The 122,724-nt window shown below is 35.9% G+C and overlaps 2 protein-coding genes across 3 annotated transcripts; both read right to left on the bottom strand.

Moving 5' to 3' along the window:
- Positions 1–35,534: 35,534 nt before the first annotated feature.
- Positions 35,535–85,370, bottom strand: LOC134651456 (pyrokinin-1 receptor-like). 2 transcript variants are annotated; one of them, XM_063506568.1, is made up of 5 exons: positions 85,302–85,370; positions 47,011–47,903; positions 42,907–43,127; positions 37,957–38,065; positions 35,535–35,902 (listed from the first exon to the last, which is right to left on the bottom strand). In XM_063506568.1, exons 2-5 carry the CDS (start codon positions 47,792–47,794, stop codon positions 35,559–35,561), a joined length of 1,458 nt encoding a protein of 485 aa, XP_063362638.1. In that variant the 5' UTR covers positions 47,795–47,903; positions 85,302–85,370; the 3' UTR covers positions 35,535–35,558. The 2 variants fall into 2 exon arrangements, with proteins under 2 accessions (XP_063362638.1, XP_063362646.1); XM_063506576.1 differs by having other exon boundaries at positions 35,704–35,902; positions 37,957–38,079.
- A 5,715-nt stretch (positions 85,371–91,085) lies between these two features.
- LOC134651598 (acyl-CoA Delta-9 desaturase) lies at positions 91,086–122,181 on the bottom strand. Its single transcript, XM_063506702.1, has 7 exons — positions 122,013–122,181; positions 99,058–99,377; positions 98,023–98,153; positions 94,848–95,059; positions 93,129–93,314; positions 92,448–92,617; positions 91,086–91,345 (listed from the first exon to the last, which is right to left on the bottom strand). Exons 2-7 carry the CDS (start codon positions 99,374–99,376, stop codon positions 91,233–91,235), a joined length of 1,131 nt encoding a protein of 376 aa, XP_063362772.1. The 5' UTR covers position 99,377; positions 122,013–122,181; the 3' UTR covers positions 91,086–91,232.
- Positions 122,182–122,724: the final 543 nt, after the last annotated feature.

The raw sequence follows: 122,724 nt of genomic DNA, 5'->3' as shown, positions 1-122,724 counted from the left end.
AATCCAAATTAATGTTATTAAATATTTATCATTCAAAATCATCATTTAAAAGTCAATTCCACCAGCAAACATAAGAAAGCAACTCAAAATTTGCATTTGATTACTTTGCCTCACATGTGAATAAAATGCAATTTTGCTGTCGGTTTTTGAAAAATCAAGAGAGCCTTTACTAACTGGTGTGGTGAAAAAATACTTGCGATGCGTCTGAGTGAGCCTTTTTCCAAACGACTTATTCAAAATTGCAAATTGATTAGCGTAAGTAGTTCTCGAGTTTCTCGGCGTATTTAGCACAATGTGATAGACCGACGGACGGACAGAGCCGCACCATAAGGGTTCCTTTAAACCTTTTTGGAACGGAACCCTAAAAATGTATTTTAAGATATAACGCAATTCTTTAAAAAATCCATTACCAGCGGCGCCACAAAAAGGCGGCGTTACTAAGTATGTTATAAGGACGATATATTATAATAGTAGTATGAAACGTTTAATCTAAACGATCTATCAAGTTCGTACAAAAAAAACAGTATGATTGTAACATTTAGTAGGTACCTATTTTATTTTATCAATATTGTTCTATCTGCCTATTAATCCTATTATAAATACTTAGGTAGGTACACGGTGCACAGTGTTTTAATATAAGTGGTATAGGGATTACTTAGGGACTTAGGTATTATTAATTTATTATTTAATCATACCTTTAAAAGTACCGGTATAGGTACCTTTTCTAGATGAAAAATAATATGATGAAAGTTTATTAGCGTTTAAACATTACGTATAGTGAAAAGATGTATAGTAGGTAATGATGTATCAAATAGGGTATTATTATTTATTATACCCATAAATGTTTATTTTCGCTTGAACCTTTCATTAAAAGAGTCTTCTGTAAAATGTGTGATGCACCAGAAATGCAACCCATTTATAAACAAACATCTACGGGTTTTATTGCAACATATAAGTCGTATAAAGTTGTCCGTTGACCAACGTTATTCATAAATGTGAATAAGTATGAAAGCTATCTTAAGAAGAAGCTATGATACGAGTAGCAGCGCGGAAAATTGTCACTTTCTCACATATGGTGCTTGTATTCTGCCATTTTGCCGCGGCCGTTGCTCCCGCGCGATGTTGCAGAACCCTAAGGCGCCATGTGCACTGGTGGCATGTGTTTATGTTAGCGATTGATAGCTTGATATCTCAATCACCAAGTCAATTCTGTACGAGAGAGACACTCGTAAATCTCGTGCTATTTTACTAACAAAAATACATAGGTACTTATTTATGAAAAAATGGCCCCTAATGAAATATGAGCTTGCTATACTTGCAATATTTATTATAATATTAATTCTACTTATTACCGTAGACATAGGTAGGTATATGTTACTGTAAAAACCCGTTTTTATCGAAAACGCGTTTTCCCTAGTAAAACTAGTTTTCCGTAAGGCCTCGGTGATAACTAGTTTTACAGAACATATGCTGCTATTTTACCGCACTAATGCGATAATTAGCACATTACGTAACTATGTCGAAAATTTAAAGGGCTATATGTACTGTAAAACGTGCGTTGTGATACATCTGTGAATATAGGTAATTCGCAAACTCCTGTCGATTTAAAACACTCTCTTCTGTTGTATTTTAATTTATCGCCACTCGTTGCGAATTCCCATGCACTGCACATTTGCAGCTGGGTGTACCAACCTGATTCAAAAATTGATTAGAACCTATAAATTATCTTATTTTGTGTATTACTGTGACTAAGCAGTTTTCTTGAATAGGAATTTCTGGGTAGGTATATTTGTAATCAACGGCGATATGCCGATGCCGCAAAACCGTTGGTAGTGTAACTCGACCTTTATGAAAACAAAAACTTACAACTTAGAAACAATGTGACATACGACGTTAGCGAAACAATGAGTTCACAGTACCTATTCCAATGACGTGAATAAATGTTTTATTTAAAAATGCGGGTCATAGGTGTAACTTATTAAATATACATTTAAATTTTAAATAAGGATGTAAGCATATAATAGGTACCTCAAATGAATCGTGCAAAGACACAAGTAATGTAAGTAGGGTCGAGTTAGACGGGCAAATATTACGTTATGTTAACGAGTACCTAAGGTATATTTACTTGGGCCACTTCGTCTCTTTCAGCAACAGGCAAGACAAGATGTCAAACGCCGGGCTAATGAAGGGAAAATCTAACAGGGAAACCGTCCAATGTCACTTCATACAAAGAAATCGCCTTTTCATAGAAAGTCCCCATTTTCCTCCCTGGATATTAACATTATTGAAAATATTTTGGCACAATTTCTTGTATATCCAGCACAGCATTGTTTTTTTTTTCGAATTTTTTGTTATTATAAAAATTAGGAGGATTTTAAAAAAATCGTATGAAATCTGTTTTTCGCTCCTAACTTTTGTTATTATAAAAAAATCCAGTAAAGTAAAACGAAGGGGCTATGGTTAGTATACATCAAATTAGGTTACGTATTTACATTAGACAAAATTATCAATGATAAACCTGCTAAATGTACTTAGGTAATGAGTTATACCATGATTTATAATCATTCTCATAACGAGCTGTTCTACCAACATATAATATAACTCAATCGCACCTGGAGATTTGAACTTTAATGAGGACAAACGCGCAAGTCTAAACGTAGATATTACTGCAATCCTTTAAAAACATGTCTTTAGATATAGGTAGCTGGTCAAACCAAATTGTAACGTCAGTAAATAAGAACAAAAAAGCTATACTCATCCTTTTCTTTTGGGTGCTGGTTCTAATGTAAGACAAAGACAGTATGATTGTCTCTGTAGCTATGTTTGAAATGAGACAGTCCTTTGACAAACTTTATATACCAAATCCAAAGAAACATTATAAACCACAGACTACAGATTTTGGCTTCCTAACAGTTGGGTCTGTAGATACCATCACCCGTAAAAGTGCATGGCGACTTTATCAATGAATTCATTCATAATTGTAATTCTCCATGCAATTTCGCAGCTCACTGTACGTGTTTAAGTTATTTAACCTCATTTAATTCACATAATAAATAAGGTACCTTTGATCGATTATTGTTATAAAAACAAAAACTCACCTTATTGTATAAAGTATAACTGTCTCACGATCTTCGTTATTGAATAAGCACTATGGTTGAAATATATGTTTAATGAATTAAGTTTCTGCAATCGTGTTTCTTTTTAAAGAACGCAGCGCAGCGGCGCGCGCTCGGCACGTAACTAACAACAATCAGCCAGTGACATTAGCCGGGTGCAGCACAAATTATACGCCGTTTTACCGCGTCATGTTGTAGGTAGATCGCAAGGCGCGATATCTATAGTTGGTCAAACCAATTTGTCAGTCAGTAAGAACCAGGACAACTATACTCATCCTTTTCTTTTGGGTACTAGTACTAGTGTAAGACAAAGATAGTATGATTGTCGGAGCTGTTATTGACGAACAGCTCAGCTGAGGGGTTTGACTCTTCAAGGAAACTCCTGCTTCACGTTAACTTATTATAATTCGCTTTTTACAATAGTTTAGGTATCGAGTAGGTATGTACATATGAGACGGTAGTCGAGAGCCGTGTCTGGTATGCGCGGTGAGTGCTCGCCGCGGTCGTGACGTCATCATGCTCCGCAGCCCTCACCCCTCCGGGACTGGTTTGACCGCTGGTGCGTTAACAACCTGCCCCCCTTGAAAGCTGCTGCTTTCAAGATCGTTCATGCAGGGGAGGGGGCACACTCGGTTGAGTGCTCTTCTGACCACGCCCTTCTGCGTGGTGAAATCTGCAACCCTGCAGACTCCGTCAGCTCCTGGATAAAGTTCTAGGACTCTCCCGAGTCTCCATTTGAGTGGTGGGGTGTTCTCCTCCTTGAACACCACCAGGTCTCCAACCTTGAGCTCCTTCTGCCTCTGACGCCATTTGGTGCGTTGCTGCAACTCGGCTAAGTATTCGTTCCGCCATCTTTGCCAGAAATGCTGGCGCAGCTGCTCGATCCTCTGGTACCTATCAGGGTTTTTAAGACAAACGGGGGGTGACGGCAGTGAAGTCATGGGTCTCCCCACCAGAAAGTGCCCTGGAGTCAGAGGGTAAAGATCAGTAGGGTCTGACGAGAAAGGAGTGAGGGGTCTGCTGTTCAGGATCGACTCAATTTGAGAAAATAACGTGCTCAGCTCCTCAAACGTCAGACTAGCATTACCCATAATTCGCTTTAGGTGGAATTTGGCCGATTTAACAGCTGCTTCCCAAATTCCACCGAAAGTAGGAGAGTAGGGTGGAGAAAAAATGAATTTAATGTGTTCCTCATTGCCAAACTCATAAACTGAATTTTGAGCGGATCTTAGCATTCTACCTAATTCGTTATTTGCCCCAACAAAGTTAGTGCCATTGTCGCAATAAATTGTATGCGGTCTACATCTACGAGCCACAAAACGACGTAAGCTTAGGATGAAGGCATTAGTGCTAAGATCGCTGACTGCTTCCAGGTGGACGGCCTTAGTTGCAAAGCAGACAAAAATGTTTAAATAGCATTTTGTTATGCGGTTACCCTTTCCCTTTTTGCTGGAAATCATGAAGGGTCCCGCAAAATCAAGGCCGCACACCTGGAAGGGGTAAAACGAGGTAACCCTATCTGCAGGTAGATTGCCCATCAGTGGCTTCATAGCCTCACCTCGAAGTCGTACGCATGTCACGCATTTATGAACGACGCTACGCGCTAAAGACCGACCGCCTACTGGCCAGAATTCTTCGCGTATGGAGCTAAGGAGCAACTGAGGGCCAGCATGTAGTAGACGTAGGTGTTCGCCTTCCATCAAGAGCCGTGTGAAGTGATGCTTACCGTCCAATAGGACCGGGTGCTTTTTTTCGTAATCGCAATCGGCATTTTGTAAGCGACCACCTACTCTAATTACGCTGTCACCGTCAACAAAGACAGCTAACTGCGACAGATATGATTTAGTTTTAAGCTTCTTTCCCTGTAAAAGTGTAGCTAATTCTGTAGCATAAGTTTGTTTTTGTGATAGTTTTACTAAGTAGGTCAATGCGTTGTTTAATTCTTCTAATTTTAAGGTTCCGTTTGTTTTAGTTTTAGGGTTTTTACAGTTGTGAATAAACCGAAATATATATGCTACAATTCGTTTTAATTTATTTGCCTTGGAATAATTTTCAAATTTTATCAAGGGCGACTGCTCAATATTAATCATGGCAAATATTGAGCAATCGCTCTGATCTTTCCTTTCAGGTAAATTGGTATATATCGAACCTATATTAAGTGGCCAGTTACTCTCATCATGCAATAAAAAGGATGGGCCGTGCCACCAAAAACTCAGTTCCGGTAACTGACCAGGTTCGACTCCTCGGGAGGCCAAGTCTGCAGGGTTTAAGGCAGTAGGCACATGCCGCCAGGAATCTCTCTTAGTTAATTCATGGATATCATTAACACGGTTCGATACAAACGCCTTAAACAGTTTTGGTTTGTTGCGTATCCAGCCCAACGCCACGGAACTGTCAGTCCAGAACACCTTGCGCTCCACAGAACAGCGCAATGCACTGGTGACCTTATCAGCTAGCCGGGCGCCTAATAAAGCTCCTGACAATTCGAGTTTCGGAATCGTTAATAATGTTCTAATTGGTGCCACGCGCGTTTTGGCACATAAAAGATTAATAGCCACATTGCCAGCGCCATCTGTCGACCGCAAGTAGATACACGCCGCATAAGCGGCTTGAGAAGCATCCACAAAACAATGCATCTGAATTGAAGTTGGGCTGGAACACAAAACGTGTCTAGGTACCTGTAGGCCTGCCAGAACATGCACATTTGACAAAAATTTAAGCCAGATTTTTTTTACGTCCATTGGTACTTCATCTTCCCAAGATAATTTAAGAATCCATAAATTTTGAAGTAATATTTTTAGCTTTATTGTGCATGCGCTGAGCAAGCCCAGTGGGTCAAATATTTTGCATGTATTGGACAAAATTACCCGCTTTGTTATGCCACAGGTATTTTTGTCCAATTTCACTGAAAATTGTAGGTTATCATGATCAGGAAACCAAATTAAGCCCAATACGCTGGCCTGTTTATTTAAATCTAATGACTGAGTTGAAGTACAGTCATCTTCGAAAATTTGTGGACAATTTGTTCGAAATTTGTGAATAGGAAAGCAAGCTGAGGCAAGCGTTTCTTTAACTAACTCGTAAATGTGCCTTAGCTCGTTTTCACTTTCAGCGCCACTCAGGAAATCATCATAATAAAAATCATGTTTAATTATTTCGGACACTACTTTGTCGGGACACTCATTTGCCAACTGTACAATACACCTAGCGCTTAAGAAAGGCGCCGAGCTGGTTCCATAAGTCACCGTATTTAGCCTAAGTACATCAAGCGGTTTGGTTTTATCGTCCCTCCAAAGGATTAATTGCAGATGGCGCTGCGATTCGTCCAAGACAATCTGCCGGTACATTTTTTGTATGTCCCCGGACAAAACAAATTCATGCTGTCGAAACCTAATGAGAATATCGAATAATTCATCCTGTATAACGGGTCCTATATGCTGTATATCATTAAGGGATTTTTGTGTGCTAGATTTAGCACTACAGTCAAAAACTACCCGCAATTTTGTAGTTTCGCTGTCACGAATAATAGCGTGGTGGGGAGCATAATAACCGAAGTCGGGTTTATCAATTTTACTCAAGTGCCCTAATTCTTCGTACTCCTTGATAAAGTCGCAATATTGTTTTTTAAGAACTTGATTTTTATCCAATCTAGCTTCTAAGTTCAAGAATCGTTTTTTTGCCATATTATAACTATCGCCAAGTGCGGTTTCCGGATTTTCACGTAACGGCATTTTAACTAAGAATCGACCGTTATCTAAACGTCGCGTGTTATCTAAAAAGTGTTTTTCGCAAATATTATCCTCCTCGCTATTAGTGACGTTCGGTAATGAAATTTCTTCAAGTTCCCAAAACCGTGTGAGATCTTGTGAGATTTGTTTCGTAAAGCAACAACGCACGATCTCGTCCTCATCCGAATCAACGTCACCCGTGGGCCCCGCGACCAGCCAGCCTAGTTTTGAAGATTGAAGAATAGGCTTGTTTGATCCGAGTTCAATTTTCTCCGACGTCGTGATACTGAAGAAAAATTCAGCACTCAGTAGCAGATCGACTTCAGAAGGACGGTAAAACCCAGGATCCGCCAGCTGTAAATCCGCAGGTATGTTTAATTCTGATGTATCTACATAATTGTTAGGTAGGCTATCTATAAGATGCTCCACGACGAAACAGCGTATATTAACCTCATAAGGACTCGTTAACGAACTTACATTGAGCTCACATCGATCTGAGACGGTAAATGATAATTTATTTAAGCCGTACACGCAAGCTGGCCTTTTGTTATTGTCAGAAAATCCTAACTTATTTTTCATGCGTTCAGTTAAGAAACACCTCTGCGAACCGGGATCTAACATAGCTCGAACAATGTGAGATTTGTTATTTTTGACGTTCGTTATTTTAACTAAAGCTGTACATAACAATATCTCCGGATCAGCTATCGCGTTCGCGGCGCACGCGCTGGCCGCGCTAATGACGGGCGCCGGGCCAGCTGTTTTATTATCTGCCTGTAGGGATAATGATTTATTATAATTATGTAATAATGTATTATGTTTTTCCTTACAGACCTGACACGAACCGAGACGGCATTGTTCGACGTTATGTCCACGCCTCAAGCAGTTCAAGCAAAGATGTAACTTCAAGGCTTCGCTTGACCTACTTTCGACGTTCATGTCCTTGAACTTGACACACTCCGAGATCCTATGCGCGCCGTGGCATACCGGACACGTCGGCGGCGCTTTACTAGAGTGTGTTTGTTGTTTACGAGGCGCAGTTGCAGCAGCGACAAACGCCTTAGTAGCCTTAGGCTGTAGGTATTTATTTTCGGCTGGTTTATCGCTCCTGCAAGCTACCATTGTTTCGAGTACATCGGCCCGACTGCGCAAGAATTTCAAGAACTCGGATAATGCAGGTAAGACTGTTAAATCAGCCTTATGTTCTTCCCACTTTCTTGACGTAGTGGGATCGAGTTTACTCGCGACTAAGTAGATGATTACGTCATCCCATGAATCAGTCGGGCGGCCTAAAGATTTAAGGGCGCTTAAGTTTTTTGTCACGTGATCAATAAGAAATCGAATTGACCTATGAGACTCTCGAGTCTGCTGATCTATGTTAAATAATGCCTTCATGTGATTATTTATAAGTAGATTTTTATTATCAAATCGTTCGCATAGTAATTCCCATGCCGTTTTGTAGTTTTTAGCTGTAAACTCAAGTGATTTTATTACGACACTGGCGCTGCCCTCAAGAGAGGAGCGTAAATAATGATATTTATTTATGTCAGGAATGGACTCGTTCACATGGATCATGGCTTCGAAGGTGTCGCGAAACTCCAACCATTTTAAGTAGTTTCCATCAAATGACGGCAGTGAAATGGTCGGTAAACGAATTTTACTAACAGGGCCCGTTTCGAAAGTCGATTGGGCTGTTCGTGCACCTTCGGAACCACGGTCATCATTGTTCTGATGAGAATCAATTATTTCTTGCGTGGCTGAGATGAGAGAAATGAACTGCGTTTCTATGGCGTCCCTTTCTTCCATCTGTTCATCTAACTTAACACTATTCATTTCAATCTGTGTTTGAATCGAGTCAAATTCCGAAAATAACGTTTGCAATCTAGCCAAACGAAGAGATATTTCTTTAATTTGTAATGAAGTTATGTTTGAACGATCCATTTTTTGTATATTAGAAAGATACTCCTTATATCTCGTTACACGGCCCTTATAAGTGCCTCTTTGTTTTACTAATTCTTTTACAGCTTCCTCTGACATTTTCAGTTAATTATTTATAAACTAAACACACTAATTCAATCAAGGGCAAATAAATAATTAGGTAGAATAATTTGTGCACTCAAACCCAATTAAGAGTCTTGACAACTGGTCCACTGGCACGTTGACTTGCAGCGAAGTAGGTGACGTGACGTGACTGACGTGCACGACAACACGCACTGCTTGGCACAGGAATGTGGGCAGAACTCCCGTAATCACTGGAATGCACGGTTAGGACCGTATGAGTTTAAAGAACACACTATTTTGCAGCTGATTTAGGGACTAATCTTAAAGTTTGAATCGAAATTCCTAACGGAGCTCTTGTTATTCTGGTTTTAAGTAACTGAAATTGTATTAAAGGAATAATTTGTTATAATTTTATTAACTAAATAAAAATAGCTTAAAGCAAGATATGTAGTGAAGAAGAAAGATTAGATTTCATAAGAATTAAGCAGAATAAATGCTGTTGCTATGCAAAGCTGATGCAACACAAAATGGACGCCGCTTATCGCACTGAGTAGATACACCTATTTAATGCTAGCATTTTACGTAGTTCATGAATGCAAGTAGGCTATCCTTAACTTTATGCACAGGAACGAATAAGCAGCGATTTTAATACCTATAGCACTGATTAATTAATATTTTATCACGAATTATGAGCACTTCAAGGTCTAGACAAAGCGGAGGGCTGAGCACTATATTCACACAAATTAAGGGGAATGGATGGATCACAGGTGTTAAGGAAAATATAGGATGGGCTACTTTCCTGAATAATTGCGATGACGAACACTGGATGCAGGTGCAATTGTTGCAATCCGTATAGAATATTCCGCTCGCCCGTCTATGTCCCGTTAGATTGGAATGTGGACTTTGGTACCAAGTCCTGTCACGGTCGCCAATTGTCGGAGCTGTTATTGACGAACAGCTCAGCTGAGGGGTTTGACTCTTCAAGGAAACTCCTGCTTCACGTTAACTTATTATAATTCGCTTTTTACAATAGTTTAGGTATCGAGTAGGTATGTACATATGAGACGGTAGTCGAGAGCCGTGTCTGGTATGCGCGGTGAGTGCTCGCCGCGGTCGTGACGTCATCATGCTCCGCAGCCCTCACCCCTCCGGGACTGGTTTGACCGCTGGTGCGTTAACAATGATTCTCTCTGTCAATGTTAGAAATGAGACAGTCCTTTGACAAACTATACCCTATAACATCATTAAAATCTAATGGAGTTTCTTAGTTCAGTTAATGTTTTACCTCATAACATCGTCAATTTAGTTATGGAACAGCAATTTGTTTTAAATACAAGGGGTAAAGTTTTTAAGGGGTACCTAACGGCCGTTTCTCCATAAAAACGTAGTCCCCATTGTCCTCCCTGGATACTGACATTATGGAAAATATTTTTATATAATTTGATGTAGGTATATTAACCAAAGCTATGCCCTACGTTTGACTTTTTTTGATTATTGTTGAATTTAAGAGCAAAAAACATATTTCATACAAATTTTAAAATGCTCGCAACTATTGTAATAGGTAATTAAAAATTCGAAAAAATCAAACGTAGGTGCTGTGGTTGATATACAACAAATTGTGTCGAAATGTCTACATTTGTATGAAAAGGCGATTTCGCGCGGGTCCTCCACTTTCGTTTTAACCCACTCTTAACTACTTGTGCTAATATTGATAACCGACCTAGCGAAACATTTAATTTTGATAAGAGGAAACTTTAGCGTTGCGAGGGGTTTTAGACAAAATGGTTAACCAAAATGTGCTGCTTATGAATCACATTTTTTTACCATTATTATTATTATTGGGGTGGTATCGGGCCTTTGAGTGTCACGTCGACCAAGTATTGATCTATTGTGACGGCCCTTTAAAGTTCATTACTAATGCCCGTTGCATCCAGAAAATTACAGATGCTTTGGGCCGTAACGTTCTGTACCTCATAGGGTTGCAATACATGCCGCCCTAAGTAGGTACTTCTTTTTGACATTAGTGGTCCACAGGAACAGAGAATGTGCATTGCAGTCTCCTCTGACTCCTGGCAGAACCTGCATGTCGCATCTTGTTTCTTGCCAATTTGAAACATGTGCTTGTTCAACTTACAGTGTCCAGTCAGTATTCTAGTCACCGCGCAAGTTTTGTGCCTTTTGAGCCCCAGAAGCTCCTTAGCGATTTTGCTGTTGAACCCTTTGATTAGAGCTTTCGAGTGTACTTGTCCTTTAGCGAACTTCCACCAATCGATTGCTCTCTTTTTTTCTAAGTCGCTGAGCAGAGAATATGCATCCCGTTTTGTGATTCCACAGAACGGTTCTGGGCCGACCAGGGGTGTGTCTGCGCCCTTTCTTGCAAGTTCGTCTGCTTCTTCGTTTCCGTTAATGTCGGAGTGCCCTGGTACCCATCTAAGTGTGACTTTGTTGGAGTTAGCCAGTGCATTTAGGTTTGTTTTACAGTTCTGGACTAGTTTTGAGTTTGACTCAAGGGATTCTAGTGCCAGCAGAGCAGCCTGGCTGTCTGAGTTGATGTAGATATGTTGGTGTCTTAGGTTTCTGTCCAGGTTAATCTCCGCACATTTGTTGATGGCGAAGACTTCTGCCTGGAAGATTTAGGCCTTTTTTTACCATACCAACGCAAGGAAGATACTAAGTGTATTTTATATTACATTATAGCCTTTTATTTCCTTAACAATTTATGAATAACATAAAAAAGTACACAAAAATAGCATGTGAAAAATAAAAGTTTTCATTTTCATACAAATTGTATGGGAAAAGTTTTCCTCGATTTGTGGCTTTTCTAGCCGGAAATTTTTTTTACTTCCATACAAGCCTTTGAGCCTCAATAGGAATGGGATCGATTGGCATAAAAAAAAAAGTTTTTTAAATCATGAGCTTCCTTGGAAAACTGGAGTTCCTATTACCTAATTTACCTATAGGGTTAGTTGTTGATCAATGAAACACTAAAAGTTTAAGCCTTCCTATCTCTGGTGTTTTTAAAGTTATGAGTGTGATATTTCGTATGAAGATAAACAATTTATTTGGCTATCATATGGCGTTCTTGGTTTCTACTTATTTTTAACAGTTTCTGTATTATAAAGCTTTTTTTGAAAAATGAGTTTTGTTTCATTGTGTACTTGTGCATGTTTTCAATGAAACACTCTAATTTTTACAGTGAAACAGATGTAATATATATAGTCTACCATGAAAAATCCTTAATAAATATTGAAACGTTGTAATAAATAAGTTACATTAATACATACATCCTTTCAATCAATTAATGAGAAAGGAAAGGAGAAAATAGTGGTAGGCTGAAATTTGTTATTTAAAAGGTTTCCAAAATATGGAATCGTTATAAGATTGCTGAAATATCTAAAAGCGAAAGACTTGTTTCATTGTACGCACACCTAAGTTTCATTGTGAATCGAAAATCTGGTCGGCACTTACGGCATGCTGCGAGAAAGGCGCCTTTTATGTCCACGGAGCATGATTGCCAACTAGGTGGACGCGGGAGGGTTTTAAGCATCTCCATGCTTGATATCATACACTTTCTTGCGACATAGTGATTATAAACGACTGTTTCAATGTTAGACATGTGACCTTAACCTTGCCATCAATGAAACATTCAACATATAAACTATCCTATCTCAGCCATTTCTAAAGTTAAGTATCTTATATTTTGTCATATGATAGACAAATTATTATCAATTTTCATGGTATTTTAGTTTCACAAATTTCGCACATAGTCTTTAATTAATTAAAAAAATAATGAGTTTGTTTCATTGTGTACTAATACTGGTGTTCAGTGAACATCATGTTTCATTGTTTACTACATAAATATGTTTCATTGTGAAACTAGGGGGTGTTTTTTGAAACAATAAAAAAAAACTGCACCAAAGAGTGAAAGAAAATTAAAAATATTTAGCTCCAAAGTAACTTTAATACACATAGAACACAACAAAAAATTAAATAACGCCAAACTAGACTCTATATCTTGGTAAAAAATTGCGAAACATAAATGAAAAATATTACTTTTGTCACACGAATTCACAATAACGCTCGTAGCAACGTGCTCCTTCTCCGAGGCGCGCTCGCGTATTGGGGAGGTGCTGGGGGTCCTTGAGCCTGCCCTTGCTTGACAGACGGCACTAGCTGATAACACCTAGTTTCCGAGATATCGCAAAGTTTCACTGTGTACGATTGTTTCAATGTTCGACAACTGACCCTATAAATATTATACAGGGTGGCCCAAAAATACGTTGACAACGTTTTTTCAAATTATTTTATTAAGTACTTACGTAAGTAGTACAAAATAAGTTAAAAATTAAAACATGTAATGAGACGAGGCAGACTCACTGTGATTGAAGTTCATCTCAAATAATGGAAGGCTTTTGATTATCCGACGCCGACGAGGAAATGTCCTCGAACGCAATATTGTTTCGTGTCCTTGTCCTTATACTTGCAGCAGCTGTATCGGCATACTAATTAATAGCCGGGCGATTTCCTATTACGCGTTCGTATTCAAAAATACTTTGTTTTTTATTTACTTATTGATAATAAAATAGAAATATAAAATATGTGTACCACAATACAAAGATTCGCCAAACTGAGGAGCAGTTTGTTGGCGACAGATGTTTTGTAACAATCATTCATAAGAAAAATTGGTTCTCGGTAATCGGTATTACGATTAGCAAAATGTTTGAAGATGTGTAAGTAAGCTAGTATTCTTCATTGCACCAATACGTTATAAAAACAGGCAGCGGCGTTAACCAAGAAGTTAAGTTACATAGTTTTTATACACTTAAAGTCTATTTTTTTATTCGGTAGACTAAAATGACATTTCATTGTATGAACATCATGTGTCATTCCATACTATGAAATGTCATTTTAGTTTACCGAATAAAAAAATAGACTTTAGGTACTACTTTTTTGTACTTAAGTACATAATTTTGTCAAATTAAATTGTAAATGAAATTTCAAATCCTTACACAGTAGTTGCATATAAAATTGCTCATAGCTCGATTAGTATTTCTTATTTAGGTATGTACTTTTTTTTTTTCAATCATAACCGTTACCAAGTACCTATCCTGAACTGTTAATTTATATCTGAAGTCATTTAATAATCCACAGCAGGTGTAATGTCATACAATCATATTAAGTAAATAGATAATCATGTTTACGTGTTGCAGGTTAAGGTTTTTGAAAGAATCGTGGCCTCCGTAGTAACTAGTGCGTGATTACACCTAATCGGAGGTAATCAATGTATCTAATTGTCTGGTAAAAACGAGTTTACTTCATGCTTTTAATGCTCAAATTGAACATTCCATTTGAAGTTTATGGAGGAAAATGTGAAAAAAATACCCCCCCCCCCTCCTTTTTTTACATAACATTAACATAAAATATTACAGGAAAAATATAATCACACCTTTATCTTGATAACTTTTTTTAAAGTTACCTATAAAATAACATTTTCCAATTTAATTTGCCATTTTACCCTTTTTGGGTGTTTATTATACTTAAAATGTCTATGAGATAATAAAAATCACCTTATTTCAAATAAAATAAAAACCGGCCAAGTGCGAGTCGGACTCGCGCACGGAGGGTTCCGCACCATCAACAAAAAATATAGTAAAACAAGCAAAAAACACGGTCACCCATCCAAGTACTGACCCCGCCCGACGTTGCTTAACTTCGGTCAAAAATCACGTTTGTTGTATGGGAGCCCCACTTAAATCTTTATTTTATTCTGTTTTTAGTATTTGTTGTTATTAGCGGCAACAGAAATACATCATCTGTGAAAATTTCAACTGTCTAGCTATCACGGTTCGTGAGATACAGCCTGGTGACAGACGGACGGACGGACGGACGGACGGACGGACGGACGGACGGACGGACAGCGGAGTCTTAGTAATAGGGTCCCGTTTTTACCCTTTGGGTACGGAACCCTAAAAATTGTTGAAATCGGTTCACGAGGTAAAGAATTATCCTTGAAAAACCAACATACATACAGATCGCGCCAATTAGTTAGCCAATTTGTCGATAGATGTACACATTTATGCATAAGTATAGTACCTATACTTCTGGTCTTGTCTTTTCTGTTACATGGGATAATTGAAAGTTTGTACGGAACCCTAGATGCGCGAGTTTAACGAACTAACCGGTTTTTTAAATATATTATTAATACCTACTGTATTTTCTGTATTTTTGATATATGCAGCATAACAGTTTTGAATGATTCACGGTTAGTTACACTAGACTTATATCACGGTTCATATCCGGGTCGATATAAGTCTATATGCAGCATTTCCAGAACTGAAATAAAAAAATTGAAAAAAACAGATTCTGAAAATATATACTTTAAAAATAAATATATTATTGTAAGTAGTAATTTAGAAATAAATAATAAAAACACTTTCATTTAAGTGTAGACAAAGATTATAAAGTGTTGACAACTATAATACGTAACTACTACCTATACGTACTACCTACGGTGTAAGTTTTTCTTTTGCTGTTTAGGCCGACTTTAGGATGTTTATTATATAAAAAACCTCGTGCTGTTAGATTTAATACCCTTGTTTCCAGTGCTAAAAAAACGCAGTCTCGCACATATCAATGAGAGTTATCCCTTTTCTACAAATATGCCACGCCCGCTTTGAATATTACCTCATAGGTACACAATTTCCCGTTGTTACAATAAAAGTTGTGATTGGTTAATAGAGTCTGTTCGGAAAGAGAAGAGTCGTGTAATGTATTGGGCCCCATACATTCCACGACTCTTCTCTTTCCGCACAGACTATATAAGTTTTGATTGGCTATAAAACAAATTTCTGTTTGATATTTATATTGACGTTGTCAACATACAGTTGAGTCGCTCGCAGCCAGGCTTATATAGTTAGGTACCTACCTATTCAGTTCGTTATTTTCTTTGAAATAAATGTTAAACATGATTGTATACTTTGAAAGAAGTTTGTTATTTCTAAACCGCTCTGATCATAGAGGTTACAGAAAAATACAATTGACAATTTAATTATAACGATACAATTGACGATGATTAAGGTTATTAAACTACCTCTACTGCTAGGAGACTTGATCTCAGGTTTTCCACCACAATTTCATTCTACAATTAAAAACCACAATTTCATTCTACAGTTCTCGATTTTCTTTTTCTCAGTGCATGTGGTCTGTTACATTCATTGTGGCAAGGTTACATTCGGGTATCAACTGCAGCTGCATTACTGTTGACGACATTATTTACTGTGGCGACGTTGATATCGCCCGTTAACAAACCACGGGGTGAACTGAAAACTGCAATACTGAGCCCGTACCATGAGTCACTGACAGTGTCAAAACGGACATATACGCTATCGAGAACGTATTTTACTTTCTATACATCTCGTTTGCACTAATATGCTAGTACGAGCGAGATGTATAGAAAGTAAATTACGTTCTCGATGGCGTTTATGTCAGTGCCAAACTGATGGTAGCCGTACCTACTGGAACACTGCACTACTTACTTTTAGCTGGGATAATACCTGTCCGTTATGGACAATATTGGGTATACATATTAACAGTAATTTGGCTACTGACACGATAATCAGACTCAGTTTAATTAATATGTGGCATTGTTCGAATATTTAAGTGCGGCTAGGGCAAAAGATCGATAATATCCATTGTATGTTAATTTGACCACTGCAGGTTAGTGAGCCGATGTTACTCTCTTTGAAGCGGTTTAGTGGCTTTAACAATGATAAAGCAAATTTGAAGCCTACATAACATACAATTGGACGGAATTTAACGTTATGGAATAACGACCTAAGCGACAAAATCGAAAAAAAAAGTTATTAATGCAGGCCGAATCTGGGTATGAAAATCTATGTGCTCAACTAGGTATTTCTGTGAGCAAAAGTCATGTTTATAGCCTTATTATAAGGGCTAGAATCAAGGGACACATCAAACTATGTTAGGGCCTATCTTCGATCAACACGGGCTTCTGACACGTCGGAAGGGATAGGCCCAAGCGATATCTTGACATTCAAATCATTCTGCCATTTTTCGCGAGGGGGAACGTGCACACAGTCGCACTTATCACACACTTACATACAAAATCTAATCTGTAATGACGACACAAATACATAGAAAATGACACACGTCAAAGACAAATCTTGCAAACCTCGATCTCTTTTTGTGTACGGACGAGTCACAAGTGTGACAACACGCACACTAACACATTTACATCGAAGAATTTTATTGTATTCTGAGAGATGAGAAGTCGGATTTGTCGCTCGACCGATCCACAATTTGTACTGGACGAGCAAAATCGATAAATCCAGCAATTACATGAGACTAAAATATAATAATTGTGTTTAAATGTAATTAAACGTATGACATGTAAAAAAAATATTACATGTGAAATGTAACACCTTCTTTTTGTAAATTTGATGTCCTCGACCTCTTTTTACAACATAAAACCGAGCAATTAGGCATTTTTTCTGCTGCTGTGTTCACTCGCGCGTCTGGACTCGATCTAGTTAAAAATCCGAGCGCAACTAGTTTTATTACCCGCGCTAGATCAGTTGATCTTGTACCTAGGCAGAGGGGAAATAGTGCGAATGCCGCATCCCTTCCGTGTTGATCGAAGGGGCCTATGCACTAACTCGTTACGTAAAAACGAATTAAAAACCTAAAATCTGTCGTTAATTCTTTTAATTTCAAAGTGTCAATGATTTATTAACGCAATATCGACTTAACCGCCTCCACATGTGTTGTTTAATTCGATTTAAAATATTATAGCCGGAGAGCTAGCCACGGAAATAGGTATGCAATTTATAGAGCAACGAAATCCCTCTAGTTAGTGTGCCATACTATCATTATTTATTAATTCGGTCGCCTGGCAGCAGTTCAGCGGTGGGTGTGAGAGTGGTTGGGCAACAAAGGAGTTGTCAAATCAAATTGTTTGGCAGGTGCAATTTGCTCGTGATCTTCCTGCAGGCGCTCAAGTGGTTTGTGTACTTTCATCACCTGGCACTACTTTTCCCCCAAATAAAACGCCTGGCATTGTTATATTTGAATTAAATACACAATTAGCTATTATATCACACCAAACACAGAGCTCTATAAATTGCACACCTTCGATTGATTTTACAACCCCTTTGTTGCCCAACCACTCTCACACCCACCGCTGAACTGCTGCCAGGCGACCGGATTAATTAATAATGATAGTATGGCACACTAACTAGAGAGATTTCGTTGCTCTATAAATTGCATACCTTTTTCCGTGGCTAGCTCTTAGACCATTACATCGTCGCACTTTTTTTAATCTCCCGTAATTGAATTTGATATTGTGATCAAATGTGTACCTATCGCATGGAACCAAGCGGCTGACTGGTAAGCAGGTGCTGCATTTCAAATTACGTATTGATATGTAATTACCTAGCATTATAATTATGTAATTAAGTATAGTATGAACACACGAGAGACACGGCATAGTACGGAAATTGTTTGAGTAACTACATATATCTATTTATGCCTGAATGTCTGGCACGACAATCACGACATGTCTGTATACGCACCAATGTGTATGTAAGTTCCAAAGAGATCGGAAGATGGCCATCGGCCACGGCCTAGATGAGAGAAGACATAACAGCAAAAAAATTGCTGGATGTTATTGTCTCACGAGGCCAAAGCGCAACTTCGCACACAGGCAGGTAAAGTTAGGTAAAGTTGTGCTATCAAAATCGTTGCAGAGTTATCTTGGTCTGACTCTACTAGGTATCTATTAATATGCTAGGTTTTAAAGGATAGGTAAGCTTGTCTCTAAGACAGCGCCAAAATGGCGTCCGATTCGTTTAATTCAAGATTAAACCGAAGAATAACGGATTATTTCAGCTTACTTACTTACGTGTAATAATGTGACGCCGTCAACTTTTTAATGGTCCTGTGGATAGTTTGAGTAGTATTATATTCCCTTTGTTAGCCGGTGGACACTTCTCGCTTGCGTCAAGCGCAACTAAGGAGTAAAGTGTACAATAGTCACAAGTTGGGTGCTTCAATTTCGAAGTGCGTAGAACCTATCTATTGTTGTAATATCAATGGTTGCTAACTAGTTGCTAACCAAACAGAGATTCTGTCAACATAGACTGACAATTTGACCCTCGAGGTTAAGCAGTTCCATTCGGGGCGGGATGGGGCCTGTACTTTCTGAATGATAATATTGCATATTATTCTGTGATATGAGCGTGCGTGACACACGGGCGAATAATGTGATTATGATAACATATTGGAATTAATTTGTGAGTTCGGATCGAACTTCATGTTGAGCCTAATGCTCAAGCCCTACTTATATCTACAAACAACCTCATGTTTTGGCGTCGTCGTCAATTTACGAAGAAGCGAGAGTATAAAAGTGCAGTGACAGAATTATTTTTTTTTGTTTTCAAATTGAGAATCGTTTTTTTAAGCCTTCGGTTCTTTCTTACTCATTAGAAAGAAAGTTGAAAGTTTGTATGGGGTTCAAATTTTATTTTAAGCTAGGAACTTGAAACTTCGTAAAAAGGTATTATTTTAAAACGGCAAAAAACCAATTTCAGCGTTTTTGAAAATTCATATCTCAAGGTGGTGAAAAAGGGGTTGTAAGTTTGTATGGAGATCAAACATTTTTGTGAGTGCGGGGCTTGAATTTTTGCACAGAGGCATATTATTAGAATACAAGAAAAGTAATATTACCGTTTTTAAAAATTCATCCCTTAAAAGGGTTAAAACGGGGTTAAAAGTTTGTATGGGGTTCAAATTTTAAGCTAGGAACTCGAGACTTCGTTAAAAGGTATTTTATTAAAAGAGAAGAAAACTTATTTCAACGTTTTTCAAAATTCATCTCTCAAGGTGGTGAAAAAGGGTAAAAAGTTTGTATGGAGATCAAACATTTTTGTGAGTGCGGGGCTTGAATTTTTGTAAAATGGCATATTATTAAAATATAGGAAAGGAAATTCAGCGTTTTTAAAATTCATCTCTTAAAGGGTCGAAAGGGGGTTGAAAGTTTGTAAAGGGTTCAAATTTTATTTAAAGCTACATATTTGAAACTTCGTAAAAAGGTATTTCATCAAAAGAGAAGAAAACTACTTTCAGAGTTTTTGATAATTCATCCCCATGGTGGTGAAAAATGGGTTGAAGATTTGTATGGAGGTCAAACATTTATTTGAGTGCGGGACTTGAATCGTTGTTTATAGGCATATTAGTATTAGAATACAAGAAAACTAATTTCAGCGTTTTGAAAAATTCATCCCCTAAAATGGGTAAAAAGGGGTTGAAAGTTTGTATAGGGTTCAAATTTTGTTTAAAGCTAGGAACTTCAAACTTCGTAAATAGGTAATTAAGTAGTAGGTTTTATTAAATAGAGGACATGAAAATCTTCTAAGGGGGTTGAGAGGGATTGTATCGAGAAAAAATTTTCAGTTAGGGGCTTGAAAATTCGTAGGTTGTGAAAGACAAGTCTCATGCGTTGTATAATATTAATAATTAACAAATGATTAACCGTCCTACTGCGATATTTTGCTGCATAATGTTCTAAGCTAATGTAGAATAGGTATATAACCACCAATATACAAATCCACGCGTACGAAGTCGCGGGCAACAGCTAGTAAGTAAATAAATACAAATAATATAGGTATAGTCCGTCAACCAAATCTTGTCAGTAGCAATGTAAAGCAAACTAAAGTAGGGCAACACTCAAAGAGCAGTATTGCGCTAAGAAAAGCAGCAACGTACATCGAACCAAAAGATTTTTTTTCCGCTGAGCGCGCCCTGCGTACGTCAATTCAAATTGTCACTCGCGGTTTATTGAAAAAATTTGAAACAGACGGACAATTTAAAAGCGATGTTAAAACAATGTTAATCAAAATGATGAACAAATTTGAAGATATCAAAAACAACTCCCTATCGTAGTGCTTATATTCTCTTTGTTCCCTATCTATGTCTTCTAAGTTTACTAAAATAAAATCATATCAAAATGCAGATAATTAGATAGTGCATATATTTGTTATTTATAATATAATATGCCACTTGTTAATGTAAATTAGTGTACTCTTCTGGATGAATATGACATACCTGTGTAATTTTTTTGATTGGTATATATTGTACAATATACATATTAAAAATAAAACAACTGATATTTGGGTGTTTATTTAATTTAAAGGTAAATAAGATAAGGGTCACTTTAGCTTACACTATAATTCAGGTCATTAATTGAAAAAATATAATGAAGTTACCAATGTTACCGGGTCACTTCAACCAAGCATAATATTCTGTAGTATTCTATTGCATCTTTGTAAATAGTCACAACTGATTGCTGAAAATATTAGACATGTGGGCCTATGGACGGTTTCCAGGACACAATTTATGGTCTTGTTGGATAGATTTAGGCATACGTTTTAATTTTATTTATGCCTTTTAACCCTAAAACAAAAAAAACTGAACATAATCTTAAAAGTTCGAAAGAGTTCTTCCAGTATGTACTTGTCATAACTCATAACCTCAATTTTTAGTAATGTTTACCATCAACGAGCATGATTGTACATTGTAGGCCCCTTAGCTTTGCTTATTCTTATTTAATGTATTGGTATTTAATGGTGACAGCAGAAATATCTCTTGAAACAGAAATGATTCAGAATGAAAACCAAATGAAAACAAATAAGGTGACGGCTATCGTTCACGATCCACATTCCACAGATAAAACACAGATGACACGCATTTTGGAATTATTCGAACACAGTGTTGCTAACCCGCGATTTTTCAAATTTGCCGCCTTTTACTACTGACAAGATTTGGTTGACGGACTTTAGTTACAAATACATATACTTACATGGGCGGCTTAGCCAAGGTGACAATCGCTATCGCTTCGATAACGAAACGCTTTGTGTCTCTTTATCGCTCTTCCATATTAGTGCGACAGTGACAGTTGCGTTTCGATCGCTACGGAGCGTAAGCGATTGGCACGTTGGCTACGGGGCCTGTTCTGACACTGTCTAATTTTGACAGGGAGACTATGTTCTGTGGTTTCCTCGATAAATTGAATTGCCACGTTGTTTTCGCTCAATTCAAAGGAGATTTACAAGTGATATCCCCATTTCCCACAGCTTGGTTGCAACTTCGAGTGTATCGTATATTAAGCTACCCAAAATGTTTGTTTCCTAATAATTTTGGTTCCATTCGCGTTTTTCCCCATTCTGTTTTTTAACCATTCATTTATTTTAGCCCGGTTGTTTTGAGGATGATATTTTCAGTTTTCAGGTGTATTCTCATTGGCCCCTGTCGGGCACCATTGAGAATAGACGCTTCATACACACACTTCATGTAAAAATCATTCCCATTTGTCTCCACCTCATGTATTGCGGTGGTCACGTGGGAATTTTATCTAGTTACTTACCCCATGTCACAGGGCGGCGGTCGACATGTTTGAAACAGATTCCAATTAAAAACTTCAGTTTGTATTACTTAAAACAATTTAATTCTAATGCAATATGTATCGATACAATGAAACATGACAATTCCAAAATCAGTAGTGAAAAAACTTCAGCCTAACTTTTTAAACATTCCAAATTGGCGCCAAAGCAAACCGACTTTTTTTTTAAAAGTTAAACAGTTCTCGCTGGCAATAAAATAGCATAAGAAATAACAAACTTATAATAAAATTAAATCCACTGAAATAATAATATTAACAGTATTTTATACATTCTAACATTTAAGTATATGTATATTATTTAGTCAATCAATTAAATATTTTCAATTGTAACTTTTTTTTTAAAGTCATACCATCATTGGCATAGACCAGAATATTGAGATTCTGCCGAAAAAAACATTGATTTCTATTTCCATGACATTAAGGTTGTTTTCACTTTGATAACAATAATGCTGTAATAAGTTGGTCGTTACTCGAATATAATATTAATTATATATATTTAATTGACAAAACATGCTATTTCATACATCAATAACATAAATTCCACCAATTTTTAACATATTATTTTTATGAATCTTACAGTTCGCCCATCCTGATGAAAATATCACGCCCTCGTGATATAACTTAATTGTCTAGTAGAAATAACTAATATTTCTAAACAAGTACTTCAGAGAAAATCAACATAGACCAATTAGTATTATTAACAGTAACTTTACTGTGCTGTTAGCTTATTGTACACTGCACTTTACAGTAAAATAATGAACTAAACTATACACGTACGTGTCTCTGACCGCCGTGCCTGAAAATAGATATGCTTATACACGTACACGTCTCTGACGGCCGTGCCTGATAATAGATATACACGTAGACGTCTCTGACGGCCGTGCCTGATAATATATATACACGTACGCGTCTCTGACCGCCGTGCCTGAAAATAGATATGCTTATACATACATACATATACACGTACACGTCTCTGACGGCCGTGCCTGATAATAGATATACACGTACACGTCTCTGACGGCCGTGCCTCATAAAATTTATACATATACACGTACACGTCTCTGACGGCCGTGCCTGATAATAGATATACACGTACGCGTCTCTGACCGCCGTGCCTGAAAATAGATATGCTTATACATACATACATATACACGTACACGTCTCTGACGGCCGTGCCTGATAATAGATATACACGTACACGTCTCTGACGGCCGTGCCTCATAAAATTTATACATATACACGTACACGTCTCTGACGGCCGTGCCTGATAATAGATATACACGGACACGTCTCTGACGGCCGTGCCTGATAATAGATAAACACGTACACGTCTCTGACGGCCGTGCCTGGTAATATATATACTTATACACGTACACGTCTCTGACGGCCGTGTCTACTATTACATACTTAGGTATACATTTTGTTTACTATTGCATTATTTTCTATGCTTAAGGAAATATGAAATATAATTAACTTAGTCTGTAAACTGCTCATTATCACTCTCATTTGAGTCCGAACCTTCTGAAATATTTTTATAACATAACCAGGGAAAAATTTTATCTACGGCAAAAACCCCTTTGTATGTGGTTGATCCTTTTTTTGTTAAAGGTGTGTCCGTCACTTCATATCGATCATTGTCAAATACATTAGTAACCCTGTATGGACCTGATAACTTAGGAAGAAGTTTTTTACTCTTTCCCGTTACGTGCGAAGCTCTCTCAACACGAACTAAATCTCCTATTTTATATTTGGGGGCATCTTTTCTTTTTTTTATCAAACTGATCTTTTTGCTTATGTTGCATTCTAACAACGTGCGCGTCTACTTCACTTCTAATATTTTCCAGATTGTTAGAAACATCTAGTTGCGCATCGTTCTCTGCAATATCTGGATATATTTCTGATATTAATGGACCCTCATTAATGCCTGTTAGAGTAAGACCGAAAAGAATCTCCGAAGGAGATTTACCTGTTCCTTTGTTTACGGTGTTATTTAATCCCCATTGCACCTGAGAAAGTTTTTCGTCCCAGAGTCTTTCATCATTCCCGTGATTCTGCGCTGCAAGAGAAGCTAATATTGTCCGATTATATCTCTCCACTTGTCCATTGGCACGTGGAGAGGCTACGGCGTTTAAAATATGTTTCACTCCTTTTCTTTTCATAAAGTCTTTAAAACTAGCACTAGTAAATGAGCTCCCTCTGTCACTTATTAATCTAAACGGTGGACAGAAAAAATTGAAATATTCCTCTAACGCTGCTATTGAATATTTCGATTTTGTACTTTTTACAGGTTTCAGTACTATGTATTTGGTATAGGCATCAACAATTACTAATATGTGTGTGTTTTTCTTTTTACTGGTAACAAATGGACCAACGTGGTCTATGTGGATCGTGTGGAAGGGTTTGGATACTTTTGGTATTGGATGCATATAGCCCTGTTTTTTTCCTGATGGTAGTTTATTATGTGCACACTCGAGACAGGCGGTAACATATTTCTTAATAAACTGACGCATGCGAGCAAACCAGTAGTGCTGTTTTATTCTTTCAAATGTTTTTTCAAAGCCAAGGTGTCCAATATCATCATGATTCTTTTGCATAATTTGCCATCGGCAACCTTTTGGCACAACCCATCTTAATCCTTCATCCGTATTTCTATACACACGATCTCGCTTCACTGTGAAATTTTTACGAATATCTACTACATCATCATAGTCCTTATTTGTTAGTATATCCTTAATTCTACGTATTTCAGTATCATCATATTGAACCGTTGCCAACCAGTCATTATCAATGTTCATGACGTCATACGCTTCTATGGTTTTAACCACTCCACGGTCATTTGAAATTGGGTTGCGGCTTAGAGCGTCGGCATGCAACATTCCTTGCCCAGATCGGTATGTTATATCGCAGTCATATTCCTGAATTAGGCTCCACCACCTAGCCACTCGAGGTATCATGTCACGCTTCAAAAATGTTGCCCTCAAAGAGTTACAATCAGTTACTATTGTAAAGTTTAATCCTAGGACATAGGGGCGAAATTTGACCAATGACGCAATCACTGCTAGTGTCTCCAACTCATACGATGAGAAGTGTGATTCCTCTGGAGATGTCTGGCGGCTGTAATATGCTATTGGTCGAAATAGCCCATCGTCTTGTTTCTGAAGTAATACGCTACCAATGCCTGACTTACTAGCGTCAGTATGAATCTGAGTCTCGGCTTTAGGGTTATACAAAGCTAATACTGGTCTTGATGTAAGGGCACTTTTTAACTTATTAAATGCATTTTCCTGATCATTACCCCACATCCATTTAGATTCTTTTTTTAACAACATTGTCAATGGTTTGGCAATATCTGCAAATCCTTTTATAAATCTTCGGAAAAAACTTGCCAGACCTATAAATTGCCTTACGTTGTGAACATCTTTAGGAGTAGGGAAATTTGAAACGGCTTCTGACTTTCTAGAGCCAGGCCTAATACCCTCTCCTGAAACTTCAAAGCCCAAATAATCAACCTGTTTTTGAAAAAAGAAACACTTTTGAGGTTTAAGTGTTAAGTTAGCTGATCTTAGTTTTTCGAATACCAACTTCAATCTTTTTATGCCTTCATCGAAATTAGATGATGGTACTAGTATATCGTCCATGTATGCCAACGCAGTATCAAATCGTAAATTTCCTAATATTAAATTTATTGCTCGTTGGAATACCGCCGGTGCGTTAGCCATACCGAAGGGCATTCTGTTGAACTCAAATTGTCCGTCGGGTGTGACAAATGAACTTTTAGGCTTTGCGTCCTCTGAAAGAGGAATCTGGTAATATCCGGACGCTAAATCTAAAGCACAGAAAAATTGATTTCCAGCTAATCGATCAATCTGGTCTTCAATTCTAGGCAGTGGATAATGTTGTTTAACAGTTTTTTTATTTAAAGCTCTATAATCGACACATAATCTCTTATCACCAGTTTTCTTTTTCACGACAATTATAGGACTAGCGTATGGTGATGTTGACGGTCTTATTATATCATACTGTAATAATTCATCAACCATATTTTTCACTTCTAATCGTTCCATTTGACTTAGTCTATATGGGCGATAAACTACTGGTTCTGTATCCTTAAGTACTATACCCATTTCTGTAACATGAGTTTGTCCTAGTTCCGATAAATCCTTTGCAAAGCAGTCTCGGTATTCATTAACTAACTTTAGTAAAACACTTTTCTGCTTTTCATCAAGTTCTAATCCTATATTTAATTCATCCAAAGTAATCGCGCTCTTTTCAATTTTTCTTACATCAATAATTTGTGCTTGAGTCACTTTTAGATTTACGTCTATACAAGTTCGCAGTAAAAGTTCATCCTTTATAAATTTTGTAGTTTCATTCCGTGTATTTATGATAGTAACGTAACCTAAACCATTCACTATCTTAATCGACCCTATTTGGAGCTTATAATTTAAACGATGGCCTGTTTCAATAAATATACTACCCGTAAAATTATTTCCAACATAAACTTTGATAGACGCATCTCCAAATATGGTTACTTCTGACGCGCATTTAACTATTAGCTTATCAATTTCACAGGAATTGGTAGATTGTATTAGTAGCTCCTTATATGTTTTATAAACTTCAACGTGTGGCTGTTCAGTGGTAGTTTGCCCTATTAATATTTCATAGTCTAAATAACAATCCGGCACTATAAATAATTCAACCTCTAAATCAGCTTTATCAACTTTTAAATTAACTGTATACTTTCCTATTGCTCTTATAAGTTTACTGCCAAATCCCCGTAAGAAAGGTAGACTATCAAATGCCCATTCTATTGGATTTTTAACTTTACAAGCCGCCGATTCCTGTATTAAAGTGCCTTGGCAACCGAAATCAATATAACCGTTTAATTGTAAACCATTTATTAGGATTGGTTTTCTGAATTTCTGATCAGCTTGTTCAACGGTAGTTTGATTGAGTCATAATGTTTTTACGTCTAAAACCTTAGATTTCTTTAAAATGTCTAATGTACAACTTGGATCATCGTGACCATAACGCAAACATTTCTGGCATTTTATTTTTGGTTTCTTACACTGGGGTATAGTATGACCCGTTTCGTTGCAGTTGTAACGTTTCAAAAGGAATCTTTGATTTTTCCGTGTTAAATCTATACTTGTTTTAAATGAATTTCGTTTATTAAATTTATTATTTCGTTCGTGCTTGACAGTTTTAAGATAGCCTAACAATTTGTCAGTAGTATCGAAGCTAGCAGCCTCACAACCATACCTAACTGACCTGTCCTCTATACCATAAACAATACAATCTACGGCATTTCTATTTGCAATTAGACAACGATTAAGCGCATTTAATTTCTCATAAAAATATTCCTCTAAATTATCACCAAACTTAGCCGTTATGTTCATCATCTCATTTATTAAGTGTCCATAATTTTCATTACACGGAAAAGCTAATTTCAATTTCTCTTCCCAAATTTCCCATGAATGTAAAACCGTTGGTTGCCCTTCGTACCATCGTTTTGCAGTACCAGTAAGTTTTGGGAGAGCGTAATGTGCAGTTTGTTGACTATTCCAACCGTATATCTCTGCACATTCTTTAACTTTATTGAGCCAGTTAATAATGGTTTGGTGCTTTACATTTGGGTCAAACTCTGGTACAACGTTCAGATTAGTAAATTTTCCTTTAGAATGTGACATAGATGCGACAGTTGTCATAGTTTGCAGTGTTTTATTAAGGGTTTCTAATAACTGGTTGTTTGTCAAAGAAGAACATTGCTCCATCTCATTAGCCGACACGGCTGCCATTGATCCCGTTCCAGTAGCTGCAACCTCTTTACTTTCATTTAAACTTGTATCAATTTTACCTAAATGTGCGTTGTTCTCTGGAACAGGACTTGGCACCCGTGAAGTATATTCAATTTGAGGCATAGGAGATGAACGATTATTTTGCATGTTACATTCAGAACGCTTGTGATGCCCTTGATTACTATTACGTGCACATCTAGAGTAACTTCTACCACGCGAATATAAAACAGATCTTGAATAATTAAATCGACGTGACGCAGTACGTCTCGTGCTGCGTGACTTCAATATTGAGCGTTCAGTCGATCGAGAACATCGTACTCGCGATCTAGATCGTGTTACACTACGGTCAATACTCTTATATTTGTTTGTCATACGTGAAGCACGACTTCTCGACCGACTTGAATACCTTTTTCGGTTTGCATGCGAACGCCGCCGCGTTGTTGATCTGGAAGCTCTGTCGCGCTTATTCTCGCTCCCGCGCCGCTCAGACAGCGACCGCTTGCGCTGACTCCGATGTGAGTGCGACCGCTCGCGTCGACTTCGACGTGACTGCGACAGCTCGCATCGCCTTTGTTCCGTCAGCGTTCTTTCTTCACGGCGTTGCTCCAACCGCAACTGCTCGCGCCGGCTTCGCTCCGACGGTGTCCGCTTGCCACGGCGTCGCTCCGACCGCGAAGGCGTCCTCAGGCATCGATTCGGCTGTGAACGTTCGGACTGCGAACGCCCCGACCGCCCGCGATGTTGCCTCTCGGATCTCGAACGTGTCCGTCTTACGCGCCTTTGCCTGGTCCTTGACCGGGAGCGCGAAGACAGTCGATCACGCTGCTTACGCATCTTGTCAAAATATTATTCTGAAATCAACGTCCATTTCATTAATATATATGTCATTTTAAAAAAAAACGTGTATTATCATGGGTCTGTTAATTATATATCTACTTAATTTCATAATAAAGCAAAATATTACGTTTGTCAACACACGCTCTCATATATAATATTGAGAAAATGTACCTAATTATTTTATATAGCCTATCGAAAACGCTAATTATGCATTAACAAAGAGCCCAAATAACTCGTCATTCGACATTATCGTAATACAAAATATAGGTAAGAACTTGGTTCAATGCACATTTTGATGTATAAACCAAGCAATTAGGTAATAATACATATATTTATTTGATATAATGCACTGACAAAAAAAAAACGGCTACAGTTGTAAATAAAAAATAACTCACCTTTTGAACAATTCACCAACAATCTTTTACCTTTACCTTACTTAGGTCATGGAACTCACGGACCTTCTGTAATAAATTTGGTGTTTATTCCTTAAAAAGATGGCTCCGGCCTTTGAAAACCGCACGTAGTGATCCCACTTCTGAGTTTGAAACAGATTCCAATTAAAAACTTCAGTTTGTATTACTTAAAACAATTTAATTCTAATGCAATATGTATCGATACAATGAAACATGACAATTCCAAAATCAGTAGTGAAAAAACTTCAGCCTAACTTTTTAAACATTCCAAATTGGCGCCAAAGCAAACCGACTTTTTTTTTAAAAGTTAAACAGTTCTCGCTGGCAATAAAATAGCATAAGAAATAACAAACTTATAATAAAATTAAATCCACTGAAATAATAATATTAACAGTATTTTATACATTCTAACATTTAAGTATATGTATATTATTTAGTCAATCAATTAAATATTTTCAATTGTAACTTTTTTTTTAAAGTCATACCATCATTGGCATAGACCAGAATATTGAGATTCTGCCGAAAAAAACATTGATTTCTATTTCCATGACATTAAGGTTGTTTTCACTTTGATAACAATAATGCTGTAATAAGTTGGTCGTTACTCGAATATAATATTAATTATATATATTTAATTGACAAAACATGCTATTTCATACATCAATAACATAAATTCCACCAATTTTTAACATATTATTTTTATGAATCTTACATATCTATCTATATAATACCTAATACCTTTAAACGAGCAATTCTTGCATATTTATATGTTTATATGTATATATATTTCGGGGATCTCGTGAACGGCGAAAAATCGATCTAGGTTTTATCTCTGGGAAAACGCGCATTTTTGAGTTTTTATAATGTTTTCCGAGCAAAGCTCGGTCTCCCAGATATTCTGTATATAAATATGTACGCATTAATGCGTACTGTAAGTTAGCGCTTAACTTAGGGCAATTTGTTTAACATTTGTATTTTTGTGTAACCATGGCAACGTGGTATAAGAGAAGTTAGATAGTTGTTTACTGAAATTGACAAACAACCGAATGATAATCACCCTGAGGAATTATCCGGACAGCGGCGGCAGATTCTATACAGATTGACAAGACATAGGTATGTATGTTACATAGGCCCAGTTCAAATAGCAATACAATGAGGTACTTAATCAATAGGGATGATGAATGAATGATGAATTTTATAACAAAATCTAGTAAAATAGATAGCAAACGAGCAATTTATCACAATAATGTGGATATTAAAATAAAAGATTGAAAAATTACAAAAATACAGGACCTGAAAGTTTCAAAATTTAAGGTTTTTTTTTTAACTTCCAAAAACAATAAAAGTAAGGGTACCATTCGATTCCCTACATTTCATCCAAAAAATATTGTATAGCAACTATATACATAAACGCAATATTTCACCGACAAAAACGCAATTTTCTTGTTTTGTCCATACGACAATATGGGCTATTGTCGTATGGACAGACACAGAGACCTTGACGTCACGTTCATTTATCGTTCTGTTAAGTGCGTTTCGCGAGTGAAGTGCGACTGTCGGTCGGCCTTTGACTACAATTTCTGACTTTTGTGTTACTTTAATGCAATGGGTCCCATATAGACATTTGATCCTAAAAACAAACCCGATCGATTGATACCATAAATGAAAATTAGTCATGTAGCCTATTTCATTCGGGCCGGGGTAGTGCGTGCCCATTGTATATAAAATACTATTACCAATGTTGCGGTTCATTGAAACTAAGGGTTGACTATTCAACTTGGTAGTATTTGGAGTAAGGCTTATTAGTATCATTTCCAATATTTTCATAATATGATAAGGCGAAGTTGGGGGCGGGTGGCGAATATAGTTTTTTTTTACTATTTTATACAGCTCTTTTTATTGAGTGAGATCAATTGATATATATTTCATTGTAAAATTATTGACTGACTGAAAAGAATCTAATGATGCCTTATAAACATTGTAATTGGCCGTGCCAAAGAATAAGATATACATACATAGGTACCTACCTACACACATTCCGTAATTTTAATTTATTAATTTTAATTTATTTAATACAATTATGTTTACGCGGCATTACAGTAAAAACACCTATAATCGTAACCCCCCTTGGGCTGTCGGGTAAAAAGTTTGGATAAATTATGGTAAATTATGACTTTCAGTTTTACAGCCGACATAGCCAAGTGCCTGCAAAAGTTATGATAGCAATGCGTAAAAAAGGGGTTTTATTTTACGATCGTGTATGTTTCGCGTGTAACATTTTAATACAATATCTGGGTGACCGAGCTTCGCTCGGAAAACATATAATAACTCGGAAATGCGCGTTTTCCCAGAGATAAGACCTAGGTAGATCGATTTTTCGCCCCCGAAAACCCCTATATACCAAATTTCATCGAAATCGTTAGAGCCGTTTCCGAGATCCCCGAAATATATATATATATATATATATATATATATATATATATATATATACATATATATATATATATATATATATATATATATATAAATAAATAAACAAGAATTGCTCGTTTAAAGGTATTAGATTAGTTTTTATACAAGACGAACTGTAAGTATTGTAGAAAAAATCTGTAGGTAAATAAAATGTACTTAATTAACTGTTTTAAAAATAATATATTTATTTAACACATTTTAATATGTTTTTAACTCGCACATATATTATGTATTGCTATTTACTTAGGTACTATTCTCAAGTTTATAAAAATAGTAGCACGCCTTGTTTAGCGGTGACAACATTCATATAATTGTCACTTCATACTCGCATAGTCGCCCTATAGAAAGAAAAGGACAGAGGTCTCCCTTGAATTATCTCGATCAGCACGTTTTCTGGAGGAAAGAGCGCATGGGTGAGCATAATATATTCTTTGATTAATATGCAAAGTGTGTGTTTAATAGAATAATCGCATTTGGGACATAATGCGAAAATAAAACTAGCAGCAAGTATCGCTTATCGTATGCGTTTAGGAAAGTAGTCTAACAGAACCATACAGACAAAAGGTTAAACTAGGTACTTACGTATTTATTTATGGCAAAGTGATGGTCCTTTATGTAGGTCAACTATTATGAAAGGATTAAATTAAAAGTAACACCAGAACCAAAAACCATTTTTATTTTAACATTTATTAGGTTTTTATAATAATTATCACATTAATTAACAATTTGGGTACCTACCCTCTACTGACAGCACACTAACGTGAAACGTCACAGTCATACCCATCTTTGAAAGAGCTTCGAAGTACATATTTACCTACTTACATTGAGTGGTCTGGGCTTGACTTGTTTTCATTAACAAGACAAAAACAATATTGGTTAATTACGTCATGCTTTCTGGCAACCCCACATTGCGTTTTTGGACATTTTTTCATCAGGATGTAGTACAACGAACTATAGGGGTACTTACCTAAATTTCTTCGTGAATTATAAAAACCAAATTGCAATTTGAGGTTGCCAGAGAGCACGACGTGGTTGATTAACTTTCAAATGGTATACGTACATTGAGATAATTCGGCACATTATTAGGTATGTACATTTATTACTAGAGTCCGCAATCTCGTCGTGCTGGCAACTTGAAAGGTTATATTTTTGGGAGTTAATAGACACTCCCACCCTTTACAGTGTCAACTTAGTTTTTAATTTATTTTTGTATGACACTATGCGTACTGACTGCTGATACCTGAAATAAAAGCTTTTTTTCTATTCAAATATTATTTATATTACATTTTCATACGAATTTAAACCTTTAAACCCTCGTGTTTTGTACACATATTTAATTACACAAACGGGTCTACCGCGATATAATTTCATTGTTTTTACCTATAATCCGTTCCGTGACCACAGCTGGTGCAAGTGGTGCAACTCAGCTGAAACGTCAGAATTAAAGTTAAAAACAATAAAATTTTATCACGGTAGACCCGTTTGTGTAATTAAATATTAATTTAAATATTATTTGAACTGAATTACAAACGGAATCTTTACTTCGAAACTTTGAGAACTACAAATACATATTTTTGAACTATAACAATAGTCAATACAAATAGGTATATTTAGGGATATAAAAATTTCCAAAATTAAATAACCCCCTAGTAGCAATTAACCTTTAAAAATACGTTTTATATCATAATAATATATTAACTTACATAATATAATAAAATCAGTCTTACAATACGTGTAGATACCTATTTATGCTTTGGAATTTTATTGTAAATTACACTACGATGAGTAAAATGAAATGAAAGCCCCTTGACTAAGGTTTGCAATCCAGATCCGAGAAATTAAAGATTAGTCGGATCTAGAGCACTCCATAGTTATTTGTTGGGCCAGGATTATTACAAATTCTTGGACTCTTTAAACGTTTGCAATTTAAACCATGTAGTTATATTTATTGGGTGATATGAATATTAAATAAAGTAGATATTTATTTGACTTGGACTTTACGATACAATTAAAAAGAACACTATAAAAGTGTTTACCATCAAATGGGGCTGCAGGATTACAAGTCAAACTTTCTAAATCCAATCAAGTACACTTACTATTACGAATAATCCATGAAATACAAATAGTTACGTATTTATTCCTATTACGAGGGGGCAAAGTTGTTTTTAACTCCTCGTGCTAATGAGCGTAGCGGGTGGTTCGAAAAGTGGAATCTTGAGCGTGCTCGAGTTGACTGTTTCAAGGCACGAGATTAAACAAAATTTGCTACCGAGTGTAACACAAAAATGTTCACCACACCAATGCTAGGAAAATGCTAACTGTAAAACATAGCAAATTAATTCCTAATGAATGCTTTAAATTTTTTATCAAATTATCATTAAAAAATCATCACTTAAAAGCCAATTCCACCAGTCAACTCAAAATGTGCATCTAATTAACTACTTTGCCACTTTGGTGGATAAAATGCAACTTTCTCATTCGTTTGACGAATAAAGAGGAGATTATACAAGCTGGTGATGGTGAAAATGTTTTTTCACTTTCCGCCTTTATAAATACAAAAGGTTACTAATAAACACCCCGCTTTCTTGCCTGTGCCAGTAAAAAAAATATCTTTACATCATTTTAATTATACCTACGTTCATTTCATTAAAACCTGCATATTGTTAAGCTCGGCAATTTACGTCACTATTAACAGAAACTGTTTAGAGGAGACCGAGGAGTTATGAAACAGAGGTGAATTGGAACAATGTCATTTTTTTATTCTCATAATCTTGCCAAACTACCAAGGAAAGGAAAACAGACTAATCAGCTTCATCTAATAACTAAAAATGAATGATCTGCTATTGAAGCAGCTGAATCAATATAATATATAATCAAGGTTCCATACTTTAACGGAAACAAAACACGCTAAAAATAGAGGAAAATCGACCAAGAAAAAAAGGGAAAATAAAAGGTCGACGCATAATCTGTGCCGATATAAATAAGAGGTACTTGTTTAATAAAGATTACCTATGTCAGTCAATTCTAATCTTACGTAACAAATGTGCATACAGGCTCTGTATTCATTGTAATATTATGAGCAATAAATATATTTGTATTTGAATAGTGTTTATTTTTTACGTTAAAAATATTTTGTTTTAAATATTCAAATTTAGTAAGTACATACATATTGTACTTAAAAAATATGACAGGTAATTCTTGTTTTTTAGTAAAAAAAACCATTAAATGAAAAAAATATATATTACAGCCTCAGTTATCCAAACACAATTACTGTTTCAAATCTCCTTGACTCCGGTTTCAACTCGTTTAGGGAGGTAGCTACATATACTTTGAGATGTTACCTACGCTTTTAATGTTAATGCCGTATAAAAGCGGAATAAAATGGACTATCGATTGATACTAATCTTGTACAAATCTAGCGAAAATATTTATGAGTGACCGTAATGTCAACATTGTTTCAACTCGCCTCGGTCTCCCCTTCTCGTCCCTCTGTACCTCTACCTTTCACCTACTTATTAAAAACCGGCTAGTAGTCCAACCACAATGCAGGCTTTTCTATCGCACAACACGTGCCTTTTCGGCTTGTTAGGACTTTCTGGCCCGCTCCGTATGACAACAACGCAACCGCGAATGACAAGCGCGCACAGTATATCAACTGTAGTGTAGTATAATAATCAGCTAGGAGTGTCCTATACCATCCCCTGTTTGTAAAATGCTCTGGTTTATCCATACCCCTTCTGACGCCGATTGATCCTGTCTCGAATTTCTCTGATGTAGGCTTCAGGCTCGTCTGATGGAGTAATCTTGGAGTCTTGAGACTCTTCACTGGGCTCCGTTGACGTTACAACGTATATTTCTTTAGGGATGTTCTTTTGTTCTATCCCTTTACGTTCATAAAGCCCATTTTCTAAATCTCGCTGGATTGAGACGTCGGTCTGGGCATATTTGTGTTGATAATAAATTATATTACGTTCTAAGTCGAATTTGATATTTTTTTCTGATGACGACCTTAGAGATCCTCTTGTAATTCCTTTATCACCAAAGGCGCCATCTTTAGGATTATTACCTGTTAAAAATATAAAATTAAAACTTAGAAAACACCGGTAACCGCTGTTGAACTTGTTAGGGTACGTTTCCTGCAATTGTATTACGTAGGGACGTCGAATATAATGTGTGATATTAAATGGCATTTATGGCTTACTATTTGAGTCGTCTATTATTATCTTTATTTTAATGTACATATTTGACGATATTGTAACAACAAGGTAAAGCATACCGGGCCGTATTTGATTTGTAGTCGTTTTTTTTTCGTAAGATTGCAATAAAATGTTGTGAACAGATACAGTTACCTATTCTGTATATTAATTTCCTCGCATGTCCTAAAAATCTTCCACTGAGTTACGAAAACGTATGGTGTAAAATCAGCCACAATAGTTGCTAAGCGGGCGAGGTGTTCAAAATGATGTTTAGTGAATAAGAGCGCGTTAAGGTATTTTTGAACACCTGGCCCGCTTAGCAACTTCTGCTGCTGATTGTACAATTTTCATAATTCAATATATACTTAAATAGGTACATGTATTTTAACCTCGTAAGTCCCCGCGTACTTGTACAAGTACAAATTAAGGATAGCACTTCAGACCTGACATTTTAACTACATAGATGGCGTAACTGCCTAATGTACTTACTCAAGTACAAATTTTTCATTCCCCATTTACCGGGTAGTTTTTTTACAACGGCAACACTGACACGGTCATTCTCATTCTATTTTCTATGGTCAATTTCGCCATGTTAGATAGGTAAAGTCAACTGTCAGTGTCAGTGTCACTTTTTCGCAAGATGGCCACACAGTCAGGTCGCTGGCCAGCACGAGGTAAGATAATCGGTTTATATTCAAGTAATCACTTGTATTTCTGTTGTCATACGAATGTATTAGTATATTTAAATTATAAATATTGTAAAATAAACAATATTTCAAAGAAACCTGTATATTTAAGGAGGGTCGTGATTGGTCAAAATAATTTGTACTTACGGTAGTACGTTCGGTCTAACTTACAAGTATTTTTTTTTATTCTAGCGTTTGATGAAAAGCAAATATCACAACTTCTCAATAACTATGACTTCAAGGACTCGGATAATGAAGATATGTTTATATCTAAACCCGACCAAGAATCAAATAGGGACTTTTCTAATATGAAGATAGAGAAATAGAAGTTGTAGTACGCGGACGTGTATCTAGTCATCGATTTCAAAGTGCTCGTGGTCAATGAGGTGGGCGTAGCCGTGGTAGTAGCACAAGTGCACAAGGGCGCGACGTGGTCAAAGTGCAAGGGGTAGGTCTGGAGATCTAGTCCAGATTTTGAACACCCAAATCCAACCTTCGTAGATGTAGTATGGTATTAAAATAATGAAAAGAGCTTTTGTAATTCACCTTTTTATAAGAAGAAGATTAGTTATGTTGTAATAAAGTAAAGATTTTACTTTAGTGATGTTTAGACAAAATATATGATTTAATTTTAATATTAAATAAATCCTTTAACTTTTTTTATTATACTGTGTAAAAACCCAATGTACTCACACAAGTACAAAATATTTTCAATAATTTCCTTCTTAAAGAGGTGCTATAGATAATAAACATACCATAAAAAATACTGAAAATAAGACCCCACTTCAAAAATCTCTAAAATCGACATCTTTTTGTTTCGGTCTGAAGCACTATTCTTGGTTTGTACTTGGTATAGTACAGCCGGCAGATATGACTACTGCTGTTGGAAAAACACAGGACTTACGAGGTTAACTGTCCCAAATTGGCCGAGCCTAATTTTATCCAAATCTAATGGAGAAAAAGTCGACAACATAATAAAAATCGGCCCACCTAAGACAACAGTCACTTATAATAAATGCTTGAAGTAAAATATATTCGTCTTAGCCAATTCGAAAGAAAATTGTTAACATTTATTTAACTATCAAAGGATTAGACTGTAGCAGTGAGATAGGCAGATAGGTACCCGGATAAAATAAAATAGAGTCTGTGCGGTAAGAGAAGAGTCGTAGAATGTATAGGCTCCCTTACATTCCACGACTTCTCTTTCCGCACAGACTATAAAAAGATTATGTGCAAACCTGAGTTGTCGGTGGTGCTGGAAGCGGGGTTCCGCCCGAGAGCGAGGGTCGTGTAAGAGCTGCGCTGCACGGCGCGCGCTCCCGGTCGGCAGCACCGCACCAGCGTGTTCTGAAAATAATCACCTGCGAGATTTATTCCAATACGCGTGCTCGCTAGATTTTTTTATTTGTGAATTTTCAAAAACGTTATACATATTAGGTATATTTTTATTTCGCAATTCTAAACAATCAATATTTGGTTCTATAGTTCGTTTTTTTTAGAATTAGAAATAAGGTAAACAATCTTGATGTGTCTTTTAGATGAAAAACACATTTTAAAAATAAGTTACGGTAAATATGTAACAATTATGAATCTAATACGATCTTTTATAGTCTTCTGCTTTCATAAGTAATAGTTATTGATTTTTAAAAAGTGTTTTTCAATTAAAAGACATGTCAAAATCGCTTACCTTCTTTCAAGTTCTTTCTAATGCTAAAAAAGACGAACTATAATACCTACAACGTTACTTTTCTCAAAAATGGACGACAAAGTCGACGTTGCCGGTTAAAAAATAGGTCGCGAAGTGCGTAGTTTATGGTCATTCAAAAAATTAAAAAGTTAAAAACATTGCAGTCTCGATTTCGGGACTGCAATGTCGCATACAAATTCCATTATTTAACAAGTTCCAAACTTCTTAAAACTTCAAATGGCCATATCAAATGAAGGCATAGGTCCCTTAAACAGCCAAACAGATGATCAGCATTTATTATTATATAAAGCCTGTAACAGACTATCGCACCGCACCGCGACCTTGGAGCGTCGCACTCATAAGTGAGAGCGAGAAACAGATATCTCTTTCTCGCTCTCACTTATGGGTGCGACGCTCCAAGGTCGCGGTGCGGTGCGATAGTCTGTTACAGGCTTAATGTTGGTACCGCGACTATTTAGGTGTCTCAAATAGGTTGGCGTATTTTCAGCAGAAAAATACACTTCTTTTTTTTTTTAAAGGCGGCAAGCTAATTTTTTTAATGGTTGTATTTTTTTCTGTGAAAATTAATGGAAAATTAGAACGTTGCTTCTGTAAGTTCTGTAAAATATTTCTATTTCTTGCACCATTTTTGAGAAAAGCACTATATATGACTCGGCTGGAAGGCTACTTGCTGGCTTCGGATTCAATTAAACGGACTCCCAAGGTCGTCCGTTTAAAACGAATCCTCAGCCTGCAAGTAGCTACTTCCGAACCTCGACAATAATGTACTATTAATTATGTGGGTGCTTTTGTATGTACATACTGGGCTGCTAGGTGCTTCGTTTTATTGTTTGCGTTTGAGACTAATTAAGTAATTAAACATATATGTATACCTAGCCTCTAGAGATAGTTAATCTTAGATATAAAAATAATGTAATTTTGTTATCATTCGTGCGTGCATTTCGCTCGCACTTGTTCGTACAAGAATTGGCGCGAGAGAGATGCAATTAGGGGATGCTCCAGGGAGGGGGGACACTCTTATATAAAGCCCCATAATAATAGCGCCATCTATATTTTTGAACGCTACACTTTTTTTTAATCGGCCACCCTCGGCCGTATGCCCTATTAAAACTTACACAAAGGTAATTTTCAACTATCTGATTGGTGTGTAGGGCCTGTAGGCATTACGAGTAAGTAATCAAATCACATTCACCTACATTTGATCAATTGTCACGTAATCTCTCAATTGGATTGAAGTATCTCTGTACAATTCAATGATTATGTCGATGATCCATCCAACGACGAAATTACTGCCTGGGATATGTTGTAGAATCGAATTAATGGACAAATACGTACAAACGAGACTCATGAATATATCAGTAGCAAAACAACACATACCTAAGTGCGTTTTGTATTAAAAACTAAGCAGGTACTTATAATTACAATGCCATTCAATTCCATATAATTAAATTCCAGGACAAGGTTGCTATTGATTTAGGTATCAATTATACAGAAGCGTGCATTTTGATAACAATTGTTCAATGGCGATAGCGTGCATCTTACCAATAAAGCGATAGTAGCCAGGTGGAAAGTAGATCCGCCACCTAGCTCGCACCACCGGGGTTATACATGTGCAAAATATAAAAAAGTAAGAAGATATGATATAAGTTTTTGGCAGTAATCTCATTTTTGGCACGAGCTTTTATCGCTAACTGTACGAGGGGCGTTCAATATATAATGAGAATGAGATGCAAACTCTTTAAATATTAGGAAAGTAAATACTGGCCGGTAAAGCTAATCTACCTAGCTGATTGCCATGAAAAAAAAACGAACTGTTTTTTGTTTTAAAAAAAAAATACGGCGATTTCTTTGCGATGCTGTTGAGTACGTTAGCGAAAATGGAGAAAATTGAACTGCGCGCCGTTATTAAATACTTGTGTTTGAAAAATTTTTCTACGGACCAAGTCAATTTAGATTTACGGGACACTTTAAGGTCTAATGCTCCTCCGTATTCGACAGTTGCACGTTGGTGCGCCGAATTTAGACGTGGAAGAACATCGACCATGGATGACCCCCGCTCCGGACGCCCTACTACAGCAGTAACTGAAGAAATTGTGAAAAAAGTCGAAAACTTAGTTTTGGCGGATCGTCGTGTCACGGTTCGTTTTATTGCTGAAAATGTAAAGATTTCAACGGGGAGCGTGTATAATATTTTACATGAACGCTTGGGTATGAAAAAGGTATCAGCGCGTTGGGTACCCAGAATGCTTACTGACACGCAAAAACAAACTAGAGTCGAGATTTGTCAAGAAGCTTTGGACCTGATACAGCAAGACCGGGAACTTTTTTTGGCGCGATTTATAACAATGGACGAAACATTGCTCCATCATTACGACCCTGAAAAGAAACTACAGTCTATGACATGGAAAAGGCCATCATCTCCAACTCCGAAGAAATTCAAGGTGGGCCCATCTGCCGATAAGGTCATGGGCTCTGTTTTTTGGGATGGTAAAGGGGTCGTAGTGATTGAGTATCTCGAGCATGGAGCCACTATTACGGGCTCTTTATATGCAAAACAAATAGCAACATTGCGCAATGAGATCCGTGAAAAACGGCGAGGTAAACTCTCGAAAATTGTGTTGTTCCATCAGGACAATGCACCGGCACACAAGTTCGCCGTTGCAATGGCTGCAATACGTGATGCTGGGTTCGATATCCTTAAGCATCCTCCGTATTCACCAGACCTCGCCCCTAGTGATTTCTACCTATTTCCGAGATTGAAGAAATACCTAAGAGGCAAGAAATTTGAAGAGGTAGTCGCTGCAGTACAAGATTTTTTAAGTACTCAAGATAAAACCTTTTTTAGAAATGGAATATTAAGTTTAGAAAAAAGATATACTAAGTGTATTATGCTAAAAGGTGACTATGTCGAAAAATAAAATAACATTTAATAAAAGTTGTATATAACATACTCATTCTCACTTTTTATTGAACGCCCCTCGTACAAGCTTTTATCGCAACCCCACACACAATAAGTTTGCGTTGTTTTATCACAGAGTTCCCATGGCTACCTCCTGTCACCATCCTCAGAACAGCTCCATGTCATCATAATATTGCATTGTCATCCGATTTACATATGTATGTATGTAAAATGTAAGCTCTATCGGAAATAGGGAAGTCGGTGTTATTAATTAATTATTAACATTTCAATTTCAATTTCTTTATTTATAACGTAAGTTACATGTCAATTTTATTATACATATTTACATCTTAATTTTATATTAACAATAATAAGTATCACATTAGTAGTTTACATAAAATATATAAAATGTCATGACATGCTAACAGGGCAAGGTAAATAAAAGCTTGTAATAAAAGCGATTAGACTGCGGTTCGACTTCTGAAATAATTGTAACATGATGTATCAGCCTTTGTCACTCCAACAATGCTAGCGTTTGATGTATTTATACGTAATCACTGTTCGTCGTTACATTCCGTCAAACGGTATAAATGTGTATGTATCGTTTACAGCGATAAGACCAAAGAGTAAAGTAAGTATCATTTAGTAAATAGAGCATAATAGGTAAAGAGAGCCCTCTTGAAGAATTTTATGGAAACTCACTTGAAAGCACCATCCGTGATTTGTTCCCGAAACTAACTATAGTAGAAGAGCTGGCCGCAAAATTTCTAACCGACTTGATACCACGATGAAATGCACAATGGTTTCCCATAAAAGTGATGCTAAGTCTGAATTCGATAGTCTGCCACGGCGGAACTTGCCGAAAGTACAAAAAAGAAGGCCACTTCCGGTGCGAAAAAAGGTGGCTGATTGGGTTAAATCTACCTACCTACCTGAGACCTAGTTGAGAGTATGAGAAAATTAAAAGTAAACACTGCGAGGAGTTTTTTTTATAAATAAATGTGAAGTGGAAATTGCGAGAACGTCCGCCCAAAATCTTCGGAACCATGATGCGAATAGAATATTTCGTAGCCTTGTGTTAGGTGTTTTATTTGAATATTTTCAAATACTTACCAATAAACTTCACGTACCTATTGGGCTAATCCAGTGAAAATCTTCGTAATTTAAATATTTTAAATGTACCTGTGATTACGTGTCTTTCAGTTCACTTCTGCCAGATCGAAACAAATTAACTTTTTTTTTAACAAGTTGGATTTGTCGATAAGCGCAATCGTTTGGTTAGGAAACGCAACCCCCAGGGTTGTCTATCTATCTAGCCAAGTAATATTCGTTTATAGAAAACGTCAATCCAAACTTATACTATAATGCATAGAAATGATCGCTTGTCTTTGCGATGGCACCTTTCATATATCTGGGAGCACGGCAGTGCCCCCGCCAAGTCGCGCAAAACAAAGAGACACGGCAGTACCATCCTTTCCTCGAAGCGATTCAGGCCATTTTCGACGTCCTGTAATTTTTACTTTCGATTGGCGTTTGTCGACACACGACACAGAAGTAGATGGGAAAATTAAGAGTACCAACCTTGAAAGCTTCCCGAAACTTATTGGACATGATGTGGTAAAGTATGGGGTTGATGCTAGTGGAGAAGTAGTAGAACACCCCCGAGATGTACGTGAGGACTGTGTAGGCGTGTAGCAGCAGGCTGGAGCGCGGGCGGTGGTGCTCGTCCGTGCCGTAGATGGCCACGAGCCTCTGCGCGTGGAACGGCGCCCAGCATATGAAGAATGCCACTACTACGGCCACTGCGAAACAACAACTCATTTATGCTTTTATAACCAATATCAAAAGCGTATTTTGAGGCGATTGATAAGACGCTTTCATATGTTGAGGATAGTCGAAACAACGAAAACATTTAAGTAGGTAAAAAATTGCTCGGAATTATGATGAGAAATTAATCCACTCGTCTTGATTAGTGTCATGCTATATTTAGCTCCGGGAAAGGGCCAAGCACTTTTATATGTACAATTGATTGTACACACAGCTCACAAGGTTATATATGTATGTATTAGCTAATATGGGGCATTATCTATGAAATGGGACCTTATTGTCGATGGCGCTTACGCCGCACAGCGTCGCGCGGCATTGTATTTATATCGGAGCATCGTTAATAATGGCGTAACCGCCATCAACAATAAGGTCCCTTTTCATAGACAACGTCACATATTAGATTAAAGACTAGCCAGCGAAATTTTCTAAACAACAGAGGGTTCTTTACGAGTATAAATAGAGAACCCTCTGTTGTAAAATTTCGCTGGCTAATCTTTTACAATATGGTTCCATTCCCATTATGAAAATACGACAATAGGTACAATTTCTAATGGACTCGTAATCCATAAAAACCGGCCAAGTGCGAGTCGGACTCACGCACGGAGGGTTCCGCATCATCAACAAAAAATAGAGCAAAACAAGCAAAAAAACGGTTACCCATCCAAGTACTGACCCCGCCCGACGTTGCTTAACTTCGGTCAAAAATCACGTTTGTTGTATGGGAGCCCCACTTAAATCTTTATTTTATTCTGATTTTAGTATTTGTTGTTATAGCGGCAACAGAAATACATCATCTGTGAAAATTTCAACAGTCTAGCTATCACGGTTCGTGAGATACAGCTTGGTGACAGACGGACGGACGGACAGCGGAGTCTTAGTAATAGGGTCCCGTTTTTACCCTTTGGGTACGGAACCCTAAAAAGTATCTTAGCCTCCTCGCTATCAAGCACTTTTATTACTTAAGTAACATGAAAAGTAACAGTCGCGTTGTTTTCTTAATGACAAACTGACAGACCTCAGAGAAGGGGATGCTCGCAATGATTTATAACTCAAGATAGGTTATAGGCGTTCCAAAATTGAAGCGCTTAACTTGTGACAAATTGGACAAGTTGCCTTTAGTCGCGGCTGGACAAGTGAGAAATGTGCACGTGCTAACGAGCTCCCGCACACCGAAAGAGAAAGAGACGACCTTATGTTTAACAACGAGTGTGACAAAGATGGATGGAATGAGAAAATTAATCAAAAATAACAGATTTCTTCGTAGGCACAGAAATAAATATGGAAGTATTTTTTGTGCACCTCAAGTATGAGTATAACCTATTGGATGCTCGATGATCGGCAATTACGAGTAGGATTTCGAATATCTAATAATTATAAATCCGGTATCTAATAATTAATTTTAATTAAGAGGAGAAACCTCAATATGAACCTTTTTAATAGATTTAACTTAATAAAACAAAGAATTATAGAATTATGCAGTACACAAACGTAAGTAGATTGTTAACCAAGGGTGGAAAGTGAACCATTTCACCCGAGATATTTCGAGGGTGAGATGATTACTTTTACCCGAGTTAAACACTCTACTTTTCATTTCGACTATGAGGAAAGTCAAACACGAGAAATGTAGGTTTATTATTGGTAGTATTTATGAAGTTTTTCAAGTTCACTTGATGCTTTGTATTCATCACTGATTTAAGCATAGAGTAATTGCTCCAAAGTGTGGAAGGTTGTAATGATTTAGACATTTCACTGAAATAAGCCAAAAATACGTTTTCCGACAGCGACTTCACTTTTTTAACGCTTCTCCAATTCATGAAGTGCTCGTATGCCTTTAGGTATCTTTGTATGCAGGTAAAATATTATCAACAATATTTTGCTTCTTCTTTAACAGATTCAGGAGTTAATTCTATGTTTAAAGTCACTCGAATCACTTAAAAATCTATTTTGAACCAGAGCAAATAAGTAATGTCTCAACAGTTTATTTATTTAGTTTAGTACCAATACCCAATACCTATTCCCGCCTTTTCCTAATTAGTTTTTTTCTATTTTATGAAAATAAAAATGTTGCTACTGCCAAAATATTTATTATTGTGTATATAAATTATACTAAGTATAGCTGGTCAAGCAAATCTTGTCAGTAAATAAAGGCGCGAAATTCAAATTTTCTATGGGACGATATCCCTTATTTTTAAAATTTGCCGCCTTTTTCTACTGACAAGATCTGCTTGACAAGCTATACTTGTATATTTAATTATTTAAATGTATAAAATAAACATAAATATTTGTTAATAAATGACAATGAATGTTTATTAAAATATTATCAATATTACATTCATTCATTCAGTTTCATTTTTTTTAAGGCGCGTATACATTAAGCATTTCAGACACATCCCAGTTTAAGATCGGATTGTCTATCTATGGTTTTAAAATTTTTTTTCGATCAAAATGTAAACGGCGCCAATTTCAGTCATGCGGACGCTAATATGAGAGCGTTTAACTGAATAATATGGCATATATGGCTGTTAGCCGTTGCTCGACATAAAAAAAAATACTTTCCAATTCCGTGGGAAATGCAATTTTCCACCCGGTTATCAGCCTATGAAAGGTGAACTTTCCGAACAGGAGAGATGAAAAGTAATTTAATTTATGTAGTTCTACCGTGAGCAGTCAGTAATAAAAAAAACATGTTTTAATTACCTATTTGTACCATTTTTTTTTTTATTTAGTAGTGTGTGCATAGTCATTTACACAATTAAAAACTATAGCTGGTCAACCAAATCTTGTCAGTAAAAAAAGGCGCGAAATTCAAATTTTCTATGGGACGATATCCCTTCGCGCCTACATTTTTCAAATTTGCCGCCTTTTTTTACTGTCAAGATCTGCTTGACCAGCTATAAATGATAATGCATTAGAAAGTAGAAACTTTAAATAACAAAACGAAAATATACAGAAGTTTAACTGGAACATACCCATTCGTTAACTATTAGCTCTATACAAAAAGTAATTACCTAACTGACTTACTGCACTGAGTAAACTTGTTAACGAGTTTTTCACCACATCAAGCTGGTAACAAGGCTCTCTTGATTGTTCAAAAACTGTTGAGAAAGTTGTGTTTTATCCACATGGGTGGCAAAGTAATAAAATGCAATGTTGAGTTTTTTCCTTATGTTGGCTGGTAGAATTGACTTTTAAATGATGATTTTGAATGATACATATTTAACAACATTAATTTTGAATTGATTTCATTTGATTATGTTTGATACTTTCCTTGCGTTGGTGTGGTAATTTTTTTTGTTTTTACTCGGTGGTAAAGTTTGTTTAACCCTCGTGCCTTGAAACCATCGCAACGCTCAACATTCAACTTTTCGAACCACTCGCAATATTCGTGGTTCAATTTTGGAATCTTTTGCTTGCTCGGGTATCAATATTAGCACGAGAGGTTAAACAACAACTTTGCCCCTTTGCAAAACAAATAACTACTTATTACCCATACTATTATAAATGCGAAAGTGTGTCTTGTCTATCTGCCTGTCTGTACCTAGTTGTGTTACCCCTTCACGCTTAAACTGCTGAACCGATTTAGTAGAAAATTGGCATATAGATAGTTTGAGTCCCGGGGAAGGACATAGGTAGGGTTTTTAACTTTTTATGTCGGAAATCATCCCTAAAGAGGGTGAAACGGGGGTGGAATTGAGATAATTAATGAATTGTCTGTTAATTGATGTAAGCAATTAAACATATGTTCAAATTGAATGATTGGCATTAGCATTATCCAGGTGCTATACTTTAGCTGCTTTCACTAATTCCACACAGACGAAGTCGCCGGCAAAAGCTACTATTTTATAATTAAATCCTTACCTAGCATTTTTATGACGCGCTTCGTTGACTGGCTGTGCTTCCTGTGTACTTTATGAGTGAATCTCATTTTCGGTTTTATTTCCTTTTGCCCCGGTACGTCATTACTTAAATCAGATCTTTTTAATCTCAGTCCAATTAGAGAATATAGCACTGTTATAAGCGCCATGGGGGCGAAGAAGAAGAAGAATGTTGACATCTCAAAGGAGTGCTGTATGATGACTCGGGTCTGGAGGCACATGGCGACGCCCTGGTGGCTTCGCACGCCGAACTGCAACGCCTGTGGCAGCGCCAGCGTCAGCGCCGCCACCCACAGCGCCACCACGTGCCGCGTGGCGCGCGACAGCTTCGACATCTTGTGCGACACGAACGGGTGGCATATGGCCAGGTACCGCTCGATCGTGAACAGGGTGATCGTCAGCACGCTGGCGTTCGTCGACGTCTCCGCCGCCAGCCCCCGGATCAGACAGAACGCCGGCCCGAACACGTACGGCCACTTCGACCATATCGAATACATCTCCTGAGGCATACCACTAATCAGTAAAAGTAAGTCTGATATCGCTAAACTAAATAAATAATAGTTTGTTGCTGTGTGCATACTTTTGTTTCGGATTATCACTAAGCATGTGAAAATATTTCCAAAAAGTCCGGTCACAAATATAATAGAGTACATTATTGTTATAGGTATCACTATATACATGGGGTCCCTTTGTGGCCCGAATATCAGTACGGGGTCCACAGGTTCGTTGGTAAAGTTCGTGTCATTCACACGCAAGAAAGAGCCCATTTTATTAAATGTTTGATTAATAGTAATTTTCACATCGTTAATTGGTGTTTACACTATCGATCTTTCACTATACACACACGATTGCTTCGTCCATGAACAGTTTCGAGACCTGTAACAACAAATAAGTTATTAATATATTATACTCGTACCTAATGTCCTTACATTCTATGTGAAATCAATATTATATTGACATTAATAATAACAAGTTATTATAAAAGAGTACCAGAGACTGGTACTAATAGTACGTAGGTACGAGGGGCGTTCAATAAAAAGTGAGAATTTTTACTGACACTAATATTATTTTTCTACATAGTCACCCTCAAGGTTAATAAGTAATACACTTAATGTATCTTTTTCTAAACTTAAGATCCTGGGAACCTAAAAAATCATCTACAGCGGCTATTAAATACTTAAACTTGCTTGAGCCATTTGTACTTCAACCTATGTTTGGAGTTCTTCAACACGCATAAACGGCTGAACAGTTTTGGATGTAATGGAGGTGGAATGGGGTTGAAATGAGGGTTAAAAATACGGGAGGGATTGGTTGGGCGGTTGGTCAGTTTAACAACTTTTACGCGAACGAAGTCGCGAGCGAACGCTAGTTTTATATTTTCAACTCGTATAAGCATTATTACATTGATAACATACCTACAATGCAATTGCAGTGCAAGAAAATGACAAGCAAGGTCTTCGACTAAGGCGGTCATATTAGCGACTATTATATCGTTGGCCATTAACTTACGCTGCATTTTAAGCGCTTATAATAGAACAAGCTGCATTACTCCGTCAACTGCTGACATATACAACATACCTATTTCACTAGTCAGCGTACAATGTATCGTTCCTCGTCGGAGTCTAGATAGTGTCGCATTGCACCTTGATTATAAAACTTGGCTTCCGATTTGCTTCCGACCACGCCCACGCCCCCACAACATGACGGCATCCTCTTTAATGAAACGGTTGGTAAAGAAAAGAAGTTTCGTGGTGGTTTTCAGTAGATGGTCTCTTAATATTAGAACGAAATCGAGTTTATTTAATGTTAAAAATAATAATAAATAGTAGGGACAACTTTTGCCATAGAAACCCCTAAAGGGAAAATACTACATAATTAAGTCAGAATATTGAAGTAATTGTTAGAGAATTTTCTTTTACTTTCATCAACAACAGATAGAACTTCATCTCTATTAACACAGACAAGTCTTTATTAAAAGTGTAAAAGGTAGAATTTTAATAGGACAATTGAAAACACGGAAAGAACATGTCTAGTCAAGTAGTCAGTTTTTTTTCAAAAATGAGATTTTAATCTCAAAATGTAGAGCTCTCAATGAACTATTGAACTATTTGTTACGGCTTCTGTTACCTTTGTAATTACGAATACATATAATTTTATATGAAACAACTAAATTGATTATTTCTGAATGTATACTTCTGAAAGAGTTGTGCCCTTACAATAAAATAATCAGGAGACTTGAATCTACATCATACAAAAATTTCGTGAGTTTTGACAGAAACCACTTTTTCCCTATGTTTTCATAGGTAATCATAATCATAATTCTTTACTGCAACCATGCTGCGAGTTAAGTACCTACTTTGGATGTGAATGTAATGTGACTTCAACTGTATACCGACTCCAGTATTTTAAAATTAGTTTAATATAAAATATAACTTTAAGGTAAGGTAAACTAACTTTGCATGAAACTGGTCACAGACGTGTTATTTACAGAGAAGATTTGAGTAGAGCACGAATAACAGAAAACAACCAGTAAAGTAAATGCTATTCTCTGATTTCAGTGTACGTGAACTATTGTTTGATGCTCGTTGGTCTTAGATGAGGTCTTTGACGTTGGGTTGTACCTATCTGAGAAAAAGGATGACGTTTGATGAAGATGAATGTTGACATTCCTGACTCGCTTTTCATATATTTGCGTACGAATACAGGATGGAAAAAAATATTGAGACTCGGAGGGAAAGTGCCTTAAAACCTTAAGTTAGCTCATTTTATGAATTCGTTTTATTTTTAGTAATTCATTTAATTAATTTTTAATACTTACGAGTATATTTAAGTAGGTATGTACCTATCTCTAACAGTTTATTTTCCCTACAAGTGTTTCTCTTATACCACTCAACTATAATATGTTGTTACTGTAGAGGTTGTAGGTATAGTACAGGTAACAATCTTCTACTACTGGTTACTGTTTAAATTTTGGATTAAATCGACTAAAAAATTCAAGTGAGTGAAACCGTTGTCGTCTAAATAGTTTATGGTTTAAAATATTCTCACGAAAGTTTAATTAAATTTTCGATATTTTAATGAAATTTAAATTATTGATAGTCATTGTAATCCATACAAAATAATGAAATATCCGTTACTTTCCAGGTTTGAGCATCCAGCCCACGCTCGCAAGGTTACTTCTGAATAAACTAAATCTTAGGCCCACTTGTACTATTCCACTGCCCCGGGGTTAACCGGTTAAATCTGGAGTTACCATGGTTACCAGTACAATTTGACACTAGGTTAACGGTTTAACAGCTTAACCCCGGGTTAGTGGGTTGCTGCAAGTGGGTATTAATGACATTTGCCAGCTGTGTTGTTGATATTTGATATATGATACCTACCTACCTAAGTACTGTTGTTGTTTTAGTTGAGCGCATCGCCAACAAACTGTTTTACAGTTTGGCGAAACTTTAATTATAGGTATATATAACACTGTACTTTGTGTTTTGTTAAATAAATAAAAAAAATAAAAAAGTCGAAATTGGTTGCTGTCATTGCTGAATGTCCACAGCAACCAATTCCAATTTAATAAATTGAGATTCGACCCAAGCATTTTCTATGCAAGAACAGATCATACATTAGGTAAGTACAAAAATATATACAATTAAAGGTATTAAACGTCTAAAGTATTATATCTGAATTTTCACGGTGATATGAATTTTGAATTGCAATAGGCTAGTGATTAAACAACAGTAACAACACACTTCAAATAATACATTTGTCATCAATTCGTAAGTATGAACTTTCTAACTTAGCTCGAAACAATCGTAAATTCACACGTCGACAAATATTTGTTTAATTTTTTTTTTTTTTTTTTTTTTTTTTATGTAGAAGTGTGAGTTTTTTATTCAGAGACCATACTTTTATATCCGCAACGCAGGCTTCGTCAGGTAAACACAAACTTACAATCAGCTACAGGCATCGTCACACAAAACTACAGCGATAAAATCCGCAACAGGCTTCGTCAACTCACTCTAAAAATACACATTAATAACAAAAAAAAAAAAGAAAAAAAAAAAAAAAAAAACCTACAAATAAAAATTAAATTAAGATTATGTTTGCACCAGTGCTCAGTGGTGCATCAATTAATTTAAGTATAGGTACTGTTTTTAGGGTTCCGTACCCAAAGGGTAAAAAACGGGACCCTATTACTAAGACTTCGCTGTCCGTCCGTCCATCCGTCCGTCTGTCACTAGGCTGTATCTCATGAACCGCGATAGCTAGATAGTTGAAATTTTCACAAATGATGTATCTCTGTTGCCGCTATAACAACAAATACTAAAAATAAAATAAAATAAATATTTAAGGGGGGCTCCCATACAACAAACACGATTTTTTTGCTCTATTTTTTGTTGATGGCGCGGAACCCTCCGTGCGCCAGTCCGACTCCCACTTGGCCGGTTTTTTTCTTGTTAGGCTGTACCAGTGCAATACATTTTGATATTTTCCGACCTGTGATGCGAATAATTCTAAAAACGTTAAGAGATGGTCTTCTTTATTGTCCACGAAATACGTGACGTTGCGTCACCGTCGAAGGGAACTTTGTCTATCAGCACAACATTCATTTTATGGGCACTAAAATTTAATGGCGCTTCGAATTGTAGTCAACCTACCAGTCAATTTCAGGAAATTTCCCGATTTTGGCTACAAAAAACGAACATTTTGTTCAGTTGGACTAAAATACATTTTACATTTTGGAATAAATTTATGTATATTAAAAAAATATCTTTACAAGCCGGCTGCAAGATCTTATTGAAATTATACTAAACTCAATTTATCATCCACGAGCTAAGGAGCTAAGCAAGTAAGCAGAGGGCCTACCGCGCAATCCGAAATTCGCAAATTGCGGGCATCTTTCTCTATCACTCTAATTACGCCTTAGTTGGAGTAAAAGAGAAAGATGCCTGCAATTTACGAACTTGATTTTTTTTTAAACCAAGAGTACCTATTCCAGGCTTAATATTTGGTAAAATAATGATCTTATAATGACGCTGTACATAAGAAAGCTATAATTTCAGCCAGGGGCAGTTTTACTATATTATGGGGGACCGGCCAGACTCTTTGCACGTTGCAGTTTAACCACAGCAGTTGGACAGCTACATTGACAAAGATTTTAGGGTAGACGTGCCTACCCATGAATATTTTCGTATATAAAAAGGATTTTTTTCCTAAATTTAGTAGAACTTTTAATGGAAGCTGGTAAAACTAGCGCTGTGGCAGGCATTTAGTTTATTTTGTCAGTTATTTAAATCGAGCTATCATCGACCGACGCATGTGGCTAGTGATCGACCGAAATTAAATTCCATTTTTGTTACCGAAAAAACTCGGGTAAGTACCGTTATTTGTTTTGTATTGCTTGAATTTTATACTTAAGCCTTTTTGTGAGACTCATACAATCAAACTATTTAATGAGATTAGTAAGCTTACAGTATTTTTTTAAAGTAGTGAAGAATCATATCGTTACTTCCTTTTTTGTTACATTTTAATAGTTACGTATAGCTAGGAAGTCAGGGTAACAAAATAGAATTTTTAATATAATTCTCATTTATCCGCATGCATATTATCACAGACAATTTTAGCAGTTATTAAGACTTGTGTAGACTATTCTGTATACATTAAAATGTAATAACACTATGCCTAAGATTTCTTACTTTGTTACCAATGTTCTTATTTTGTTACTGTCCCTTGAACATTTAGGAGAATTTTATTGATTTATGTTTATTTTTTATAAAGAAGTTGAACTTGTTAAATGTTTAGTAATTAAGTATAGTCAACCTCATAAGATAATTTCGTAAGACAATTAAGATTACTTAAATAATACGCGTTACAACCTAATTTTAAAAGCGAGGATTGATTAAATGGTAATGTAAAGAAGTGTTAATCCATTTTATTGCTTTTATTACCTTACACAAGAGTATTTCTTTGTTATTAATATTCGCGTATTTGTTAATACTATCCTATTTAATCAATAATACCATATACATTCATGTGTAGTTATTATAATTCCTAATACTTAAGCTATGGTAACAAAAAAGGAAATTGTGTTTGCCCCAACTCAATTAAATACACTTTACACATAAAATTACACTTCAAATCCCGAAATAATTTATATATCCTGAATTATAAGAAACCTTTTAATAATATGTAATAAAAAATCATGAAACCGCAATCTACAAAATGTACAAATATTTTGGGAAATGTTCAATAGCTGTCGCTGTCGCAAAATACTGTTTTTAAATATTGTTTTTTACCTTTCAAAAAAATGTCGCCAATGATAAAAACCGCGTCTACATGACCTGATACAGCTATCGTTTCAAGCTATAGCCGGTCAAGCAGATCTTGTCAGTAGAAAAAAGCGGCAAATTTGAAAAATGTAGGCGCGAAGGGATATCGTCCCATAGAAAATTTTAAGTAGGTATAGGTATATAATATAGTCTGGCCATCACAACTTATCAGTAAGTAGAACAAAGAAAAACTATACTCATCCCTTTCTTTTGGGTGTTAGTAATAACGTAAGACAAAGACAGTATGATTCTTCTCTGTCTATGTTTGAAATGAGACCATCCTGGTCCAAACTATAATTTCTCATCTCAAGTAGGTCATAATTTCATAGAAATTGACGTTTAAAATAACACTTACACTGCGTGTGCTATCAAAATCGTTGCAGAATTATCTTGGTCTAACTCTAGGTAAGTTTGCAGCCTCTAATCTAGTTCCGTTTAACTTAACTTCATAATTTACTTATAATAAATGCCTTTTGTTAATGACAATTTCAATTAGAAAATATTTTTCCTTGGAGAATTATTTTAGGTATCTGTTTAACTTGTTGTTTTCACCTTTCATTGTTTAGTTTTTCTTATTTGACATCTACAACGACGTTGGTTAAAGTCAAGGCCATCAAAAACACTCCTAATTATCTTAAAATATTTAAATTTACTCCTAAATGTACTCTTTCTCCTTCCTAATTTAATTGATTGAAGTATATTAAAGGCATGTTTACCTTGCACTTCTACAATATGATGTGGCTCATGGTACGAGTACGAGTAAAAAAAGCGGCCAAGTGCGAGTCGGACTCGCCCATGAAGGGTTCCGTATTTAGGCGATTTATGACGTATATAAAAAAAACTACTTACTAGATCTCGTTCAAATTCAAACCAATTTTCGGTGGAAGTTTACATGGTACTGTATATCATATATTTTTTTTAGTTTTATCATTCTCTTATTTTAGAAGTTACAGGGGGGGGACACACATTTTACCACTTTGGAAGTGTCTCTCGCGCAAACTATTCAGTTTAGAAAAAAATGATATTAGAAACCTCAATATCATTTTTGAAGACCTATCCATAGATACCCCACACGTATGGGTTTGATGAAAAAAAAATTTTTGAGTTTCAGTTCGAAGTATGGGGAACCCCAAAAATTTATTGTTTTTTTTTTCTATTTTTGTGTGAAAATCTTAATGCGGTTCACAGAATACATCTACTTACCAAGTTTCAACAGTATAGTTCTTATAGTTTCGGAGAAAAGTGGCTGTGACATACGGACGGACAGACAGACGGACAGACAGACAGACAGACAGACATGACGAATCTATAAGGGTTCCGTTTTTTGCCATTTGGCTTCGGAACCCTAAAAACTAGTTCTTTAGGTGACCACTAGAAGCACTGTACAATTACTCCATACAATTTCCTTAACATTTGGCTGATGTCGTGGTAGAGAGGGGTGACCCCCCCTGCAGACTGATTGTATGCAGGTTGGTCACCTCTCTCTGCATCTGACCTACTTGCATTTTTTAAATATATTTTTTTAATAACTACTTTATTGATAATTTTCTACACAGTGAACTAGATTACGATCTAAAATTCAAAATGTTATGACATTGATTGTGTAATCTCACTGCTCATTATTATACGCGATCAGTCAAAGGTCAAAGGAAAAGCGGAATTTGAAATGCTCATGGTATTGACATAATTCCATATTCAGAATGACTACAAATCTATCGACATTAATCCTCAAATAAATTAATGAAACCCCAGCAATATGATAACGATATTATTAATGTGCAGTGTGCACTTGGCACCAGTTTATAATAAACAGTAGGAATCAATAAAAGCCAATGGAAATAAACCGTTCTCCGGAGACTAGACGAGTAGTTGATATAATCCTTCATGTCATCATCTGGGTATTAATAGGGATAGGTATTGGGGATTAATCCTCAATCGGATATCGGATGTACCTTATAATAATAACCTACCTTTCTAAAACATTACAAATCGAATTCAAATGTCGAACGAATCAAAAATAGCATCAGATTACTTTGCCACTCTTCTCAAATGCAACTTTTTCGTTAGTTTTTGAAGTATAAGGGCTCATTTAGACGGGGCGAGAACTCGTATGCGAGTTTGATTACATCAGGCTTGGCTCACTCCATTTCGTCGCTTTGCTACAGGTAGCTAAAAGTACATCCGTTCCACCCCAATTTTGGGGAAAGCCATAAGCCGCGCGTGGCGCTGTCGCCACCTAGCGGCCATATCTGTGCTGATCGTAACAGACGCGTTTTGTTAGAGAGTGAGTCTTCTGTACCTAGTACTATTATTTATTCTGTGATTGATCGGTCGGCTGAATTGATGTAACCTCAATGGTGCCCAATGTAACTAAAATCGTATACCTACGCGTTCGCGCGCCGTCTAAATGAGCCTTAAAGAGAGTATTTACAAGAAAAATTCTGGAATACAAATTACGTTTTTATATAAAAATGTATAAGTATAAATAAATATGTACTATGAAACAGGGGAAAAAGGGATGGCGGGGGCGGTAGGGATGTGATTACTTTTTTCAGTTGGTTTGCTACTTTAATTTTCGGGCTCATCAGGTTGCTCTTAAGTCTGTGCGGATAGAGAAGAGTCGTGAAATGTATGGGATCCAATACATTCTACGAATCTTCTCTTTCCGCACAGACTCTAGTAGTAGTAGTCATTTCCGTAACATATTACATAAGTAGTAAATAAGTATCTACTTTTCTACTACTAAGAACTTTACTTTAGTTACTATTGTATAATAAAAATAATGAATGAATAAATTTTTCGTCTATACGCCATGTGACGGTAGCGAAACGGCCAAGCCACATATTTTGACTAAGGTGTAGAGTTTGTGAAGCTAGGGCTTGTAGAGTTAGAAGCTTGACTCTACAAAGAGATCTGATAAGTTTTTGACAGTGCGAGCCTTATGGTTTCGGCTTGGCAACATTTTACATGAAAATGTTTATGGTGGGTATAATATACGTCAAATATTAGATCTAGATACGATATACAGCGTGTATTTTTAATATTACCTCAAACCGTAACCAAACGTAGGTTTTAGTACTAGGGTCAAACAGATTACTGTGTTATCGTCTTTCCTGTAGACATACACAAGAGTTAAGGTTAATTTTCTTATTTAACTCTTATCCACGTGAAAAGTTCCTCCTTTTATTTAGAGAACTATGATAAAATCATTACTTATATGCCCACAAGCTGTTAACTATTGCCCACAGGAGAGAAAAATGTACAGTTAGCGCTAACACACTAGTTTTCTCTCCTGTGGGCAATAGTTAACAGCTTGTGGGCATGTAAGTAATTATTTTATCATAGTTCTCTAAATAAAAGGAGGACGTTTTCACGTGGATAAGGGTTAAATAAGAAAATTAACCTTTATAGCCCTTAACTCTTGTGTATGTCTACAGAAAAGACGATAACACAGTAATCTGTTTGACCCACTATGAGCCGATATTGCAAGGTAATTTTAAGTTAGTCTTAACCACTAAAGCGTAATGAATTTTTGGAAATTTATCGATCAGCAATGTACCTATTGCCTACACTTATTTGACACATGGAAGAAAAGGGTCTAGTATTGTTTAGTTATTATTGTTACATATTTCCTACATGAGCATGAGACTGCTTGGCAGCCAAAACCGAATCCTTATTGCGTTGAAACATTTTTTTAATGTTAATAATATTAACCAGCCAAATTAAATGCAAAGAATTCTTATTAGAAAACAATCATGACAATACTTACCATTTTATTACAACGTTGTCTTGCAACGAACAAATCACATAATGTTTCATCTCATACTACATTTTTTTTTAATTCTTGTGAAATTGCTATGAAACCAATGATTCTGCTATTAAATTAGCATTATTTTAAATTACATACTAAGCACTGTAAAGAAGATAGTAAATAATCAACAATCAACAATCGGTTGACAAGTCAACGTCAATGCCACACTTCAACCCGATACCTACCACAGAAATAACTACCTACTTGAATAAAAAGTTTGTTCAAGGAGTATTCACTATTCATTCAAAATTAAAGTAAAGTATTAATACAAACTACCAACCTAAAGATAACTAATTTCAGCAAACTCGACAGACTACGCATTACTGTTTACTGGCTGGTAAGATATGATGCTATTAAGCACAAAAAAGAAAATAGTTTGTTTTGACGTAGATTGTCTTGTGAATCGGTGTCGATAACTTCCGCACACAATTCCAAGACCTTATTAGTTCTCAGGAACTAGCCGAAATGATTTTAATTTATGGCGAAACTGGACGAAGTGGACGGCGAGCCATAGCTTTACAGGCAGCGATTTCCAGATCGTAGGGGACGTTTACAAACTTATACCAAACTCAATGTCGGCTATAATAATAGACAGCAGTTAAAAGTTCTGTTATCAGTTGTGACGTCACGCCAGTAAAAGAAAGTAGCGATACATTGCGTGCTGAATTACTTTGTATGGAAAAAAAAATAGTTAACGAGTTTTTTTCTTGCAATATCGGTTCATAGCACGAACACCTACGTCTGGTTAAAATTTGAGGTAATATTAAAAATACACGCTGTAGATCGGATATGTCAGTGTCAATCAATAGTGACGCGTTTGTTTGAAGAAAACGGTAATGTTTTCTTCAAACAAACACGTCACTTTTGAGACCGCCATTTGAGCTCCCCACCCCCCTCTGCTCTGCCTACCTACGCCCCCCTGTTTATGTTTTTTTAAATATAGATCCAGTTTCGATTCTTATTTTTATCTTGTACACATGTGGCTGTGGCTACCACCAGTTTGCCACTGACGTAAACGCTATCGTGGACGTAACTTACTTTCTATGCATCTCGCTCGTACTCGCAGTGTGAGCGAGATGTATGGAAAGTAAATTACGAAGACGTTAGCGTACCTATATTTCAGTTTTGACGCTGTCAGTGACTCATGGTACGGGTACCAAACTAATGTTCGTTTTAGATTTGTGACTGATCCGTTTCTCGCAACGAGTTTCCGCGGTATTTGGAAAAAAAGATCCGTTCTAGAGAAGAGAATGATACGATATGTACTAGATACCAACTAGTTTAGATTTCAACTAGATAATATATCTTTTGCAGCACAATTCGGGCAACCAATGTCACTTTTACGTTAAATTATCGTTTTAAGATCGTTTCAAAATCGTTTTGAGATCTAATTACAAAAAAAATTAAACCGACTCTAAAAAGGATGAAATAAAATATTATCCTTTTTGAAGTCTTCGTTACCAACTGATATGTTTGAAGTCGGTGCCAAGCCAAGTAGTAACAATACCAGTCAAAAATGGGATTTATAGCCATAAAGCTGATTATTTTTTTCTGGTATTGTTACTACTTGGGCACCGACTTCAAACATATCAGTTGGTAACGAAGACTTCAAAAAGGATAATATTTTATTTCATCCTTTTTGGAGTCGGTTTTTTTTTTTGTAAAAAGTTTTTATTTTTCCCATTTTTAGTTTTGACGCATTGTTAAGAGCGCGACACATGAATGAATAAAATCGTTTTCCTACCCTTAAGGTTGTTTTTTTTTTCAAATTTATATGGGACCAACTTCGGGGTATACCCTTTCCAATAAAAAAATAATTATCAATATCGAACTACTCTGTAAAAAGTTATGCGTGGTCATACATTAAAAAAATATATATATACGCGTCGACTTGAGAACCTCCTCCGTTTTTTTCGTCGGTTAAAAATACACAACGAGACGTTTTGATTGAGAAAATCGTTCAAGAGTATCTCCAGAATCCCAGAAATATCAAATTTGACAGGCTTGATCTTAAAAATATCGTTGTTGTATCTTGGTGATGTCTAATAGATATCTAGTTCAAAATCCGAATCGGGCCCTTTGTTGTGTGTGGCGCTGAGCGTAGGTAAAGATGATCGCCGTACGCACACATCGATCGTGTTTCGGCTTCACTTTTGGCGATTAGGTGTATGGGACTATATATGTACATACTTGCCTATCTGTAGGTAATAAGTCTATGCTTGCCACTACATTTTTTGTTTTCTTCTAACGTTTATTTTGATTTTCGGCCAAATAATAAAATACTCATATTACTTAAAAAATATTTATTATGGTATCGCTTTAAACATGGTTTTTGATCCTCAGCACTTTGTTATTACATTATTTTAATTGTTTTTAGTATTTGTTCGAACAAACATTGTTTATTTAAATTCATCGCTAAATGTTACCGCATTGTATTCAAATGCGGGAGTCAGTTGTTTTTGTTTTACATTTATTTTGCTGTGTTAGAGGTAATTAAATGTGTTAAATTTTGCCGCGACCTTTGGACCGAACTATGAAGCGATTCTTATACCTACTTTACCAGGTGTTTGCAGGTATGTTTACGTCTTGTAGGTAACCTACCCAAAGGTTAAATGTATTATTTACTCGTATGTACATTAGAAACTGTCGGAACTCTCATTGTAGCGATGAACTCGACTCGCATTTTGTTTTACAAAATGGCGTGCGACTTGATGCTACGAGTTGTCGCGTTAGCCGCCGGGCTAGCACATGATTGGCGCGACAGTGGGCCCCATTCGGATTTTGAAATAGACATCTATAAGATATCTTTTAGACATCACTAAGACACGATAACGATATGTTTAAGATCTAACCTGTCAAATTTTACATTTGCGCGATTCTGGAGATACTCTTGAACGATTTCCACAAGATATGGCTTAGAGATCCAATTCACATCTATTAGATATCTAACTCTATCTAACGTAAAAGTGACATTGGTTGCCCGAATTGCGCTGCAAAAGAGAACTAGTTGAAATCTAAACTATAACGTATCTAGAATAGATCTAGTACGTGTCGTCTCTTGTGAATATCTTGAAGTTCGAATACGGCAGAGTATCTCGCGGCGAGATATACTACCCGTGCCACTTTTATTAACACAGTTAGAAAAAGACGGGTACTCTATCTCGCCGCGAGATACTGTCGCGCCAATCATGTGCTAGGGGAGCAGGAGGGCCTTTCCCAGATGACAATCGTTAGTAGAAAGCGTCGTAATTGAAACTTAGGTAGGGTAAGATGGTTGACAGTGGGTTGGTGGTGCACAATAATTATCTCAGAATCTGAGAAAACGCAAAATATTTCTAATACTTTTTTCCGCATAAAAGGTGCCCCTCGGCAACAAGTTTTTACTAACCTAAGTAAATGTAAAGTCTGTTCGGAAAGAGAAGAGTCGTGGAATGTATTGTGTGCCATACATTCCACGACTCTTCTCTTTCCGCACAGACTCTACACCGTATTCCCTAGCTAATGTTTTGGCACAAATTTTAAAAGTCCGGCTATTATCAATATTTAGGTACCTAAAATACTTGATAATTAATTACACATTTAAGTTATTCTATGTTTTCGTAAAACTTGTCTCTAATTTTTTGTGTAAGCATGTAACTAGTTTTTGTGAAGTCACTTGCGTAAATACTCAAGTTTTTTTTGGAAGATCAAGTATGTTCATATAATATATGATTCGGCAACGGAATATAAAACTATCAAGTAATCACTTATCTTTTACTAAATTACTAGCATTACATATAGCCTTATTAGCTCATTGTTAAAGCTGTTTATAGACTTATATAAAACTGCTAATTCATTTAATTCGAATAACGTGTTGCACAATATAAAGAATAGAACACTTTATCTTTTTACCAGAATCTAAACTACAATAATTTTTTAGGGCTACACATTTTAACTTACTCGTATTATGAAAGTTACTCAAAAGGCAAATTCACTAAGTTAGAGTTTTTTGATCAAAATAGTAATGTACTTATATAAGAAAGTATGTGTATAAGAATATCTTCAGGAATTTAAAAAGTTACCAGACATACGTGGGAGTGAGTGGGTCGCACGCATTGCTTGTAGAACTTCTTGAGTGGTGACCACTGCACAACGCAGCACTAGATGACCTCAAAAAGAACTGCGACGATCTGGAAGAGACCGCAGCCCTAGTAGCACGGTCGCATTTTTATCATTTATCACCATGCCTGTCACGTTCTAACAAGTATGTAAGTGCGAAAGTGACGGGCTTAGTGATAGTGGATAAAAATGGATCCGTGCTGAGCCCGCTGGGCGCCGTTGGATAAGGCGGTCTTCGCATTGGTGTGCGAGATAGACATCGCTACGCTAATGTCTCTTCACATCTCTTGTCTCGCTCACATCAATGCGATAACCGCGTATGGGCAGCACACAACCGGTCATTCTTAAAATTCTAGGGTTTTTCTGGTGACTTACCTAAGATATTAGTAGAAAATATAAGACTCCTAAAGTAATAGTAATAAAGTACCAACATAGGTACCCTTACTTAATACAATACCTACCTATAAGTCATATAAGGGGCATTTCACGTGAAGCGGACAGGGTAAAATGGTTGAGGTTTCCGATTTCGGTTATATACGAGTATGTTACACATGTATGAGTTCTCGATACAACCACAAAATATTTTTACAATTGGAAGCCTATTTCATAAATTATGGGTCTCAGAAGATTTGACTTAAGGCGAGATTTACACTTCTTTAAATGTCACGACTCAGTTAGAGGAAGTATAGTGAACCAAACTAACTGCTACATTTAATTAACCCTTAAATTGCCTTTATTACCTCATATTTCGATTTCGTTTATAACTTTTTTTTATGAAAAAAAAGTGTAAAATATATTTTTTTTTACTTTTTTACAAAGTTCGCATTTTTTGAAAAAAATTTTTGCTTGTTGTTTTGAAAGCCTATATTATGTTTATACTCTACGCAAAATTTCATAGTGGGCCGCAAAGTAGTTTAGGAGCTAAGTATACGAATAACAATACCAAAGTGCGGGGTCAGCCCCATAATAGCATCACTCCGTCCATAGTTACGACGACACATTTTCGTTTCAGATACATTTTAAATACTGTTATTAATTCGATGATTTCCCACTAGTTACCACCAAATTGTCACCAGTGGTAACAACTGGGATTTTTTCCCCACCTGTTCCCACTGGAAACAAAATATATTTTGAAAAAAATAATCCTAGTACTAAAATACTAGTGGCATTTTTTCTCAAGGGTCACCCATTAATAAAATTTCGTCACACGTGTAGGGGGAGAGAGAGGTCGAGAAATGTGGCATGTTGTGACTTTGTGACGTCACTTAAACTTCACCGTTCACCGTTGGATAAGGCGGTCTTCGCATTGGTGTGCGAGATAGACATCGCTACGCTAATGTCTCTTCACATCTCTTGTCTCGCTCACATCAATGCGATAACCGCGTATGGGCAGCACACAACCGGTCATTCTTAAAATTCTAGGGTTTTTCTGGTGACTTACCTAAGATATTAGTAGAAAATATAAGACTCCTAAAGTAATAGTAATAAAGTACCAACATAGGTACCCTTACTTAATACAATACCTACCTATAAGTCATATTGAAGAAACAATTGAAAAAAAAATCCTAGTACTAAAATACTAGCGGCATTTTTTCTCAGGGGTCATTCATTAATAAAATTACGTCACACGTTTAGGGGGGAGGGAGAGGTGAAGAAAATGTGACATGTTGTGACTTTGTGACGTCACTTTAACTTCACCTGTAACCGAACATTGTTTCCATTTTTGTGTATTATTCTAGGTATTTTAATTAGTATTGAACACTAAAAGTTGGTGGTAACTACTGAGGGGGTCATCCATAAATTACGTCACAACACCCCCCCCCCCCCCCCTGCGTGTCACATTTGACAACCCTAGCCCCCTTCCCCATAGTGTGACGTCACATATTTTGCAATTTTATTTTCAACTAAATCAGGAATTCGAATTACTTATGTATTATTATTTTAGTATTAGATAGTTTATGACACGAAACGGATTAGGAATAAAAATATAATGCAGAAAAACTATGTTTCATTGCAAAAACCTATATTATCTAAGTATACAGCGAAGAACAATTAAAACAATTTTACGGTTACAGGTGAAGTTTAAGTGACGTCACAAAGTCACAACATGCCACATTTCTCGACCTCTCTCTCCCCCTACACGTGTGACGAAAGTTTATTAATGGGTGACCCCTGAGAAAAAATGCCACTAGTATTTTAGTACTAGGATTATTTTTTTCAAAATATATTTTGTTTCCAGTGGGAACAGGTGGGGAAACAATCCCAGTTGTTACCACTGGTGACAATTTGGTGGTAACTAGTGGGAAATCACCGAATTAATCAGACTAACAGTATTTAAAATGTATCTGAAACGAAAATGTGTCGTCGTAACTATGGACGGAGTGATGCTACTATGGGGCTGACCCCGCACTTTTGTATTGTTATTCGTATAGCTCCTAAACTACTTTGCGGCCCACTATGAAATTTTGCGTAGAGTATAAACATAATTTAGGCTTTCAAAATAACAAGCAAAAAATTAAAAAAAAAATGCGAACTTTGTAAAAAAGTAAAAAAAAATATATTTTACACTTTTTTTTCATAAAAAAAAAGTTATAAACGAAATCGAAATATGAGGTAATAAAGGCAATTTAAGGGTTAATTAAATGTAGCAGTTAGTTTGGTTCACTATACTTCCTCTAACTGAGTCGTGACATTTAAAGAAGTGTAAATCTCGCCTTAAGTCAAATCTTCTGAGACCCATAATTTATGAAATAGGCTTCCAATTGTAAAAATATTTTGTAGTTGTGTCAAGAATTCATACATGTGTAACATACTCGTATATAACCGAAATCGGAAACCTCAACCATTTTACCCTGTCCGCTTCACGTGAAATGCCCCATAACCTAACCTAGCTCATTCGAGTCAAGTTTTTATTTTATTTTTTATGTATGCGAAAGTAACTTTCTGGCTATCTGTCTGTTACGCAGAGTCAGTTTTATGTAACAGTGAAACTGTCCAGTTTTCTCTGGAGGCAGATCCTGATGTAACAATTTGTTAAGGTTTTAATACGACAATGACGATAGCTTTGGAACTCGCGCTATTAGGTATCTCGCTCGTGCATTGGTGCACGTGAGATGCACTGCAATATCAAAACTATCTAGGTACCTATAACCAATTAGTAAATCAGTAAATGGATACTCACGGTCAGAAATCTACATACTGGCCACGACCACTCTGTAAAGAGTGTAACGAAGAAGAAGAAGAAGAAATCAGAATCGGCTTCATGGAAGTTTAATTCGAAATCGCCCTTAGGTGTATTTTGTTCATAATTGTTCATAATGGAGTTGGACACACGACAAAAGGGAAGTTCTGTAAAATTCGCGAATGCATATTTACTAATGCTTTACATAGTCCGATTTCGCTTTCGTTTAACTTTAGATGGTTGAACGTTGCACGATTTTATTTTATATTTCAGGATAAAGTTGGCCGGGGTTACGACACAATACAGGGTGAATTCAAGATACATAGGTACAAGGTGTATGGGGAGTTATGAGATGATGCTAGGAATAACTTTTTCACCTCAGCAGCTCGAACAAGGGTACTTTGATTCTTAAAAACAGTGAGCAAAATGCGATTTTGCTCACTGAGTGAGACAAAATGACATTCAAGTGACCTTTATAGTCAAATGTCATTTCAACATGCGAGGTCTAATAAAAGTTCGAAATACTTGGGTTCTATTATCTCTGTCCCTTTCACACTGTTAGCAAAAAGAAACAGACAAAAAAAAAGTTAAAACGACATTCAACGGTATATTCACGGTTTATAATAGACCCCCGAAAAACATCAGACCGCATCGTTCCAAACCACGTACGAGTATGAATTCTTAATAATTAATTAATAAAAATAAAGTTTAAGATTTGATAAAAACTGATAATATACTATATTTTAGGTATTTTATTGTACAATTAAAATAATGAACTTAAAAAATATCACGATCATCACGCAAAATTAATTATTTTACTTTTAAGAATTTCTACCATAGTTGACAAATAGTACGTATCCGCAATTCGGACCGTATCTTACAAAGATTTTTTTTACAAAAAAAGTTGTCGATTGAAGTGTCAGTTAATATTTGTTATTTCTATATTATTTTACTGGAATTTATTATTACGTTTTGTTTTTGTGTTCCATTGCGGTAATTAAACTTAATTGTTTGTATATCTTAAGTAAACATGAGTGCAGGTATTAAGTGATGAAGAAGGATTACATTTTTCAAGTTGTCTAATAGGTATGTTCTCACTGCTTAGGTGAAAAATGTTGTGTACTACACGAGATCAAAGTTATTTACATCTCGTGCGCTTTTGAGTCCCTTACTACGCTCAAGATTCTAAATTAGATTCACTCGCTACGCTCGTGAATCTATTATAGAATCTTTCGCTTGCACGGGACTCAAAATAATCACTCGAAGAAATATCAAACTTTGATCACTTGTTGTACAAATAACTATTGGAAACAAATCAAATTATTTTTATAACATATTTTAAATTATGTTTTTAAGTAGTCACTACTACCTACAATTATATAAATTATAAAGAAAAATATATGTAGATATAATATATTATAGAAAGAGCGACGAAGCCCTCCAGCGGTGAAGGCCGGGTTCAAACCTGCGTGTTTAGCTATCGCGGCCGCGGCAGTTTTTGTGTCGTCATTAAGTTTGGTATAATTTATGCTGTATACTGTATGCTAGTACTCTTTATTATACTGTGTCTCCGCTGAAAACCAGCGCCGCAGTTTTACGTGGCGTTACGCTGATTGGGTCCGTAGTCAACTAGGAAACCTTATAGTTTCGTCCAAAAATATAAAAAAATCGTAGAAATAGAGTTTAAGAAAGACATTAAATTAAAACTATAGCGAACATGATCAGTTTAATCGTTTTTAAGTTATCGCAAAAAGTCTCCCCTTCATAGTAAAAAGACGTACATCCACAGTTGTTACGACATTAAACGGGGTTTTAAAGTTATTTGGCATTATTCATGTAAATAAAGTAAAACGTAATTAATTATTATTTAGTACTTAATTTCTCTAAAACAGTTTCATTGGCGGAATGAGTAGGTATATAATGCCGTTGACTATTGGCAGTTTTAGAACGAAAAAGTAAATAACTTTAATTAAGTACCTACTGATGATGCAAATTTGCCTTGTCTTTTTAGTTTCCTCGTTTTCGATATGAAAAGTAATATATTGTTTAACTCGGGTGAAAGTCACCAAGCATCATTTCATCCCTTTGTTAACAATCTTCTATACCTACTAATAGCTCCAGTTTAGCCCATTGTGACGGAAGGGTACGAACCCTATACGGCACATTTTGCGGCACGGCTAGGCCCGTGGTTTTCACAGGCCGTTTATTTCCGCCTATACTCGAATATCATACACTTATACTTCTTATCTTATATATACTTGAATATTATACTCGATTTTTTGATTAAATTATTTTACCCAATTTTAATTAATTTCATATTTTGACATAGTTTAAATCCTTCTTATTGATACGAATATTTTATGAAATTCTGGACCAAATTATAACTGTTTTGACAATCTCACTTTATTTATACTTACAATTAATTAAGCAATCTAATTTATTTGTTAACTGTTGGTAATGTTTTATTTCTGGATTTCTTCTTTGTTTGTTTTTGTTATTGTTATAATGTTTTTATTGTTGACTGATTGATTAAGTATTTATTTGATATTTTATTATTGTATTTGCATGGCTTTTGTCTATATTCGCAAATAAGGAACTGAATACTGAATACTGAATACTGAATATACCAGCCATTCCTTATTTAAGAGAAAAAAGGGGACGAAGGAAAGATACAAAATATTAGATTAGAGTTCGACCAAAGAAAGTCTGCAGCGCAATAATTTGACATTCAATTAAAAGACTATATACGAGGGGTATTCAAAATATTCTCGGTATGAGAATGAAAACAAACAAGTACGAAAAGTTTGATATTTTTATTTTTCAATATACTCCCCCCCTATGTTCATACACTTAAAAGATCGATCAATTATTTTTTTTAATCCCTCGTAAAAATATTTTTTATCTTTCGTGTAAAAATGCTCCTCCACTGCCGCCTTCAATGCTTCATCGTCAGAAAATTTATTTCCACGCAGATCCTTTTTAAGATTGGGGAGCAAAAAGAAGTCGCTGGGGGCTAAGTCCGGACTATACGGTGGGTGAGTAACAGTTTTAAACCCACGTTCAACAATAGCTGCCTTGGCAATATGAGCAGTATGGACGGGGGCGTTGTCATGCAGAAGCAGAATACCTTTGGTTAACTTTCCTCGCCTCTTTTCTTTAATTACATCCTTTAATTGACGTAGAATGTTAGCGTAGTACTGTCCTGTGATATTTACACCTTTTTCTTTATAATCGATTAGTAATACTCCTTCACAATCCCAAAATATCGTGGCCATGACCTTGCCAGCTGAAGGGATGACCTTCAACTTCTTGGGATGAGCTGAACCCTTAATGTGCCACTGCATGGACTCTTGTTTACTCTCTGGGTCATAATGATGAACCCAGGTTTCATCTCCAGTAACTATTCTTTGCAGCACCTCATCAGGATTTTCACCGCACAGGTCAATAAAATCGGAACAACAAGCTACACGCATGTCTTTTTGAAGCCGAGTCAGCATTCGCGGAACCCATCTTGCACTTACTTTTGACATATTAAGATGGTCATGTATAATATCATGTACGGTACCAATAGAGAGATTGGTTACTTGTGCTATAGATTTTACCTTCACTCGACCATCTTCCAATATAAGTTTTTCCACTTTATCAATATTTTCTTGTGAAGTAGCTACTACAGGCCGGCCAGGTCTAGGGTCATCTTCAATACTCTCCCTTCCGCGTTTAAACTCGCTTGACCACTTTTGAATGGTAGATAAAGAAGGAGCAGACTCACGGTAAACACAATCCATTTCCTCTTTTATGGTTTTTTGATTTTTACCCTGTTTTGTCAAGAATTTTATCACGCATCGATGTTCTAATTTAGTTAACATTGTCAATTCGCACAGGATGTTCATGTTTGTTCAGCAATTGCAGAAAAACAAAAGACTATCTCGGTTCGAATTATACTTTTTTTTAATGTCAATGAATAAACCTTAGCGGCCAGTAACGAAAGAAATTTTAGAAGAGGTCGTAAGATATCAATACCGAGAATATTTTGAACGCCCCTCGTACACCGTGCTTTTTTTATTTTCGTTAATTTCAAGGGTGCATTCCTGAGCTTAAATCAAGTAACTTTCTCAAAGACACCGATATTCTAATTAACTCCATTTCGGAGATAATCAATAATTTATTTTTTTCCTATAAGCGTGTACACTTGCCTTAGGGCCGGTTTACATATTGATTGGTGTTTAGAATGAGTTCATACATTTGCTACTAAACTTAAGTACAATCTCGGTCAATCGATGTTCGAAATGACATTGATATGTCACAGATTTCAATTGTTTGGTTGAGTTAAATGTAATGCCCGTGTTACAACAACGCTATATGCTACATTTAATTACTTTTTAAACTTAACTTTTTTTTGTAAAAAAGCAAAAAAAAAAATTTTTTTTTTTGAAAATTAACTATGCCATTTAGTTATCTTAAACATACTTAACCATACCCCGAAGTTAACGGAATTCAATAAAAACACGGTGTATATTATGCCAATGTTTTTTACCAGTCAATGTTTTGTCAAAATAGTATTGTTCATTGTGTTAATTGTGTTTTGGGAAAATATAATGGTAAAACCTTATAAAAGCGGCATGCGGGAGCTACTCTTCCGCATGATTTATAATTTTCAAATAATAAAACAGCAGCACGAGGCTATTCAAGCTGAAAAAATGCAATGTTTACAAAATTTGGAGTTGATGACGGGTAAGTGGAATTAAACATCTTAATACTAGCACCGTATGTAGATAATATAATATTGGTTTAGACTTTAGACTAAGGTTTCACAGCAAATTGAACACACCTAATAGGTATAGGTAGGCATACTTACCTTATTTATTTATTATTTATTTATTTGGAAATTTAATTCAGGCAACAAGGCCCATATTACAAATACCTTACAGACTAACATACATATGTATTTTATAAACTTAAAACTAAACACTAGCTATTTAGTCGATAAAACGGCGTGGCTCCGTTGCATCGGCTGCTCCTGTGTCGGATTCGGCAGTTTGCCCCGGAACCTCCGAAACACGACACCCTTCGGCCAGAAGTCGGCGCACTCGATGGTCCCCTGCAGCGGTCGCGGCACGCGCACCACAAAAGAGTTGAAGTGCACGTAGTGGCGCGATCGAAGCGGGAACACCCTCAGCGTGTAACCGGTCTTCTGGTGCACATACTCCACCACTTCAGCAGCCGTGGCGGTGTAATGCAAGCGCGATACGTACAGCGCCTTACTCGGTGTAGCAACCCGCAAGCCAGAATTAGCCGGTTCGGCGGTACCACACTGAGTCTTACGAGGCGCCGTGCGCGCCTTCTTCTTTCTTGATACCATCTTATGAATGTCATCTTTATGTTCCACATTGTTATGGTTTAAATGTAGATTGTTTAAATACAATGCCTTTAGAAAAGTAAATGAAAATTGTTAATATTATACAATAACTATCTACTTATATAATATTAACAGATTTCATCTAAAGGTAGGTACCATTTCTATTCAAACTGCACCAGCATACCTGCTGCAGTATTGTGACGCGACAATGCTACGAGTAGATAAGGGTTGGCATCCTAATCTTCTAATGTATTACACTTACAGTTACGAATTTTCGCTTGAACTGGAATGATATTGTATATTATTAAGCACTATAAACTACGTTCTGCATTGATTTACATTCCAAATATTAATCTCATCAACTCATTTCATACAAAAATACTCTTACAGTTGCAATGTAAACTATTTTGATACAACTAAATTGTAAGTGAAAATAGCGGGCGCCGGTATGGCCACAGAATAAGTCATAGTACTACCGTACAGAAAGGACACTTCCTACAAAACCGAAGTTTGACAACAATTCAAGGTCGAATCATCATATCCCTTTCTAACTTATAGCACTATCCCTTTCGGCTATTTAGGGTTGTCAAAATTCAAGTCTTTATTTTATCTGTGGTCGTGCACGCAATGGGACGTCGAGTTGTGTCAACCCCAGAGCAATGCTGAGCCGAACGCAGCCGAGTTTGGTCGAAGTCAGGAGTGTCTCCCCAGTGGTATGGCGCCAGTTTTACTTTTTTATTTTTATTTTTTTCTGTTAACGAAAGCCAACATTGCACTGATAGTTTTCCATTCAGCCAAATAATAAAAATGTTTTTTAGTGAAATATCGCATTATGTAATGTTTTATTTATATAATAACAAATAAATATTTACTTTATATCGTGTAACAATAATTTTTGTACGTAATATATGTCTAATGGCAAAATAAAAATATATAAAGTTTTTGATCATTGAAACTCTTCGGTGTGGACGTATCGATTACGGTCAAAATTAAATTTAAAAAAGGTCAAAACATATAAAGCACTACTTCGAGAAAAACAAATTTGCGAACGCTAAACAGTAAATGCGAATGTTAATGCGGTTCTAAATTCAAAAACAAAACAAATGCTTCTGGGTCTCGGGGAGGTTATATATATTTCGTAGATCTCGGAAACGGCTCTAACAATTTCGCTGAAATTTGCTATATAATTTTGCGAATACATTTTCGGGGACGAATAATCGATCTAGCTAGGTCTTATATGCGCATTTTTGAGTAATTATACTTATGTTTTCCGAGCAAAGCTCGGTCTCCCAGATATTTAAAATTAATATTAACAGCGACATATCTATGTATATTTTTGGTTGTAAATTTATTTAATCATAATGCACAGCTTATATTTTTATAGACGGTGAATATGGTAGAAAATTTCACAAGTATCCAGAACATTGAATCCATTTTCTGTGATGTTGTCACATACTGATTTAAAAAATATATATTTATCGAGCGCTGCAGACTTTCTTTATATCCAGGGAGGAAAATCGGAACAAAGGTTGTATGGATAAGCGGTCGACTACTATCGTCTTTATGAGAGTGGCAAAGATGTAAATCGCTGCGAATGTTAATGACCAGTAGTTCGCCTTAGTACGTAGTCTATCATAATAAAACCAAGTATTTCAACTTGGAACAGTATAATACGCTCTGTCAGCTTGAATTTCGCTTCGCTTGCTCATTCATTCCATGAATTCGTCCTGAATATTTGCGCTCATCTTGTTAGAGTGTAATATTTACCTTATAAAAATCATTGTTCGAATTGAAATTGTCAGTAATTGTCAGTAATTGGAGGTAAATAAAACTACAACTACTTAATTACCATTTGTTTCTGTTTACCTAAACATTTGAAACACTTGACATTCATTCATTGTAATACATATGTATATTAAGTAACGCATAATCAAGTACCGATAATTACCTTGATCCTGCATTGGCATCTATTCTTCCTCATAACAATCCTGTTAGCCTTTGGTAAACAGGTTTTTTAGGTACCTATCAATACAATCTACACATAAGACTATTATACATAGGTAATACCCATTTGCGTTAAGTCAATAGGCAATGTAATGTGGTTAATGTCAGATTGATTGCAATGAATAATGAATATGGATGGGAAATATAAGGAAAAACAAACGCCAGCTAAGATTTTATTTTGATGCCCTACAAACTTCTTGTAATCGACGTCAAAGATATGTTTACACATTTTGAAAAAGTTAACATAATATATATTTGACGTCGACTGTACATAGGTAAATAATAATATATTATGTAAGTTCACGTATTTCGTGGTCCTTATTCATTTTGGCAAATTAATGCAAAATAGAAAATATTATTAAAATATAACGAGTAACTTCTTTCAGAAAAAAAGAAGGATTGTAAGTGCACCGCTTAAATGGGGCGGTCGGTTTGAAGACTTTAAAGTTATTATGGTCAGCTAAGGAATGGTTGAAAAATTGTTACAACCTGGTACCCAAAAGACGGGAAACGAAAAAGAGGTAGACCTTACCGCAGATGGGAAGATGACATAAGGGCTATCGCTGGACCAACATGGACATGGACAAGAAGAGCAACCAGCAGAGAAGAATGGAAGGTCTTAGGGGAGGCCTATGCCGGGAGGCAAGTCGACCGATTTCAACTCTAATATAATATATCAAATGAACAATCAACTTCAATGTTATAATTTTTAAATTCAATTAAATCTCGCTCCACGCTTCAGTCTGGCAGTTCAGCGGGGTAAAGGGGCCCATTGATTAACAGTCCGCCGGACGATATCGGCCTGTCAGTTAGAACAAAAAGTTGACAGTTCCGAACAACTGACAGGCCGATATCGTTCGGCGGATACTGGTAATCAGTGGGCCCCTTAACGCAGCCAGCATCTTGGGGACCTTGCCGCAGGGGCCTTTTTTATTAGATTTAGGTTAGTTTAGTTTTATTTTAGAATCGTTTTTAGTTTAATTGTAATTTTAAGTTATTTTTATTTATTGGTATTTTTTTGTTATGTTTTTGTTTAACAAATATGTTTATTAAATCTGAATTTGACATAGGGTAGGTACCTAACCTGACAAAAATTGTAAATCCTAGGTCGAAATAAATGGCTATTTTATTTTATTTTATTTATTTTATAAGGAATGGTTTAAAGACTTGGCTGCATGAAGTTTATTTGTATATTATATACAAAGTTAAGTAAAGATGGAAATTTATGTTAATTAGTTGTATTAGTCCCAAAACTGAACCACCTTCTACTATTTAGAATATCACCGCGCAACTTCTTTCAAACATCAAACATCAACATTTATTCAGCAAATAGGCCACAAGGGCACTTTTACACGTCAACATGGAATTTACATACAAGCAAAAAAAAAAAATCACATCAGCAATTATAAAATACATCTAAGCCGCCAATATCAAATCAAACTAAAGTATTACATAGAGATGTACAAAGTCTCTAAGTGTCGAATTACAAAAAAAAACTATAATAATAGTATTAAAAAAACGACACATACAAAAACTATAATTATTTAGAGGTGTAAATGTCTCTAAGTGTCATAACTAAAAACTTACAATATATAGTTAATCAAATTATCTTTAGATATTATAGGGTCTCCAAGAGTCAGAATCCTGTATACCTAATTAAAACATTCATTAAAAGATAAAATAATAATAAAAATAAAATAGCATACGAGAACCGAATGAGGTGTGTCTATGTAGGGTAGTTTAGCCGGTTTACCGGCCACCTCCGGTTCTCGGCCACTACGTAGTAAAACTGTAATAACATGACAACATTACCGTATTTAATGAAAAAATGAGGGTAATCGGATAAATTCAGTTGACATTGACATATTCTAAATGTTTCTGCTTGATGACGTTTTGACTGATTCGTCAGTGCACCAAAGCAATTTCGACAGTGTGGATGTTGGTCAATTTTGTTAAAAAAATTGTGATTGAAGATTTTTTCGAGGTCAGTAAAAATATTGTTTTCGTTGGTTTGAGACCATTATTGATGTTAATGTGCATTGTGGATAAGTTGAATTGATGTTATTTTGATTTAAATGTTTTAAATATTTGATATAATTCAATTAAATTTGATGGTCGGGTAACTAAATGCAATTTCACAACAAATTTAGTTCTCGGCCGCCCGGCCGAGAACGGGCTTGGGGCTCGTCATTTTTAATTGATTATCTTCCCTATTAAATTAAAGCTAAGACAATAAATATTTCAAAAAATACTTATTTGTATCAAAGCAATTCATGTAGTTAGTTGTCGGCCGCATGCTAATTAACAAATACTTCGTTAAAATATGCTTTAAAATCTTTTGTATTTGGCGGCCGAGAACAGTATTATAAAAAGTTCGTTTTCGGCCTAGCTAACTTATGACGGCCGAAAAACAAGTAAAATTTGTTTAGTTTTCGGCCTTGACAAAAAATCATTTTTATTTGGCTCCAGATTCAAAGTATTGCTTATTTTAAAATTAGTTCGATTTATTTATAAAATTTTCCTTAACCGAAAGGAGACTTGTAAATATTAAATAATATTTCGTACATAAGTTCCAAAAAACTCATTGCCTATAGACGTTGGGTGCCTGCAACTCCAGGGGTGTTACAAGGGCGTTATCGAACCTCAAAAACCTCCGTATTAAAAGTCGCACGCCGCTAATAATTAGGTTACAAAATGTCTTATTTGAATATTTTGAGTATGTTTTGGAAACTATTTACGAGATAATTCAGTAGGTACCAACACAAAAGTTCCCATTAACGTTCCTTATTACCTACTTGTGATACATTGTAACATACTATTTGATTTGAATAGTATTTGTTGTTTTGTTCAAAAATAAATCCTATTGATTGTGAAATAAGAGTCATTTAAAAACATTAATAACCGTGGCCGACAACTAACTAAACAAGCGGCCGAGAACCAAAAAAAGTGGCCGAAAACCAGCTAAATTGCTACTTTTTCATATTTTTAATTATATAAATAAAACTTTCCAATTAACAATGGATTTTGATACAAATATGGCAAGTGTATTATATTTTTAGTCTGAAAATCATAAAATGACCAATATTTGTCGAATATATTGTTAATAAAATCCAGTTGAATACGATTTTTTGCATAACTGGCCGACAACCGACTAAACTACCCTAATTATCCTCAAAAATAAAGTTACTAAATATAATAGCTCGTGTTACGCTACGGCTTACGTAGGCGTACAACGCGCGAACGCGGCGCGGCGCGGCGAGGATGAAACAAACCGTTGATACGTATAGGTGTGTCCTACTCGTACGTGAGCGATTGACGCGAAGCGGCGCGGCGCGGCGCGCCGCGTTCGCGCGTTGTTCGCCTACGTAAGACGTAGCGTTAGCTTAAATAGACCCAGTCTCCACAAACAGCACCCGTAGTATGACGCGTATCTCAGCCATCGCCTCTCTCAACCTTCATTCGGGAAAGTGGCGACTCGATCAACAACGCCACCGTAAGCAAAGACTTTTAAGCGAGCATGACATGTTCAAGCTACCGGGCCATATTAGTATTTAAATTGTAATAACGTATAGCTCTGAGACACAACATTTTGTTCTTGTATATTCCATAAAAAACGGGTGGGAGTCTTTGATAATTCATCTCCCAAAGTGGTGAAAAGGGGGTTGAACATTTTTATGGAACCCAAATATTTATTTGAGTGCGGGGCGTGATACGTTGTATAAAGGCATATTATTAGAATACAAGAAAAGTAATTTCAGCGTTTTTAAAAATTCATCCCCTAAAACTTTAAACAGGGGTTGAGAGTTGGTAGAGGGTTCAATTTTTTTTTAAAGCTTGGAAACTTCGTGAATAGGTAGTTAGGTAGTAGGTTTTATTAAATGTAGTGGACTTGAAAATCTTCTGGGGGTTGAGAGAGATTATATCGAGACCAATCTTATTCAGTTCGGGGCTTGAAACTTCGTAGCCAGGTTGTGAAAGACCAATCTCATGCGTTGTATAATAATTAACAAATGATTAACCGTCCCTACTGCTATCTTTTGCTGCATAATGTTCTAAGCTAATGTAGAATTTATAACCACCAATATACAAATCCACGCGTACGAAGTCGCGGGCAACAGCTAGTTTTGCATACGGTAGGAAAAATTCCAATTTCAAACATGTATGACCCAAGGAGGGCTCCTTGGGGTTTTTTACATTTTCGATTTCTTTACAGTTGCAATTGAAAGTAAAGTAAATATGGATATGGTAAACGTACTATGTACGTACTGCTGGGCTGCAAACAAATGCCATCTTAACAAGCTACACACTACCGAAATGCGTATACTACGATGGTCAGCTGGTGTCACACTCTTAGATAAGATCCGGAATGAGTACATTAGGGGAAGTTTCGGAGTCGCACCAATAATCGATAAAGCCAAAGAAAAACGCCTTAGATGGTACGGCCACGTCCAAAGACGCGAAGAAGACTACCCGGTAAAGCTGGCCTTGAACCTGCCTGTAACCCAGTCACGCGGCAGTGGAAGACCACCCTCCACTTGGCTGACGACGGTCGAGAGAGACCTCAAAGAAGCTCAAATCGACACCAACGCCGCACGGAATCGTGCTCAGTGGAGGATGCGGACGAGGAGGGCCGACCCCAAGTAAATATGGGACTACCGGTCTAGGGGAAAGAAGAAACGTACTATATATGGCACGACAACTGAGATGTATTTGGTTTACAAAATGATTACAGTTACTATGTCACCTCTATTGCCAAGAATATAGGATTTAGAGTGGCAACTTGTCGAGCACTTAAGATATCGAGCACTTGAGATAGAGTCGTGATATTTAAGTTAAAAAATGATGAGTAAACATCGTATCACTCCTCAATTATATCACATGACAAGCCAAACTTATTTATTAAGCTCCTACAAATTTGCTTTCCACGCGTTGATTGATCAACACTCAGAAATCATTTACCGCTTACTTGATAAGTGTTTTAAGGCTAAAAAATAAAGGTATATTATTTTTGCGAATAAACGAATTTTTTGAAGTGTGAGCGTAGGACTATACTGGTATAATATTTTAAAGCTTCTCCGTTTTTAGAGGGTCTACCGCGAACCACGTTCGACGTGTTGCCTCTCTGTCGCACTTGTAAATTCGTACGTAAGTGTGACAGGGAGGCAACACGTCGAACGTGGTTCGCGGTAGGCCCTCAGCATGGGCAAACATTTCGTGTGTCCGGCTATCCCCTCTACAGGTCGTTTTTAATGGCGCTGATGGTACCATATGGGATTGTTAAGTCTACAGCTCACAGAGCCCCACTAGTATACATATATTATAATGTAATATAATAGGGACCTATTTAGAATAGTGATTAATCGTATTAAGGTAAGTATGTACAGTCAGTAAAACTATTAGCTAGGCATCCCTTAATACATTTTTATTTTTATACGTATGAAAATACATGGAGTCGCTTCTGGCGCTCGTCGGCCGCTACCGCGGCACGCTTTCTTCGTCTGCGCGCTGATTGGTCACGCTTGCTTGCTTGCTTCGTTCGTCGTCGCAACTATTTTTTTTCACGTTGGCAGGATACCGCGAAAACTAGTTTTAACTAGTGAAAACGCGTTATTTTTTTTCTAGTCAAGATTAGTTTTAGCTGAAATTAATTTGGAATAATTAGTGAATAAGATATTTACTAGTTGTTCACCATGATTTCACCAAGGCACTTTGCGAAAACTAGTTTTGACTGAAAAGTCAAAGTTAAGTCTGGTTTTATGAAAAGTAGATTTTACTAGTGAAAACAAGTTTTCACTATAGAACGGGTTTTTACGGTAACATAGATATTATGTATACTTATTAAAATGTTATCACTACAAAGTATAAAACAAAGTGGCTTCCCGCTGTCTGTCCCTATGTATGCTTAGATGTTCAAAACTACGCAACGGATTTTGACGCGGTAATTCAAAAGGAAGGTTTACGTATAATTTGTTAACCCGTGCGAAGACGGGGCGAGTCTGCTATAAAACTATCATGAAAGACAGTTGCAGTAGTCATGAAAGCAGACAGCAGATTTTCACTCACTGAAACTAACTCGTGCATGCCTCTTCATCAACGTACCCACTACAGCGGTTTTCCAAAATATCGATCTACCAAAGAGGCAAAAATCTTCACAGAAACAACAATAAAACATGGAAGTGCATTTCCGTTCCTTTAATACCCCGAGACATTTTGTGACAGCTAAAAACACGCGGTACCTACCATCATTTAATCTAATAATCGCAAGAAAACGAATCTCCTATCTTCTCTTTTAAGGGGCTGCTGGATTGGAAAGCTCCATTAGAATCCGTTTGTAGGTAAAGTGAATGCAATTGAAAGCGACATTATAAGAAGTAAAGAAATAAGCACGAGTACCTATATAAGTACCTACATATTAAGATAGATAGGTGCATAACTAACAGAAATTATTACATTACATGACTACTTTAATGATGGTTATGGTTGGTGGCCGGAAAAGCGAACTACGTATTATTGATTATGTAACCGTTCAAAGTCACGCATTTGCTTGACTTGTTTTAAGTGTTTGTTACTTATTTGTGAAACATTAATCAATTGATCAATTAACAGTTTCAGTTTGTCATAAACATACTCAAACAAAAGTGAAATGAAAAAAAAAGCGGCCAAGAGCGAGTCAGACTCGCCCATGAAGGGTTCCGTATTTAGGGGATTTATGACGTATTAAAAAAAAACTACTTACTAGATCTCGTTCAAACCAATTTTCGGTGGAAATTTGCATGGTAATGTACATCATATATTTTTTTTAGTTTTATCATTCTCTTATTTTAGAAGTTACAGGGGGGGGGGGGACACATTTTACCACTTTGAAAGTGTCTCTCGCGCAAACTATTCAGTTAAAAAAAAAATATTAGAAACCTCAATATCATTTTCGAAGACCTATCCATAGATACCCCACACGTATGGGTTTGATGAAACAAAAATTTTGAGTTTCAGTTCTATGTATGGGGAACCCCCAAAATTATTGTTTTTTTTTTTATTTTTGTGTGAAAATCTTAATGCGGTTCACAGAATACATCTACTTACCAAGTTTCAACAGTATAGTTCTTATAGTTTCGGAAAAAAGTGGCTGTGACATACGGACGGACAGACGGACAGACAGACAGACAGACAGACAGACTTTGGTTCCGTTTTTTGCCATTTGGCTACGGAACCCTAAAAACAATGATGTTCATTATCTTCCTAGCGTTTGTCGCATTTTTTGTTGCGTCGCGCTAAGTGAGGCAGGTCTGTTAGCTGATTGCCAACCTGACCTGTATGAGCTATTATTTTTTTGTATTTAGGTCTGTTAGCTGCTTGCCAACTTGACCTGTATGAGCCATTATTTTTTTGTATTTCATGATTGACTACATGTAATAATTAATACATAGGTAGGTAAGTAAGGTTCAATGGGCATCTTGGAGATAATATAAAACGTATAATAATTGTGTTAACACTTCTAAAATTGCACGCAACGTGGACGGCACGCAAAAAAACTGGACGCTGGCGCTGTTGTTGTATACTTCGTTTTTTTTAGCATTAGAAATAAGGTAAACAATCTTGATGTGTCTTTTAATTGAAAAACACATTTTATAAATAAGTTACGGTAAATATGTAACAATTATGAATCTAATATGATCTTTTATAGTCTTCTGCTTTCATAAGTATAGTGCATTGAGGTAAATGCGAAGGCGGGTTAATTTCGAAACTGGCAAATATCTACTAAACTAGAAACACTTCATACTTTAGCAACACTTGCACCGCTGCAACGCTTACATGGCATCTTGCGTACTGTGGCTACAGTAGAAAGTGTTTCTAGTTTAGTAGATATTTGCCAGTTTCGAAATTACCCCACCTTCGCAATTATCCCAATGCACATAGTTATTGATTTTTAAAAAGTGTTTTTCAATTAAAAGACGTCAAAATCGCTTACCTTCTTTCAAGTTCTTTCTACTACTAAAAAAAACGAACTATTGTTCGGAACTGTCAACTTTTTGTTCTAACTGACAGGCCGATATCGTTCGGCAGACTGTTAATCAGTGGGCCCCTTTACCGTTTTTAAGGAGCGGTGTGGTTGCACCTTTAACTTATCCATAGGTAGGAAGCAACTCTATTGTTTGTTGTCATGTGTGCTTGCGTGTCATTTTACATAATAAACGGGTCAGCACGCTTCGCCTTGCTTTCGCCACAGAATCAGTTAATTAAATGAATTATAACGTCAAAGTTAGGAGCTATATATTACTTACATACTTGGACGTTAGTTTGATTTGGTAGTTGAAGTTAGTTGTATTTTATAATTGTTGATGTATTGTTATTATGTTTTTTTGCTTGTATGTAAATTCAATGTTGACGTGTTAAATTGCCCTTGTGGCCTATTTGCTGAATAAATGTTGAAGTTTGAAGGATTTCACCCCGTTGTCAATGTTGCAGTTCATTGAAAAAAATAATAGGTACACGTTACAGTTTCACGGCACAACCTAAACTTAGGTAAAAATAATAATAATAGGTACATACTATATGTTAATACGGTTTATCGTGAAATTTTGTGCATATTATGCGAACTTTTTAGTCGATTCAGCTTTTTTTTTCTTCTGATTTGAGTCTTCAAAATTCAAGAGCTGCGGTGATGGTTTGCTACGTCTACAGCTCACAGAGCCAATAGTACCTACATATTATTCGCAGCACGGTGACACGTAACTTAGCCAACTAAGTAAACATTATTATGAATTTATATTTCAGATTAATTAATAAGGTAGGTAAAATGTATGCCTATCGGCTGTTTTATGTTTTAATGTTTTAATGTTTATTTGGGCACAAACGGTACAATAATACTTACAGATATTAATAATATTCAATACATGAACCAATGAAGTTGCCACTAACTACTAACACGTATACAAAAAATAAACAACGGAATAACAATATCCACAGAACAAACATTTGTCGGCATTACTAATGAATTTAAAAATAAAAGATATTAGTGGGGAAAAAAATGAGTTAACGTTAAAATATTCTAAGCATTAAGTATTCAATGTACTAAGAACCTCAAACTTAAACTTAACTAACGGAATGTTAAACATATCAATGTGTGAGAAAAGATTATTATTACATTTGCAGGCTTTATCAATGAAGGAATTTGCTTTGTATTTTTTTCGCGTAAAGGGGATGTGAAAGAGTTTGTGATGTCGTTATGTTTTCACTACCTTTAAATGTATTTATTGCATGCTTGATATTTAAGGTTTCTGAAGAAATACAATATTTTTTTGTTCTCGGGGTTAATTCAATGACTAGCCTCAAATATTTCAATATCAAACCAATTTTTAAGCAGAGAATATTCCCATGAAAATAGATTTGCCTCGGTTATCCGATAAGAAAATTGAATCCCCTTCCTGACCTCTCTACCCCTGAAAATGTCTGTAATTCATTCTTTAGATGAGTGAAAATTGTAAATGCGCTTAATACAAAGGTCATACTGATAGTTCCTATAATATCAAAAACGATTGTATATGTAAATATAATATTTTTTTCTTTTACTGTCCCGTTTCTTAACTTTTTCTGACAATGCGTACAGATTTTCTTTATGATAGGATTATCTTGAAAAGTCACGACCCAGCTTGCCTCAGGCACACTTTTTGAATGAAAACATGGGCTCTCAGTATACCTATATGTACCTACGTATACGTATTCATGTATGATTTGTTTACTTAACTCATCGGGATATCTATGGATGTCTGATTCTGCTGATATGCGACTTTTTGTAACTTATTATTATTTAGCACAGCTGCAATTATAATTTGGAGACTCACTGTTAAAGTCTTCCTTCTCGATTATCAATCATCCGTGAAATTAATATTATATGAATGCAATTAAATTTATTAAACTTACCACAAACAGTCGCATTAGAAATTGGGATTCACTACAAGATAATAATGAAAGTCGTATATTTAATTCTACCACGAAAAAAAATATTGAGTTAAAATTATAAAAACGCTTGATAGACACTTTTTAAACTACCGGCATTTCTAAAATACATATCACACCCAAAAAAATAAGAAAATTGTTAAAGAGTTCGATTTTGAAACAATAAACCTGTAATAAAAGTATTACACTGCGTTTACTCTCGGAACTTAAAATCAACAAAGTCTTAAAATTTATGCATTCTTAAGAATATTAGGAAGGAATATTTTTCTGTTGCATAATGTAACATCCGTATGACCGTAATAGGTATTTTATAATGGTAATTTACGTTAATTGTGCTCACCACCACGACACGTGGCACTTCTATGGTATGATTATGTTGTTGTTAACTTTAATAACAAGCAAAAATACCTACCTATTATATATACGAGTATAATATATATTTACAAGCAACTGCCCACGATTCGACTTATTTATATATTTAAAGTATTATTTACCGACGTAAATATAGGTCATTTAAATACAACAACCTACTTTGGTGTCAAAGTTCTCTGCTTTGCCTTAAGGTTCACTGGTAGATAATGCTTTGGCATTAAGTCCGCCTTTTGTACGATAAGTGTTTCTTTTGTGCAATAAATACTAAATAAATAAATTTCATCCAAGAAACCGTTTGGTCGTTTCAGCGTCACAGAGTAAAAAATACCGTAAATTGTGCCTACTTTGCTCCCAAATTCGTTATTTAAGAGCCAACAGGAGTGGTCATTGCTCCATACAAACGTACTCGACTGTTTCCTCCGTGGGTTTTAAAGCTAGAGCAATGATTTTTTCAACACAGATTAATATTGTCAATATCTGTGTCGGACCGTTTTGCTTTTTTTGATATTTTTGTTTTTTAAGGCGCTAGAGCCCTTCAAAAATGGCCAAAATGGCCTAATTGACTATGCCGCAATGAGAGGCGTGCTATTCAAAACTGACATCAATTAGTCAAAAAATCAAAACGGTCCGACACAGATAATGTCATAATCATTTAGATTTCCAAATTTGGTTACGATTGGTTAAGTTTTGGAGGAGGAAACAGTCGAGTACGAAACCTCGATTTTTGATATTTTTACGCAGGATTTTTCGCCTTGTCCTTATCGCACTAGTTTTAGGAGCCGCTTCCGTTAGGAAGACGGGTATATTTACCTAAAATATTTAAATCTTAGCTCCTGTTGGCTCTTAATTTAAATTTTAAAATTCTACATATACATATTGTGATACCTAATATACCTATGGTCGGGACCGCGTGTGGCCTGTAACAGAAGCAATAAACTGGATAGACTAAACTCCTCAAACTGACCAACAATTATTCAACGACTTATAAAAAACTTGTAATTTGATTTTTAATATTCACTTTAAAGTTTATTCTAAGACGCAATGCATTGCCAATTTTGTTATGTTTAAAGCGTGACCAGCAACGTCAATTAACTACACTGATGATAGATATTAAAGTAGACCATCACTACTATCATGTTGTAACACATGAGATTGTGATACATTTGTCATATTAATAAAAACTGTTGGAACCAAATAACATTTAAATAAAAAACTGTTAGAACACAACTCCAGACGGGGAGCAATGTTTTGCGTATTTTGTTTTTTACCTATATAATACCTGTTTTTTTTATTTACCTACATTTTATCTTGGTTTCAAAAGTAATAATGAAATCCATAAAAGTTCATTGGTCTTTAGAATGAATTTATAATTAGTTCATTTATACCTATCTTATAAATACTGTAGGCTAGCATTTTATTGGCAAAAAACAAGAGGATAAATGAAACGCAATATATCAAATGAAATTATCCTAGCAGGAAAATATGTACTAACACCCTACTTGACTTCGCTCTTTAATAGAATACTAGACTCTAGAAAAATACCAACTGAATGGGCCAAATCTGACATCATTTTACGGTATAAAAAAGGCGACCCCACGAACATTGCCAATTATAGACCTATAAGCTTGCAACCGTGTCTCTACAAGCTATTTGCCTCATGTTTGGAACGACGTTTATCAAAAATCACTGACAAATTTCAACCAATAGAACAGGCGGGTTTCCGGAAGTCTCTATCAACAATAGACCATATATACGTCCTAGAACAAATAATAGAGAAATATGTAGAGCATAGGCACCCGCTGTACTTGGCATTTATAGATTATGCCAAAGCTTTCGATACAATTTCCCACGCAAGCATATGGAAAGCTCTACAGGAATGCAATATACCACTGGAAACAATAGAACTAATACAGAACATCTACGAAAAAAGCGTAAGCCGAGTAAAACTGGATAGAGCCGGCCCCGAAATAGACATTTGTAGAGGCGTACGGCAGGGCGACCCCCTGTCCCCTACTCTATTTATAACGGTTTTACAAAGCATCATGAAACAATTAAACTGGTCAAAGAAAGGCATTAATATTAAAGGCAATTACCTTAGCAACCTACGTTTCGCCGATGACATAGTGCTGTTTTCAGAAAGCGCATCACAACTCGAAGAAATGATTAGCGAACTTAACTCAGTCAGCCGCGATATCGGTCTAGAACTAAACATAGAAAAAACCAAAATTATGACCAATAGCGCTCAAAGATCCATATCCGTGGACGACCGGCAGTTGGAATATGTCCAGAAATATATATATTTAGGAAAGCAAATATCTTTCTCAAAAGACAGACACCTTGAAGAACTAAGCAGACGGGTGAGCATGACGTGGAATAAATTCTGGGGCCACAAAGAAGTTTTAAAATCTAATCTGCCCGTTAAGCTAAAAAAGAAAGTCTTAGACTCATGCCTTTTACCTTGTCTCTCGTATGGAAGCCAAACTTGGATCTACAACACCCACACAAAAAGAAAAATTGAAACATGCCAGAGAGCCATGGAACGAAGCATTCTTAATCTGAAACTCAGGGACAGGCAACGAAATACCGAGATAAGGAGGAAGACAAAAGTCATTGACGCTCTAACCCACTGCAAAAAGCTTAAATGGAGATGGGCCGGACATGTTGCACGCCACGACAAAGAAAGGTGGACTAAAAGAATCTCAACATGGGCTGGCCCCCCCGGTAAAAGAAAAAGAGGCCACCCTTTAGAAAGATGGGCGGACGAACTTACAAAGTTTACAAACGACGACTGGACAAAAATAGCCCAAGATAGGAAAAAGTGGAGAGAAATGGAGGAGGCCTATACTCGTCGAGAGGTCTTTAATAATAATATAAGTTAAAAAGTTAAAAAATAAATAATAATCATCAAATTCTATATCAATAATAATTGCATAATTGTAAAATGTATAATTTAAATTTAATTGTATTGTATATATTATAATGTATTATTAAAGAAATACAAGGCATAAATAAATAAAATAAATAAAATGAAACGCCTATAATTTTAAATCATAATCTAAATTCTAAACTATAGTTACTCAATTAGTAGGTAGGTACTTAATTTATTTAATCTCATGAAGGTGATAAATGATAATAAAATGCTGTAGTCACAAAAAAAAAAATTAAATCTTACCTTAATATATCCATTATTGTCCACTGTACCTAATCCACGAGAAATGTAATTTCACTGAAGTTTTATTTTATGTTCATATTTTAATTTTTTTTACAAATAACATTTTTAATATTTACCTAATTATTACATTTAACCACTTAATCGAAATCAACAACACCATCTAAACGAGTATAGTTTTCCAAGTCATTTTCACAAGTTCATCGTAGCGTAGTTTTGCGCGGCAAGATTGCGTTCGCAAATTGATTGTGCGAACTGCGAATATAGAGACGCGAGTTCGCTGTGCGAGGCAGAGGCGCTCACTGGCGCGCGCGGCATCCGGCAAAACAAACCTGCTACTTCATGTGTCATGATGTTGATTTGATATTTAAAAAAATGTAATTTTATTTTATATTAAAATTCCAATAATATAAAGGTAATACATATAAAACTTGCGACTGAAATATATATATTATATAGATGCAGCAGTTTTTGCGAAACGAGTATAGCAGAGCAGATACTCTGTTTGCTTCGCTTAACTACTATTTTTTAATTTGCGCATAGTAGGAGCTGCTGCAAAAACCGCAGCAATGCTTAACGGGCGAAATATTCTAATAAGGACCACCACCACCACCTACGACGGAAGACATGGTAAAAACCATATTAAGTACGTATATCAGTTACTCTAAAAATAATCGGCAGATTCTCGGCTATATCATTAGCTGTTTTATATTAAAACTATGCACCATATACCATATACCATAGCTATGCAGCGGGCGTAGCATGGTTCCATATTTATCGCTTGTCACTATGTCCGTCACTTTTACTCTTACATACTTATTAGAACGTGACAGGCGTGACAGGATAAAAATGCGACCGTGCTACCGCCGCAGGGAAGGATAACAATAAACAACTGAAAATAAATGAAAATTAGACATGTTTTCTAAATCTTTTTTTCCGTGTCAGCTTTAGGTAACTATTTAGGTTCAGGTTGGGGTCTGCCCTTGCAAACAAAGTCTGATTTTTGTGTGAATTATTTTATTCCTTTTGCCTTTGATTAAAACGTGTAATAAAAATACAATATATTATAAGCTACAAATTCGCGTTAGCCGCCTCTTAATAGTTTTACTGCTATTTCTGCAGACTGCTTTCAAAAATACCTGTCACAGTCTAATTGTATTAGATACCTACATAAGATACATCTTTATTTATATTAGGTATCTTTATTTAATGAGAATGTAGTTTTACTTTAGATGGGATGTCGTTATTGGGCTCCTCTCCCTTATGTCCCTAGTAAAGTGTTCCTTAGTCTTAGTAAAGTGTCCCTAAAAATACTACTTACCTATTTTCATTATTAGAATATTTCCAGAAAATTGTTTATCATTCCTGTTTACTAAACGTGTATTATATACGTTCACGTGCAATTAATAGAGGAGGAAATAATTGCTACAGGCCGATTCTGTTTCAACAATTTGGTACTTGAGAATTAAATCACTACGTTTTAAGAGTCGACACTCTCGAACAATCATTGAACCGAATTATGAATGTACCTACATTGTGCCAACACACCAAATACATGTCAATACTACCAACACAAAAAACAACGCTAGGGCTCGACACTTCCAGTACCTACTGTTTATCGATATCGATTATAAATGTGCGATACGTGCTGCTGTATTTACTGTACTACTGTAACAGTATATATATATATATATATAGATGGTGAAGCAGATCTTGTCAGTAGAAAAAGGCGGCAAATTTGAAAAATGTATTAGGCGCGAAGGGATATCGTCCCATAGAAAATTTGAATTTCGCGCCTTTTTCTACTGACAAGATTTGCTTGACCATTTTGAGTATCACGTGGATTAATAATAAAATAAAAGCAAAATATAAACATAATTTTATTATTATTCAAGTAGGCATATTAAATGCACTTTTATGTTACCGACGCCCGGTAACACGATACATACGTTTAGCGGAGGTATTCTATTTATTTTTTATGTATTATTATCATTCTCAAATAAGATCACACTTTTTCATTGACATGTTTATTTACATACTGCCATAACAACATCAAATTATTTGAACATAAAGTCTATTTTTTTATTCGGTAGACTAAAATGACATTTCATAGTATGAACATCATGTGTCATTTCATACTATGAAATGTCATTTTAGTCTACCGAATAAAAAAAATGACTTTAGGTAAAGAGTCTTGAAAAGGAGTCCGCAACATAAATGTCAAATAACATTGAGTTTTTCTTAATTGATTTAAATGCAATTTAAATTATGAGTGGCCACCTTACGGGGCTTACGGTCACGTGATCGCCTTACGCCCCTTACGGTCACGTGATCGCCTTACGCCCCTTACGGTCACGTGATCGCCTTACGCTGTCTTGAGTTTTTCATTTTTTCCCCACCTCAAAAAGTGCCCAGCGCCGCTAAAGAAGTTTTCCCTTCAAAAACTTGTTTCCATTCAGCTTTTGAATAGGTAAATACGCCAAATCCTCATTTCCTGTTAGCTTTGCCCTTAATCGACATCTGAAACAAAGGGATTAAGTATCGATAAGTTGTTAGCACATTATTCGTGTCTTAGATTGCCTAGTTTTTTACTCAAGAAGACTTTATTCACAGAATATTTTCGTTTTAATCATGGATTGTACACGGCTAAAACTAATTCATACTAATTAAATTAGTAACTATTAACGACTCAAAGAATTCGTTAAGATTATTTATATGCCTCAACGTTGGTAACAAGTATGTTCATAATTTTATCTACCCAAATATCATAAACCCTCCATGATGCGTTCAAGAACCACACATTATGACCACCATAAAAATAGACTGTTTTGTTAGAACAAATTTCTTATCTGTAACAATGTTATTATTGCTAAATAATAACATCGATTTCGATAATATTATGCATTCAAATTTCGAACATCTTTGAAAAACAAAGAAATTTGATTTGACCTCTATTCTAATATCAGTCGAGATGACGTTTAGTTCGAAATGAATTGTTAATTTGCAAACAAATTTGACAAATGTCGCACTATGATAGTTGGGGCCGACTCTAGTTTGTTTCTGAATAAAAAAAAACTATGACAGCTGCCAGAAAACTTTTCAATACCGCCATTACCGGTTAAAATTTGTTTTGTTGCATATAATTGTTCAATTTGTTGAATTTAAACCATAAAATGAGCGATCAAGATGATATAGATATTTCGGCGACGCCTCCTGATATCCGTGACAAAGCAACTAACGTTATAAATGACTTATTACCAGCTAAGTCAAGGAAAAAATACAAAGGAACATACTTCTGTCCGAGCTGGGCAAGTGAATTATAATAATTGCACCATCCAAACTCTAAATAATTATTATTGTTCTAAATAAATTTCTTCATTTTCGCATTTGTTTTCTGTTTTATTTCACTAATAATTACTGTTAGTGCATGGCCCTGAACAACGCCGCGATGCCGGTCATAATATGCGGCTCTTGAATGCATCATGGAGGCTTATGGTATGTGGGTAGATAAAGTAGTGTATGTAACTGTACATAATTAGGCATTAAAACACTCGTGTGATCCTTTTAAGAAACTCACTTCGTTCGTTTCTTAAACCCACACTCGTGTTTAATGCCCTTCATTATGTACAGTCACATAAACTACTATATCATACTATGGCGTGTCGATGGGCTGCCTATACCTATGATTTTATTACAAGCTTTTTATTAACTTGCAATGTATCTATGTTACTATGTTTGTACGGGTCAAATCTTACAAGTTAAATTTGACCCACTTCTTCTTCTTTGCATAAATATGTAGTCGGGTCGGGTGACAATTAAATATTATGATACCATCGAGCTGATCTGATGATGGAGACAGGAAGTGGCCATAGGAACTCTGTGATAAAACAACGAAACCTAATTGTGTTTGGGATTTTTAGAATGGTCTCGATGAGTATTAGTCTCCTGTGAAAAAAGTACAATCAGCGACAAAAGCTTATTTATTGTTATTTTGTATTTTGATACGTCCTTACATCATTGTGCGCCGGAGTACCAATCAGCGTGAGGCACTTAAGGTAAATGTACTGGTGCTCGATGAGGTCCCAGTACATGTCATCATGAAACTTAAGTCATTGTCAATAGAGGTGACGGCAGGGTGTCATCTATTGGGCATTGCATGTCGAGCACTAGTACGTTTACCTTACGCTGATAAGTGCTCCTGAAATGCAATCACGTGTCGTCTCAAAAACCATCTCAGCGTGAGATGACTGAACACATGGCCTTATGAAATTGTTAAAACCGATTCGGCCTCGTGACAAGTTTCGTGTGAATTTGACTAAGTAATAAACACACCAAGAAATTCTGGCTGCGCCTGAAATAAATTGTTTTGTTTCTGATTCACTGAAGCCGTATATATATCGGGAAATTAAAAAGCACGGCTTCCAAAATGAGGTAAAATTTTATTCACACTCGCAGAGTGATAACTTTTTACAATAACTTAACGTAATAAATAAAACACAATAAACATATAAAAGTTATAAATACTACATTTTATTTAATTGGTATGGTATTCGTTAGTAGGTACCCAAATACAATACGTATTACATAACCTAGCGATTCTAGAATTGTGTTTGCACAATTATCTAGTGAATAAGTTTTATTTAGTGCCTTTCTCAACCAAAAAGGTACTTATTGTCGGTTGTTAATAAGGCACTATTTCCATATAAGTAGCTTCAATTTGGAATCAACCTTATAGACAACCGATAATGTGGTACCTTTTGGTTAAAAACGTCACATTTTTTCTTGAGGTAAACATAATATATTAGGTCGATAAAAACTATTCAAATCAAAGTAAATTCAATTACTTTGTCAGCAATAAAAAATGAATTGAAATCCCTAGACATTAATTGGTTCTATAATTCTATTGAGTTATTTGAAAAGTTTTGCTCAGGAGGGGTATTCTTCAAGCGACGTTTGACGTATCGTATTGAACAATCCTGTGTCAAAATTTGAAATTAGGAATCCACAGTTACTTAGATGACAACCAAACCAAACCATTATAAATCTTAAAGTAGTACCTAATAAAACAAAGTTGATTTTTGTTGAATTCTTGGTTGTACCAAATGATATTATCCGAAGTTGATGAACATGCGATTCAATCAACTGTTGAATAGAAGTTGACGCGAAATCTGACAGTACATCTCGAATAGGGGCCCTGGTTTTAAGCATGATTTTGATTATGTAACACCAACAAGCAAACTTCAGATAGGTAACTGGTACAAATTTATAATGAGTGTAAAATAGTAGGGGCTATTACGAGTATAATGACGCTTAACTGAGTAGGGGTTGTCAACTTAATTGAGGAGTAAATTATCAGTTAACTATATTGTGAAAAACCGGCTTATGAATAAATAAAAAGTACAAAATTATATTCATTTATGTTCTTACTATCTTTGACTCTGTACTGTACCAGTACCTCGAAACAAAACTATATCACGCTTTTAATTAAACTAGTAATAAGCTAATACTTAGTCAAAATATATTCCTATATATTAATTTCAAGACAATGATAAGCTAAATACATTTTACACACACCAACGTATTTAACGTATAATTATTATTATATACCCGCCGTATATTACAAAGCGCCGTTTCAGGGTTAAAAAAATACTTTATGGCAATTAGCGATAATATCACTTCGGATTGCATTTGTACAAATACTTAATCGTTAAAGACTGGTCAATTTTGTGCAAAAAGGTAATTTTTTTAAAGAACAATATTTCATTAAATATAAGTAAAATACAAAAATCTAACAGTCATGTTACATATTTAATTTAGAGCACTAAATGAAAATGTCTTAATAGGAATGTTTTGCCGAAATTTCGAATTGTAATTGCCGCTTTCCAGCGTCAGCGTGTCTCAAATGAAAGCCTATATATTATTCTAGTTGCAGCCTCATTCGATGCCTTCATTTTTCAGCGTAGGATCGGGCTCCTCCATGTCTCCCAAGGTGCCGTCCCCACTCCGCTTCGCTCGGCTAATGATCATGGCTTTTGTTGCGGTTTTTACTGAAATAAACAAAAATAAAATTAAAATTAAATAATACAACTTGAATATTTCTCACTAGATCTCTCAGAAAAGAGTAAATAGTTTAAGTAATAAGTACAGAGTAAATGAGCTCCATTATAGGTGCGCAGATGTTATCACTGCTTAATACTACCAATATTAATATTTACCTACTACTATACTTATAAATATTAAGTACACACCTATAGCTTTAAATGTGTAATATAATGTTTTTAGTCAAACGGATAACAACGACTGAACATGAACAAATTTAGACTAACAAAGGACCATGGGCAACTTTGTATGGAGCCTGGACCCAACGCCAACAGAAATGAGAGTAAGGTCATTAGATAGGTATTTCCATGTACTTTATTTTGTTCTATGGGCACCAAGCGGAAATCCATTGCAGAACTGAGATATTGGTTGGTATTTTAATCAAAATGTCGTCACCCTTATTACCTAGGCAATAGAGTCAAAGTAAGTAAATGAATTGCTGCAAGGTAGATATATGTTCGCGCACCGCCGAGCTAGCATACCGAATGATTTGCCGCGCTCGCCCGGCGGTGGACTCTATTGCTTAGGTAATAAGGGTGACGACATTTTGACTAAAATACCAATATCTCAGTTCTGCAATGGAATTCCGCTTGGTGTCCATAGAACGAAATGAAGTACAGAGAAATACCTATCTAATGACCTAACTCTCAACTCTGTTGGTTTTGGGACCATTTTGACGCATAGTCCAAATGGCATAGGTGACTGTTATAGTTATGGCCACTACATAGTAATTGACCGCTCTTAACCTTTAAGGTTTCAATTCACTTTCAATTGGCATGTTCTTTTTGATTTGTTAGGAAAGTACAGGTACCAGATTTTTATGTCTAAGTGCGGACATATCGTGCGCACTTAGACATAAAAATCTGACCTGACCAGTGGTATACGTAACTTAGATTTGTATAATGTATACCTATATTGTTTTATTATATTTTAATTACAAATAAGTAAAATATGATATTAATACTGCTCAGTCAAAGGTCCTGCTAGCGCATAGTTTGTAATAAAATAAAACAAGATCAAACCAAGTAATTTTCTTTCGATTATACTTACAATTATACGCCCATCCAATTTTAGCAAAAGCGTCAATAAAGCCTGTCGAGATGTTGATGCGGCCGAGCTCGGAGGTCCTGTAGTCCCACGGGAACACGTGGTGGTAGTTGTGCCAGCCCTCGCCCAGGGCAGCCAAGCTTACCATCACGCTCTCGGTCGATTTTATGAACCTGTAACAAACTTTTATTTTAGTGGATGCGATATCACCGGCAGTATCCTCCATTTTATAAGGAAGCATATTGGCCAGGGTATAGCCCCTCTTCTATGCAAGTTTGACATGAGCCCGATTTCGGACACACGAAGGATATCAACTACGCAGTCGTACTCATTAGTTACTTTTATCAGATCAGTATCTCATAATGCCATCTCATTCGCACAATAAGTAGGTATATTATGGTTATAATCCTATAATACATTTTATAAATATATCATTGCGAGCCTTGATCGTCCATTCGTGCAATACGACGTTGAAAATGGTGGTGAATCGCATCACGCAACGCAAAGGTCAGTGCTTGAAGTCTGTTTATTTATCATAGGGTTTGTTCCCCCAAAGTTGCACGAAATTGGGGACGCAGAATGCGAAGTTGAGTGTGGTAGTGAATCTCGACACAAAGTGAATTCGGGCATGAAGGAGAGACACTACACTACTACGAAGTAGTGTTCTCGGAGTATTGCTGTTACCTGTCGTAAGGCTTGTTCCCCCACAGGTGCGCGAAGCTGTTGACGCAGAATGCGATGTTGAGCGTGATCGTGAATCTCGTGACGAAGCTGACCACAAAACTGTTCACCAGTAACTCGTCCCAGCAGTACCACGGGATCCATACGGGCAGGATTACATTCAGCAGCGCGAACAAAGGGATGAAGTATCTGAAAGTAAACATTCATAATTGGTAAAGATGCAAAAGCTTTGATCAAAGATTTAAGGCGGCGTTTGCAAAAGAAGGATAGTGATTTCCGGCCCGGCTCATATTTAGTGCCCTATACAGATTAAACAACGAATTATTATTATTTGTAAAGCAGGCAGGCAGTTGAAATAACTAATAATGCCTGTATCCAGAGTCATCAACAGGGTTTTCAGTGTTGCGGTTTTGATCTCAACTTGATATGAACTTGAAGATCGCTCACGCTAATTGATGCATACGAAACGAAGTGAAACTCGAGCGTGAGACTCACGCCAATCACCAAGACGATTGTCAAGGTCGTATCAAAACCAGCTTAAACCCATAACACGTTGTTAAATCTGAATCGGGTTCCTATACCGCAAATCGTCGCTATACTTACTCAACCTCATATCTGCAACAATCATTTGATGGAAATGTCGCTTTTCTTTCATTCGGAATACGGGTGTTTTTGTCATCAAATAAAATGAGTGTTGCAGATACGAGGTTGAGTAAGTATATATAGCGGCGAAATTTGGTTGTACGGAGTAATGCCGCTAGTGTATTATATTGTACATATAATTATATATCTTTAACACGTTTGTTCACAGTGCATGTCATATTGTGTGAGCGTGTCATATTCCGAGCTTTTGTTACTGCATTGCATTTGTTATACCTACATAATTTGACAAAGTGTCTGGTGGATTATCCTTGTACATATAATATTTAAAACCTTCGCGTTTTGAACACATATTAACTCACAAAAAAAATGTGATGTCTACCCCAAACTTTTCCATACACTTTTCGTCGGGTAGTTGCACAAATCTCTGTTTTGACATTTTGCTGAGACTTTAGTTGGCCGCAACCATGACCAGTGAAACCTGTGTCGAAACGTCGGTATATAAAGGTAATTGAATAAATTTCGCGTTAGACCCGTCTATAAATGTGAGTTAATATGTATCCTTGTACATTTTTGACGATGCCTGTGGTTGTGTTTTACTTTTGTGAAATATGATACTATGTTTGTTACGGATGCTCTTTGTGCAAGTTGGACAAAACCTGCATTGTGGATTTTGCCTTGGGCATTGAAAAAAAATAATTGTAGGTAAGCTCGGAAAATAAACATTTTAATTATTTTCATTACATTGTTTGATTACTGTCCTAAACCAACAACGGATGCCAGCAATGATATTGATTAAATTTGATTTTTTATACCAATAAGTTATGATTTACAATATAAACACTTATCAAATCAAGAAATCATTATGTTTCGTACAAAAAAGGTAAAAAGGAACCCTTATGGTGAGACTCTGTCCATCCGTCTGTTTGTCACATAACAAAGAAGAAGTATGATTTTTTTACATATTAATGTTTATTCTTTTATTTCTTTATTTAATCTTTATTGCACAAAAGAAAAGAAAAGGTGGTGCAGTGGTGTTGATGTGACACGATACAAGATAATAAACTAAATAATGGCGAGTCTAATTGGGACACAGCCATAGACACATAACTGTAATCTTACTTCTTCTGCCACGCAACGACAGGATCGGAGTCGAGGTCCCTCGAGGTGAGCCTGAAGGCGGCGCGGCGGTCCTCGACGGCGGGGTGCGGCGTGAGCACGAGCCACCCCACGTGCGCGAACCAGAACCCGCGCCGGATGTCGTGCGGATCCGCAGCGGTCTCCGTGTACTTGTGGTGCACGCGGTGGTCCAGCGCCCACGTGTAGATGTCGCGCTGAAAGAAACACCAACGCTTTAGCTTTCACTTGACAGTGCTTTAATGATAAATTATAGTAGGTATTCTCTCAGCTTCGTTCCGCGAGACATTTAACATTCATTCGTTGGTCAAATGTTCATTGATTTCACCACCTACCTACCTAGAAGACCTACCTGATCTACTACTACCTACTTACCTACCTAGAAGGATATATGTACGAGATGTATCTGCCCGCACAATTAATTGTTGCCAAGTCAATGTAGGCGTTTTGACGACGATCGAAGCACTGCTTGGTAAAATAAAAATAGTCCCTCAACTATCTCATTCACAAAACATTTCATCACAACCGCCAACTCATGCAGTTTATTTTGACCTCAAGGACATAGAACAACAATGCATAATCGGAGCTCACAATCAAACTGGTCTATGTTAACACTCTTCGGTGTTGTGAATATCCCCTAGGTCAAAAAGATCAATTGACTCTAGTTGTGATATACAATGCAAATGATTACTTCATTTTGTTCAATTGTTTGAAATAAATATTGTGTTCATTTGATTCGGTTAAATTGTGTTTTTTGAAAAACAAATTATAGCCAGCCTTTTATGAATGTAGTATGATACCTTTGGGTATGGTGCTTTACGCACCCACTTGGGGAGAGTATGGGGAGAACCAGCTTGTTCAACGGTTAAATTTTATTGCAGTTCATCTAGCTGTAACATGAGTATGGTACATCATATGAAAAAAATGATAATAACCTTTTTTGTCAAGAATTTAATAAGAATTATTTCTTTCATTGACACTTTTTGCCTATATTATATAATTTCCCCAAAAATTAAAATTAACTGTCAACCGGGATATATTTCATACTAAAAGGGGGGGTTGCGGCGGGGGAAGGGTTGGGACGCTAGTGTGCGTAAAGCACCATACCCAAAGGTATCATACTACATTCATAAAAGGTTGGCTATAATTTGTTTGTCTTCCCCATACATTAGAACATAACTTAACCGAATCATTAAATGCTTGACAAAACAGCTACAAGATAGGTATCAAATGATGTACCTACCTAGTTAGGTTGTATTATAATAAGTGGTCTGACGCAATATCATACAAAATATCTTTCGAAATCTCATCCTACACACAATCCTATGAGTAACATCTTTAGAAAGTTACGAAGGGCCTTTGAGGTCGACAACCTTAAATGTTACTCGTGCCCCATACTACATTCATCTAGCGGTCACGCTTGATGTCAGTTTGAACATTCTACGAATTCTTCCAATTTTGTATACAATATCAACTTTACAGAAGTTTAACAAAACGGACTGTGTAAAATATGTATAGGTACCTACATAATTATTTTTCCGACATACACATTTTATGTACCTAGTACTATTTTAAAATATTAGTAGATCCAGAGTTAAGGCCTTAATGGAGCCTTGTTCGTCCACATTTTACTGAGTCCTATGTGTTACTACTTACTAAAATTACCCATAAGTATAATTATATTGCACATAGGTACATATATTAGTATTAATATATTTTGCAATTCACGATATACCTACCTACTTATTTCGAAATAATTATCACAAATGTATTATAAGATAGTATAGTACACCACCATAATTATATAGGTTAGGTACACCAAGAATGCTTTAGCATTTAGGTACTGTCACCCTGCGACCTACACGAACGACGATATGTAACATTGAACATAATAGCATTCGACTTAAATAGCATTAATATTGTAGGCCTACAATATTAATGCTATTTAAGTCGAATATTATATTGTAATAATGCATAATATTGTAAGTATCGAACCAATTTAGTCGTATCATTAACCATACGAGTATGTACCTATAAAAGTTCATTGGATTCATTACGAGCGACTCGCACCATGAGCAAGCACCATTTTTAGCCACGGGTGCAGATCTGTGTTTTTTGGGCCTATGATATCGGTTCTGTAAAATGTCCAGAGTCCACCAGATAGTTATTATGCTCGGGTTAACAAAATATAATTAAATCAAGACATTATTTTCTCCACATACACAGCAAAAAATTAATAACTACTACGATAATTATATCTTGGAATCATTGAATAGCTCTCTAAAAGTTTCAGGTTCAGGTGTTAATTAGCCCAGGATCGCGCCAGTTTCAGTATTCGCATAAATAGAATTTAGCCAGAAACATAACTTTTTAATTAAAACCCTGCTTGCCATAAAACACAGCTGGGTGCTCCCACTAGACTGGCACTTATAGCCAGAGGACATGCAACCGACTTGTTTCACATTTAGGTACTTAAACACAAAACAACTAAAGGTCAACGAACGTCGAGGGTAGCCATGACTCATATCATATTACATTTTTATATGTAGGTATAAAATAAACTCATTGTGCAGTCAGAACTATTACCTTAGCACCCCTGAATGTAAATGTACAAATTTTATGCAGGGGTACGAAGCTAATAGTTTAATAGTTATGCTGAATGTACATACAATCTTCTAGTTATATTGTATGTTGAGCGTTGAGCTAAGCATTCATAAATTAAATGCTTAATATGGGCTTGAAACTTATTACGATTTAAAACTTGTAATTTTATTAAAGAGTTTTCACTGTTGATTCTAGTAAAATATTCATCAAAGGAAATAAGAATTTTGCTCATTTGATTTTCACGTAGGTGAGCAATCCTTGCCGTGATTTGTCAGAGACGGGGCTTCATGGCGGCTTGCGAATAAGTCTGACTGTTAGGTAGTATACCTATACTATTAGGTACCTTTGGTTTTTGTTTAATTGCGTGCACTCATCAAATTGATTGGGAAAACAGCAACACCCCTAAACAGTTACGTGATGCTTCACGCAGTATTAGGTATCAACAGGAAACCAAGCCCTAATAGTTTGACTAAGAGTAGTTATTCATTATACATACTATGATACTAACAATGTTTGTTTTCGAGGTTCGCAATCTTATGGCAGATATACTCCATACCTGTCCGGTGATGGTAAAGAGCAGCGCCAGTAGCACCCGTAGCGGCGTACGGGCTTGGTACGCTCGGTGTGACCACAGTCGGTGCACGCCCGCTGTGATGCCGAAGCCTGATGTGTATATTGTCAGGAATGCTGCAAAAATATATACACTGTTTAGATTAGCTGTATAGAAGCTGAGAGAATGGGCGAGTGTCACAGGCGTCACAGCTACCGCCGCCATCGGTGGTCCACCACGCATGACAGCTGCGATTGCGATTGAACCACCAGTCTGAATTTGGAATTTATTGGCGGAAACTCCCGCTAAAACGGTCCGTTTCGGGGCCAAGGCGTCCGACACTTCAGTTTTCCATATAATTTCCATCTTTATTAAAGTTCCATATCCATGTAATTTAAAGTGTGATTTTGGAACTTTTATTTGTCGCTGTTGAAAGAAGCCTTTAAAAAAATGTTTCCTTTAATTACATGATATCTAAGTACGGCAGCCGTAGACAAGTTATTTGAATTTAGAGTTTATCTGACCTCAATGCGCATTGGTGCTTAGGTAAACTGAAGAAATTTTGTCTGACATACGTTACCTATTTGTGGCCTCTAAAAGTAAAAAGAATAACCCTAGATGGATTTCTCTTTCTCCTTACAAGGTCGAGGAGGGGAAAAGTAGGTCCCCAAATAAAATACATACTTAGTTAAATTTAACTATTAACATTAACTTTTTGATGAAGCAATTTCCAGGAAGATATAAAAGATAGTTCTTTTATATCTTCCTGGAAATTGCATTGCATATATTCGCCCTCGCCGAGAACAATTTTATTTATTAGGTAATAGTTTACCTAATAAATAAAATTGTTCTCGGTGAGGGCGAATAATGATCATGTTCATCTTGTGCTAATGTCACGAGGAAATATTTTTCTTTGTGATATTAATACTCGCGTACTCGTACACCACTCTTCGACCCATGGCTTAAAGTGTCACTTTCAACTTTTCTTGCTTCAACTTTCCGAATATTATAAAATGTAAACTTTTATCATACAACACTTACCAAAAATCGTTGTTAAGAATTTCACTTTAAATGTAACTATCAGGTACAGTCCATAAATAGAAACTAAATGCAACAACACTTGCACTGTCAGATCAGGCCATCTAAACTTTGATTTGAACTCCATAGCCTCGTATTTTTGTAAGTCGAACCCTGTATCTACGTTCACTTTCTCACTAATATTGTCCACGGAATTATTGTTATCACAATGTACTTCTCGGTTTTGGCTCTTACTGTCCATAGCCATAAGCCTCATTTTGATTTGGGAAGGCAGGTCGCTGTCGCACACGTCGGCGTCGACGTTCTTTTGCGCGGGCGCCATTCTGAAATTAAAAGAAATAGAGTAAATAAGTACACCAATATATAAAGATTCTTATTACTGACATTAAAATCCTAAATTATTTGCTAATCTATCTAAAGAACTGAGCGTCAGTTTATAAAGGTCTTAATAGGCTACATGACTAATTTTCATTTATGGTATCAATCGATCGGGTTTGTTTTTAGGATCAAATGTCTATATGGGACCTATTGCATTAAAGTAACACAAAAGTCAGAAATTGTAGTCAAAGGCCAACAGTCGCACTTCACTCGCGAAACGCCCTAAACAAAACGATAAGGGAACGTGACGTCAAGGTCTCTGGGAGCCCATCTTGTGGTATGGACAAAACAAGAAATTTGCGTTTTTGTCGGTGATATATTGCGTTTATGTATATAGTTGCTATACAATATTTTTTTTTGATGAAATATAAGGAATCGAATGGTAGGTACCCTTACTTTTATCGTTTTTCGAAGTTACAAAAAAAACTTAAATTTTGAAGCTTGCAGGTCGTGTATTTTTGTAATTGTTCAATATTTTATTTTAATATCCACATTATTGTGATAAATTGCTCGTTTGCTATCTATTTTAACAGATTTTGTTATAAAATTCAACATGTTTCATCATCCCTATTCTTATGCCGGTGAGGTCAACATACACGCATGTTCCTAATTGCTAGGAGTTATTATTACGAGTACATCTTAAATGTCATGTGCACAAGCTCTAAAAATATTTACGTTTAATGAATGAATGATTATTTATTCAGGCAATAGACCCATTACATAATACAAAAAATGATGAATGTTGATATTACGTTTGTTTCCTTGATAACGGAAAACTTTTGGATATCCTATACAAAGCAGTTTTTTTGCATATATTAGTATATTTTTTATGCCACAGATGAGATTTAAGACATAAACTTGCCAAATTCTGAAGTTATGTTGTGAAAATAATATATAAATAAATAAATGGGACATTACACAAATTGACTACCTAAGTCCCACAGTGATCACAATAAGGCTTGTGTTGTGAATATTTAATTGCCTATTGATAATAGAATTGCCAAATTAGGAACTTGTGAAGCTATTTTAACCTGTAAACCATTACGGACTCTACTGTATGTAGTTCCAATAATGGAACGATACATAGTTAGATTTGTATGTAGTGCTTGAAAATATAAACGGGGCGTCGCGCAACATAGCTGGGAACCTCTGTAGCTATATATAGCATAGCTGATATAAAGTGATTAGTTAACATAAATTGAGTTATTCATATATATATGAATAAGGCGCGATTTATGTATATATAAGAAAGGGGTAAAACATAAATTAAACGATAAAATTGAGGCTTGTAAAGTTGTATGAATAAGGGGGAAAGTGACTAAGGTAACAGGTGAACCACTTCTTAGACGCGGCATGAATCATTCCTCCAGCCGCGCCCACCACACTAGTCACACTACACGATACGTTGCCCCATTCATTTCCGGTTAACACAGGTGTCCCGTTTATCTTACTCCTAAAATACTCATAGTATCCTTATCTGCAAACAATGCCTGATAAACTTATCAGGAATAAGATAAACGGAACACCATTTAACTCTCGTGAGTCACACATTATAATAATTTTTGGGGGTTTACGCACATTTTAATCACTACGCGTGTTCGTGAGAGGCTTGATTTCCATTTTCGAGAACCGAGTGTTGAGATCCGTTCCCATGGATAACGTGTCGAGGACTCTTCGAATTAATAAAAACAAAACTAGAACTAGTCATTAAAATTATTATAGTGAGAACACCTGTGCTAATAGAGCAAAGATAACAGAATACTCGTAGATAAAACTTGTAGAGGTATAGGTACACCTAGGGTTCAAATCAAATTATTTTAATCAATATTTTTCCGGCCTCGGCTACCGGTGGACTTGGTCATTATTTCTTTATTGTATGGCATATACACATAAAAGAGATATGTGATTTCGATTATGCCTAGAAGAATATGATTTCACGGTAGAATACCTGAAAGGAAGGGATAACGTAGCTGCAGACGCGTTATCTAGGATTGAGATAACCAGGCCCACCAGTGGTCTGATTGGTTACAATATTGGTGTTTCTCATTTATATGAGAAATGCATGCGCGTCGCATGGTTAACTCAAAAAATGAGGTGGAACCGCTATCGGAGAGAGGGTGGTTTATGAGTGATACACGCAACGGTTGGTCATCAATTGTAAACCACCCTCTCTCCGATAGCGGTCCCACCTCATGGCGATCCTGGCAGGGTCGCCATGAAGGCTGCTGAGCAGTTCCACTGGCGACCCTGCCAGTGGAACTGCTCAGCAGCCTTCATTATTATACAGACCTTCGATTTTCTGTAGCCGTAAATAAAATACCCCATTGCTAGGAAGTTACCCTACAGGGTGATTATCTCAACGAATTTTTTTTTTGCGGCGGAGCTGATAATGACAGTGTGGACTAATTGTTTCACAATGGTATTTTTTTTCTGAAAACCTTACACAAATTATTATCTTAAGCCAAATCGCAAAATGTTATAAAAGTTATTGTTATTTATGAAAAAAAAATTTTTCGCCGCAATTCTAATTTTGGTGTAGTGTCCCGAATCCATTTTTCTTGAATGATTTCTATAGTAGAACCAGTAGAACCATAACATCCATTGATTTAACTAAAACTTCACAAACTTTTACTCGTTATTAGTCTACGTATATTATAAGAAAATAAAAGTGAAATTTAGTACATGAATTGATACTCTTAACTAAGCATTAATAGTTGTCCTGGTAAAATAGTAAATTTTGGTGGTAAATATTGAAAATGATTTTTATGGTCGAACGAAAAGCAACAAGGCTAACAAACGTGTAGTAACCTGTTAATCCAGTTCTGCTCCGGCACTGAGCGATGATGATGAGTCGTATGACGCTAGATCTGTCCAGCAAATGCGACAAGTATCTAATTTTGGTGTATTCAAATACTTTTTAATGCAATTTTGGTGGTGTATCTAACTAATGACCGAAAAGTAGTTCTTTTTGTGTGAACTGTATTTAAAGCATGTTTATAGTTTCTTTTTAAAAATATATTGAAACTGAAGTGAGTGATACGGTTTACTTTTAAATATACTTTTATGCAATGGTTCTAATTTTGGTGCATCAATTTTGGTGGTTTTGGTGGTAATTTGAAAACCACCAAAATTACTTAATGCCACCAAAATTTATACTTATGAGCCATAACTAAGTAATTTTGTACTTGCTGTCATATATTTATATTTTGTATTCACAACATTAATGACTAAGTGCATTGATTACCAGTAAAAAATAAATACTTTACAACATGGACCTAGAATATTACGGACGGACTGTCACCTAAGCCAGACTGTGACACTGCAATGGCGGACGGTTTGAATGTGTGCGTGTAGACGAGTGTTACCATGTAACACAAATTCTCCCCTAATGGTGAAACAATTATTTTTAATATCGTCCTTGTTTTCAAATAAAAAAATTAGGACAGTTTTACGTTAGACAATAAAAAAGGTGTGTACGTATCTGATTTTATAGGTCTTGAAAATGCGCAATATTGCACAATTACTTTGTGCAAACATTATTTTCAATACCTAATGATATTTAGCATCGTAATGAAATCAGTTCGTCATGTTTTTTTAATTTATACATTTAACTTGAAACATATCTGGTTTTCAACATAAAAAAAAATAATACATAACAAACAAACGTTAACTATCAAACATGCATGTAAGCGTCTAATCTCCTTAGTATCGGGAAATTACCATACCGACCTAGTTTGAAATGCACAATCAATAATTTAACCATTTACCTAAATGATCTCTTAATACATAATGATTTAATAAGAAGGGTATCAATTACCCTACTTTCGGGAAATTACCCTATTCATGTTACTGGTCACACTCCTGTTTTGCAGTTTGATAATTTATAAACAACAAATTATCGTGATTTTACGTACTAATTGATAAACTTAAGTATGAAAAGTTATTCCGTGACTTTTTTCTTTCGATCGGTACAATTCTAGCAGGATTTAACTACGCATGCCGGCATATTTTATATTTTTCTTCGACATGTTTACTTCAATGACGTTTCGATTCGTCTGACGGCAAACTGGTGGATGTGGGCTGTCAATGTGTGTGTGTCACGCGTAAATACTATGAAACTGGTGGATGTTGGAATCACAGTTGTGTTGTAAGCGAAACTCTGTCCGTATAGGTTCATGCTTTACAATGAAACAAAATTTCACTTTTTGTAATTGCACTGACTTTAACCTACATTATTTGATCATATAATGTTTTCATCTACCCTCATCTGGCTTAAGGAGCCATTTCAGGGTAGATTTCGTTTACTTTTATTGAAATACCTAAAGATACAGACTATAATAGGGATGGTGGCCAGTAAATCTAATTTTGGTGGCAACCAAATTATTAAAATCATAATATCTCTAAAACTACTATGTATAATGAAAAGCCATTACATTACATTACACAATATCGATTGTGACTATAGTTACGTATTATCGATACATAATTTAGACACAAACTACAAAAATAAAAAATCCCACCAAAATTAGGTAAATTTTGGACCTGTTGAAATTCACCCTACAACGTGGTCAAACGGTGAGCCAGACGAGCTTATGTGTATGGGAATGTTATCGAGTAGACATAACATACTTATCTCATATGATATAACATAACAATCGAGCATTCAGCGCTATCTAAAAGATATCATGGTGTTGATAAATTTAATGTTATGTTTACATAAAACAAACAGTAAACATTTCGAAAAAAACGAAGTGTTATTATAACAATTTAATTCAACTTGGGTTATAAGGTTATAACTCAATATGCACAGTTAATTTTTTTCACCTTGGTCCCAGGGTCAAATATCACAAATAGCTATTGTGATAAAAAATACAAAGACTGATTTTGTTGTATCTGCTCATAGTCTGAGGGATGAAAACTGGGTAGGTCATACTGAATATTTTTTTACTGCCGTACCCCGAATATGCAAAATTAAAAAAAAAATACCTTACATTTCGGGGAATCATAATTATTAGGTATGTCGAGGTTTTCAAAGGAACAGCTTTATTTTTGTAATTTCGGGATTGTGCCCCATTTTTTTTTGTATGATTAACATTATTCCTTCAGAGTATGGCCAGTCATAACAAAAACATCCTGTAACACTTATATCTCAAGCTACAATCATTTTACTTCGGTCACGTGTAAGCTTTAATACAATTTTGCTGGAAAAGTCAATATTTATACGCAATCTGGTTCTCAAGGTAATGCTATTGTATTAATTCTTATCACAGTTGCAGTCGTAAAATTATAGCTAGACATTATGTAGGTGCTTGATAACATATTATAGTGCTTTAACACGATCTCCGCGAGATGGGATCGAAAGACCCCATGCAAAGTATGTTTAATTATGAGTCTAAAGGCGTGTCCAGACGAGAACGATTTTTCGCCAATCTGATGAAATTGTCCGTTCAAATCAGGACGTTCGGACGTAAACGCCAATTTGGCTCGCTGATTTCAATCGCCGATTATGACCAATATTACCGATAAAATGGAGGCGCGGACGCAAGAATACCGATTTGTGCCTCCAGTATTCGCCTTTGGGGCACATTTTTTTAATTTAGAACGCTCCAATATCGCCATAAAACTGAAATTGGTGATTAATTTGGAGATCGAGCCAATTTATTTTTTGATCAAATCGGCCGATTTGATCATCCCGTCTGAACTCCGCTTTACATTAATTGCGGTAGCGAAAGGAATTCATATGTTATATATTCAGGTCCGTAAATAGGAACTCTTACTATCCATTACGTAACTACACTGCGTAACTTGTTTGCACTGAAGCCACTGAAATCATTATCTCGCGAGACAACTTCTACATCATTGTAGGTACAAGCAGGGATCGGAACCGGTTTTTTGCAAAAACATAGAAATAACCATATTTTTCGAATTATTTTATACTCGAAATGTAAGACTCAGTTGTGTTTTTAGGTTACGACTTCGTATTATTAGATTGCCCAATTAGAAATGAAGTAATTAGCAAAGAACGAAAAAATACCGTTTCCGTTCCCATACAAAAAATACCGGTATCCGATCCCTGGGTACAAGTCACAATTTTACAAGTCTAAAGCGAATGTTGGTATCGAAACGATTCGATTCAAATAGGGTACGACCGCTTCTCCATACAAACGTAGTTCCAATTTTCCTCTCTGAATATTAATGTTAGGAAAAATATTTTTACACATTTTATTGTACATTAACCATAGCTATAGGGGTAGGTGACTTTTTCGATTTTGTGATTATTATAAGTCTAAGTATCGTGCGCTGACACTGCTCAATGCGCTCCTGACATCGGCACCTGAATGTGACTTGTTTGCTTGGAGATGCGGCTGTGTGCCGTGAATGTCCAAGGTTCTGCGAGTTGATGGATGACAGGCTGTCCAGCACTTATATTTAATGTCACCTATATTTATTGTTATATGTTTCAAGTTTTTGTATACTGTGTATTTTGCAATGTTTAATTTCTCGGTGTATTGGCTTGTCTGTAATGCCGTGTAAATATATTGTTAAAAAAAATCAATAACATCATACAAATAACAATTTATAAAAAAAAAACAATAAAACGGATGAACGGAATTTGATAAACATGTCTATTTTAGTACATGCCTAAGAAAATTAAGTGTGCTGTCGTGTAATTCTATAAATTTAAAATGGTCGGGGACTTGACGGGAGACGAAATCACAGATTACAAAACAGTATTACCGAGCATTCACTATTCCGCACAAATATTAGTCGACCTTTAGACATGGCAGAGTCTAGTAAATAAAGAAGACTGACAGCTCCCATACAACGCCGAGTAAATCGCCAATATTTTAGATGACTTGAATATTATTTTTACAATTTATTTACTGGCACATAAAAATTGCCATCCTACTGCATGTATATTTTCAAAACTTAAAATGTGTGTTGCCTGACCAGTTATAGTAACAAAATTATATTTAAAGCATAAATAAAGCATATTGAGCCCTTAGGAAAGGTTTAAAAATCCTAAAACTAAATAAATGGTGTCAACAATATGCCTAAAATGATTTTATTTTGCCTTAATTGTACTTTTGTGCCTATGACAGCGGCCATGAAAATCTGATTTTACGTTTAGAAGTACTACATAAACTACATGTGTATAAAGCTTAAATAAAAAAATAGTAAACAGAGCACGCGAGGAACGCGGTGTTGTATGGAGGTTGTCCGTCTTAAATATTTACTAATCCCTGGTCATGGTTAATTTTAGTTAGCTGGAGGCCATTTCAACTTCAACCATAAAACATCTTATCTTATTAATATACAGGGTGGCCCATTTAGATCGGTCAGTATGGGAAAATCTGAAACTATAAGACATACGACGATCTCTTCTTAGGAACCATGTCATCGATTTTAGTAACAAGAAAAACTGCATTCATACATTTAAATTTTTTTTATGTAAAATGTATTGAAAAAAATGGTGGCCATTTCGAAAACATACTAAAATAAATTAAAGGATATGAATACAATGCATTTTATTCATTTCAGACATCATGTTTCATAGTAACATTTACTGCTTAAGACCTACACAATCGATATCTAAATAGAAATAATTTTAGATATTTTTTTTTTTAAACGTCCGGGTTCGATTCCCGAGCTGAGTACACATTTTTTTTTAATGTATGAATGCAGTTTTTCTTGTTACTAAAATCGATGACATGGTTCCTAAGAAGAGATCGTCGTATGTCTTATAGTTTCAGATTTTCCCATACTGACCGATCTAAATGGGCCAGCCTGTATATACCTATGCATGTCACCCGCACTTAGGTAAGTAGGTACCTACTTATATTTTGATGGTGACAGATATTTACCGATACATGTTACTAACAGATGGAAAATCAGTCGTTCCATGCAGCAGCGAATACTTATTGTATTCAGCGTCGTGGTTCAAGAGATTCAGAGACGCCAGAAAAGACCGAAGGATTTTCCTTCCTCGCATAATAGGCCAATTCAAGTTTTAGTTATTCGATCTGTTTCCGATATGATACAGATATGTCGGTTTCAAAAGCGACGTTTTCGGTTTAATAAATGTCGCTTTTGACACTGACATATCAGTATCATATTGGAAACAGATCGAATAACTAAACCTCGAATTGGCCTAACCTGTCAGTCTAACATACCAGCGAAGAAATACTGCTAACATCTCCGGTGCCTTGCGACAAGTACAATTTCAGTTCAAATAAATCTTTATTCTCAAAAGAATTACAATAAATTCGCTTACATGAGAAATATACATATTAAGTTAGTTTTAGCGTGCAGTATTTAACGATAAGGTTATTATAGTTGGTCAAACCAATTTGTTACTCAGTAAGAACCAGGAAAACTATACTCATCCTTTTCTTTTGGGTGCTAGTACTAGTGTAAGACAAATATAGTATGATTCTCGCTGTCTATGTTTGAAATGAGACAGTCCTTTGACAAACTATAACTTAATCTAAACCTATAAAATAATTATCTAGATATTAGTGGGTAATTTTTAGTTGCTAAGCAGTACAGTGTGAATTGAGTTGTTTTGGCTGGTCGTTGATAACATGTCTACGAGTGCATTGATGTGTGATCGGATGGATGCGGCATATCGCAATTTATTTAAAACTGTTTTTTTAAGATGACTTTATTTTGTTATTTATTGTAAATAAGTACATATAGTTAATTTACTTTTAAATATTTCGGAAAAAAATAGTTAGTGCAAGAGTGCTTGTATTTATCCATGACGTTTTGTTTAATGTACAATATTCATAACTCATAGAATTCTATCTCTTTAAGTGCAGATAATGTAGATATTTATAGATAATCGATTTAGAAAACATGATTCACCATAAACAGTCACTACGTATTTCAACTCTTCTTCTTAATCAATCTTATCGCAAAGCAAAATAATGTGTCATTTGTTTTATTTATAAAACAAACCTGACACACATTTTTCGCGTTATAATACTTATTATACCTACCTTTCATATAGGTAGGAGGTAGGTATAATATTTTTATAAAATATGAATTGTGTTAAAATATTATACGAGAATGTTATTATGGGCGATTGGTTTTCCAGGACGATATTTCTCAACAATATTATGTTTTAATTATTTCCTGTGCTTTTAGAATTAACTGTTTTCATTGATCTGAACCACAGTAGAATGGCGATGCGACCAAGGTACCTACGTGTCGCCGCGGGGTTTTGAGCAAACGGTCGCATGCTACTCGCCCGCGCTGACCGAAAATGAAGTAAACATGCCTTTTTGCGCCACAATAACGTTCAGATTAAGAAGCCAGACGTCAAATCTGTTTAAAGGAGGCGTATCCATTCACCACGCACACAAGGCGCTAGCTAGTTTTTACTACCGTTACGCGGTGTTAGTAAATGTGGAGAGGAACGAGCGGCGACACCGGTTCCGATACTAACTGTGCGCGATAGCCATTCTAACCTCTTTAATATGTTCTGTGATCTGAACACATTATTATTCAAAAGCGATGTAAGTACTCAATCTCATACTAATCATGGTTTGATAATAACAAATTACGTATGGTACACTAAATTCACACGTATAGTACATGTTTAATACTTACTGTACACATCTGAAGCAAAATTATAAGAGGAAGAAATTACGTAATACATGACATCATCAGCCATTTCGGGTTAATTCTGTATAATTTGTTTGAACACTTCACTATTCATTATCTTCACGCCATCTCTTGGGTCATAAAACACTTCAGCCAACATCTGCTAGTGAGTGAGTGTGAGTCAATGATTAATTTGATATCTAGGCAATAAATCTCTTTTTAACTACCTATTGTGATTTAAAAGAGAAAACAAGGATATATTTAGTTGTATGTTACCTATTTCTTGAAATTTCATAACAGAAATTGTGTTGTACGCATGTGACATTGTAAGATTCTGCACTCGTTATATAACGGAGGTTAGGTTAGTTTGTTATATTCATACCGCCAGTATATAATGTAACTAGCGCGATTTTTAAGAACAAAACGCGTCTGATTAAGAAAAACATTGGCGACATTATGTTTATCACTCGTGTTGTATACACAAGAACTTCCTAATTTCCTTTTTCATATAACTTTCACGTGCTACCCCACTTTTAAACTTCGGGTTGTCGTTGTATGCATTATGGTTTGAAAGATTCAAATGTTCTAAAAATGTTATAAGGCAATTGTTTATCTTTAGAAAGTAGGCACTTAACAAACTTCTGGATGAGATTGCCTCAGGACCGGGATAAGTGGCGTATTCGAAGAGAGGCCTATGCTCAGCAGTGGGGTGGGCGATAAAAGGCTGATATGATGATGATGATGATGATGATACTTAACCAATGTAATTTACCATAAAATTGTGCATAAGGCATAAGGTACTTATTACTAATAATGGAGTAAAAAAACAAAACACGTAATTAGTTAGTTAGGTAGCTCTGTAATAGTTAATGTTCATTTATCCTGTTTAATTTACTTAACGCGCTAAAAAAGTAAGTACCATAGTAGTATTTTGCCAGCTAACCTAAAAACGTAATTAAAATCTATAACTATAGTAATTAAATATAAAAAAAATATTTTTAAATTAATAGGGTGACTGCTATAGTTATTGGCCACTCCAAGGCAGAAAACAACAAGGCCGTAGAAGTCTTATTGTTAAGAGTGGCCAATAGGGGCAATAACTATGACCCTACATGGGCTACATTGGGAATTGAAAACTGAAAATAATGCGACATCAACTACCTACTGGTTATTTAAATTACCTACGATATTTTCGATTTGTTATAAAATATTTACTTGTTAATATTTAATACAAAAGTTTCAAAATATGAATGCTTCTTTAAAAGTTGGCCTGAAAATTGTTGTTTAAAACAATCGCTGCAGATATATGCTTTCCGTGTTAGCATGTCCTATGTTATGTTTTAATTGTATTGCATTTATCATTGCCATAATATTTTATGATGCTAACATCGGTGGCCTCAATATGAATGTACTGAATAAATTACTGTCATTGACCTAATGGTCATAGTAGAAAACAGTATCAAGAGAAATCTTGCGATATTCGACCAATCGCCACAAGGCCGACGGGAAAATACTTAGTTGAGTAATACTTAATCACAAATTTCTAAAGCACTTCTTGTGATATTTTTTAACTTTAATCAAAACTATGCCACTCATACCAGCTTCCTGAGATTTTTTAAATAAGTTGGTAGGTACATCACTGTGTTTAAAGTAACTTTTTGATTTTTTCCGACTAGGTGTCTTTGCCGATAAAATAAATAAAAATAAAATGATAATACCTACAAAATATCTTAGAAACTCATTGGTTCAAGTTGGATCCAAAAGACACTAACAATATTTTTAACGCAAACAATTATATGCTTATGATATGATGGCCTTCAAAGTAAAAACGAAGTGAAGATCCAAAATATCTAACTGAATGTTTTTGCAGCGGGCCGTATACAGGGTGTTTTCTGTAACAGGAGCAATTAATTAAACTGTAGGCTGTGCTCCCCAAACTGACTAACATTTGTTCAGCAACTTTTGAAAATAACTCATGTTTTGATTTTTATTACACTTTTAAGTTTATTCTGAGACGCAATGTATTGCAAATTTTGTTATGTGTAAAGCGTGACAAGCAACGTCAAACACACTGATGTCAGCGTACATTGAAGGCAATATTTATTTTGTATGAAAAAGAGGAAGTCTATAAAGGATTCATAATTTTTAAAAGTTGCTGAACAAATGTTTGTCAGTTTGAGGAGTACAGCCTTTAGTTTCACTTATTGCTTCTGTTACAGGAAGCACCCTGTATATGTATCAATTAAATTTGAAATTTAAAATGATTAACTCAAAGTTGTCATCGCAATAACTCAATACCTAATGAATGATGTTTTCCGCCTCAAAGTTCAAACATTTATAGCTGTAGTAAGTAAGTTATATTTATTAGCACAAGAAATTAACAAATGAGCATAAAAATTAACAAAATATAATAACAAAAATTCATTAGGACGAACAGAAAAAAAATACTTTGTGCTAAAAGGTCTCCACTCAGCTTAGTGTCACGAAGTGAGTCCTTAGGACCCACAACGTGACGCTGATTTTCAGTGAGGCCTGATAAAACTAAAAACTAAAACTAGAACTAAAACTATATCTAACTAATAAAAATATCCGGGAAAACATAATTATTACTAGCCAACTTTTGTATTCTAAATGTGTCATTAAGAAAATACCAGATGAAATGTGCCAGTTTATCGATATATTAGTTTGTTGAGAAAAAGTTTTAAATGACAGACTAGTAAGTAGGTAATCTTAGATATAAAGTATGTTCGGAAAGAGAAGAGTCGTGGAATATATTTAATTAATAAACTTATTTGGAAACATCTTTCGGTGTTGAACAGTTCATAACATCAGGAACATACTTTGATTACAAAGGTTTTAAAATAGTTCCTAACCAAAATGAAGCAGAATGTAAGTAATGTGCACACAGTTGGTAGCCCGCCGCCCGCTTGCTGTGCTCGTGACATCATTTTAAAACAATACGGCGGTAGGTACGGAGTCGTCAAGGTCTGCTAATTTGCGCTCTTTATAAATTTTGCATGCTGAGTGTTTTTTCTAATACCTATATAAGAGGATACGGGAGCTGAGATTTAAATATTTTAGGTAAACATACCCGTCTCGCTAATGGAAGCGGCTCCTAAAACTAGTGCGATAAGGACAAGGCGAAAAACCCTGCATAAAAATCTCAAAAAACGAGGTTTCGTAATCGACTATTTTCTCCCCCAAAACTTAACCCTATGTGACGAAATTTTGAGATCTAAATGGTTATGAAATTATCTTTGTCGGACCGTTTTGCTTTTTTTGGCTAATTGATATCAGTTTTGAATTTGAATACCACGCCTCTCATTGCGGCATAGTCAATTAGGCAATTTTGGCCATTTTTGAAGGGCTCTAACGCCTTAAAAAAACAAAAATATCAAAAAAGTAAAACGGTCCGACACAGATATTGATAATATTAATCAGTGTTGAAAAAAATATTGCTCTAGCTTCAAAACCCACGGAGGAAACAGTCGAGTACGTTTGTATGGAGAAATGACCACTCCTGTTGGCAATAAAATATAATTGGCATATTTAATGCGGCAATGCGTTATCGGTCAGTCAATCAATGACTTATAGAATATAGAATACAGTTAGATTAATTATTAGCGAAATTATATTATTAAGGAAATATAAAAACGAAAAATCCACGAGCAACAATTGCAGCTGTCTGACTTTGCCTTGAGCCTCCAAGATGTATGTACAGTAGAATCCGTTTATTATGACCCCGCTTATACCATAGAGGAAAAAATACATAGTGCTCACTCCATACATCAGTTTTAGTACCAAAAAGACTATTAGCATCTAGCATCGAGTAGCGGAACTATCAGTACTGCTACTTGACAATAGATGTAGCACCGACCGGAAAGTCTTATGCTGTTGAGTTAAGACTTTCCGGTCGGTGCTACATCTATTGTCAAGTAGCAGTACTGATAGTTCCGCTACCCGATGCTAGATGTGGACACTGAAATTAATAGTCTGAACTGATGTATGGAGTGAGCACTCTTGTCTTACTATATTTCTCTATGCTTATACTGACCAACCGCTTACTATGACGTAATTACTGTGCGAAGTTTGGTTTTCATATAAAACTCTTTGTGACAAATTCGGATAAGATGACTTCGCTCATGAGCAACAATTGCAGCTGTCTGACTTTGCCTTGAGCCTCCAAGATGTATGTACAGTAGAATCCGTTTATTATGACTCCGCTTATCTTATACTGACCAACCGCTTACTATGACGTAACGTAATTACTGTGCGAAGTTTGGTTTTCATATAAAACTCTTTGTGACAAATTCGGATAAGATGACTTCGCTTAGAGTGACAAACCGCTTACTATGACCTAAAAATACTATTTCCATGAAATTATGTCCGGTTATACTGACACCTTCGCTGGTTTTCGTGGCGGTCACCACGTCTTGCCCTGCGAGGACGTTTGGTGCGTTCGTGGCGTGTAAGGTACCTATTTTAGTTTTGATTCTCGGTGACAAGTTGATATTTGTTAAAAGTTTAATAAAACTCATCTCTCACAAAGGAATTTGAGATTAATTTGGAAAACTTAACAAAAATAAGAAGTTGTACAACTATGCTTTATAATTATATGACTTCCGCTTAGTATATAACGTGTTTGTCAGTTCCCTTCGATGTCATTAAAAGCGGATTCTACTGTATAAGGATAATAGGTATTTTTCAGTAGGGACTATATACCTTAAAGTCCCCACTACCTATTATCCTTTTATACACGCGTGGAATTGTGGCTGTGTCATTTAAAATGAACTTTATTGTCATCTAAGTATTAAGTATAATTGACACATGCAAAAATCCCATTACAATCGCTGCAAGTCGCAATTATTAGGGTACTTGGCTGTATTTAAAATACATTATTTTACACCATGCATGAAATAAAGCACAAGAAGTTTAATAGAGAAACGTAGACAGCAGTTATTTTTAGACACAATTTCTATTTTAAAACCCGTACCTATAAAACTTTAAAGAGTAGGTAATTTGATTGGGACGTCACATGCTAGTGTTTCATATAAATTCCATAGTAGCAAAATCGTTTTGACAGTTCGAAAAAAGAAACTCATTGGACTAATAGAGTCGGACCAATAAAAGTCTGCAGCGGATTTGATAGCCCACGCAGTGCAAGTGTTATTTATACGTCATAATTTCATACAAGTTTGACGTTTAAAATAACACTTGCACTGCGTGGGCTATCAAATCCGCTGCAGACTTTTATTGGTCTGACTCTAGTCATATACCCTATACTCCCTATTGGACTAAATTAACTATAAATTGGTAGTGACTGGACGATAGAAGAACGACAGAAGATGCTATAGAGTAAAATATGTAAACGGTAAAAATATAAAAAAAGTTATCAAAATGCACTTTATTTTGACCAATAAGAAGTGCCCTTCACAGGTTTTGATTTGCGGGCGGCTACTTCTAGCCAGGCAAATGCCTAAAATTTACCCGTCATAAAGATACGTACGATGGTACGGAGCACTTATCTCTCCGGAGACCTGACTAGTGATGTGCCGAGAGTAAAATACCATTACCGGTATTTTCCCATTTGGGAATATTCCCAAAAGCGGGTAATATACTCGTACTTGAACGCTTACGTTATAATTGTATTAATTTAATTTGAAACATGTAGAAATGGTTCAATTATCTTTACGTCTCTTTCACTCGTAGCATCAGCTATCTCTTTCACTCAATCTTAGCGGGGTTGCGAAGCAATGTATAGTATTATGTTGTACCCCGTACTGACAATACGCGAATCGTGCAATGCAAAGTGATTATACCTGTATGGCTAACTAAACTATATATGTTATAAATCATAATATATATGGGGTGTATCAAGTTAATCATTAGTTAATGATGTGTTTGTGCAAATTTGTGGCATATACCAAAATACATGATATATTTATTTATTTAATCTTTATTGCACAAAAGAAAAAAAACCTTGTATGTAGTACAAAAGGCGGACTTGATGCCATAAGGAATTGCCGTTTTTTTACATATGTAATTTTACGAATATACGAAAAATATTTGACAATTTATACTTCTCATAATTAAAATGTGACTGATTTTGTTGATTAAACGATTTATTTTTAAGTTAATTGTCCTTATAAATAATATGTTTAAAAAAAATCTGTGATACCTATGTAAAATTATATAAAACGTGTCACTTGAATTGAACATTTCTTGATTCATATAGTCCGTCAACCAAATCTTGTCAGTAGCAATGTAAAGCAAACTAAAGTAGGGCAACACTCAAAGAGCAGTATTGCGCTAAGAAAAGCAGCAATGTACATCGAACCAACAGATTTTTTTTCCGCTGAGCGCGCCCTGCGTACGTCAATTCAAATTGTCACTCGCGGTTTATTGAAAAAAATTGAAACATGGACGGACAATTTAAAAGCGATGTTAAAACAATGTTAATCAAAATGATGAATAAATTTGAAGATATCAAAAACAACTCCCTATCGTAGTGCTTATATTCTCTTTGTTCCCTATCTATGTCTTCTAAGTTTACTAAAATAAAATCATATCAAAATGCAGATAATTAGATAGTGTATATATTTGTTATTTACAATATAATATGCCACTTGTTAATGTAAATTAGTGTACTGTTCTGGATGAATATGACATACCTGTGTAATTTTTTTGATTGGTATATATTGTACAATATACATATTAAAAATAAAACAACTGATATTTGGGTGTTTATTTAATTTAAAGGTAAATAAGATAAGGGTCACTTTTCGACTTGGTTGCGTTGTACACGTACATAAACCGCCATAGGTAAGTATTGTCTGAAAAGATACTACCTACTACGAACGCCTTATATTGGGCAAGATTTAATCCTGCAACAAACATGTATGGATTAAGAAGGAAGGCTCTTAATACTGTTTAAAAGGTTTACCTTTGTAAATAGTCACAACTGATTGCTGAAAATATTAGACATGTGGGCCTATGGACGGTTTCCAGGACACAATTTATGGTCTTGTTGGATAGATTTAGGCATACGTTTTAATTTTATTTATGCCTTTTAACCCTAAAACAAAAAAACTGAACATAATCTTAAAAGGGTCCATGCTGTACCTAATCTAAGTTAACACCTGTAATACCATGGATTGCGATTAAATGATTATGATTATGAAAGTTCGAAAGAGTTCTTCCAATACTTGTCATAACCTCAATTTTTAGTAATGTTTACCATCAATGAGCATGATTGTACATTGTAGGCCCCTTAGCTAGTATTTAATGGTGACAGCAGAAATATCTCTTGAAACAGAAACGATTCAGAATGAAAACCAAATGAAAACAAATAAGGTGACGGCTGTCATTCACGATCCACATTCCACAGATAAAACACAGATGACACGCGATTTGGAATTATTTGAACACAGTGTTGCTAACCCGCGATTTTTCAAATTTGCCGCCTTTTACTACTGACAAGATTTGGTTGACGGACTTTATTTATAAATATTTTTATATTAAGCTGTAAAAATTAACCACTTTACATATAAAAAACAATGTCATTGTACTGTACCTACTCATAATAAAACTGTAATTATTATTATTACTTTTATCAATATGATTTTTACATTTTCGTTTTATTTTTACTTAAATGCTGGTATTATTCAATGGGTAACTAAAGTCCGTCAACCAAATCTTGTCAGTAGTAAAAGGCGGCAAATTTGAAAAATCGCGGGTTAGCAACACTGTGTTCAAATAATTCCAAAACGCGTGTCATCTGTGTTTTATCTGTGGAATGTGGAATCGTGAATGACAGCCGTCACCTTATTTGTTTTCATTCTGAATCGTTTCTGTTTCAAGAGATATTTCTGCTGTCACCATTAAATACCAATACATTAAATAAGAATAAGCAAAGCTAAGGGGCCTACAATGTACAATCATGCTCGTTGATGGTAAACATTACTAAAAATTGCGGTTATGACAAGTACTGGAAGAACTCTTTCGAACTTTTAAGATTATGTTCAGTTTTTTTGTTTTAGGGTTAAAAGGCATAAATAAAATTAAAACGTATGCCTAAATCTATCTAACAAGACCATAAATTGTGTCCTGGAAACCGTCCATAGGCCCACATGTCTAATATTTTCAGCAATCAGTTGTGACTATTTACAAAGGTAAACCTTTTAAACAGTATTAAGAGCCTTGATTATATCGCCGTTCTTTCGCAATATCTACCTAATCCATACATGTTTGTTGCAGGATTAAATCTTGCCCAATATAAGGCGTTCGTAGTAGGTAGTATCTTTTCAGACAATACTTACCTATGGCGGTTTATGTACGTGTACAACGCAACCAAGTCGAAAAGTGACCCTTATCTTATTTACCTTTAAATTAAATAAACACCCAAATATCAGTTGTTTTATTTTTAATATGTATATTGTACAATATATACCAATCAAAAAAATTACACAGGTATGTCATATTTATCCAGAACAGTACACTAATTTACATTAACAAGTGGCATATTATATTGTAAATAACAAATATATGCACTATCTAATTATCTGCATTTTGATATGATTTTATTTTAGTAAACTTAGAAGACAAGGGACTTAGGGAACAAAGAGAATATAAGCACTACGATAGGGAGTTGTTTTTGATATCTTCAAATTTGTTCATCATTTTGATTAACATTGTTTTAACATCGCTTTTAAATTGTCCGTCCATGTTTCAATTTTTTTCAATAAACCGCGAGTGACAATTTGAATTGACGTACGCAGGGCGCGCTCAGCGGAAAAAAAAATCAGTTGGTTCGATGTACATTGCTGCTTTTCTTAGCGCAATACTGCTCTTTGAGTGTTGCCCTACTTTAGTTTGCTTTACATTGCTACTGACAAGATTTGGTTGACGGACTATAGTTTTGACTATGCCCAGACAAGGGGAATACTTCCTAGTAATATTGGGAAAATTATCGAGTAACATTGGGAATATTCCAAGTAGTATTGGGAATTTACTAGAAAAGTAAACCTATGTTGATTTTTTGCACTTCGTATGCATTTGTTCACAAGTAATGATTTAATGTAAATCAACTTATGTTTACATTAACTTAATTTGAATATTACCGTAAATTACTGATTCTTGGGAATCTTACCGGTAGCGTTACTGGGAATATCCCCACCTCGGGTATTTTACCGGTAACGGCACATCACTAGTCGTGACTCAGGCTTGGCCAATTTTTTTTTGTGTTGATAGTTAACTATATCTAATTCAGGATACCAGTTTAGCCCGCTCTGAAGCTGGTTTGTGCAGGAGTACTCAATTGTACTACTGTGTAGCGAGTTGTTCCTGGTCCCAAAACAGACTGGGTGTTTGGTGCGATACGCTAATGCGCAAATGATTTAAACCACTAACTCTGCTAATGATTTAACTGGAGGAATAGGAATGCACTCAGCGCTACACATTTTTGTCCACGATGATAAATAACGATGAATTCTGATTTATGATAAAACATCGGTATTTTGTGTGGACGACATAAATTGTGGCAACGCAAGGGTAATTTTTAAGTGGAGTCCAGACGAGACAATTTTTCGCCAATCTGATGAAATTGTCCGATCGAAACAGGCCGTGCGGACGCAAACGCCAATTTTTTTCCCCGATCAAATCAGCAGGCGCGGACACAAAAATGCCAATTTTCGAAGTTAGTATCTATGGAATGCAAATTGGTGATTAAATTGTGTACGTGTGGACGCTAGATGAGATAGGCGCCAATTATTTTCCTGATCAAATCGGTCGATTTGCCCAGCTCGTCTGGACTCTACATTAAGGATACATGATTTTTAACGCAAGCATTTCTTTATAAATAATATTACTAACTATTGAGCTTGTAAATATGTACCTAAACATATTTGGAAACAAGAAAAATAAATTTGCTATTTTATGAATAATTAGTAATTTGTTTCATGACGAATAATTACTGAACAATGCTCTATCATTCATCAATGCTCTATCACAGCGTTCGGCAACCCCCGGCCCGCGGGCCGCATGCGGCTAGTGAACCTGTCAGTTGCGGCCCGCGAGCCTCCCTGGCTATTTTGTATGTAATATTGACAAACGACAATGTCTGATAAAGTCATAAATATTAACACAGTGCGGCCCGCGTCAACTTCGTTAACTACTATGTGGCCCTTGGCTGCTAAAAGGTTGCCGACCGCTGCTCTATCATATCTTTCGGTGCCCTTGAAAGAAAACCATGAATTCCAAATGCGGAGAATTTCCACATAAATGTCATAAAAGTAATTGAGTTCGTCAGTGGCACGCCATCATCAAATTTTTACGGAGTTTTGTTTACGCTATACGATTTAGAGCCGACCGCTCCGTTTGACTTTATGGTGTTACTAGCTTTTGCCCGCGACTTTGTCTGCGTGGAATAAGTAATTTGGGTAGCTTATTTTTACCCAATCTGCTTTTTAACGATTCCCCATACAAACTGCCACCCCCCTTTTCACCCCCTTAAAGGGTGATTTTTGGGATAAAAACTACCCTATATCCTTCCCCGGGCGGGACTCAAACTACCAAATTTCAACTAAATCGGTTCAGCGGTTTAAGCTTGAAGAGGTAACAGACATACAGACAGACACACTTTCGCATTTATAATATTAAATAGTATGGATTTGATACGAGGACTTGTACCATTTATTTTTTTACTGACATACCTATCACTTTTTGTAAATTGCTTGAAGTGACAGACCACATTTTTATGCAATATCTTGAACCTTGATCGATATATACCTACATATATATGTATAATACTAGAATATAATACCATAACATAAAAAATATCAGCTACTTATTATAAATTATATCCAATGTGCCATATTTGCGATCCGTAAAATATTATTGGCCTAAAAAAACGTAACCACCACCTATCCATTTTTTTTGCATTACGTGAGGTGGGGAGTGACCCGCTCCAAAACATAGCAGGTGTCGTATTAGGTAAGTATATTTCACGGAGAATTGTCCAAGTGTGGTTGTAGCGGTGGTGATAGTCTTTTACTACTCCGTGAAATGTAAGGCCTGAGTGGACGCTCGAGTTGGGCGAGCAGCGGGGCGGGGCGTGCGGCGTGCATGTTAAACAAATGAAAACGTATAGTAGCGGCCTTAGTGCACGCTGCTCAAATCCCTTGGGAGCTCGACGCCACGCTGCACGCCCCGCCGAACGCTCCGCTTCGAGCGCCCACTCAGGCCTTACCACAGGGCCTTACACTACATAGTTTGTTCCTCCAATCTGAACATATGCCGCCTAAATACTTACATAGGAGCTGGTCTGAATAATGTAAACAGTAAACTCGTACATTTTACAATGTTTACATTCTTCTTTACAAATATTTCAGCAACTAACAGTTCCAACAAACATAAAACCAACATCAACGTTATCATGGTGATGTCACCTATTAAATGCCGAATATTGCCCCATTGGCAATGATTTATAACTCAAGATAGGTTATAGGCGTTCCAAAATTGAAGCGCTTACCTTGTGACAAATTGGACAAGTTGCCTTTAGTCGCGGCTGGACAAGCGAGAAATGTGCACGTGCTAACGAGCTCCGGCACACCGAAAGAGAAAGATACGAGCTTATGTTTAACAACGAGTGTGACAAAGATGGATGGAATAAGAAAATTAATCAAAAATAACAGATTTCTTCGTAGGCACAGAAATAAATATGGAAGTATTTTTTGTGCTCCCCAAGTATCAGTATAACCTATCTATGGGCCCTCTGGTGACGCAAAATATGACACTGCGACCAATTTATTTCGAAACGCATCTCAATCTCGTCTAATTGAAATCTGTTGATGCTCCATTTTAAATGACATCACATGACTACGGACTTTGTACAGAAACCGTCTACATTATATTATTTACATCCACTGACAGAAATATTACAGCGAAAATTGTTTCAATGAAATCTGATCAGCGGTCGTAAGGAGCATGTAGGCATCTATTAAAGTTTATTTTATAAAAAATATTGTTTGATGGCCCGAATATAGTCAAATGCACATTTGTAAAATCATACATTGGTAAAATCTTCACGAAACAATATTCGAGAAGACTCCATTGCAGTCTAAACTTCTACTGACCAACATGCTAGAATCCATAAGAGAAGCCTTAGTGGTGGTTTTACATTAAAGTAGGTAGAGTCAGACCAAGATAAGTTAGCAAGTGATTTTGATTGCCTAGACGGTGCAAGTGTTAAGTAAACGTTATCATTTAATAGAAGCTTGACGTTTAAAATAACACATGCAACGTCTGGGCTATCAAAATCGCTGCCAACTTGGCTTGCTTTGACTCTAGTAAGTTGAGGTGCTAAAATAATATAGGTATGGCACAAAAAAATGTAGTTATAACCTAGGTAGATACCTTGTTTTACGTTTAGGTAGGTTGCCTACCTACTAAAATGAAACATGCTCAGAGACTCTTATAATTTTACACTAATCTTACATTTTAAGGGAAAAGCTTCGAAAATAACCTAGTTAGTAAAATAAACACCTAATTTACTCGGTATTTGCAACATATAATATCAATAAAATAGGAAGTATCTTCGTATTATGACGTAAGTACCGTAAACCGGGGTGACTTTCAAATGCAGGGGCGACTTCGATATTTCAGTTTTTCAGCCGTTACATATTTTTATTCGGATTTTTTAGTAGTAGGTAAACAAGTATGTATAATAATCTAACTTGTTACACGAACAGTTCGAGAAAATAATGAATAATGATAATTTAGTGGCAGTTTTAAAACTATCAAAGTATCCCCAAAATTTCCTAAAGTCACCTCGTTTTACGGTACCTATGACACCATCGTTGTTTACCTAGCCTTGGAGCCGGCATAAACAAAATTTAGAAATGCCGAATGTCAACCTGACGTACAGGACAACATATTATAAGCACCGAGTTAGGAAATCCTCATGGTTTACTTACGAAATGTTTTTACAGGCGGAATACACTAGACGAATCGTTATATGACATTCACTATGGAGTATCTGTTTGCACAGGTCGCGCGGTGGGGTTTCGGCAGTGCGACGTGGTGGTCGAACCAGCGCTCGCGACGCACTATGGTGGACTGAGTCGGCTGTCGCGCCGAACTGATGGGATGGGGTCGGAGCCGTACAAACATCACTATGCGATGCGATAAACCTAGCTATTCGACCTACGGCACGCGACTCTAAATCACGGATACGTCTTGGGATATGCGGTGTATTCACACACGTAGAATGATCACATTTAAATCGACGATCGATGGGATCTTCCTCGAAATGAAATTAGGTTTTAAATGTATGCATTGAAAAAGAATACAACATTTTTACTCGATAACAACATGAATCTTTAGATACGACGTTCCTATAAATCACATTTTTAGTACATATTTATATTTATACCACATACACTTGGCTAACCTTATTGTAATTCCGAATTCACTGAAATAAAACATGTAAATTGTAGAGCTGTCTAGAAATAGCGCAGCGGCCTTGGATTTTTCGCCGGACATAATTCGACCGCAAGACGATTTTAGAGTTTAGACGATTAAAACACGACATTGATTTGATTTTCAACTCAATGTATATCAAACGCACTCATATAATTGATGTCTGAAGGCAGAGAATAGATTAATGATGTCAACATTATCAACGTT

Source organism: Cydia amplana, chromosome 1 (assembly GCF_948474715.1).
Source record: "Cydia amplana chromosome 1, ilCydAmpl1.1, whole genome shotgun sequence".
Classification (NCBI taxonomy): Eukaryota; Metazoa; Arthropoda; class Insecta; order Lepidoptera; family Tortricidae; genus Cydia; species Cydia amplana.
Note: the sequence above shows the minus strand (reverse complement) of the source record. Positions and strands in the feature narration are given on the sequence as shown.

What these genes read in the sequence shown, in the direction of transcription:
- LOC134651456 (XM_063506568.1), bottom strand. Translation starts at nt 47,794, where the DNA reads ATGGGCTCTTTCTTGCGTGTGAATGACACGAACTTTACCAACGAACCT. An exon ending in GCGCGTCATAAAAATGCTAG is followed by an intron (nt 43,128 to 47,010) that starts GTAAGGATTTAA and finishes GTTGTTTCGCAG; the next exon opens with TGGCCGTAGTAGTGGCATTC. An exon ending in AGTTTCGGGAAGCTTTCAAG is followed by an intron (nt 38,066 to 42,906) that starts GTTGGTACTCTT and finishes GATTATTTTCAG; the next exon opens with AACACGCTGGTGCGGTGCTG.
- LOC134651598 (XM_063506702.1), bottom strand. Translation starts at nt 99,376, where the DNA reads ATGGCGCCCGCGCAAAAGAACGTCGACGCCGACGTGTGCGACAGCGAC. An exon ending in ATTCTTAACAACGATTTTTG is followed by an intron (nt 98,154 to 99,057) that starts GTAAGTGTTGTA and finishes ATATTTTTGCAG; the next exon opens with CATTCCTGACAATATACACA. An exon ending in GGGAACAAGCCTTACGACAG is followed by an intron (nt 92,618 to 93,128) that starts GTAACAGCAATA and finishes AGTTTGTTACAG; the next exon opens with GTTCATAAAATCGACCGAGA.